Below are 144179 nucleotides of genomic sequence, written 5' to 3' on the forward strand. Positions count from 1 at the left end.
CCCGTTTTTTCCTTCTATAAAACCAATACTAGCGCCCTCACCACCCTTAGATGGACCTTCAGATTGAGACCATCTTTTTTCCTTAGAGAGGATTAACTCCATGCCTCACTTCTGGTAAAGACCTTTCATTGCCATGGACTTCTGCGTCTCATCTGCTTCAGTGCCTTGAAGAGATAGCATACTCTCATGGTTACGGCCACTTACCGGCCGACCTGCACCCATTCCAAGATGGCATTACTTGACATGATGTCATGCGCCCAACGATCAGCCAAGGTGGCTGCTATCTACTTAATTGGAGCTGCACCGCACATCTCGGCACATCGTAATGCTACAGACTGCTGTCCTCCATGATGCTGCTGTCCTTATCCAACTTACTGTTCCTTCTCACTCCTCTGTGGCAAGGCTCTCTCTCCTCTGTCTTGTCCTTCCGGTGCCTGTGCTGTGTCCTGCTGTCCTCCTGCCTTCTGCCTACCCAAGTCTCTACCTCCAGTATCCTCTAGATGCTGTGCTCGCTCCTGCTAGACGCTGCCACCAGTGTTCATCTGCTGCTGTATCACAACCTGCAAGACACAGCCGTTGCACTCTGTGGTGTCCAGGGTTTTTTGCCTGTTGGCTTTTCCCTGTGCACCAACTGTCCCTTAAGTTACCTGAGCCTCTGTATCTTCAGAGGTTAGCGTGGCATCTGGGAAAGGCCACCCTTAGCTGCACGACACTCTCACCAGAAGCAAGGTAAGGTGTTGAAGCTGGCCCATTTCTAAAGTGAGTTCAGAACAATGCAGTAGTAAAATGACATCTTTTCTCAATGCAAAATCACAGAAAGGAGTTTGTGAAGAAACATTAACTCTGGACGTGAAGGTGTGAAGAAGTCTTTATTGATTTCAGAACAACAGGTCTGCAGCCCTTCCTCCTCACCAGCAGCTTCCAACTCTCACAAAACATTCTTTGAGCTCTTGGCCCTTCACAGGCTCTCTGTGACATCAACAAGTGATGTAGGATTCTACACATGGGTAAGCAGTTATGTACAAGAATGACCCTTTAACTATATACACTATATAACATGCTTCCCCCTTTTAAAACAGCAGAGATGAATGAAGGAAACTTAGAGCTGTGTGCATAACATAGCAAATAAATGTATTTTTATTTATTTATTAATTTATATAGCGCACATAACCCACAGGTATCTAGGTACTTTAAACTTAAGAGGTTGATTACAATAGGAACTTGTAGTAGCATGAAGTTACAGTCAGAGGTAGCAGATTACAGGTTACATCATTATCGTACATTATTTACAAGTCCTCTAATGCAATCATTTGTTACATACAAGGTGCACAGACAGTAATTCAGAGGTGTCATTCTTATCTACCTGTGAAAGCCCTAAGCGTAAGTTAGGTGCGGTCTTGGGTGAACAGCCAGGTTTTGAGGCCGTTGCGGAATGATCATAATGATGGGTCTGTTCTCAGTGCTAGTGGCATGGAGTTCCAAACTTTGGCAGCAATCACTGGGAAGCTAGCACTGCCAGCTTTCTGCCGACTAAATCTCGGTATAGCAACTAAGCTGGCGTAGGGGGATTGGGTAGGTCTATTGGACAGGGGTTTTGAAATGTGATTGATTGGATATACTAGGGCATTTGTGTGTCAGTGAGAGGATTTTGTATTTAATCCGATCTATCTCGATCCGGGAGCCAGTGGATGTTACGTCTGGTTGACGAGATATGTTCATGTTTGGGAATGTTGAGAGCTGCTCTGATCACACTGTTTTGCACAACTTGTAATTTACTGACGTTTTGGGCATTGGACCCTGCAAAAAGGGAGTTGCAGTAATCGATCCTAGATAGGATAAATGCTCTTGCCAGCGTGATGCAGTTGTCAGAAGATAAGAAGGCTCTGCTGGCTCCGATTAGTTTGGAGGTGTGCGCTGCAGAGGAGACTATAGCATTAACTCGCCTTGTTAGGGTAAGTGCAGAGTCAATGTAGACAGCTAAAGTTTTTATCTCCTTGGCTACATTTAAATGTTGCCATCAATATTCAAAGATTTGTAGAGTGGGGGTACTTTGTTCAGTTTAGGTTGACTACCAATGATGAGTAATTCAGTTTTCTCATTGTTGAGACATAACTCTTTTTGTGCCATTCATGCTTGGATGCTGAGGTACATTTTGTTCAGTATATTAGAGTCAGTGTCATAAGCCTGTGATAGGTAAGAGTATTTGGTTATCGTCCACGTAGTTTATATATGTGACACCCAGTTTGTCTAGACTGTCAAAAAGAGGCTTGGTGAACACATTGTATAAAGTAGGCGAAACACATGAGCCTTGGGGCACTCCGCAGGACACTGGGGCTTGGTTGGCTGCTGAGGAAGAAGACAAGACTCATCGTGCAGTTAGAGAGGAAAGATTGAATCCACTCTATGGCTTTGAGTGAGGCATAGGATTTTATGGTTAACCAGGTCGAACGCTGCAGATAGGTCGAGTAGAAGGAGTATCGCTAGGTCTCCTTTGTCCTTGATTAGGTCCATTCGGATTTTGAGGTCCAAGAGTGTTGTTTCTGTTCCATGGCGGACGGAACCTGACTGCATAAGGCCTAAGAGGCTATTAGATTTCAAAAGAATTTGTCTCTGTAGGTAGGCTACTCTGTCTAGTACTGGATGGGGTGACAAACCCTTGTTTGGTGTGGGCGCTGGCAGTTGTTGGTGGTCCAATTACTGTAAGATTCTTTGTACTTGCATGAGAATTATTGACACCTCAGTCTTGAGTTATTATTGTACAAGGTAGTTTAATGTACTTGTGAAGCATTACAAGCCTGGCTTCTAGTGCTGTGTGTGGTGAAACAAATAAGCTGACGCGCGTTTAGACCGTAGTCTTTATCAAGGCAGATATTTTATGAGCAGGCTCGTGGTGGAGCAGGTTGGCAGGTCACCCTGAAGAGGGTGCTGGATGAGAGCTGGTTAGCTCGTCTGGGTAAGTGCCTCTATTCCGAGTGGATCTCACCCCACATGGCACTAGATGCCAGACTTGTAATGCTTCACAAGTACATTTGTCATGATTCACCGTTTCCACTCCTTCTGGACTACATGATCCATCAAACACTGCAACATCCTTTCGAGCATACTCTCGAACATGGCCGATGCCATTACGAAGTTACCTGTCTAGTGTTTCAACTGACCTGTCACTTCCTAGAAAACAGATGCACCCCCGCGGCTCTGTGCATCTCAATGCTGCCTTTCCAAAGTTCCGGCAAGTGTGTGTCTAACTTTCCTCTACTCCCGTGCTATCCCCCTTGTTTAGCCGTTCCAATTCCTTCCTGGTTATATTCGGTACTGCCCGCGCTTACCGCTTGTGGAATTGTTCCTTCAACCTTCTCCTTAGGGGTTTAGCCCGGACCCGTACTGCACTTGTGCTCAGCCTTTTGCATGGTATGAGTTTCCCAGTTCCTTCCTGGTTACCATACCCTTCCCGGGCTCAGTCTATACTTACCTGTTCCTCCCTGGAGTACTGAACGGCAGCATCTCTACAAGACTGGTACCCTACCTGCACACTGGCGACAGAGGACAGTCGCCCGTGTCTGTACAAATCCCAAGCCATCAGAAAGAAGGAAAGACCTCAGAAGAACAAGACTTCAAAGGATAAACAGGTGAAAATCGAGGCAAAGTGTGACAACAATAAACTACCATGTACAATAATAACTCAAGACTGAGGTGTCAATAATTCTCATGCAAGTACAAAGAATGTTACAGAAATTGGACCACCAACAACTGCCAGCACCCACACCAAACAAGCTGAGCGGCAGCTTCCAGTGCTGCCTGCTTGCAGAGGGAGTCATCAGAGAAAAACATAACAACAAATTACAACAAAGCACAACAGTTATTAAACAACATCCACAGTTGGAGATGTGCAACCTATTCGGCTTGTGTCCCCTCATTAATTAAAACGGCAAGACACAACTCACCGGATGAGGTGTGCACCTGTACTGGAATACCTTCCAAAGTAATTCCTTCTGCCAGTCACCACCAGATCATACCAACAACCGGATACCATCCATCCCGATTCTGTTAAAGCGTTCCAAACACCCATTGCTCTGCAGGTGATACAAGGATGTCTGGTTATGCTTGACACCATTATCTTCAAGCCACTTCTGAAACTCTCTTGATACAAATTGAGGTGCATTGTCACTGTCCAGGCAGGTAGGCCAACACTCTGTCCAAAATATACCCTCCAAAAACATTATTACATTCTTAGATGTGATATCCTTAATCCTTCCTACTTTTGGCCACCTACTGAGCAAATCCATAACTACAATGATATAAGAGTCTCAACTCGCTCGAAAATTTTAGAGCCCAATGGCAATGGTGTCCCACTGAACTTTAGGAGCATCGGGTACCACCATGGGCGGGGTCTTTGTCACTAACACTTTTTCGCTGTCCTTACACTCCACACACTACTTGATTCTCATTTCAACAAATGTATCCATGCCAGACCACCAAAAGTCCATCCTTTTGAGAGCTTTCATCCTCCACAGTCCCATATGGGGATTGTGACCAATGTCCACTACCTTCTCTCGCATTCCCACTGGGACTAGCACGCCCTGACCCCTACACACCTGACCATCAGAAACACTCAATTCTTCCTTCACCCTCCTGAACTCCATGGACTGTTCACTCAAATCTTTATCACTGTACAGACTCCATCTGGCTTCTATCAACCCCTTGACCTTTTGATATAGCTCATCCTCTCTACATGACTCACGCCAGTCTTTCTCATTCAATGACTCTTCCACCACAAATATATCTTTAATTCCTTCATCGGAAAGGAAATCAAATTGATCATTTTCATAAATGGGATTCCTGGACAATGTATCTGCCACCACATTATCCTTCCAATTGTATTGTATTGTTTATTTATAAAGTGCTTATACACAAAACAAGTGCTTCAAAGCCGACATGCTCAACCACAAATTCCAAACCCTGCAATCTTGTTATACACTTGGAAATTCGTCTCGAAACTCCATTGAGTCCTTTCCTATTAAAAATGGCAACCAAAGGTTTGTGATCTGTTCTCACAGTGAACCCTCTTCCATATAGAAAAACTCTGAACTTGGTTATCGCCCACAACACAGCAAGAGCCTCCTGCTCTAGCTCCTCCTTGAGCACCCTAAAAGGCATATGCTATCGTATGCAAGGCATTTTCATCATCCTACATGAGTACACCCCCTACTCCTAGTTCAGATGCATCAGGGAGCACAATTGTGCGTGCATTGTCCTCAAAACCCTGCAAGATGGGAGCCTTTATAATGTCCTCTTTGACCCTCTCGAACTGTCCCATTTAAACATCACACCTTTTCTGGTCAGCATGCTCATGCTCACCATTTTGCTGACAAGATTTATAACAAATTAGGCATAATATTCAATCATCCCCAAGAAAGATGACAATTCTGCTTTTCCAGTATGTGAGTGCATTTCCAGTATGGCTCTCACATGCTCGGTTTGGGTTGAACACCATCCCCAGACAAGCTGTACCTCAAATAGTCTACCTGTGGCGTATTTACATTTCTCGGGGGTCAGAATCATAGCAGCTTCTTCTAATTTCTTCAGCACTCCTTGTAACCTATGTTCACACCTATCCTTTCCGCAGACCAAAATATCATCTTATAAAATGTCACACCATCCGTACCTCCTAAGATATTGTGCATTACTCGTCGGAAGACACTAGCTGCTGAAATCAAACCAAACGGCATTCTGACACATTTAAATAGTCCAACATGTGTAATGAAGGTAAGGATGTTATGAGAGGCAGGATGCATCCTAATCTGATGTGCATATTTTAGATCTAATAAAGAGAAAGCTTTGGCCCCAATCAAATCTGTGATCATCTCATTGATCTTGGGCAAATGGAATCTCTCGGTCACAACGCTCTTATTGATTTGCCTGAGATCAGTGCATAAACTTATGGATCCATTGGGCTTCTGTACAAGCACTGTCCGACTAACTGATCCTGATGCCTCCACCCTCTCAATGACTCCTCCCTTTCCTGGGCAAACTATTGGAAAAGCTGGCCATCTCCAAGCTTAATCTTCACATTTACTCTGTTGGTTGTCTCCATGACCATCAGTCTGGCTTCAGAGCTGCCAGAAGCATGGAAACTGCTCTCATGAACATCCATGAAAACCTGCTCTCCAACCTTGAATCTAACATCCCTTCTATGCTCATCCTACTCAATCTCTCTTCTGCCCTTGACACGGTCAACCATGCCATCCTGCTCAACTGTCTCCGTGATAACCTGGGTATCATCGATCAGGCCCTGGCCTGGCTGACCTCTTTCTTTTCTCATCGACCCTCTCAGGTCCAACTTGGGTCCTTCCTTTCCTCCATCTCACTCTCTACTTGTGGTGTTCCCCAGGGGTCTAACCTCTCTCCCTGGCTGTTCAACCAATACCTGGCACCCCTTGCCCACCACATTGGGCTCTCTGCTCCAACTTTCAGTGCTATGCGGATGACACTTAGCTTTTTTTCAGGATCCCCTTCCACCACCTCTTACTCTCTCCCTCATCTCTGACTGTTTGTCTGCCATCCAGGAGTAGTGTGCTGCCAATGATATCTGCCTTAATGCTAGTAAGACAGAGATTCTCCTCATCGGCACACCGGCACCCTCCTTTCCTGTCACTCTCTGGCCGGCATACCTTGGCCATCTTCCTGCTCCCACCAGTAAGGATAAGAATCTCGGGTAATTTTTGACTCCACACTCTCCTTCTCTCGTCACATCTCTAATGTCTCTATGAAGTCAAACTACCAACTGCACCTCCTCAGAGGTATTCTTCCTTTCCTCACCTTCTCCCAGAAGTTTACTGTCTCTCGAGCTCTGGTTCTCTCTAGGCTTGTCTACTGCGACAGCCTCTTTCTAAATCTGCCTTCTTCTACTCTCTGCCCTCTGCAACTCATCCAGAACAGGACTGCAAGACTTATCTTTTGCCTCAAGCCCTGGATTGTGCATCTCTCCAGCACTGAAATCTCTTCATTGGCTCCGAGTGGCTGCAAGGGTTGAATTCAAGACCCTCTGCATTGTCCACAAGGCTTTCTGGAGCCTGTGTCCAAAACACCTTCAACTCTCCCACCCTAAATACCTTCCCACTCAAGCTCTTTGCTCCTCCACCTCCAACGCCCTCAGGGTCGTCACTTCTCCAGGCAATGAGTTGGGCGTAGATATCTTTCCTCTGGAACAGCCTCCCTGCCATTCTGAAAATTGAGGAGAACCAACCCCAATTCCTGAAGCACCTCAAAGCCTTCCTCTTTGCTTCTGCCTTTGCAGCTCCTGGCTACCCTCTGATTTCGGGCCCAGGTCCCTGCCCACCCAGACACACACTCGCACTGCCTCCTGGCAACCCTTGCACTTGAATCTGTATGTGTAACCCTGCAGTCCCCTTACTTGCACTTATCAGACACCCCTTGTGTGCGCCTTAAACCTTGCACTTGCCACCTTGCTGGCTGCACTACCAGTTTCTGTTGTTTTCATCCCTTGCTCAGCTCTTTCCACCTCTCCCCTCTCCGTTGCACTTTCCCCCTTTCCTCTCCCCTGCACTTGCACATTCTCAATATCACTGGGTCTAGTAAGATTGTTGATTTGTCCTCCCTTGTTCTTTTCCCTTGCCTCGTTGCACTCTGAAACACATTTGTATGAGCGCAATACAAATAAAATATCATATCATATCATAACATTCTCAATCTCCACATTGACCTCACTCTTTCATGCTATGGGAACAGGCCTAATCTTGGCAACAAATGGAACAGCATACGTTCTGAGCTAGATATTGTGAATAAACCCTTTTAGATACCCAACATCTGGTCTGAAAACATTAGGAGACCACTTAGCAACCTCATACTCCCAGAACTCGCCATACTCTTTTTTAACACACTCCAATGAGGTCAAAGTGACTGTTACACCCGTTATGGACCTGCTCCTGGCTATAGGGATCTAGCTTCATTTTGAGTATGGTCTCGCAGCTACATGACAGCAAATTACCACCACACTGGTCACATATGCTGGTGGTGATCTCATTCTTAAAAGGTAAACTAACATCCAACTCACCAATTATTATGATAGGATTATCTCCATATGCATTGGCTTTCGCCCTGGCCTCCTTCAATGTACATTTATTTAAGCTCTCTTCCCAGGATTTCCTGATAATCCAGGTGCAGTCAGCACCACTGTCGACATTATCTCAGTGGGTGTGCAATTTACTCCAATTAACGTCTTGGGTGTTTGGATATTCACCTCAAATACTGCTTTGACTCCTTGTATAATACTCACCCCGTCATGCACATCATCGTAATCATCACCATCATTTTCAATCATTCCTACATTCCCACTCCAAACTGCACAGTACACTCTCAGACTCTCGCAAGATGATCAGAATTCCCACATCTATAGCATCCCCTAAATTATAGTCTTCCACGACCACCAAATACTTCTCTTCTGTTTATTGGTAAACCTCTTCTTCTGTTTCTGTCTCTACTCCTGTATCCTCAATCATTGGGTTTGTAATATGTCATCTCTCCTTTCGCTGCAATTCTACTTCCTGCTTTGTCTCTCTCCACTACACTAGATTCAGCTTGCTCGAGTCCATTTTTGGGATTGTCTAATCCCAACTTGTTTTCCTTTGCCAGTTCTTTGATGCATGAAGCTGTATATTCCATGTTTTTCGCTATTTCTATGACTCTGTCAAGCATGGGATCCTTTTCCTTCCAGAGATCCTCTCTCAGCTTATCATCTGCACACTTGATAACCAATTGGTCCCTTAGTCGTTCCTCATGGCAGCACAGTCTGAACGGACACTTAACAGCCAATCCTCTTAGGACCGTGATGACTTTTTCAATATTTTCCCTTTTGTGTTGATATCTTGCGGCAAACATATCTTGTAAGTATTATGTTTTCTTTTACCTCATAAGTTTATCTAGTTTTCAAATGCGTTGGTCAAATGAATTTATATGTAATCCTTCTTCACTCATTGGATCAGGAAGTCTTTTCAGTACTTCCTGGCATCCATGTCCCAAACAGTGGTATGATAAGGCATCTTCTCTTTATAAAAAAAGTAATTAGGACCATATACTGCTCGAACAAACTTCAGGAAGCTATCCTTCCAATCATTCCATCTGATAATAGGCTCAGCACATGCTTGAGGGAGAAGAAATGCTGGGGCAGGGATTTTTTCGATTGTCCAATACACAGACTCTTGTTATTGTCACTTAAGATGTCCCACTCCGACAAATGTTTTGGGAACGGCGTGTTTGACACACTTTTGTGTCCTTTATTTCTCCCCCTTTTTCTTTTTTTATTATAACTTTAAGCTTGCGAGAGAGCGCTCCTTTTGGTTTCAGTGAGATAACATTTCCATTGTTTGGGATGTAGCTAAGCAGTAATTTTTTTTCTTTTTTATTGCATATGGTAAAGAAAACCTTTTACAATCTGCAAACACAAACCTATAAAACCTATAAAAACAGTTGAAACATGACCTACAAAACGTAGACAAAGCAAGATGTTATGATATTTAATGACTCACAATTACACTTAAAAATACGTAATGATACACAATAATACACAATCGGGCAGTCAAAGAGAGACAATTCAACATGGGCGTTCAGGCTACTTTCTCCCCCTGACCAACATTGTAGCCACATGGTGATGAAAACTACTTGTCTCTCTACTTAAACTGCCCCACTGATGCAAAATAAAACAGAAAAGTTAAAACGAAATCAAACAAATAATTAAAAGAGGCATAATAAAAAAACAAGTAGGTGTTATATATGCTCCACACAATGCAAATCCACAATCCTTTTTAGAAAACATTCCAATCATACTCGGATAGCTAAGTGCTTCTTAACCTCGAGAATAGAAGATAGAGACCTAGAGTACGATGTTTAATTTCTCCAGGACTTGAACCACTGCAATCGTCAATGCCACATCATGACCAGCCACAAGTCTGTCCAAAAATGCACTCTCCAGATGTTTCTCATCCCCCACCCCAAATCTGTTAAACAATAAGTCTTGCAGAGCAGGTACCTTCACAGTCCAGCAACAAATGCTTGAGAGCTTGATTCTCTGGTTTTGCGCACACTCTACACAGACCAGTTGCAAACTCCCCCATACCCATTTTGGCCAAGATCTCCCCGGTTTGAACCATATTTAAACAAATTCTCATAAAGCTCTTTCGAATTTTCCAATCAGGAACTTTACTAAATATCTAGCTAGAAACCCGAGTTTTGTATCCACTTTTTGGAACAGATTGACTGGAACCAACTATCACGTGTTGTCTATCGTTTCTATTCAGTCAGTTTCTTCCAAAGCCTTCTTGACCTTTCCAGGGTTGACAATCAATGTTTCCCGGTTCATATTTGCCCCAACCATCCCTTCTTCCACCCTAGCTTCTAGTCCTAAGAGGATAGAAGAACTCCGATTGTACAGATGATTAATGTCAGAGTACAGAGTACCTTCCTGAGCCGTAATAATCGAGCGAAAAAGAGAACTTAGTTTCCAGCCCGCCTGTCCCTTCAGTGAACGTAGACCCAGTTCAAATCTCAGACTGCCCATAGGCAGACTTAAGGGGAGACCAAGAACCCTTTTCCAAATTAGGACTTCCAGCCTCTGCCAATCTACCTTCCATAGGCATGGCTTAGCTTCTAGACTATACAACAATATGGGAACCACTTTGGCAGAGTAAAATGTAATCAAGGGAAGAAGCGAGAACTTACAGAACTTTGGAAGTACCTTTTTCATGTGGGGAACTAACTGTATGAGTTTGTTCCTAATTTCAGTTTCTGCTTTTAAATACGATGGCGAGGCATGGACTTTATAACCCAGATATATCAGCTCTTCAACTCTTGGTATTGGCTGACCCCCCAGCAGCCAGTTGGCATATATCACCCTTTTATGCGGGTGTCTAAAAGCCACTATTTTTGATTTTGTGGGGTTAATTGCGAGGCCATTTTCCTTTGCATAACAGTCTAGTCCAGCTAGCAACCGCTGCAACCCAACAGCAGTATGGTCTAACAAGACCACATCATCGCCGTAGGCCAGCCAGTGAATCTTAGAACCATTGATCACCGGACTGGCTAATGGCAAGGACGCCAAAAACTCCCCCAGGTCTGCCAAATACGAAATAAAGAACAGCAGGGCCCTCAGACAGCCCTGACAGACACCTCTGTCCACCCTAATAGGATCTGAAAGGTGTCCCTCGAGATCTAACCTGACCCTGATTGTGGTGTCTTTATGAAGCTCGACCAACATAGCCAAAAGTCCCTCTGGGATTCCCCACCGTCTAAGTTTTGACCACAGCCTGTTTCGGTCTACTTAGTCAAATGCCCTTGAGAAGTCAACCCATGCCCATTACAGTTGTTTGCCTGTCTTTTCACTCAGGACACTCAACACCAACCTGTTTGCTGCCGTAGAAAGGCACTTTTCCGAATCCCATTTGATGTTTGGGAAGAATGCCTACCCCCTGTGCCCAATCCTCTAGTTCACCCAAAAGAATCTTCATAAACATCTTACTCTCGATATCCAGGAGTGCGATCGGGCGATAGTTTGTAGGTAAAGTCCGATCGCACCCCTTGAATAGCGGAATAATGGTTGCTGACTTCTATAAAGCAAGGAATTTCTTCCTCACCAAGAGGTCCCCAAAAAGCCAGAAGAGCACCTTCGCCCATAAGTTTGGGTTGCTCTTCAAAACCAGATATGTTAGGCCATTTGGCCCGGCAGCCCTTGAGGACGAGGACTTAAAGATTAAATCCCCTAAACTCTGTTCCTCCAATGGGAGAGACCAAATAGCATCCCTCTCTGGTTGAAAGGAGGATTTTTTTGGGTCCTCGAAAACACCTGACAAATTGTCCACCCACCCCCTTTCCGTCTCACAGTTACACTGGCTTACTTGGGCATTTCCCTCCAATTGATTAATCACTGACCAGAAATTCAGAGAATCCTGGTCTTTCATTAGTTTTAACATCAATTCCCCATCCTGTTGCAGACGGAACATTTTCCTATCCACTGACCATTGTTTGTATTGAGAGGACAGATGTCTGAGTTCCCTCCTATAGTCACCCTCACTCAAGGATAATTTTAAACTGTCTTATTTGTTGTCCCATGATTTTTTGCCTGCCTTGCTTCTTCGTCAAAGGCATGACGATGCACCTGGAATTTTCCTCCTCCATTCAAACTTGGTGGGAATGAGGACCAGATGAATTTGAACAGCAGTTCTCCTGCTGAATAGTGTCTGGGATTGCCATTAAGCTGTTATTTAGGGCTACCCCGTCTCCTTTGTATTTATGGAGTTGGATTTTCCCTTTCCAGTTTACAAGGGACTGTTTTTGACTATCCGGCAACCCAACCTCAGTATCGGTAAAGGTCAGCAACAGCTGTGAATGATCACTTTGCCCCTCAGGCCTAATGTTCAGGGAAACCCTTCGTGTGAACAGTTCTATTGACATAAAAATATAGTCCAGAGTCGAAATAGACTTACCTCCATGCCAAGTAAGGCGAGGGGGAATATCCCCTGGGATTGACCCATTCACAACCTTCAATACCCATCCTGCACGGAACTCCACCCAGATTCTCCCCTTATCTGAAATTCTCCGCTTACACATTTTTGCAGAGTTCTGCAACAATGGAACACATTGGGAGTTCAAGTCCCCAGCCAATATTATCTGTGCTCCCTCATGATTTAGTTTGACATCCTCCAAGAGTTTAGACAGATCCTCTAAAAAATCCTGCAGGCTGGAACAGGCGGGATTCCAATATACATTGATGAATATAATCACCAGATGTGAATTTTGTTGTTTCACACTAACTCTGCATGCTTGTATACCCAATTTATTATTAAATATTATTATTAAATATTTCATTTGAGACCCCAACCGAAGCATTTTTAAATGCCATCAATAGGCCACCCGATAGTTTTCCCCTGGCCTTTTGGAGTGCTGATTGGGTGAAAATTGAGTATCCTTCGATTATTAATGGATTCACCAACCATGTTTCTTGCAAAAGTATGACATCTATTTCCTGAAAGATCCTTTCTCTTGCTTTTTTTAATGTAAATGTATTTGGGCCCGTGTGTTCCAGCACAGCATAGACAGTTTCCAGCTGCCTAAAGAGACTGCTTGCCCACCCCCAATTTCTGCAAGACTTGCGTTAGAAGTTCTGGGAGAAGCGACAGAGCATTATCCTGTAGATTCTCTCCACTGTGACTTTGGGTCTTCTGGGAATCAACTGGACTTGCGTTATTGCCAGAAGCCTCCCTGGCCCTAGATTTCCATCTTTGTGCTGTGGGCAGCGGTGTTTCCTGCGGCAATGTAATGGAGACCAGAATCCCCTGTTTTTCCAAATCCTTTGATGCACCTAATATCGCCTACTGGCATTCTCGAGAGGTAAGACCTATCGCCACCAAGTTCAAGTTCTGACGATAGGGAAACCTTACCAATTCAATGTCATGGGTATCCAGAAGATACAAATTTGTAACTTTTTTAAAGTATGAAAGAATCACCCCTCTATTCAGAGACTTGTAATTGTTATTCTTGAACTTGGAGCTGAGCCACAATTTCGGCATTGCAAAGCTAGAAGCAAATTCCGCCTCTGCTCTATCTTGTTCGGGCCGTTTGGCCACAACATTTTTTTGCAGGATTGGTTGAATGATGGGACCCCCCACTTCCGAGGGCTTTCTACTTCCATTCACTCTCATCTCCAATTGCACAGATTTTCTTTCCCCAATTTTAACTTCCTCTTGCAGGAGAGTATTAAATGTTGCTTTGCTCAGTTTTTTCAAGAAAATTGGAACTATTTTTAGGCTCCCTTCCTCTGCTGCTGCTGTTGGTTCCGGGATAGCTGCATTTTGCACTCCCTTAAAAATATTTTTTTGCAGGAAGATTGGTGCAATTTTTTGTATTAATTTTTTACCCTCTGGGTTTGGATACCCCGGTGGGTTCGTTTGAAACCTTCCGCCCCAAACCTTCTTCAGTTGCATCTGCTTTGGCCACTGGATTGGGTTTGCTTCCAGTCTCCTCTTCCCATTTCGTTTGAAGGCTAATTTCAATCTTTTCCTGCTGAAGTCTCTCTTTATCAACATCTTTCTTTGTCGTTCTCTTCTGTCCTTCTCTTGCCTGTTGGCTCAGTTTGGAACCACTGCTGCTGACTTCTTTCCCAACGGCGATTATGGGGCATAATTTACGGAATTCTGCTGGACTTACAGTTGACGGTGCTTTGAGAAGCATTTTAAGGAGGGCTTCTTGTCCCCCTTTTTCATTTTGGTATTCTTTTGCTTCTTCGTTTTTTTCTGTTCTTCAATAATCAGTGAAGATTCTTTATTCCTTCTCCTCCGTCTTGCTTCTCTCTTCCTGACCTTCCTTTTGCAGTTAGGTCGGCCATTATCTGACGCCTGCATTTCTTGCAGGGAGGGGGACAACTCCAGTGTTTGTTCTTCGTTAAAAAGTTGTGAAGGACCAGATTTTTCTTTGACTTTCAGCCACTGTAGCTAACCTTTTAAATTCCTCCAATACTGACTCTGACAATGGAGTGTCATCAAAAAGAGGGTTTAAATCCTCAATTTCTGATTCCTTTCTCGCTGCCTCAGCTCCAGGCATCTTAGATTTTATTTGCTTCAAAATCTCCTGGAGAAGGGTGCTATTCATCTCTTCCTCCTTCCCTCTTACGATAAGGTTCTGTTGGATTGCTGACAAATCCAACCCTTGCTTTCCACTACTTCCAATCGGATCTCTTTCATCCCGGGGACCAGAGTGGTATTGATAGCATTATGACATCCCACCAGGGAAGAGTCCATATTTAATGTTTCCTTTGTGAGTTCCAGCAAAAATTCCTGCTTGCAAATGGACTTCCGCCTTTAATAACTCAAAAACTGAGACTAACGAGTGCAGGACAAAATTAAGTGCTGGAAGTGCTGCTTCATTAGTCTGCGGTACCCACTGTCCTCGGGGAGATGTTATAGTCTGAGATGGCTCCTCCCTATCTGTTAGGCCTAGCCCTGGTTCTTTCAAAGCCCCTGGGTACAATTTAGGACTTTGGGAGCCTGGGCTTGGCCTTCTGGGGCCACTCTATCACGGTATAATTCCCTCTCCAAAGCTGTTATACTGGGTACTGGGCAGATGCTGTCTCCTGAGTCCGGAAGCCTTGTGGGGTCCTGTGCCAGACGGACAAATTACTGCTCATTTAGTCTTGTCTTTTTTGCCCCCAAAATGATCCTCGATTTATTTTTGGATGTTTTTGGTGGTCACTGTGTATTCCAGTCTACGCTGCCATGCCTGCATAATTGGTGTTTGCATCTCTGTAATTTCTGGGGTTCCCATAGGGGTATACAAGGTGGGCTCTGAATGGACTTGTACTTTAGTCTGTAAAGTCTTATTTTCCGGGCTAGAGCTTCCCTCTGCCTCAGCCTCCATAACCTGGGGGGCCTCCTTCGCCATGGCATCAAGAAAAGAGCCATCGCACTCTGGTGCTCTCCTGTCATCCTGCATGGCTGTGCTGCGCAATTTCATCGCTAAAGGCCCTCCAAAAAGAAATAAAAGGGGTAAACAAAAATGTAACAGGGGGCAACTTTCAGAGAAAGTTGTAATTAGGTTGTATTTAAGGAGTGTAACACACAGCGTAGTTTCACTTGTTTCCTTGATACTCAAAGTGAACAATGTAACAGGGTTACTTTTGACACCATGTGCACTGCAAATCAAGGTTACCCCGATAGCTTGTGTATGGGGAATTTGCGGGTGTCAAATCGCGGCAACAATGATGGGCAGCCAAAGGCCATCTGGTAGTAGTCACTACTGGGCGCCCTGGATAACATGACCGCCCAGCTAAATCAATAGCGGTGATATGAACAAGGTCATCAGTAGGTCTTTAGTAGGACCTGTGGCTCCGAACACATTCGATAATGAGCTTAGCCAGCCCCACAGTTAGCGGGAGCTACACAATCTTTTCCCCCTTTCAAGATGAACAAACAGAAAAAAGATGACTCACAATTTAACCGTGGAAAGCACAGACCGTCAGTTAGACTCCCACTTCAGGCGCTATAACCTTCTGCGCCCAGAGCCAAACAGCAGCAAACAGTGCACGGAAAAAAACCACCACCCTTAACTCCGCGGCCGAGCTTCACGACGCGAGGGCAATGCACACTGGCAACCTGGAAAGCGTGTCTCTCCACTCCAACGCCGTTAAAGGTGCAGGTACTGGACCCAGTCACCAGTCCCAGTAAAGTATTATTAACAAAGTTAGCACCGAATTCACACATGAGGTAAATGATAAATGAGAATTGTCTCTCCAAATGTCTCTCCAGTATTTCAGCTACAGCAGCAAACAGCGCATGGAAAAAAAAGCACCACCCTTAACTACGCAGCCGGGCTTCACTAGCTAAGCAGTAATGAATGCACCCGCTAGCAATGAGTCAATCAGGTTTTTCTCTTATAGTTCGTAGGGGAGAGGCAAAGCAACCAGGGTATGTTCGGGAATTATACTTTTACACTCTCAGTCACTTGATGACCCTGTGCAGCGCAGGTCCACCGCTGTCCTTCCCTGCTCCAGCCCTGAAACAGCAGTCCTCGGTGCCAAAATGAAGTAAACACCAACTCTGGACACGAAGGTGTGAGGAAATCTTTACTGATTTCATAGCTACAGCCAGGTCTGCTGCCATTCCTCCTCACCAGCAGCTTCCAACTCTCTCATTTAAAACATAACTTTCTCTGAGCTCTTGGCCATTCTGAAGCTCTCTGTTACATCAACAGGTGATGTAGGATTCTACACATGGGTAAGCAACTATGTACCAGAATGGCCCTTTAAGTATATACACTACATAACAGATTGCAAGATATCCTGCCTGAAAATCAATGCTCAGAAGGGTCCATAACATAGCTACAAAAGCAATCATGTCCTTGGCACACAGGGCTGTTTTGGCAAACAGTGACCAGTCTCATTACATATGCCTTTCCCCTTGGCATATGGATCCCTGGTCTACCTTAAATGGACGAGAGGCCAGGCTGGACTGGTAAAGGGCTGACCCACAAGCAGAAAGTCCAGGTCAGTTACAAGCAGGCCTGTCAAAATACAGGCTCGTTGGTGGCTGATCCTGATCTGAGAATGTGCAAGTGGGGAGGTCATTGTCCTTGGGATGGTGCTAGTGGAGACCAGCCAGCCTTCATTTGAGGATGTGCAGGTGGAGTGGCTCTTCTCCTTGGGTTGGTGCCCATGCAGACCAGCCCTCTTCTGCAGATGTGCAAGTGGAGAGGTCCTTATCCTTTGGATGGTGTAAGTGGAGATCAGCCCTGGTCGTCCAATAATCTAGTGTGGAAATCACTCTTCATGCATCTGACTCACAGGAGACCACCTAATATGAGGACGATTTGATTGACAGGCCATTCTTAAAGGACAGCTTGGTGAAGAACTTCTAATATGATGACTTCCTGTCCTTAGAGGCCATGCTCTACAGGATATGCTCACTGGATAGCCTTGCCACAATGTTCTACTGGTTGCTTTGTGTGATCTAGAACAGTGTCTAGTCAAAGTTCCGAAAAAATAGTTTCGACATGTAAAAGTTTCGAAAACAAAAGTGCCGAAAACAAAAGTTTCAAAAAATGTTTTTTAAATAGTAAGGGTTTATTTTAATTTGCTATATTTAAATAGGTTTTTTTTTTAAAGAATGGAGGTTTGGGGCCCCCGCCCATAAAAAAAAAAAAATTCAGAACTTTTTTTTCAACACTTTTGTGTCGGAACTTTCACCAGTCGAAACTTTGTCGAAACAGTCACTATGAACCATCTAGAGCACATTCAGAATACATTCAGGGACCATGCAGTTGAGATTACAATCACTGCTTCAGCAAAAATAGAAAGCATGCCCCATATGATTTTAAAGTGCTATGTTGCTCCTTGAAGCTAGCACCACGCCCAATAAATAACTAAATTATAATCCTAATAATAATGCTCCAATTAGCCAAGCTCCAGGACTAAAAGCATCTGTGGACCGCCATAGACAGGGAATTTCGAATCCTGGAAGACCTGATAATGTGAAAATGGCAGATATATGTGCAACCAGTTAGGAACACCAGAGGGCATGGAACTTACGTTTTCCTGTATTTTTACCTTTGGCAGCCATGGTGGTTGAAACATTATGAAGGGGGAACATCAGGACAGTATGATTATCGGTTATCATGGGAGGGACCCCAGTACCCAGCCCCTCTCCCAATCTGCACGAGACACCACCAGGCAGGAACTCATGCTTCTTCTCAATGACACAGTAAAGCAGTGCCCATTTCAGGGCAGTCATTGGTCACACCACAGACCCTGTGGTGCAAGAACCCAGCACCAGTCGTAAGATGGTCACCGCCAGAATGTCCTTGCATTCTTCAATGTGTAAGGTGAGTGATGCAGAGAAATCTCTGCAATGTTGGCCCTTTAGACCAGGAATAAAAGACAGTAAGTGTCATCGTCTCAGCACCTTGTCATTGTCAAATGTTCTGTTACATGTATAACTAAAATAGGTCCTCATCCCTTTTACAGACAAAGTGTGCCATTTAGGCACAGGGTGGAGCCTCGACCATGAGATATTTCATTGATACCATTCTTACTTTGTCATGGCATCCTTTGTTAAACTCATGCTGGGATGCACGTCTTCTTTTTGCCAGAGATGTAATTGCTTTTTGATTACGCGAAATTGCCACACAAGGGTGGCTCTTATTAATTTTGATTATTCCATCACAATATTTGATGGATTGGAAGTAAACTACGGTATGTTGGAAGTTTAAAATATGTGTTACTATACATGGTTTTGTAAATTGTTACTTATGTGAGGGTTGCTTGGGCTTGGTGTTTTATGACTGATGGTGTTTTACTGTGCATGTAAGGCATTTGCTTTGAAATTGGTGATTACACGTGAACTAAAGAGAAAAGGTGTGAGAGTATAAAGACATTTTTCGACCAGAGGATTACAGGCAATGGTTTTACAAGGTGGCTGAATGTCGATTACTAGCATAGAACTATCACCTTGCTTGGCCACCACTGGACATCCTTTTTGGCACTCCGGAGGAAGGTCCAACATTTATTGTATTTGGGACAGACACATGTAGGGTTAGGACAATACAATTGGGGTATTGATTGAAGATGTCAATTGTGCATTCCTAAAACAGTTTTGATTCGGATGTGAACACCCATATATGTAGTGTGAGAAGGTTGTGCTATTCAAGCTTTACCTAATCCTTGGTTTGTATTTTTTTGACTTACCCTTGGTTCTCATTTATGTTACATACTTTTTAAAATTCCTGATCTGTGATGTTCAAGTGAGTTCACATGCTGATTGTGTTATGTTTAATAACTGTTTTTAAACTGTTTGGTAATATCACTGCAGCATAGTCCATTTTCTCCCCAGTGTTTCTCCCTTTTCAGGTTCAGTGTTTCCTTGTCCCCAGGTAGTAGGGTTCCTGAGGTTCCCTGGTGCTGATAGTTCTACGGAGGAGGGGATCCCGGATCTTCGAATGCTAGGAACCGTTATGAAGATATCGAAGATTCCAACAGGAAAAGTAGAGAGTCTAGAGGTAGATTCCAGAGCAGACAACAGTGATGTGGTACTTTTTCACACGGAGGGCAGGGGGAGCCGAGATTGGGAACACAATCAGTTTCAGACAAGTAGCCAAAAACAATGTTAGTCAACCTGTCATCTTACACTTTGTCCACTGAAGAGGAACGGGTGTTGAACATGGGGCTTGGTTTTGTGCCTAAGAAACATCATGACACATTTTTTACTGCACCGAGTTCTTTAACGTTATGCGCAAAGTACACCAAAACAATATTTCCAAAATATTGAAGGGTTCCATCACAATAATTAATCAGGTCTAAGAACCCCTCGACTTTCTGACCCCCTGTACAATCTTACAGTTCAGAGTCTCTCTTATTTGAAAAGAGAGTACTGCATGATCTGTCCATTTTGGAGAAAGCAACTAATCCCAGACATTCTATTTTATCCAAATGAGAAGTAGGGATTTTGAATGGTTTGAGTCACAATAATGATATGGCCATCTGCCAGGCTGGCAAAGGTGGAGGCACAGTGATCATGAGCAAGACTGATTGCGTTAAAGAATGCCACCGCCTTTTGTCAGAGTCTGTGAGTTGATGCAGAATCAAAAGTGATCCTTCTTCTGAACTATCAACCCTGATTGAATCTAAGGTTGAAAGCGCTCTGGAAGAGGAGTGGATCAGCTGAGGACTTGATAAGGAAAGATGGTTGCACTCCGATGATCTATATTGCATACAAGACTCATAAAGCCTCCATGTAGACTATTGTGTCGGGCACAGCATCGCATCTTGAACTTCTATGTAAGTTTGCTGATTTTTACGTGTACCGTTTTGTCATGAAAAAGGATTCATATATCCAGGACACTAGGAGTATCATCAATAAGGTAGAAGGGGTTCCCTTTGACCAGTCGGACAAATTGCTAATTTGCCTAGATATTGATTCTCTATATACTTGTATCCCGCAACAGGCTACGTTAGAGGTTATACAGGAAACTCTACTGGGTCGTCAGACAACCATCCAGTACCTAATGCTTTCATCTTATGGTGCATTGAACTTGTAAACTGAGGGTACTGCCATGGATTCAGCTATGGCCCCCAATCTTGCTAATTTATATGTTGAGACTTTTGAGAGAAGTTTGCTTTATGCTGACTCCAATCCCTTCAAATCTAAGATAAATTCTTGCTTTTGCTTCCTTGACGATATCCTTGCTATCTGGACCGGGATGGCAACAGGAGCTAAGGCGTTTGCACAGTGGATTAACCCACAGAATCCTTTTTTTAAATGCACACATGTTTTGAGTAATTAGGAAGTTAATTTCTTGGACATTACTATATACCAACAGGATGGAACTTTGCGAGTTAAACCCTTTTACAAGGAGACGGACAGGAACACACTTTTGCTGTATGAGAGCCATCACCCCAAACACATTGAATCTAACTTACTCTTTGGTCAGTTTTTGCACTTGAGAAGGAATAGCAGCACACGGCAGTCATATAGTAGAAATGCAGCCATTCCATCAGACAAATTAAAAGACAGGGATTACCCCTTGTCCTTAGTAAGACAATCCTGCATGCAGGCCTGGAATAACAAACGTGAAGCCCTATTAGAACATCAACGTGATAAGAGGGTATCCGACAGTCTGGCATTTGTTAATTCTTTTACTAATTTGTCATAAAGTATTAAGTCCATTGTGAAATGGAATTGGAAACATTGTTTCGATAAGAGCTTTGAGCAGCCATTTTTTGCTTTTAAGAACAGCAAAGAAATTGGAGACATTATTGTTTGTAACGAAATCTGAAATTCCCCATCTGAAAGTCACACATTAACTGCATTGTGGGGCCTGAACCAGTAATTGGCCATTGTAAGTGTGGATCATGTGTGAACACACTTACAAGAAGCTGGTGGATGTTGGCCTCTTGGCCCATGGGCGATATAAGATTTGACAAATTCTAACACCATGAATGTCCTCTATATGATCGTTTTCCCTTTTGGCTTGTAGTACATTGACGAGACTACACATAAATTCAAAACAAGGATGATTAAACATGGCAGTTGCCTGAAGAACTCAATTCAAAATTTGTTTGCAAAATGTGTTTGCATCAATGTCCCTGTGCACTATTAGGGTGCCCAATGAGGAAAATGGGTTTGATGGCTTGTTCACATCAGTTGTATCATATGTACCGTCTCACCCATCTGTGCTATGTTGTTGTAATTTGTATATATTTGATTAGACACAATTTTTCCAATTATGTGGTCCAGTTTGAATTAACAAATGATGGTAGCATTGACCTAATGTGGAGGGGACATATGTTTTGTAATAGTGTTGGAGTTCTGGAAATTCAGTTTCATCATTATTTGTTTAATTGCGTGCATTTCAGTAGTGCGATGTGGTTTTTCGCACACCATACATGTTTCTAAGAATGATGGTCCATGTTTTTGACCATGCCTCAGGAGTACCATTAAATGAAAGTAACGTTCTAGCCTTTCTGGTTGGTTACGTGGTGCCAGTGTGTGACAAATCAACTTCTGGGGAACCACTGGTCCAGGGATAAATATCGTTTTCTGAACCATCAATCAGTCCCACACCTCGAGTACACCTTGAGTATCTTGCTCTGACTTCCTTAAAGACTGGACAGAACAACACAAAATGCAAAGTATCCTCCACGGCATCACAACCAAAGGGGTACACATTGCTCCCACTGCCCCCTGACCATTGGAATAATGTAGATCTTATTGAGAGACAATTGAATCTTGTTATGAGGTTTCTTTCACCTGCATTCTTAGCTCAAAGTAAGTCGTCTTGGATTGCACCTGATGAGATTATTACCAGGTTACTGTTGATGCCCTTTTTCAGTTCCAAACATTCTCTCTCAGCCCTAGATATGGAGAATACCTGAAGCAGATATGGAGAATGCCTGAAGTTTAAGCTTTGTCACAACGGCTCTGGTGATTAACTTGGGGTTCGACAGATGATGTGCAGTGTTCACTTTTGCCAACCACTTCCTCACCTTTTACAGCCATGGGACTTGCTCGTGACCACCTCTGCCTATCAGATTTTTTATCAGTGTGTTTTACCCCGCATTCGGGTTGCCCATAGCCTACGCCAATGCAGGATTGTTTCCAGCTCTATTTCATCCCCCATAAATGGAATCCCTAGCACAGTGTGGACACCGTAATTTGGAGCTGATTGGGGGAGATAAGGATACATTTTAGGAAATGGTTCTCTGAGACTTGAATCTTTCTTGTGTTCCCAAATCCTCAAAGCAATGCTCCATATTTCATAACTGCTTTCACTTTGCTTATGTATACTGTCTTTATCAGATCTAATGGCTTGGGGTTCGACATTGACATAAATCTCCTGACTCCCCCAAGGGATTGAATAAACCTAGCCCTTTGCTTCTCAATGTGGGCCACCGTTTTCAGGTTTGAGGTTAAACAAATCCCATGGTAATCAAAGTACATGACTCTCAGGATTATTACACCATTTGTGCAGATCGGTGCCATATTTGGGCTGTTCCTCGTTAGATGGCAGGACATTACTGCCGACATGGCAGCTTTGACCTTCTGGTCCAATGGCGTCATAAAGTCTGTGTACGCAGTGACAAGATGTTTCAGGGTTCTTGGTGTTTATTTATTTTATTTATTTATTACATTTGTTATACGCCCAGACCCTAGGGTATCACGGCGTAGTTAACAATTCATAAAACTTACAAACTTAACAATTGTGGGCATGATGCAACATCCCCGCATGGTTATAAGACAGTTCAAAATTACATAAGTTACATTCTTGACAATTATGACAGGAAAAGGCAGGAGAAGGGTTTGAGGTCCAGCAGGTAGAAGAGTGTAGGGCTGTAAGTAACTATGGACTTTTGGTGTTATTAAAATTGGCTGAAATAACCAAGTTTTCAGGGATTTTTTGAATAGTTGGTGGGATTCCTCTTGTTTGACGTTAGTTGGGAGAGTGTTCCAGTGTTTTGGGGCTAGAACTTTGAAGCTGCTGCCCCCTGCTCTTGTGCTTTTGAATCTGGGGATAGCAAGGAGGAGGCTATTGCTGGATCTGAGCTGTCTGGAGGAGGCTTTGTAAGTAACAGTGTTGTTGCGATATTTGGGTGATTTGTTGGCAATGCATTTGTATGTAATGCATAAGGTTTTGAAGATAATTCTTGCCTTAATGGGAAGCCAGTGATTGTTTTTCCTGATGGTTGAGATATGCTCATTCATTTTAATTCCCAGTGTGGCTCGGAGTGCTTTATTCTGCATGAGTTGGATTTTGGACAGATTGGCATTAGACGTACCTAGTAGGAGTACATTACAGTAGTCCAATTTAGAGAGTATAAGGGTTCTTGCTAATGTGATGCATTTTTTTGGTGTGAGGAATTTGTGACTTAATGAGATGAGCTTGGTGGTGTATGAGGTGGCTGAAGAGAGGGAATTGACTTGTTTGGTCATGGATAAGTGGGTACCAAGGTACACACCTAGAGGTTTGACAACTGGGATTGTGGTGTCATCTATGGTGAAGGAAGAATAAGAAGGAGCTCAGTTTTATCGTCGTTTATACAGACTGTTCTAGGCCATCCAGTTTTGGATAAGAGCATATATTTGGTTGATTAGTAGGGTGTCTTGCTCATAGTTGCCTTATAGGGGGATAACGATCTGGGTGTCGTCAGCGAAGTTGGTGTAAATGACACCCATGGCATCCAAGGCTGTGAAGAGTAGCTTTGTGTATGCATTGTAGAGGGTGGGGGAGAGGCAGGATCCTTAGGGAACACCTATGGGGGCTGCTATGGGGTCAGCAGAGGCTTTGCCGATGGATACTCTTGAGGTCCTGTCAGCTAGGAAGAATTGTGTGCGTGGCATCAGAACCCTGTCATCGACATATGCCAAGACTGGGTATGACTTCCCATTGATTTTCGGCACTTCAGTTGTAACTTGCATCAAAACCTGCCACAAGCCATTGATGTACAAAGAGAACAAGACAGGAGACGTCACGCATCCCTGTCGTACTCCCGCCTGGACATGGAAATAAGCAGTATAACGGCCAGAGGAGCCACTTCGCACGCAGGCTTGGGTATTTTTATACAAACCAATCAATAGCTCTGTTATCCCCACTGGGCAAACCTGTGACCCAAGCACAGTCCACAGCTTTTTCATGTTCACTTTGTCAAAGTATGTACCTAGGTCCTTGAAAGCAAGATATATGGGTTTGCCCGTCAAACAGAAAGAATTTGCCAAGATCAGGTAAAGATTGTGGATCTGCTCACTCGTCGCTAGTCCTGGGTGGAAGCCTAATTGTATCTCATCAAGAGCGGCACTGGTATCGATCAAAGATTTGATTTTTCCCAGCAGCGCTCTTCCAAAGATTTTAGACAGACAAGCAAGGAGCAAGATTGGTCGTATCAGGACGGCATATTTCTTGGGCCCTTTTTGTAGATTGGTTGGAATATTGCCTTCCCCCATGATCCCAGGAATTGTGCCTTTGCACGCATGGCGTTAAAACACACCATTAGTACTGGGCCCCACAGATCGGCCTCTTCTCTAAACAAGTCAGCCGGGATACTGTCTGATTGGCTAGGTTTTTGATTAACCAATGCACCTGCTATTTCCTTGGTTGAAAATGACACCAAGTACCCTTGGGGTTCACCCAAAAAGACTGATAAAAATTGTTTGAATGTGTGATTTGGCCAGATTTCGGCCACTTGAAAATTCTGAACGGCCGAAAAGTTTCATAAAATCATGCATTCGTTGCTGAGGGCTGTGGGGGTGTCCCTCGCACCCGTGCTCACTATATTGTGAGCGGGGGTTGCCCCCGCATTCATCCCAAAAAAAGATTTTAAAAAAAGGGCTGCAGGCGCTGCTGGGGTGTCCCCCACAGCTGCACCGAATAAAAAAAAAAACGAAAGGACACTGCAGCGCCTGTTCCTGATCATGAAAGTGAAAGGGAACGGGTGTCACAGGGACCAGCGAGTCGGAGGCAAGGTAAGTATGGGGGCGGGGGTGTGGGCAGGGGTTTGGCCAAGTCAGAAATGTTCAGGGGAGAAAAGACACAAGGTTATTTCGAAAAAATAATCTTCGGCCTTTTCACCCTCAAACATTTGTAACTCGGTCTTTCAACCCCAAACCGTACCCTTCCTCTCTGCATGGTCTATTTTCTAGGATGTCCTGCACCTCATTAGGCACAGTGTCTATCTCACTGCTGCTACTTCTGGCGGGTTGCAAAGAGTGGCAAAATGCTCAATCCAAACTGTGTCCGCTACGTTGGTTTCCGACTGTCACCCAATCTTTTATATTTGGGCCCGGACAAGACTAGATCCGAGAACATCCTACCATCATTTGACCTAGCTGATTGCACCAAATTAACCCATGCCTCCCTATCCAGGTCTCGCTTGCGGTTCACTACCCCCTGCTTGTAATTTGCTCTGGCTAGTCCGATCAGGTTTCTATCCATTTTTTCCCTTTTTAGTTCAGCTTGCAATAATAATTTTGCCTGCTTGCAATGCTTGTCAAACCAGGAGGCTTGTTTTTTACGAGCATTGTTAATCACCTCTTTCTGGCACCCTGCCGTCAGCTTCCTACATAGCTGGTCAAATTCTGCCAGCACGTTATGTCCCGCATGGAGTTTGACCATCTCCTCTATTATGTAATTAAGGAAACATGTAGCATTACTATAAATGTACTGCAGCAGTTTCTCTTTGTTATCAGGGTGCCACCTTATTGTGTGCTTATTACCCTCCAGTGCATTTACTCTGAGGTACCGGATGATGATATTATCCTGCAACTTATCGATCACGAGTTCCAGCACCAGAGGATGATGATCACTGAACTCATCCTCCATTACGTGAAACTCCTTGATCGTGTTCCAGAAACGTATTGGGAGTCAGCAGTAGTCAATGGTAGTTCTTCCGTTGGTGCCTCTAAAGGTTGCTTTTCCCGGTCTGTCAACCTTGGCTCGGCCATCGATTGTTCTCAACTCCCATCCGTGCAAACACAGTGTTAGCTTGAGCTCCTACCCACACATTCTGGGATCCATCATTTCAGAATCTTGACTCCCCATCGGCGGACCTCTGTATCATCTAATAGATGTGGTGGGGGGCCGCTGCCACATTTTACATTAAAATCCCCCGCCAACAGGATCATTTGTGTCCCCTGATCCAAGTCAGCAGTGTGATCATTGAAAAGTTGCTTGAGTTGGATTAGGTACTGACCCTTATTGGATTTATGCAGGCTGTTGTAAAAGTTCACCAGGACTATACTCATATTAATGTCCAGACTAGCCTTTACCGCCTGCAAGCAATGATAATCTGGATTAAGTTCAACGTGATCACATTTGTACTGGGACTTGACAAAAATTGCCATTCCCCCATATGAGCGACCCTTTGTGTTTGTTGATGCTGGAATCTGGAATGATTGAAAGCCACCCAGGTACTGTGTGTCTTGTGCCCATGTGGCCTTTAGGAGAACACATCCAAAATGCTCCATCAGAACACTTATAACTTCCGTTTCAAAATTGAACTTGGCCCCTGCTATATTCTATGAAAATGAGACTGTGGTAAGACCTTCCGTTCGGTCCCACCAATGTATGACTGGCTGGTTCAATATACATGTGTGGGCTCTTACATCCTGATCTGGACGCTCATCCTCATGCAGACCCAGTTTCCCAGCCTTCTTCAAACTCTTCTCTTTGGGCCCCTGCTCCCCTAAAACTGCTTTTGTGGTGGAATCTGTGTCACAAATCCATAGACCTTCTCTCCTGCCTGTTTGGAATCTTGATAATTCGCAGGTAAACCCTGCCTGAGTCTCTGCTCTAGCTCAGGTCTTGTCAGGTCTATGATTAGACAGCTGGGATCAACGTGGTATGCTTTCTGTCCCCCCTCCCCCTACACATTTGGTCAGTCATTGTTAATCTTCTCGATTGCCCAATGATAAACGGGACTGTCCAGGCAAGAAGGTATACACATATTTACTTCATTATTACTGGGACCGTTCTAACACACTGCAAAATGCAACCCACCCTGCAAAGGATTACAGAGGACAGACAGTTTCAAAGAAGGAAAAGGGATGCACTCTGGATACTGACAGGAGGGTAGTCGATATAGTAATTAATCGCAATAGTTCAAGGATACTTGGTTTCAACATAAAGGGAGCAATGGGTCGTAAAATGCCACTAGGGGTCTTCGGAGAAGGACCAGGGAGACAGAACCACAATCTACCTTGTGCTGTAGGAGTTCTTTGTGCTCAACATGGTCCAGTTGGTTTCAGGGCGCATTGCAGTTTCTGAAAACCCTAGGGTGAGAGGGACTGGGGTGTCCGACTGGCACTCTAACAATAGGGGCAGCTGGACGGAGTCCTCAACTGTGCAGTGGCTGGGATCGGCGCTCTATACAGGGAAGGGGAGTGTATTACCGTAGACTGGCAAAGGGCCACTCAGATGATAAATGGCAATGGTGAAAAGCCACCCGGAGTTGCCGGGAAAGGCCAAAGGCCACCCGGAAGTGTTTGTTTGTTTGTTTATTTATTTGTATTGCGCACCGGACCCGTAGGCATCAGCATAAGATAATGAACAGCTTAGTTACACATCAAGAGCAATCAGTACATCTGAGACACGCAGTACAGAGGAAAGAGATCATGTAGGCAAAGGCAGGAAGCAGGAATCAAATACAATACAGTCAGAAGTAACTCTAATATCTAATGTATTTACATAGGCTGGGCAATAGGCAGGAATCAAATACAATACAGTCAAGAGCAACTCTAATATCTAAAGTATTTACATGGGCGCAGGGTTGGTACCTTCTAGGTAGCAGGTGCATATCTAAATATCAGATTCTTTCAGCCATTTTATAGTATTCAGGCGGATGATTTGTTAGGGTTGATCTGCTCGGAGTGTGGCAGGTAGGGAGTTCCACAGTTGGGCTGCCCTAACTGGGTAACTGCAACCCCCGATTCTGGAAAGCTTAAATCTGGGGACAGCAAGGTAGTTGGTATTGGATAGTCTCGTAGTCCTTATTGATGATTTCTTGGTAATTCTTTCTGTCAGATAGCAAGGTGCCGTATTATTCAAACATTTATATGTAAGTGAGGCGACTTTCAGTTTTATTTTGTCATGTGTTGACAGCCAATTGTCAGATCTTCTGATATCTGAAATATGTTCTCTCCTAGCAATTCCAAGTGCTGCTCTAAGGGAGTTGTTCTGCAGGATTTGGATTTTCTTGAGGATTTGTTTATTTGCACCTATGTAGAGCGCATTGCAGTAGTGCAACTTGGACAGAATGAGCGCCCGGGCCAGGTTGGTGCAACTATTGTTCGACAGGAAAGGTCTACCTGCTCTGATCAATTTGCATGTATACGCCGTGGACGAGGCCATGGCGTTGACCTGGCCGTTGAAAGATAAGGTAGAGTCCAGGTAGAACCCCAAAGTCTTCACCCCCATAGCAACGGTGATAATATTGTTGTCAATGTTAAAGGAAGAATATTTAGGACTCAGTTTGTTGAGGGTTGGGGTAGTGCCCAGGATAATGAGTACAGTGAGTACAGGATAATGGACAGGCAGTAAATAATAGGGGGTAGTTGTATTCCTCAGTGACTAAGTGGTCCGGGGGAAGGTTCCATAAAATGTATGAGAGTTACTTCCCAGGATTGTGAAAGGGCCACTGGGAAGTAGGTAAAATGGGTAGAGACAGGTGTCCCAAGAGGGTGATGAACAGGAATGGCAAAGGGCCTCACGGAAGGAAGGGCTTACAGCTGCTTCCTGGGTAACAGGTGATGCTCAAATAGCCGTTAGTCGAGTACTATATGTAGTGACTGTTTTTATGGCAGGTGGGTGACCATTGTCACGGCAGGTATGTGTTGTGACACAGGTAGTGAGGAAAGGATGGCTGTACCAAAGCGTAAGGACCGTACACCCCGGGAGGGATCATGATCTTGTAGCAGACATCCCCAAAAAACTGAAATTGTGTGGCAGCACTGAAAAGGGCAGGATGTGCCTAGTGACCTGTGGTGAGAAGACTGGATGGAAATTGGTGGGGGCATTGTTATAGGAGTGACTGCCTTGGCAGTCCGATACCGGGGGAGGGACGTTCCCGCAAGAACGCAAACAGCAGTGATCCATACAAAGGTTATGGGTGTGACTGACCTGGCAGTCGGATACCGTGGGAGGGGAGTTCTTGCAAGAACGCAAACAGTAGTGATCCATACAAAGGTTATGGGAGTGACTGTCCTGGCAGTCAGATATCAGAGGTTCTCTGGGCAGGAATTTCTGGTAAAATACGGCACAAGGTTTTCCTCTTGGATATGTTTACAGCTCTAAGAAGGGCAGGATGTCCGTAAGAAGCCATGGTGAGTTTAGATGCATGAGGATAAGGTCTGAAGTAGGTGGAGGGTTTGGGGAAGTAGGGGGGGCACCCCAAAGTGTGGCAGAGTTACCGGGCGGTCCGAATGAGTTTTCACTACAGGTCCGGCCACGAGCGGTACCAGCTGGGTGCACATGAACTAGGTGCGGAATCGACGGGCACTGACCCCCTTACGGACAGTTGAGACTCCTCGTCAACTAAATGCAGCGGTCCCGGGTTTATTCGCTCCAGGCAAGGGCGGGGGAGTTACTGCTTGGCAAATGGCAACCGGAGATGGATGTCCGTTATTTCACAACCGAAAGCATCATGGGTCACCCGAGGATAATAATATGCTGGTGAAAGCCCTGCAACTGGAAAGAGCCACCTAAAAGGTGCTGTAGGCCATTATGCTGAAGGAGGCTGGGACCGCCCCCCATTTTGTTTGCTGACTCCAACAAAATGTGATCTGTTTATTCAAAAAATATAAGTGTCACTGTGGTAATTTTGTAAGTATATATGCCTATGGGTGAGTATGGGGCCAAAGTAGGGGGAGGCCCTGCTAAGACTACTACGTTTTTTTCATATAGGTGGGTCTGATATAGAAGCTCAACAATACAGCACAGCTCTATAATTGACTGTAATGCCCCGGAGCCTGATTGTCTGAAATGTTGCATTCAATGGGATGGCGGGAGAAATGTTAAGAGGGGGATCCCGCCAATTTCTGCTTATGCGGGAGAATTTCCCTGGTAACAGGCCTTTGACAATTCGCAAGTAGCCTTCTCCAGACCCAACGCCCCCTTCCCCTTGACCACCGGCCTGCTGCAAGCCCGTGGTTCTTCCGACACCAACACAGGCTTTTACCAGGCATCAAAAACGTGTGCATTTGTGCAGTGAAAGGGCCGTGTGTTACAGATGAACTGTGGGTCTCATAAAAGATGCAGAACGAGTCGGAAGAGCAGGCCTCGAAGGAAGGCAGCGGGAGGCCTGTGCTCCTCACAGGGCGCACCTTCAAGTCCTCTCCGAACGGGCTGCATGCAACCTGTAAAACGGCATTCCAGCCGGGCCAGGCCCTTCCTCGGCTCCACCGCATTCCACACCCCTGCTCTCGCAAAGCACTGCAGTGGTGCGCTAAAGACGAGGCAGGGCTGCGGTGCAAGGGCCAAGGAGAGCCAGCCAATCCAAGCATGACGCAAGGCACCCACGGAACTCTTTAAATGGTAAGCAATGGGACAGCAGGAGACTATGCTACGGTCCGAGGTGCATTGGGACACACACCATCCTTCTAATCCACAGGCAGTCTGGAGCTGGAGGGAATGCAATGACTGGGGAGCTAGAGGCACTGGGGAAAGGGTGGGGAGGCGCTGGAGGGGTTCCTTAGCCCACCACATTCCAGGAAGCTACTTCGCTTTTACATCCGCAAGCAAGGGGAGAGCGGAGACCGCGCAATATCTACTGTTCTAAGAGCAGTCAAGGGTTTTCACTTCAGCTTGACATCTACACACATGCCAACATGCCCCATTACGGTGGGGGGATGCTGGTAAAGTCCTGGTTTTCACTTTATACTCTGGGACTTGTGCACCTGGATTTCCCCATTATAAACCCAGGACCGCTAGCCACCGAATGCCAAGTTAAAACCAGGTCTGGACTGCTACCCCCTGACTGGAATGGGGCATGTATACACCGCATTTCTGTTTATGTGCCGCTGCTTTTTATAGCGCCTTATTGTAAACCATGCTGCTTCAAAGCACCAGGGAAGCATACAAAATATAGGGAAGTGCAGTATACAATCTTAGCACCAAGGTTTTTGATTGATTGATATTTAATTTCTATCGCGCTCGTACACTAGTGTTTCAGAGCGCGACAAGGTAAGGGAGGGGAACAGGGGAGAACAAAACAGCGATTTTACTAGTCCCAGTGACATTGAGAACGTGCAAGTGCATGGGAGAGGGGGGAGGGGAAAAGTGCATGGAAGGGGGAGAGGTGGAAAGTGCGAAGCAGAGGAGAAACAGATAAATAACAATAAATAAATAATAAAGGAAACAAACAGTGGTAATGCAGCCAGCAATTTGCAAGTGCTAGGTTTAAGGCAGCAGACAGGGTAGGTCCGATAAGTGCAGGAAGAAAAAGGGGGGGCTGTATTGGTACAGATACAGACCCCAGTGCAAGGGGTGGCCCGGAGGCAGTGCGGGAGGGTGACAGGATGAGCAGGTACCTGGGCCCAAAAGACAGAGGGTGGCCAGGTGCACGGTGCCAAGAGAGAACAGATCAGCAGGGGACAGGGGGTGCGAAGGCAGAAGAAAAGAGGAAGGTCTTGAAGTGCTTCCGGAACCGGGGATGGTTCTCCTCAAGTTTTAGAGTGGCAGGGAGGCTGTTCCAGAGGGAGGCCCCAGCCGAAGACAGAGATCTACACCCAGCTCGTTTCTTAGAAAAACGATTAACCCTGAGTGAGTTGGAGGTAGAGGAGCAAAGAGCTCGAGAGGGGAGGTATTTGCGGAGGGATAGCTGAAGGTATTTTGGACCCAGGCCCTAGAAAGCCTTGTGGACAATGGAGAGGGTTTTGAATTTATCCTTGCATCCACTGGGAGCCAATGAAGAGATTTCAGAGCTGGAGAGATACGATCCCAGGGCTTGAGGCCAAGGACAAGACTCGCAGTCCTGTTCTGCATTAGTTGCAGAGGGCGGAGAGTAGAGGCAGGTAGGTTTAGAAAGAGGCTGTTACAATAGTCCAAGCTAGAGAGAACCAGAGCTTGAGATACCATGAGCTTCTGGGGGAAGGAGAGGAAAGGCAGAGTACCTCTGAGGATATGCAGTCGGAAATTTGACTTTTTAGAGACCTCAGAGATGTGGGCGGAGAAGAAAAGGGTGGAGTCAAAGATGACCGCGAGGTTCTTAGCCTCGCAGGTGGGGGTAGGAAGAGGGCCAAGGGAGGCCGGCCAGAGAGTGAGGGGAAAGGATGGTGAAGGTGTGCCGATGAGGAGGATCTCCGTCTTGCTGGCATTCAGACAAAGATCATTGGCGGCACACCAATCTTGAATGGCAGTTAGGCAATCAGAGATGAGAGAGGGAGAGGAGGTGGCAGAGGGCAGCCTGAAAATTAGTTGAGTGTCGTCAGCGTAGCACTGGAAATTTGAGCAGAAAATGGCAATGCAGTGGGCAAGAGTTGCCAGGTATTGGTTGAAAAGCCAGGGCGAGAGGTTAGACCCCTGGGGAACAACACAGGTAGAGAGGAAGATAGATGAAAAGAAGGACCCAAGTTGGACCTGGGAGGGTCGATCTGAGAGGAAAGAGGTCAGCCAGGCCAGAGCCTGATCAGTGATACCCAAGTTTTCACGGAAACGGTTGAGCAGGATGGTATGGTTAACCGTGTTGAAGGCAGAAGAGAGATCGAGGAGGATGAGGACAGAGGGAATGTTAGAGTCAAGGTTGGTGAGCAGATCTTCACAGATGTTTAGGAGAGCAGTTTCCGTGCTTCTGGCAGCTCTGAAGCCAGATTGGTGGTCATGGAGACAGCCAACAGAATTGGAATGAAGATTAAGCTGAGAGATGAACAACTTTTCCAGGAGTTTGCCAAGAAAGGGAGTAATGGAAATTGGGCCATAGTTAGCTGGACAAGAAGGATCAGCTGTGGGTTTCTTGACAAGAGGATGCACAAAGGAGTGCTTCAGAGGGGAGGGGAAGGATCCAGAGGCAAAGAAGTGGTTGCAAAAATCAGCAAGGGCCGGAGCAAGGGTGTCAATGTGGTCCTTGATGGTTTTAGAGGAACAGGGATAAACCTATTTTGAAGAGGCTTTCATAGATCGGACTTGTCTAGCAACCTCATCAGGGGTGAAAAGAGGAAAGGACGAGAAGGATGGTGGGAGGGTGGCTAAAGGAGGGTCAGCAAGCACAGATGGAGAGGGAAGAGGAGGAGTGTGGGTGGAGAGGGTGGACAGGATGTCCTGGGTTTTTTAAATGAAGTGAGAGGCAAGGGCATTGCAAAGAGCCTGGGAGTCAACAGGAGGGGTAGAGACTGCAGCAGGGTTGGACATCTCCTTGCAGATTTTAAAGAGTTCGGCCGAGTTGTTAGATGCCGCAGAGACACGAGCTTGAATGTGGACTCTCTTCTTGGTGAGGACAGAGAGTCGGTATTGCCTTTGTAGCAGGCGACAGGCCAGTTTGTCAGAGGGTGAACAGGAAGTCCTCTATTTCCTCTCAGCTGCCCTACACTTACGTTTAAGTGTAGCTAGGTCAGAGTCATACCAGGAATTGCACTTGGCTTTGGTCTTCAAACGGATCCTCATGATAGGGGCAAGAACATCAAGCGTATCAGAAATTGAAGAGTAGAGCAGAGACAGGGATGTATCAGGATGAGAGACAGCCAAAGGTGGAGGGGGGAGAGAAAGTGGTGGCAAAAGCCTCAACGGACACACGCTTCATGGGCCGGATGTCCGAGAAGGTAGGTGGCAGTGTTAGGGTAGGCTTGGCTTGGGGGGAAGAGAGGGAGAGATGAGATGAGAGGAGGGAGTGATCACTCCAGGAGAGAGAAGTGGTCAGAGGGATGGAGAGGGGGAGGTCAGAGGAGATCAAGACATCGAGTGTGTGCCCTGCAGAGTGAGTCGGGCCAGAGGGGAGGATGGACAGGGAGAGGGAGTCGCAGAGGTCACGGAAGAGTACAGAGGAGGAGCAAGGAGAGTCTAAATGTATATTTAGGTCACCAAGGAGGAGGAGTTGAGTGGTAGAGGCCAGGAGGGAGGAGGAGAGGTCTGCCCACTCAGAGAGAAATGAGGTGATTTGACCAGGAGGCCGGTAGATGGTAACCACAGTAAGAGAATGGGTAGGCGAGAGAGAAAGACTACAGACAAGGCATTCAAGAGAGAAGTAGGTCTGAGTGGGAATGATAGAGGCAGGAATCCACTCAAGAAAGATCAGGGCTACCCCCCCACCGGACTGGGAGGATCTGGGTGCTGAGAGGATCTTGTAGCCATCAGGGAGGAGAGTGTCAAAGCTCGTAACAGAGCTGGCCGTGAACCATGTCTCAGTAAGACCAAGGACATCAAGGTCTAGTTCTTCAAGGAGGTGGCTGATGTCAGAGGAGTGTTTGACGGCAGAGCGAGAGTTGAGAGTGGCAATATGAAGAAGGTTGCCAGCCTTAAAGACCTTCCGGGGAGGGGTACAGATCAGAGGTACGCCCTGCGGAGGAGAAAGAGCCCTAGGAGGGACAGAGGAGGAGGCAGAGAGAGAGGGCAAGGTAGCTAAGGGGGGAGTTGATGGGACAGCAGGAGATGAGAGGAAATTGATGAGGCGAGGGAAGCGCCTATCAAAGAGGAGGAGATTGGCCTGAGGGCCTTGGACCATGACAGTGCCATTTAGGTAGACATTAATGATGACTTTAGAGGAGTCAAAGGAAGCCATGAGACCTTCCCAGCGAGTGCCACCATTAATGGGAGAGGAGGAGATAGGGCAGAGCACAGAGACCATATGAGGAGTCCATAGATCTGGCGAAGGAACGACAAAGAGGATGTCGTTAAGGGTCTGTCTGGCGGAAGCATTGGAGTCGGTGTCGGCGATAGGAAGTCCAGGATTAGAGGTCAAGATATCCTTTTTGAACTTCTTCCTACCAGACTTAGTGAGAAGGGAAGGATAGTCAATGGAGAAGCAGTTGGAGAAGATAGGAGAAACAGAAAGCGCCATTGGGGTGTAAGTAAGGAGAGGATGGAGATACTGGGGGGGCAAAGGCAGGTAGGTGTGAGACAAAAGAGAGTGGTGAGGTCACTGGGCTGGCACGTTACAGAGAAGAAACAGTATACAAGCAAAATACAGAGAATTTCGCACTGGGCAGCAAGATATGACTTTTTAGCACAAAGCAAAAACAGCAAGATTTGACTTTTAAGAGCAAAGCAAAAACAGCAAGATTTGACTTTTTAGCACAAAGCAGAAATAGCAAGATTTGACTTTTAAGAGCAAAGCAAAAACAGCAAGATTTGACTTTTTCAATCTTGGAATTGGATGTTGGCAAATGGTTTAGGAAGCACTGCGCAGCAAGATGACAACATGGGAGCAACAAGCAGAAAGAACAGTGATAGTCAAAGGCAGTAGAAGTGAGTCCATATCATGATGCCCGCTCCCGGGGAGCTGGGTTGAAGCCCTGCGTCCCCGAAAGCGGACATCCAGTCCCCAAGGAAGGACCCAGCAACCCCATATAGGGGCCCTTTGGACAGTGTCCTGGCGCCTATGGCGCCAGGCTCATAAAATACATCAGTCCTGGCGCCATAGGTGCCAGGCTCATTATGGGAGTGCTTGGGTGCACTTACCTGATGCAGACCATGCTGCAGGATCCCAGCCTCCTTGAGGCCTGAAAGGAACTACTTTACCTGTGGGACTAATTTACCATCCGGGCGTCGTCGGGGAAGGATACATACCTGGAACTTCTTCCTAGGCTATTTAAACCCCACCCGGACAGCCACACGTGCCTCGCGTTGTTCTGCATCTAGCAGCTGGACGCTCACCGTGTCTGCTCATGCATCCTGACTTCTGCCACGCCTGCCAGCATCCTGGATCATCTGCAAAGGAAGAGAAGAAGAGAACAGAAGAAGGAAAAGTCCTTACCTGCAAAAACCGCATCCCGGAGACATCTCGCCGACAATCCTGAAAAGGAAGACTTTTATTTAAAAGCTCATCGTGTCGATCGCTGCAGCGCCGCATTCCACTCACCTTTACAGGGCGCCTCCATGTTCAGCAGCGATCATCCGGATTCGCAGTCACGCCCCAGCGCCTAGGGAGAAAAAGACCAGAACAAAAGGTGAGAGAGCGAAGGGAATAAGGAAAGCTAAATCTCCATGTTAAGACTTACCTGTTGATTCATTCCCTCTTCATATTGGGTCCGCGCCGCATCCTGGCATTTCCGGACCCCGGCCCCTAAGGGGAAAAAGAGACATCAGCGTTAATGAGCGAATGAAAAGACATTACCAAAAAACACTCATTAAAGACTTACCTGATTTCTACAAGGATTTCACCTCTCATCTCGGGTCGGTGCCTGTTCCCCGGCATTCCGTACCACGGCCCCTATGGGGAAAAAGACACTAGCATTAGTACATTAATGCATGGACACAAGTGGAACCGCTTATCAAAAAACTTACCTGGAAGCCAAGCAAGTTTGGTTCTCACCGATCCGAAAATCCAGTGAAGTAACTGGATACCAACGCGCCCCTGCATCAGAAGCAGGATGGAGAGCTCGTCCTTCCAGACCCTAAGGTGAGACGCTACGAGGAATCACAGAAGGGTTTCAAGGAGGGTGAGAGGGGAAAGTGGGAGGCCGATTGCATTACCCCGCAGACAGTTAATCCCCAATTTTCGCCTACAGAAGGATACTTCTGCGAGCCAGACAAGCCAGATTTGGGGGCCCGGCGAAGTCCGTCTTCCGAACCCTGCGCATCACCTTAGAAGAGGTCACAGCAGCGCGAACCAGGCCAGCGCCTCCGTGGGAGTCAGGTGAGCATTACAGAACGCGAAGCCTTCCTACAAATTCCCACCCAGGCGCTATGGAAAGTTCTGAGACTGATCAGTTGGCCCAATTACTGGGGGAATTACGGGCCGAAGTACATGCCGCTCGTCAAGAGACTAATGCCCTCAGGAGGGAATTAATAATATCAAAGGAAAGAACTGATGACCTGGCAGACAGCTTTTGCAAGGTCAAGCTGGGCAAACTCGTCTACCCGGTTCCGGAGGGAACCCCGCTCCTGTGGTTTCCAGTAACCCTGTGCAGATTAATCTACCTGGAAACATGCCGCTGGCCCCACCCGAACGCTTTGCTGGGGACCCCAAACGATTCGCCGTATTCATGAATCAGTGTCGTTTGCACTTCCTATGCAGACCTGGGGCCTTCCCTAATGATCAGACCAAGGTAGCCTTTATATTGTCATATCTCAGCGGCTGCGCTGCCGATTGGTCAGTTCCACTGGTTACACAAGATGACCCGATTCTCCGTGATTTTCAAAGGTTTCAAGCAAGCATGGAAAGGTTATTTGCTCGACACTCTCAGGGGCAAGCTCTGGATGATGAACTTCTATCCCTGCGACAGGGCAATCAGGACCTCCTATCCTATATTGCAACCTTTAATAGACTAATTGTGGAAACGGGATGGCCAGAGGATAAAAGAGTCATGTTGTTTTATCGAGGCCTACGCGGAGAACTTAAAGGTGTTTTGGCCCAAGTTGTAAATCCGCCCCAAGAATGCACAGAGTATATAGACTTAGTGGTCCAATTGGATCACAGACTTCAAAACAGAAAAGCAGATCGGTCCAGGTTTGAGACCCGGGTGTTGGTCAAGACCCATGCTAATCCCAAGGGAGTTGATGTTTCTGAGCCTATGCAAATTGGAGGGGTTAAAGGACCCTTAACTCAAAAGGAACGTGAAAGGAGGCGGCAGTTAAAATTATGTCTTTATTGTGGGAATTCTGGACACTTTCTACGAGATTGCCCGGCAAAACCGCCCCGAAAGGTGGTAGGAGCCGCTGATAAAAACCATGAAGACTCTGTTTCGGGAAACGACTCCGCCCGACAAGTGTAGGGGTCCGCTTGCCGAGCTTGAAAACTAACTCTCAGACCTCGCATTTCATTGTGCCAATGGTTCTCGTAGATCCAGAATAGCCTAAGCGGTTGCATGCAAAAAAGGCATACATCGATAGCGGGGCTATTGGAAACTATGTGGATCGTGAATTGGTCTCTAGGATTAACCTCCCTCTCCGTCCTAAAACCAGCAAAGATGTCATCACCACAGTCGATGGAACTGAAATTGCCTCTGGACCGGTAACACATTCCACTACTGAGGTGACTCTTACTGGTCCCGACGGCCATCGGGAGGGTGTTGTGTTTGATGTAATCAAGGCTCCACAGTTTCAGGTTATTCTTGGAATCCCTCGGTTGGAGACACATAATCCTCGAATTGATTGGCGAGCTAAGAGAATAACCTTCCTGGATTGTACACAAACCTGCTACCAAGAAAACCTGAAGAATAATCTAGCATCGGTAACCTCTGCCTCCATGCAACTACCTCCGGAATACCAAGACTTTCAGGACGTCTTCCAAAAGGAACAGGCCAACACGTTACCTCCTCACAGATCGTACGATTGCCAAATCGATCTGGTGCCCGGTGCACAACCCCCTTGTAGCAGGATTTATGCCCTTACCGAACCTGAGAACCTGCATTTCAGACAATATTTGGATCAATACCTAGCTAATGGTTTTATTCGCCCGTCAAAGTCCCCAGCATCCTCGGCTGTGTTCTTCGTGCCCAAAAAAGAAGGCGACCTTAGAACTTGTATCGATTACCGCGCATTGAACCAGATAACGGTTAAAAACCGTTATCCTCTGCCTCTGATCCCTGAACTCCTTGACCAGGTGAAGGACGCTTGCATATACACCAAGTTAGATCTCTGGGGGGCCTATCATCTGGTACGAGTTAAAGAAGGCGACGAATGGAAAATTGCCTTCCGTACTAAATACGGATTATTAGAGTACCAGGTGATGCCTTTCGGATTGTGTAACGCGCCGGCTGCCTTCCAATACTTCATGAATGATGTCCTTCGGGAACTCATCGATGTTTGTGTTGTCGTATATATGGATGACATTCTGGTGTACTCCTCTTCAGAATCTGATCACAGAAAACACGTCAGCGCAGTACTTGAAAAACTGCGCCAACACAAACTATTTGCTAAATTGGAGAAATGTGTTTTCCATACCACAGAAGTCGAGTTTCTAGGTTTCATCCTGACACCCAAAGGAGTCCGAATGGACTCAAGAAAAGTGGATGCCATCCTCAAATGGCCATCACCTAGCTCTGTAAAAGGGGTTCAAAGCATGCTCGGCTTTGCCAATTTCTATCGCAGGTTTATCCCGGAATTTTCACGCGTGTTACAACCCATTACTGCACTCTTGAGGAAAAATAAACGTTTTGAATGGTCTGAAGAAGCCGAGCAGGCCTTTCAGGATTTAAAAGCTAAGTTTACCTCTGCACCTATATTGAAACACCCGCGTCCAGATCTCCCTTATGTCGTCGAGACTGACGCATCCAGCCTAGCCATGGGAGCTGTCCTGTCCCAAAGAGATCCCGAAACCAACTGCATCCCGTAGCATTTTGGTCCAGAAAATTCTCGGCACCCGAGGTTAATTATGCAATCACGGACAAAGAACTGTTAGCCATTAAGTCCGCTTTTAAAGCCTGGCGGAATTATCTGCTTGGCCCTCGACATACCATCACAGTGATCACTGATCACTGGAATTTACAGTATTTGAAAACCGCCAAGGCTCAGTCATCACGGCAGCTCCGATGGGCTTTGTTTTTCGCTGTCATGATCTCTGCTTCCAAAAGGTTAGGGTTTCCCAACTCCCTTGGAAGCAGATCCATAACCCAGGTTCCGAGTGCCAACCAGTCCCAATTGGGACCTTTTGGACCCAGTCCTGGTGCCAGAGGCTCATAAATATGCCTAGTCCCAGCGCTGGAAGCGCCGGGCTCATAATGCTTGGGTGGACTTACCTGCAGCAGACCATGCTGCTTACTTGCCTGCCAGTTGAGCCTCTGGTCCTCTTCTGTTTGGAACTACTTTTCCTGTTGGGTGGGGCAGGAGCCACTCCATAGATTCTGAACACTGGAACTCTTCTGGAAAGCAGGAACTCTTTTCTTACCTAGGCGTGGCTGTGGAAGGAGACACCTAAGCACTACCGTAGGCTATTTAAACCACACCCGATGGATGAATCTTGCTTTGCGTTATTCTGCATCCTCTGCAGCAGAACGCTCATCGTGTCTTCTGCATCTGATCCTGGGCCTAAGGAAAAAGGCTTACCATGCTGAATCCAGTCTTCAGCAACACCTATAAAGACAAGAAAGAACAAGTTAGCATTATGGTCTTCAGTGACAGCTCTTCACTTACCTGGTCCATCGGCTGTCACCAACGCCTCGCGCTGCATTCCGGCATCTGAAAGACAAAGGCTTACCTACTCTTCGTGTGCTCCGGAGGTCTTCACACTGCATTCCGGCATCTGAAAGACAAAAGCTTACCAACTCTTCGCACGCTCCGGAGGCCTTCGGCGCTGCATCCCGCATCTGAAAGAGAAAACAAGTTGCGTTTAAAGACATTGGGGAGCTTTAATACTCACGTGCCATTACTCCTTTCCACATCTAACCCAGTGGGTATTCCGGCACCCTGCAGCCGCTCCGAACTTGTACCTGCAAAATAAAAAGACAGTTAGAGCGCATCGTGAAGCAGGCAACAAGCGCTTACTTACGTGCTTCCAGGCGCTTCTATTCATCACACGGGCTCCATCTTCAACTCACTTCAGCCCGTCATCCGCCATCGCCGGAACCCTGCAAAACAAGAAACATCATTACTAAAGACTTTAAAGACATTAGAATTACTCGAAACTTACCGTTCGTGCAGTAAACGACGGACAGCAGTCCTCTGAAGTCAAGAGGCCTGCTCCCCTTATCCAGTGAAGAAACTGGTTACAGCACTCTGCCCCGAGGCAGATGGAGAGCACGGCGTTCTCTTACCTAAGGTGAGAGCGTTAACCTTTGGGGTTCTACAGGAGAAGAGAAAGGGAAGAAGAGAGAGACATTCAATAACCCAGTTCCTTAATCCCATATTTTCTATCTGCAGACATCTTACCCTTCAAGTCAGACATACAGTGCACAGAGGTCCAGCCCAAAGAGCCAGCCGTGTGTTACACATCACCTTTGATGATACGGTATACGCCCAGTCAAGACCGGCGCCTCTACGGGAATCAGGTGAGCGTTACAGAACGCAAAGCCTACCACAAAACTCCCGTCCAGGCGCTATGGAAACCTCGGATACCGACCAGCTAGCCCAGTTACTTGGGGAACTAAGGGCAGAAGTGCATGCAGCCCGTCAGGAAACGAACGCTCTAAGAAGGGAACTGATTATTTCCAAGGAGCGAACAGATGATCTCGCTAGACAATTGCTACAGTCACAAGCCGGACAGACCCCGTTACCCGCATCTGGGGGAAATCTTCCTTCTACATCCTCTATGAATCCAGTGCAGATCAACCTACCTGGGAATGTAACTCTGGCTCCGCCCGAACGATTTTCTGGTGACCCAAAGAGGTTTGCAGTATTTATCAATCAGTGCCGGTTGCATTTCTTATGCCGGCCAGCAGCCTTTCCAACTGATCAAGCTAAAGTAGCTTTCGTGCTTTCGTACCTTAGTGGCAATGCGGCAGACTGGTCGATCCCTCTAGTAAATCAAGATGATCCGGTCCTCCATGATTTTCAAGCTTTTCAGCTCAGTATGGAAAAACTGTTCGCAAGACATTCACAGGGGCAGGCCTTGGACAATGAGCTTCTTTCGTTGCGACAAGGTAATCAAGACCTTTTGGCTTATATTGCGTCTTTCAACAGACTGATAGTGGAAACTCAATGGCCTGAGGACAAAAGGATTACGCTGTTTTATAGAGGTCTACGTGGAGAGCTCAAAGATGTGTTAGCCCAAGTAGTGAATCCCCCACAAGATTGTTCGGACTATATAGACTTAGTCGTTCAAATAGATCACAGACTGCAGAACAGGAAGGCCGATCGTTCCAAGTTTGATGCTCGAGTATTTTCTAAACCGCCAACTCCTTCCAAAGGAGTAGACTCCGGGGAACCCATGCAAATAGGGGGTCTGAAAGGTCCTCTAACACAAAAGGAGCGGGAAAGGAGAAAACAGTTGCAATTATGCCTCTATTGCGGAAACTCAGGGCACTTTCTTCGAGACTGTCCGGTGAAACCTGCCAAGAAGGCAGTAGGAGCTGCAGTTACCAAAGTTACAAACTCTGTGCAGGGAAACGACCTTGCCCGACAAGAATAGAGGTCCTCTTGCCGAGCGTGAAAACCAGTTCCGTGACCTTGCATTTCGTGATACCTATGGTCCTCATTAGCCCTGATAATCCGGATCGATTACATGCAATTGAAGCTTACGTCGACAGCGGTGCCATCGGCAATTATGTGGATCATGAAATGGTTTTGAGGATGAATCTAACTCTTTGTCCCAAGGCTGTAAAGGACATCATTACTACGGTGGATGGTACGGAGATAGCCTCCGGGCCAGTAACGCATACCACTCAAGAGGTGACGCTAGTAAGTCAAGATGGACACCATGAGAAGATCGTGTTCGATGTGATCAAGGCCCCTCAGTTTCAGATTATTCTAGGAATACCTTGGTTAGAGAAACACAATCCTCTGATCGATTGGCGAGCAAGGACGGTCCAGTTTCCAGAATGTGTCTCTACTTGTCACCCTCCACCTGGTGTTGCACTGGCAGCAATTTCTTCAGAGACTCCCCAGTTACCTCCCGAATACCTAGAATACCAAGATGTTTTCCGGAAGGATCAGGCTAACTCTCTACCTCCTCATAGGTCTTATGACTGCCAGATAGACCTGATACCTGGATCTACTCCTCCTTGTAGTAGAATTTATGCCCTCACCGAGCCTGAGAACCTTCACCTTCGACAATACCTGGATCAATACCTGGCAAATGGGTTTATTCGTCCTTCCAAGTCCCCTGCTTCTTCAGCTTTGTTCTTCGTTCCAAAAAAGGAAGGAGACCTTAGAACTTGTATAGATTATCGCTCCCTGAACCAGATCACCGTTAAGAATAGATATCCGTTACCTTTGATCCCTGAACTCCTGGACCAAGTCAGAAAAGCATGCATATATACAAAGCTGGATCTTAGAGGAGCTTACCACTTGGTACGAGTAAAAGAGGGCGATGAATGGAAGACGGCCTTCCGCACCAAGTATGGCCTATTTGAATATCAGGTCATGCCCTTCGGACTTTGCAATGCCCCGGCCGCCTTTCAATATTTTATGAACGATGTCCTCAGAGAGCTCATTGATGTGTGTGTTGTTGTTTACATTGACAACATCCTCGTTTATTCTTCGTCGGAATCTGAACATCGGAAACCCGTGAAAATGGTCCTCGAAAGATTGCGTCAACACAAACTTTTCGCTAAGTTGGAAAAATGTGTTTTCAACGTGACTGAAGTTGAATTCTTGGGATTCATATTATCACCTGGCGGAGTGCGTATGGATTCAAAGAAGGTCGATGCAGTTCTCAAATGGCCATCACCATCCTCCGTAAAAGGTGTGCAAAGCATGTTAGGCTTCGCTAACTTTTACCGCAGGTTTATCCCCGAATTCTCTCGAATAGTCCAGCCCATCACTGACTTGTTAAAGAAAAACAAACGTTTTGAATGGTCTACCGAGGCGGAACAAGCTTTCCAGGATTTGAAGACTAAATTTATCTCTGCACCAATCTTAAAACACCCTTGCCCCAAACTCCCCTACATCGTGGAAACTGATGCTTCAAGCCTTGCCATGGGGGCAGTTCTATCACAAAAGGACCCGGTAACCAATCAGTTGCATCCCGTGGCATTTTGGTCCCGCAAATTCTCGCCTCCTGAAATCAATTACACGATTACTGACAAGGAACTTCTGGCTATCAAGTCTGCCTTTAAGGATTGGCGGCATTATCTGCTGGGGGCCCGACACACCGTTACTGTGATTACGGATCACCGAAACCTGCAATATTTGAAAACCGCAAAAGCCCAATCCTCTAGACAACTCCGTTGGGCATTACTCTTTGCCGAGTTTGACTTCATAATTACCTATCGACCTGGTACAAAGAACGGTAAAGCTGATGCCCTTTCTCGGATGGGAGTGGAAGAACACTTGATCAACCCTAAACCTGTACCAATCATTCCCGAACAAAGAATTCTGGGTGTAATCGCCACAGAATCCATAGAGGAAGTTAAGGATAAAGCCAGGCAACTTGTAACTCCAGCAGACATACAGAATTGGCATCTGCAGGGAAAGGACTTTGCAGTAAAGGACAACTTATTGTATTTCCAAGAACGATTATACCTACCCAGCACAGATTTACAGAAAAAAGTAATCTCTTGTTATCACGATTCTTTAATGGAAGGACATCCCGGTATGGCCAAGACCTCAGAAAAGATCAAGCGCTACTTCTGGTGGCCGTCTTGGAAAAAAGATATCAGAGACTTTATAATGTCCTGTGGAGTATGCGCCCAAAACAAGAGTCAAAAGGAAAGACCAGCAGGCCTCTTACGCCCTATTGACATCCCACCTCGCCCTTGGCATACGCTTTCTATGGACTTTATCACCGATCTACCTCCATGCTCCGGATACAATACGATTCTAGTAATTGTGGACTTATTCTCCAAGATGGCGCATTTCATTCCGCTCAAAGGCTTGCCAACAGCAGCAACTCTGGCCCGAGAATTTCTCGAAAACATCGTCCGACTGCACGGTTTTCCTTCGGTTCTAATTTCGGATCGAGGTAGTCAATTTATTTCTCATTTTTGGCGAAGTTGCTGTCGGTCGGCTCAAATTGATGTGAGACTATCGACCAGTCACCACCCTCAGACCGACGGACAAACCGAGAGGACCAATCAAACTCTGGAACAGTATTTACGCTCCATGCTGCAACAAACTGAAAAAACTTGGAAAGACATCCTTTGGATAGCCGAATATGCCTACAATAACTCTGTCCATTCGGGAACTGGGAAAACCCCGTTTTTTCTTTTGTACGGCAGTCACCCTCGAACCTTGGAGTTGGATCCCCTCCAAGATCTTGAAACACCAGCAGTACACTACCTGCATTCTAAAATCACCCAAGCCTTTAAGGAAGCTGTTTCTCACCTTCAAAGGGCTAAAGAACAATACAAGAAAGGAGCAGATCAACATCGGAAGGAAGCCCCTCAATATCAAGTAGGGGATCAAGTCTGGTTATCCACCAAATATCTACCTCTAAAAGGGCCACGCACATTCAACCCAAGATACCTTGGTCCCTATTCCATCACTACCATAGTAAACCCAGTAGCGGTCAAGTTGGACTTGCCCCCGCACATGAAGATACATCCTGTCTTCCACGTCTCTCTATTAAAACCCGTGCAACCTCAAACCCGACTAACTAAATCTCCAAAACCTATCCTAGTTGATGGAGAACTCGAGTTTGAAGTCAAAAGCATTCTGGACTCCAAGATCTCCAAATCTAAACTATTTTACCTAATTGACTGGAAAGGCTACGGCCCCCAAGAGAGATCCTGGGAACCTGCTGAATATGTCCACGCTCCTCGCCTAATCAAAAGATTTCACCGAACATTTCCTGACAAGCCAAAACCCCCGGAGGAGCCCAGTTTGGGAGGGGCCTTGAGGGGGGGGGTGCTGTCATGATCTCTGCTTCCAAAAGGTCAGGGTTTTCCCAACTCCCTTGGAAGCAGATCCATAACCCAGGTTCCGAGTGCCAACCAGTCCCAATTGGGACCTTTTGGACCCAGTCCTGGCGCCAGTGGCACCAGGCTCATAAATATGCCCAGTCCCAGCGCTGGAAGCGCCGGGCTCATAATGCTTGGGTGGACTTACCTGCAGCAGACCATGCTGCTTACTTGCCTGCCAGTTGAGCCTCTGGTCCTCTTCTGTTTGGAACTACTTTTCCTGTTGGGTGGGGCAGGAGCCACTCCCTAGATTCTGAACACTGGAACTCTTCTGGAAAGCAGGAACTCTTTTCTTACCTAGGCGTGGCTGTGGAAGGAGACACCTAAGCACTACAGGAGGCTATTTAAACCACACCCGATGGATGAATCTTGCTTTGCGTTATTCTGCATCCTCTGCAGCAGAACGCTCATCGTGTCTTCTGCATCTGATCCTGGGCCTAAGGAAAAAGGCTTACCATCCTGAATCCAGTCTTCAGCAACACCTATAAAGACAAGAAAGAACAGGTTAGCATTACGGTCTTCAGTGACAGCTCTTCACTTACCTGGTCCATCGGCTGTCACCAACGCCTCGCGCTGCATTCCGGCATCTGAAAGACAAAGGCTTACCTACTCTTTGTGTGCTCCGGAGGTCTTCACACTGCATTCCGGCATCTGAAAGACAAAAGCTTACCAACTCTTCGCACGCTCCGGAGGCCTTCAGCGCTGCATCCCGCATCTGAAAGAGAAAACAAGGTGCGTTTAAAGACATTGGGGAACTTTAATACTCAAGTGCCATTACTCCTTTCCACATCTAACCCAGTGGGTATTCCGAACTTGTTCCTGCAAAATAAAAAGACAGTTAGAGCGCATCGTGAAGCAGGCAACAAGCGCTTACTTACGTGCTTCCAGGCGCTTCTATTCATCACACGGGCTCCATCTTCAACTCACTTCAGCCCGTCATCCGCCATCGCCGGAACCCTGCAAAACAAGAAACATCATTACTAAAGACTTTAAAGACATTAGAATTACTCGAAACTTACCGTTCGTGCAGTAAACGATGGACAGCAGTCCTCTGAAGTCAAGAGGCCTGCTCCCCTTATCCAGTGAAGAAACTGCACCCTGCCCCGAGGCAGATGGAGAGCACGGCGTTCACTTACCTAAGGTGAGAGCGTTAACCTTTGGGGTTCTACAGGAGAAGAGAAAGGGAAGAAGAGAGAGACATTCAATAACCCAGTTCCTTAATCCCATATTTTCTGTCTGCAGACATCTTACCCTTCAAGTCAGACATACAGTGCACAGAGGTCCAGCCCAAAGAGCCAGCCGTGTGTTACACATCACCTTTGAAGATACGGTATACGCCCAGTCAAGACCGGCGCCTCTACGGGAATCAGGTGAGCGTTACATTCGCTGAATTTGATTTTGTGATTACCTATCGACCTTGCTGCAAGAATGGCAAAGCAGACGCCTTATCCCGAATTGGAATGGGAGAATCTGATACAAACTCAGAACCAGTACCAATAATTCCCGAACAGAGGATTCTAGGCATGACTTTGTTACAGACGCTTAAAGACATTCAAGCCAGAGTGAAACAACTCCTGGACCCTACAACCTTACAGGATTGGATACAAAAGGGATCAGACTTTACCATAGATAATGGTTTACCTTATTTCCAAGGATGCTTATTCCAGCCACATAAGGAATTACACGAACTAGTTATTTCCGGTTATCATGATACATTAATACAGGGACACCCTGGTATTGCCAAGACAGAGGAAAAGGTGAAACGACAATTTTGGTGGCCCTCTTGGCGAAAAGATGTTAAATCTTTTGTGATGTCCTGTGGTGTTTGCGCCCAAAATAAAAGTCAAAAGAAAAGACTAGCCGGTCTCCTTCAACCTCTAGACATACCACCAGCACCCTGGCACACCCTATCAATGGATTTTATTACGGACCTGCCTCCTTGTTCGGGGTACAATACTATTCTGGTAATTGTGGATTTGTTTTCCAAAATGGCCCACTTTATTCCTTTGAAAGGTTTGCCTTCAGGTTCTGTCCTAGCCAAAGAATTCCTCGAAAATATTGTTCGGCTACATGGATTCCCATCTATACTAATCTCTGACCGGGGAAGCCAATTCATTTCCCACTTCTGGTGCAAATGTTGTCAAATGGCGCAGATCGACGTAAGATTATCGACCAGTCACCACCCTCAGACCTATGGTCAGACCGAGAGGACAAATCAGACCCTTGAGCAGTACTTACAGTGTATGTTACAGCAATCTGAAAGCAACTGGAAAGACATTCTTTGGATAGCCGAATACGCATATAATAAATCGGTACACTCTGGAACTGGCCACAGTCCTTTTTATACTTTGTTTGGGCATCACCCTCGAACCTCAAACCTTGACTCACCTCAGAACCTCGGAATGCCTGCAGTAGAAAATCTGCATTCTACAATTACCCAGGCAACTACGCATTTACAACAAGCCAAGAGAAAATACAAGGAGAATGCTGATCTACATCGGAGTGAAGCACCTCCGTATCAGATTGGGGATCAAGTGTGGTTAGCTACCAGACATTTACCACTCAAAGGGCCTCGAACTGTTAACCCAAAATATCTGGAACCTTATTCTATTACGGCAATAATTAACCCAGTGGCTGTTAAACTTGATTTACCAGCTAGTATGCGAATTCACCCTGTTTTTCACGTGTCACTTCTGAAACCAGTGGTACCCGGAACCCGACTACTCAAACCTCCAGAACCTATTCTAATAGATGGGGAGCCCGAATTCGAAGTGAAGAACATTTTAGACTCAAAAATGTTTAGGTCAAAACTGTTCTACCTAATTGATTGGAAGGGGTACGGACCTCAGGAGAGGTCGTGGGAACCCAGCGACCATGTGCATGCACCTCGATTAGTCAGGAAATTCCACCGACTCTTCCCAGACAAACCAAAACCCCCGGAGGGAACAACCTTGGGAGGGGCCTTGGGGGGGGGAGTGCTGTCATGATGCCCGCTCCCAGGGAGCCGGTTGAAGCCCTGCGTCCCCGAAAGCGGACATCCAGTCCCCAAGGAACGACCCATCAACCCCATATAGGGGCCCTTTGGACAGTGTCCTGGCGCCTATGGCGCCAGGCTCATAAAAGACATCAGTCCAGGCTCATTATGGGAGTGCTTGGGTGCACTTACCTGATGCAGACCATGCTGCAGGATCCCGGCCTCCTTGAGGCCTGAAAGGAACTACTTTACCTGTGGGACTAATTTACCATCCAGCGTGGTCGGGGAAGGATACATACCTGATTGGAGGAAGGATACATACCTGGAACTTCTTCCAAGGCTATTTAAACCCCACCCGAACAGCCACATGTGCTTCGCGTTGTTCTGCATCTAGCAGCTGGACGCTCACCGTGTCTGCTCCTGCATCCTGACTTCTGCCACGCCTGCCAGCATCCTGGATCACCTGCAAAGGAAGAGAAGAAGAGAACAGAAGAAGGAAAAGTCCTTACCTGCAAAAACCGCATCCCGGAGACAACTCGCCGACAATCCTGAAAAGGAAGACTTTTATTTAAAAGCTCATCGCGTCGATCGCTGCAGCACCGCATTCCACTCACCTTTACAGGGCGCCTCCATGTTCAGCAGCGATCATCCGGATTCGCAGTCACGCCCCAGCGCCTAGGGAGAAAAAGACCAAAACAAAAGGTGAGAGAGAGAAGGGAATAAGGAAAGCTAAATCTCCATGTTAAGACTTACCTGTTGATTCATTCCCTCTTCATTTCGGTCCACGCCGCATCCTGGCATTTCCGGACCCCGGACCCTAAGGGGAAAAAGAGACATCAGCGTTAATGAGCGAATGAAAAGACATTACCAAAAAACGCTCATTAAAGACTTAGCTGATTTCTACAAGGATTTCACCTCTCATCTCGGGTCGGTGCCTGTTCCCTGGCATTCCGTACCCCGGCCCCTATGGGGAAAAAGACACTAGCATTAGTACATTAATGCATGGACACAAGGGGAACCTCTTATCAAAAAACTTACCTGGAAGCCAAGCAAGTTTGGTTCTCACCAATCCGAAAATCCAGTAAAGTAACTGGATACCAACGCGCCCCTGCATCAGAAGCAGGATGGAGAGCTTGTCCTTCCAGACCCTAAGGTGAGACGCTACGAGGAATCACAGAAGGGTTTCGAGGAGGGTGAGAGGCCGATTGCATTACCCCGCAGACAGTTAATCCCCTATTTTCGCCTACAGAAGGATACATCTGTGAGCCAGCAAGCCAGATTTGGGGGCCCGGCCCAGTCCGTCTTCCGAACCCTGCGCATCACCTTAGAAGAGGTCACAGCAGCGCGAACCAGACCAGCGCCTCCGTGGGAGTCAGGTGAGCGTTACAGTCCATAAGGAGGGAACTAACCCATAGTTCTGGAGGTGGCAAAGTCAAGGCAGTCCGGATTTCTTAGAGGAGAGAGGTGGCCGCATCATTGTGGTTAAGGTGCAGGGAGGACCCCAATTAGCGTTCTGGAAGCGGACGGGGAGCAGACAGGGGCCTTGGAAGTGGGCCTTTGCTGAGAGGGCCGGCTGAAGCCTGCCGGCCCCTGATTGGATGGAAGAAAACACTCAGCAACCAATGGGAGTGCAGCACAGGGAGAGGTGATTCAGCACAGCCTGTCTACCCAACAAAGAAAACCATGGCAGCCATCTTGGAAGGGCCAAAAACAGTCAAATAAGCAGCAATAGGAGGAAAATACGAGTGCTTTCAAAATAGCAACGCAGCTCCAGGTATTAAAAAGCTCAAACAATGGCTGCACGATGAAAATGCCAAATAAAACAGTCCTTTCCAACAATATTATGCAAATTAGTAGTAGAATTATGTTATACCATTAGCTCCCATCCATCGTCCTCATCCCAGTAGTTCTCAGACACCAGCCAACAGGAACCCTTTTCCAAGGTTTTCCGTCCTACCCCGGCCCCTCTTAACACCCTTTGAAAATTGTCCTGCCTTCATGGAGGAACCTGGGTGCACTACTGGGCTACACGCTGCTACACTTATCCTCTCACTGCAGGGATCCAGAGGGGTATTGTTTGGGGAATCCCTCGTGGAGTATTCTTACCCGCCAGGCAGTAATATTGACTTCCATGTGGCAAAAATCCGGGATCTCCTAAGAGGCAGCTGAGTAGCAAAGATACTAGGTGTGCTCTCCTGTGGGGTGATAAAATACTTGAGCTTAAAAGGTAAGTATAATTAATGTGGTAAGGCACACCGCGCAGGCCATGCTGGAACGTGAGACCACCAGCGTTCCAAAAGGTTCTGGGACCCGGGAAATGATGGGTCCGCAGGAGCCGAGATGCAAAGGAAAAAAAGGACAATCAGCGCCAGTGTCTGTTTGGTGGGCATATTGGTTTGAGGAAGGCACACACGACCTGGAACTTGTGCACCAGGGGGTATATTTAGAAGCCTGCAAACAATCATTTGTGGCGTTAGTGGTACAAAGTAGCTACAGCAGGATGAACCTTAGAAAAGTCACCCAAAAGAAAACCCTTGGGAGGCCCAAGCTCTTCCACCTCCCTCATCCTCAGCACCCAAGGCAAAACAAGGAGAATAGCCAGAACATCAGGCAAGGAGCTAGTGCAATAAAATAATATATAATAATAATTTAGTGAACATCCAGAAGAAGATAAAAGAGAATAAAAAGGGACCCACCATCTACACCATCAACTCCCCCCCCCTAAACCCCGCATTCTTCCTGATTCTCTACTCAATCTGATGGTGAAAAGACAAAGATGAAAGCGGAAAATACCTGGACACAGTCTCCATGGGAAAAGTGGGATCTTGGGTGGCTCACTATATGGTGTTCAGCAGGAGACAGATTTTACCTTAGGGAAACAAGGAAAACACCCTCTCCCAAGCAGTACTCGCGCTCAGTAATTAGGGGACTTCCACCACTTACTATGATCAAAGAAATGATGCTGGTGACGCTGAGATAAGGGACAGATCCAGATAAGATAAATATGCCAAGGCGTATGCCACGGGTATATCCTCTGCAAGGAGAGACTCTGCCACAAGCAGTGCGCATTGATGAAATCCCGATGAGTGCAATGGGCAGATCCGACATTCATAGGACAAATGTTCTTCAGAGGGCTCCCTTGAGGACCAGGTCTACAACGTTTCAAGGTGAACAAACACACTGACAAGTTGTGAAGAAGACCCGCTGTGAAATTATCTTATAAATTCTATACAAGCCAGTACACCAGGACTAATCAATCAGAAATAAAGCAGAATGCCTCACAGCCAGAGGGCGAGAAAAAGAGCATAGCAGATGCGGGGGAAAAACGTCCCCTCAGGTTCCAACCAAAAATCCCACGCCACTGGGTACAAGGCTCCACTGATCCTCAGATGTTTGGAAAGTCCTCTCCTTGGGGAGATGGGTAAACATTATCCGCCATGGATACAGAACAGAAGCTTTCTCAACCCACCCAGAACCATCAGGGAAGGTCATAACACTTCTCCCAAGAGGGTAGAGACAGGAAATAATCAGAGGGATCAAAGAACTATGTGAAAATAATGTGATACCCTGGGTCCCAAAGAAAGAAAGGAATCCATTTCTATTCCATAATATTGTCAATTCCAAAACCAAATGGGACATCTCCCTTAGTTCTGGTTCTCGGGATGCAGAATCTGTTTGTCGCCTCAAAAACGTTCAAGATGGAGATCAAAGACGAAGACTTATTAGAATCAATAGATCTACGGGACACATGCTTCCTTGTGCCTATATTAAAGGCCCATGAGATGCTCCTGAGGTTTTTCATAGCAAGTTGTCTGCAGTTTACGGTGCAGTCCCTTTGGTCTAAAGTGTGCTCCATCAGTAGTCCCCAAGGTTGTCAGCCCAGTGGTGTACTGGCTTCAGGAGGGGCAGGAGTACATAATGTTCCTTATCTCGAAGTTTGGATGATTTGAGCAACATCCAACAGTCAGCTAGGGAACACACTGAGAAGATGTGCAGGAAACTCACACCGTTGGGACCCCTAGTAAACCACCAGACATCACACTCGCTGCCCCTGCAGGACCTAAAGTTCATTAGGGCCAGGTGTGAAGTACTCTTGCCAGAGGCTTCAGAAAACCCTGGCAGTTCTACTAAAAGGAGACCAGCTCACAGCCAGGAAGATACTTCAGGTCCAGTGCCATGTGGCAGCCAGGCTTTTTGTATTATATGAGACTTCTAATATACGACTTACTCAATCACTGAAAAAGAGAGTCCCAATAATGTGAATTCCTGATTCCCCTATTGCAGGAGTTGAGGGACAGTTTCAGTTGGTGGTTGGACAACAAAGATCTGCTAATGTGGGGTGTGGGGGGGCTCACAAGGTACTAGAGACCTTACAACAGATGCAAGTGGCCTAGGATGGGGGCTACCCCACTGATGGGTGAATCTTGCAAGAGTTAGGACAGGCAATACCTCTGCGGTAATGTAATCTGCCATTATTGGTGGCCTCACTGTGCTTGGAAAGAAAGAAAGAAAGAAAGGGGTGGGGTTCATTAAAGGGACAGTAGGAAAGACAGAAGCGAAGCCTGTGGTGTTGATGGGTGCAGGTCGGAATTACCTGGTTCCTGTGTGCCAACCTGCTTTCTATGGGTTTGGCAGAGAAACTTGGGAGTATTTTATCCATAGGGAGCAGCAACAGGTTTAAAGAGTCATTTCACTAGCTCACTCTGCCCCTAACACTCTCTCTCTCTCTATCTCTCACTTCTACCTCTCTCTCTTCAATACATTGTGTCCGATGTGCAGCAAAGCACGCATCTGTGAGCTAGATGAGGGGCAAGGGGAAGTCTGTTAATTTGACTCCTTTTGCATCAGCTACAGCAAAGGGTTATGAGACGCAAGAACCTTTGGTTCATAGAAAGGGCTACTTTAAATTTGGGTCCACAGCCACCCATTTTGCCTTGCTTACCATGCTGGCTGGCAGGCTGAGGGATGCCTCAAAGCTCACTCTACCATGCTCAGATGCTGTGCTCAGTGGCCTGCTGGGAATTCTGCCCGTCTCAGACAGGTAAGAAGGAATTGGTCTGGGCAGGAGCCAGAATCCCTGCTCATTCCCCCCACTTCCCATTGGTCTACACTCAAGCCCCAAACTCTTCTCATACAGTCCACAAAGTGGTTTTAAAATTTTATTTGTCATTTGGTTATTATCAGGGAGCAAACAATCAGTCCCTGAATGAGATGACAACAGAAGTAGGAGACCTCATTGCCCTCAAAGTGGTGCATTTTAGGGGATTGGACAATGTGGAAACAAATTTGCTGAGCAGAACATTTCCTTCTTTAGCACGGGAGGGGAGTGCACAGATGTTCCAGGAAATGTGCATGTTTGAAGCACGGATTCTGGATCGGTATTAGCCAAGCTGACCAAAAATAATTGTTCAAATGAGAGATTTGATCGAATACGATCATTGAGATCAAATCTCCTGTTCGAACAGCATTTTAGTGAACAAGGGGAACGGGGGCTGTGCGGGTGTCCCCTGCACTCTTGTTCACTATAATGTCAGCACGGTTTGCGGGGGTGTCCCCACACCCGACTGCTTACAAATTTATTTATTTTTAAAAAGGGACCCTGCGGCGTCTGATCCGACCCACGTTAGAGGGACGGATCTGATGCCTCAGGGTTGCAGGAGGAGCGCGGCGGGGAGAAAAAAGGTAAGATGGGGAAGGGGTTGGGGGGTTGTGAGCATGACATGATTTGGGTTTTGCCAAACTGAAAGCAGATTTGGTGCAAAATTGGCTACAGTCAATTCCGCCGCAAATGTTTACACTTTGGGCAAACAACCCTAATTTTCTGGATCGTATTGCCTCTGTGTAAAAGGCAAAGATCCGGTCATTTATTCCAGGTTCCTACAGTGGGTGTCGCAGGGAGTGGGAGCCATGACAATACAGTCGCCCAGGGGTCTAGAATATGTGTTACCTACCCTTCTTCTTCCCAGATTGCAAGTCCGGATGAAAGACTGAGATTCAGAAGTGATTGTGGCAGCCTTTCTATGGCCCAGGAAGTTGGCACCGATTGGTGCTCTTCTATACAAACCTGTCCATTACTCCAGATCTGTTCAATTCTTCCAGATCCGCCTGCGACCAAGGGTTCTTAACATGGTGCTTTCAAAATGTCACCAGTCATAAAATGAGGTGGTTCCAACTTTTTTAAGAACACACATGCCCATCATAAGAGGAACAATGGAACATGGTAGATGTAAAGAGAGCAGTAATGGCATATGTACAGAACAGTAATTCCGGAAATCTTATGGTAGCATTATACATTTTGGGGGAATCGACCCTGACAAAAAGGAGTTAGTCACGCTCAAAGCAGATTGATTAGATGGACTATCACGGCATATACAATAGAAGCCCCAACCCCTTCCATCAGTGATCCAGGGACGATCGACCAGGGGCACGTCGGTATCCTGGACGGAGACACAAGAGTCTCCATTGAGGACATATGTAAGGCAGCAACATGTACTTCAGTACCTATGTACGCATGATCATCTGAACGCTCCTGGTCATATCTCCATTATTGTCAGCACTGGAGTGTTAGGTGTCAGTTGTGTCATGTAAAACCTATGAATACATTGGGTCTGGGGTGTGCTGCTGGCAGCATACTTGTGGTCTGTGTGTTTTTCTATTTGGCCTGTCCATCTCCAAATGCTTTTGTATACCTCATAAATGGGTACTGGCACAAGGAAGAGAGACATGGAGGCAATGTGCGGAGTATGTAATGGTAATCTGCATCACTCCTAGCGTTACTCTTGCTCATTACAGTACTTACAACCTACCACTGCCTCCCTGTGGGTCTGTATGATCCATATTGTACTTGAAAAGTGGTGACTGGTGTATTATGGGTGACTATACACTCCCATGGGAAGTGAAAAGGAGTGGGTTTATCAAATAAAAGATAGAAAAGGGATTCCGGTCATGGAGCTTCAGGAGTACAGTGAAGAGGAAGAACGGGACTAGGAGTAATGAAGATTATTGGTAAGTAATCCATGCTGTAAGAATGCATACAATATAGTAATTCTTCAGCCAGGTGTGTGCAAAGGGAAAGGGGGGTGTGATGGTAAGAGCAACCACCTTAGTGTAGAGACCACATATGTGTAGCCACCTTGCAAGTAGGTTGGTTGACGTGGCTATTGGTCTCATTTTGCCAAAGCTTAACTCAAAAGCCAAGACTTAAGCTTTATTTTGAAGCTGTAATCACTCTTGATGGTGTCTATGAGGATTTTAGTCTAGAGGTCCGGTGCAGTAGTTGCAAAGCAATGGCCTCATCAAAGATCACCCATGACACCCTCACTTCCACAAAGGGAGAGCTGAAAACCTGGAGTGGGCTTCAGTGGTACGAACAGTATGGCTGTTCGTGTCCTGCCTTGACCTCCACACCACATCTAAGTCCACTGTCACTCCCTCACCCATGGCACTTCCAGAAGCAAACAAGCAACAGGAGCACTAGAGTCAAGATGTTATGTGGTGTTGTGGGTTTCACATCTGCATTTCACGTGCTCTGCCCCGCATAAGCCATCGTCCCCTCCCAAGTGACATACTGTAGTAACCAGCATTAAGAGCACAGATGGGTTCCATGGTCCACTCTGCATAGCCCTTCCTCAGCCTCAAGAGAGGTTGGGCCCAGCCGTGGCCTGCAGTTGTACAAGTAGCTCATGTACCACACCTCTTAATGTCCCACGCAGCCACAAATTGCTCACCCGCTCAGCAGTTCCATGGTACCCGTCAGCCTTGCCCCCTAGCCTCCATCGCAATGCAAAGTGCTGGAACGCCCTTACCTACAGCCATCAGGGTTGAACCTTCTTTCTGGGCCTTCAGATCCAAAGTGAAAGTTTGGTTCCTTTCCCAGCAACACTAATCTTACCTTTCACTGCACCCACGTCTTATACTCGCCACCTACTCTTCTTATGTGCTGTTCCCACCATTTTTACATGGCCTGTGTCAGGATGGTGCTTTTAGGTGCCAAGCATCAGTTCCTATTACTATGGTCTCGCCCCATTTGTAGTTTTGTTGACTGTCTTTGTAACTATGGTTCACCAGTACATATCATTGTGTCTACGGCCAACTGTGTATTGTGCCTTAGATGTTGCAACTTCTCTGTATTTACTCACATGTTGGCACATGGACTAATCTGTAACCGCTGTACTTGTAACATTGTCTTATGCTTAAGCGCCCAGATCCCTCAGGGTTAGGTGTGCTCTATAAATAATAAACTAAACTAATGAGTTCAAGTGGGGAATTACACAGGAAAAGCATGAGTTTAACCTGTTAATAAGTAGTAGCTATGTGAGGGGGCAGACTAAAAATAGTTGCACTTTTACAGTCTTATCAAAGCCTAAATGGGCAGCGTAAGAACTGCCCCCAACCAGTGTTTCAGATAAGATTTTGAAGTGGGAGTATTGTACTTCCTATTTTTTAAAGATTGGAGTAAAATTATTTTAGGGAAGTAAAAATATAAGTCCATTTCCCAATCTATAAGCAAGTAAAAATGTTTAACTGAAAATGTTTTTGCAATAATTTTATTTGCACCTAGTTATTTATGCACATTAAAAGATACCTGTGTACTTCAGATCAGGCAATAATAACATTCGTTTCTTTCTCTGGTACTATTTGCACGACTGGTCCAAGCATCTCCATGAAGCTATTTGGTGGAAAGCTGGAGCACAAGGTCATATGTGTCTGTTTCCTATTTCTACTAGGGAGTATTTGTGCTCCCTATTTGTATTTTGGGGAGTATTTGTCTATTTTTAAGGAGTAAAAGTAGCCAATAGACTCGTTATCTGTAGGGCTGCCCCCAATGAATCATTGCTCAGACCCAGGACAGAATGGGGGACATTTGGGGAGGGGTGGAGCGGTCACTGCTGTGGCTGCACTGTGCACCTATGCTTTCAGAAACATACGTCATGTCTGCTCACCAACACAAACTACTCCTGCACACTAGAATTCTGCAAAATGGCATTCATTGGGGGAAATATTGGTACTATTTTAGTTCTGCAGATAGAAAAGGACCCCAGTATACGTGGGTTGGTAACATTGCATCAAAACATAGCTTTCAGAACTCATCAGGAAGGGGGAAGAACAGCTTTTGACTTCCCATCTGAGGTCTGCAGCAATCCAGAGTCAAGACACCTGCCGACTGCCATGATCGAGATCTCAGCCAAGGTTTACATGTCAACTCTGCTCCTTAACATCTTAGAAACAGACTGGCCATCTATCCCAGAAATCCTCCTTGCCACTAACCACAGTGCACCTGAGAGAACCAGTGGGTGTGGTTTACCCCGATTGTTCGGCACTATGTAGCAGAATCCAAGGGGGTTCTTTTGGAATTTCCGTTGATAGAGGGTGAACAGCACCTCTGAAGGCACCTGCGTCTGGGTGTCAAAGAGAACGTTAGATATCACCAGTCATGCGTTCATGTTCCCTAAGTCTTCCTCCAGGCTGTCGCCCATATCATCTCTTTGTTTATTAGGGGCCACCATGCCCACTGTCATAGCCTTCCACGCATCTTCGAGAGACTTGCAGTTACTATGCAGTGCTTTGGAGCACCAGCTCCAAAGCACTGCAGTGTTACATTCTGCGGATGCAGGCCTCAGGGGGATGAACTATACTGGGCCGCACTGCCAGAGGGCAGCGGCTCCAGGATCTGCAGCGCGGGCTCCAAAGATAGAGATAGAGTGGAGGCTGGTGCTCCTGGACGCTTATGGAGAGTTTCAGAGATTCCCCTTGGATGTTGGTGATGGTATGGCATTCCCAGTGGCTGTCCTGCAAGTGGTGGAGCCACGTCCCCGTGGTCCTGATTCCATCTTTGGACTCTTGGATTTTGTTTTCTTGGCTGTACCAGTGTCCACCTGTGGCTATTATTTAGGTCCTTTTAGTGCCATTGTTACCGATGGATGCTATGCTGAAACTGGCACAGAACTATTTTCATATTTTTTGAGATTTGACCTATCCCCTTGAATGGTTTCTGGGGGCGGCGGTCAGGTTTTTTGTCTTGTAACTTCTCATCTTGTTGCTCCACTTTCACCTTTCTGATGTTTGGTGTGCCTAATTAGTTTGTCTTTCTGGTGATTCCTATCCTCTATTAATCTACTGTTGTATTATGTTGCATATTGATTATCCTACTATTTATTGTACCAACTAATTCATTTTATAAAGCGCCTTGGCTATGGCGCTCTAGAAATCAAATAAAACAACAAACGTGCCCTCCTTGTGCCTGCCCTGTGTTCCCATGCACAAGAAAGTCGGCTTCCTCCATATTGTCTCCTTGCTGGTCAGAGGCCATGCCCTCTCTCACAGCGAAGACAGCCTTCCTCCTGGCAGTCCTCCAGATCGTCTCCTTGCTGGTCAGAAGCCGTCAAGCTCCAAGACATGCCCTCCCTGAGCCTGCGTGCAAGCAGATGTTGATCTTACTCGCCTTCGAAATCAACGAGAGCCCGAGAAACCTCTTAAGGAAGGCCCAGAGCGCGGCCAAAGGTCCTTTTCTCTAACCCGGAAAAGCAAGAACGTCGGCGCCACTGCGTGCGTCTTCCGGTGCAAGGTGTCCACCACCAAACGCCTGCCGCGGACTCGTGCAAATACTAAAATAAAGCTCCCCTTGAGGAAAATAGAAAAAAGGTAAGGCCCTGCAAGAAATTCTCCTGTAGAAAGGAGGAGCAGGAGAACACGAGAGGCTAGTGTTTTTTCTTATTGCTTGTGATAAAGGTGCAAATAAATGTTGTTTCCATGCCGGCCTTCTGTCGCTAATACTCCGATCAAGCAACATTAAGAACTGGCCAACATGCTGATTCCCACGTGTGAAGTCGCGGCCACAGTGTACATGTGAACTCTGCTCCGTTTCCTGTTAGAAACAGACAGGGCCTCTCCCAGCCTGGCCCGGAACATGGTGCTTTTGCGTTGGGTGGCAGAGGGGTCGTTCGATCTGAAGCCATCAATGCTGCCTCCTAGGGCCACCCCGCTATAGAGCAATGAAGCTTGAAACGATCTCATGTGATGGCGCCAATGAATGACACAGGGCCATGCCAACCGAGTATTCGTGCTTGCGCTGAAATGTGCCTTTTATATGCAGTGTCTAAGATAATAAATCTATATCATTACGTTTTACAACGGAGTTTATCGAAACTCGTATTATAATTAGGTGTTGAGACAATATTTGGAGACCACTGCAGTCTAAACAAATATTGTACTTAATACAAACACCACTTTTTTGATGTTGCATGTATTTGCGAGTTTCACTTCAGGGGTTCCATGCTACTGACAAGTGAGGGTGTAACCTTAACTAGGAGTTGTGCGGGTGCAAAGGCGTGTGTATGCCCGTGTGTGTGTCTGGGACTCTAATAGACATAGTAGAGGGGTGGCATGCAGGTGAGTGTTGTAACACCTGTGAGTTAGGTTCGACAATACATGGCAATGACGCTGCTATGAATTACAGATCTCAATAATTGGACTGTGTGAAAAACGATTACTGGAGCACTCCAATGGATTCTTCAAATAATCCAAAATAAAAATATCCATATGATTTGGTCTAGGACTCCCATGATAAGATACCTCTTGTTGGTGGCTAGGACCCATGGGACTTGTAGGCCAGAACATCGTGAGAGCCATTCCTAGACTGTAATCGCAATTAGTTGGCCGTTTGGGGTCTCTCAATGGAGGGGAGCAACAGAAATGGTGGCACCCCAACCAAATATCATTATGAAAGTTTTCATCACGCTCAGCTGAGGTAGCATACCTTGGGGGCTCCCAGTTGAGGCCCTCCCTCTCCCCAAACCCAGCCAACTCTACAATCTACGCTGGTATGTCTCTTAAAACCCCACTTTAGATGCAGACAGTGTCTGCCCCTGGGCCTGGTCAACCCATTAATAGCTGGAGTCTGTAGGAAATGGGTACAGTTCGCCTCTAAACACTGGGCTTGGTCTCCCAGCGAAAGAGTCCGAGCCTCGACATAGGGGTGCACGCCATTAGCAAAGCAGCCAAGACAATGAAGTGTAGCCGGGTGAAAGTGGCCACCTGAAAATGAGATGCAGTGCCTGGCCTTTGCCCAATGAAGAGTCATCCTAGGTTAGGACATAGTACTACATCCACCTGACACCACCATCTGTGGTAACTCTAAAGTTGGTACCATGAAATGTTTAATTGTGGCGAGAGAAACATATATCCCACCTCCATGCACTGGGTTCCCACCTTTCCCTCCAATGTCTGCAGACTATTAGGATAACGGGGGCGGGGGTATCCTGATCCTGTGGCAGTAAATTAAAGGGTCCCCCCGAGGCTCTCCATTGTGCCTGCTGTCTTTATATGCATGATCCCACTTACTTCTAGCTGGCTTTCTTTCCGATCTGTATACCTTCCCATGCAGATTGTTACACAAGAGTATGTGAAACTGGTACCACCATCTGAAATGGGCAAAATTAGAGGAAGGGATATCATTCACTAACATGGGGATATCTCACCCACAAAAATGGCCTCCCCTTCGGTGGTACCGAGGGGAGTAAAACAGGGGTGCGTACTGGCCCCACTCCTCTTTTGTTTTATAAATTAAACAAGTTAGAGGAACCGATTATGCATTGTCTAGGTCCACCCAAAATGGGCAAGGATACATTTCGGGCACTCTTTTTAACCCATGACACAGTGTTACTAGCTACATCGCCAATGGGTCTTAATCATTCTGTGGCTAGCTTCTTTTGGAAAATGTCAAGAGCTGTGCCCGGAGCTAAACAAAGAAAGAACTAAAACTATGGTCTTCAGGCATAGATTAGCCGGGCATGTGAAATCATATATTGAAGTTGACGTATCAAACTCGCACAGCTATCCACTTACGACTATTTAGCATTACATTCTCTGAAAACAGACTTTGGACTCACCAAGTTACCAAAGCTACAGCAGCAACAGAAAAGTATGGTGTAGGATTTCTGAAATCCTATCTAAGCCATGGTGGGGCGCAATTACCCCAGTACTCCAGATGTATAGACTTCCAAGCTCTTTGTCTTCTTACAAAGAGATCTGTGAGCACCACGCGCGAGCCAAGGGGCTGCGTACTGTTGAATACAAGTACATGAACTATGCAATCAATGGGTACACCAATCGCTAGCCTTTGCATGGTACGCGACCTCCAACCGGAAGAAGGCCTTACTGGGCTAACCTTACTCTATTTGGTAAGAGTCTGGACCTCCCCGAGCTTAGTTGGGTATAGAGATGTATTATTTGGAAGGATTGAGGTTGCTCTCCTGGCTCAGATACGTGAAGTCCTGGCTATTGAAACTGAAGCAGGGAAACTTGTGGGCGTCTGCAGATGCCATGGCTGGGGAATCCAAAGAGTTGGCCGAAAAAGCCTGTGCAGAGCGGTCTAGACCTTCCATGGAGGAAGCGTATGGTAAACTCACGACTGGTCAGCTCTATCCAGGGACCACTTTGGCTTTGAAGACTTATTTGACACAAACTCACGCTTTCCTCATGCCCTATGCATCCAAATTAACACTTTGAAAGTGGCGAGCTTGACAAGAAGCTGGCGTGGGTCAAGTGGTACAGTATGCCCGCTATGTGGAGACCAAGTCCCTTGTCCATTTTTCGATATTTTGTGGAGGATAGAAGGACTTAAGAGCCAGATACCTACATATTTCCAATTTTCAGACTGGCCGGAATCTGACACGTAGGCAAAGCACATACTGTAAAAAAATAAAAATAAAAATCCAGTGACCTCATACGGTGCACTATGCCACTAAATTTCTCCACAGGGTGTGGCTGACGAGGTATAGATCAAATACAAACCCTGGGTAGAGCACAATGAAGACCTCTAGGGGGCAGCACAGCGGCAGGCTGTTGGATGGACCGGGGGGGCAGGGGGGACCCTGGGGTGAATCACAGTGGGGGTTCTTGGGCGGAGTAGTGGCGTGGCATCTATGGCAGGGACAACCTCTGGGGTGAATCAGCCTCAGTGGTGGGGTTCCTCTGTGGACCAGTGGAGTGGCCCTTATGGGAGATCACAGCAGCAGCCTCTGGGAGGAACCAGTGGGGGCCCTGGGGTGAATTGGCCAGTGGTGTGACCTCTATGGTGGTGCACAGCAGCTTCTGTGATGAACCGGTGGGGGTATTTTGGGTGGATCACAGTGGTAACCACTATGGTGGATCACAGCGGCAGGCTCTGCGATGGACCGGTGGGGGTCTTTTGGGTGGATCACAGTGGTGACCTCTATGGTGGAGCACAGCAGCAGCCTCTCTGATAGTGCAGAGGGGTGAGTGGAACACAGTGGGGTTCTTGGGTGGACCAGTGGAGTGGCCTCTATGGCTGCTATGGTGGATTGCAGCGGCAGGCTCTGGGATGGACGGAGGCTGCTCTGAGGTGGATAAGTGTGAGGTGGATCACAGTGGTGACCTCTATGGTGGAGGAATGAATCAACATTCGAATGTCAGGCTAAGCATCTGTGACAAAAAGCAATACCAGGCGGGCCCCACAGACTGCTTCGCCCTGGTGACCTTACTCGGTCCCTCAAGTTTCAAATCAGAGCCATTTTGTCCCCATGGGGCATTGATTTTAAAGCCCGATATTCAGCAGTTTGAGCCTGGTATTCAGTAGGGCAAGCTCCTTCTGACCCAAACTATATATTGACTTTTTATTAACGTGCTAGTGTCCTCGGCACCAGAGAGCTTGTTAATGTCTGCCAGAAATGTGGCTTTTAATCATCACCATAGAATGCCCCAGTGACATTAGCACCAGGGGTGGGGGGGCAAGCAGGGAAATGATCTGGGGCTAGCTAGCCTTTTGGTTGTAGCCCCTGAGCTTCTATCCAGGACCACCGCCAAAAGACATGGGGCTATAGACCACTCCCCTCCCCCCTCAGCAACGCCTCTGATTAGCACATATACTGTTACCCATTGAAAGCACCATAGTCTGTCAGATCTTGGACTCTTCTCTATGGAGAACACAACCCCAAATGTCTCGCCAAACCCAGGGAAAGGCGCACCCACGGGTTCCTTAAACACATCTCCCACCGCCCCACTAACAGCCACCAAACAGGGGAGAAGGGCGCTATGCAAGACAATTTACACACTACAAGTGGCTGGCGCCACGGGCATGAATATTCAAAGGCTCCCACACGGCGTGTGTATGATATTCTCGCGCATACGTGCAGCATGTGGAAGGATGCAGGGGCACGGCCTCCATCATGGGTACTTGTCACGGGGGGCGGTAGGGGGAGGAGAGGTCGTGTGGTGCTGGCACTATCCCGATTACAGCTCGCCAGGTGTATGTGTCTCTTGCTGCCGAGATCTGTGTTCAGCCTGGGCCACGGGTCATAACGGCCCGGCTCTTCACCCTCCAGAAGTGGATGCACTGGGCTTCACTACAGCATGTCACAGCTGCTGCTCCCGTTGTGCAAGAGGCGTCTGCACCACCTGTGCCCGAGCTTACTATGCCACTATTCCGCTTGCCTTTGCCTCCTACACGCCTGTAGAAACGTGCACGGCCGACGCCCGCGACATGGGCGTTAGGAAACTTGCACCGACCCAGGTCATGCCGCCCGTGGCTCCTCGTCTTTAAAGAGGTGCTAATCTCGCCGATTGCAGCGGGGTGTTCCCGTGAACAGGGTGCTGTATATACAGGGGTTCGGGCTTCCTTGGGGTTAAGGGACACCAGTAGCGGTACCAAAAGTGCTCGCAAGATAGCTCAGCAAGCCATGTGCGTGCTTCACAACCCTTTGAGCAGTCAGTTTTGAATCCGAACTGGGAAAATCTTCCCATGGTTGATGGCATGCGCGCGTGAAATTGGATACTAATATGTGTTGCTAGGTGAGACGTGGGCACTAACACGCACTTCTGATGGGATGCACAACAATGCTGCTCAAAACGGACCGGTGGAATTTGGCATCACACGGGGTGCCCGTGTACAATGGCTTGTTCGAAAGATATCCTTCCCAGCGCGCTATCCTGTATCCACAACCCCATTTAACAGCAGGTCTGGATATAAGGCAAACGAGGAGTGGCTGTTGTGAGCTGCGCCCAGGATCAGTTTAATGTCAAGTGAAATGTCCGCAATTGAAACAATGTGTTTAGGCCCCGGTTCCCCAACTCTTGTGCTCCTGTAAAGCACAGCACTGCGCGGCAGTTGCACCTGGATCCCCGGCCTTGGCGCGCGCACACACACATTTTTTTTTTTTACAAATCAAGAAAGCAGACCACCATTTTTTTTTTATAAAAAGATCAATGAAAAATTTATTTTTTTTAAATTCTTCACTTTCAGGTCTACAGGTCTATATATCATACACTCCAAAAAAATACGCTGTATTGTACAGACTTTTTTTTATCCAGTTAGAAACAATCATATACTGACTTACATACAGCTTCAATATAAGCCTAAACATTCTTAAACATTAATTAACATAATTAAAGATATCCGCATCTAGAGGGAGTTGCAGGGACGCCCCCGCCCCCTCTGTGTCTGGACAGAGCGTGCTTCAGCGGAACCCACCAATCTGCTCAAAAAACCTCTCAAACCATGAAAGACAGACCCGTGGGCGACACATGCACGCCGCTTCTTTCGCCCCTCTTGCATCCACGTTTATTCTTCGCCCCAAAGCGCTGGTGAATTTAGTGTCCAATGGCGAATTTAAAAAGTGTCTTCCCTGGGCGGGTGCATGCGTGCAAATAAACGGCACTTCTGGTATGATGCCCCAACAGACACAGAGGACACAAACAAATTCAAAACCCAAGCACCCTACTGTCCACCACATACATGGGCCAGTTGAAAAAAAGTGCTTTCCTGAAATGGCATTAAACGTATAAGATGCCCATTTCAGGCTAATGCAGAGGGGTCGCAAACAGTCAGGCAGGCATTGCCGGAGGGGGTGGCGCTTACATTTTTAGTAATAGTGAACCCAACACATATAAACACATTTCATAGAATGCCATAAATATTATGACATTAGTTCAGAATTGTGTAAACCCTTCCGCTTTACTTAAAAATAAAAAAAGCTAGAACACCCCCCCCCCCCCTCAGAGCAGGCATGGCTTCCCCGTGATTCGCTTTAACTGTAAGCAGGGCTGGTCCTTGGGTGTGGAAGGCCGCCCTGGTGCCACACAGTCTAGACCAACACCTGCAGAGGGGGGGGGGGCGGTAACACACACACACACGAGATCCACTCGTGGGACACATCTGCACCCACGTGCCTAGTCGCAGAGGACTGTGCAAAGCTGCTGTGCTAGTTACGATCCCACACCACGCGCAAACGGGGTGCCATCGAAGTGTCATTCCAAACTCTAGCCCACACTCCCACCGAGCAATGCACGCGCCCCTGGAACTGACACAACCACACAACATAGTCATCAACTGTTCTTTTCACCCCCTCGTTTCCTGTAAAGAAGGCATCATCGTTCCCAAACCCTCCTCGAAAGTCACCCAGGGCAGACTTCTCAAGAATAATGGCTCTCGCCACAATTATATACATTTATGATAAATAAGCTGTACAATTTTTGTAAAAAAAAAAAAAAAGATGACCAGTAGGTATCTTCTTTTTACATTGTAATTGTTTGAAGGAGCACAGAAAGGCCAGGTTGGCAGTGGTTTTAGCGCAGTGAAGACACAGTTAGGCGGAAGAGACTGGGGAGTGTAATAAAATGTGGGTAACCTTGGATATTATGAGCCAAACCAAATCAAGAAAAAAGGGGAACCCGCCCCCCCGTACAATGAAACAGTTGGTAATCCCCCACCATGAAAAACTGTGGAAGTCTAGGAGACCCAAGAACGAGGCATGCGCTCAGTGCTATTTTTTTGTGCTATTTTTTTTTTTTTAATCAGGAGGCTGTTGAAACCTGACAGCAGAGGGCGCCGTAGCCCTACCGTACTAAGCAACGATTTTTTTAAAGTCACGAACAAGCAGCATTTCGGTTTTTAAAAAATCCGTTTTTAAAAGGGGTGGGTCCGTCTCTACCACAGGAAATCCTTCCAGTGTTTTTTTGGGGATAGTAAAGAATAATGAGGTCAAAATAATGGGGGAAATAAGAGGGGGGCATTTAAAACATAACTCCCACCCCAAAATAAAAAACGAAACAGCAGAGGAAACCAGATGGACCTGTACTTTGGGTCTGACGATATTGAAATGTTACGTTGAAATAGTGGGAAGGTGCAGAAAGTCAACCGACCCGTAGAAAAAAAAATATATACTTCATTCTGATTAAATGGGAATATTATTTTTCTCCCAGAGAAAATGCGTAGTGGAAATTTAAAGATGATGAAAATGTCTTAGGGAAACATGTCAACTAGGGTGCCATTGCTGAACACTGGTGAACAGACGAGGTAGACGACAAAAAAAAGGGGGATGGGAAGTGCGGAGGGACGACAGAAAAAAAAAAAACTCCCAGGTAGGTGAAAACCTCAAAAAGAAGGTTACATAGGTTTCTGGGTAATCTTTGTGGCCCCCACGTTTTCTTTATCTTAAGAGAAATATGGAGTCCTAAGCAGCTTTTACATTTCAAATATATTTATATATATACTTTCTATATATTAAAAAAAAAAATCTATCCGATGTAGGGGGTGCACTTTTTTTAAGCCTACACAAAGCTTTGCAAATCTACAACCAAGTCACGCGCATTCCTGACAATGCTATATTGCTGAATGGGTTGTGTGTTTGTGGCAGACACAGGCCACGGCCGACGCTACGTGTAGAGCGCCAGACAACAACAAAAAATTAAACTGACAAAAAATAAAATACCAAAACGAGTTTCCCACGCACTAAGCTTTCCGCTCATAACCACATTTTTAAGCGACTAGGACACATTAGCTCCGCAAAGACAGGTTTGCAGCGTATTATTTGTTCTGCAGCGTCTGCAATCAGTCACATCCTAACAGTCTCACTGGCACGAGTAATGGGCAGAAATCAATGGAACGACACTTCCAGCTCTTCGCTCTCTGTGTAGGCTTCAAAAAGGCACGGGTCCCACACACGTGTGCAATCACCCACCTCCCTGGTTCTGGTGACATTTCGGAAGTCAGTTCGGGCAGAGGAAGCAGTGACGTGGACCAATGTTGCTTGGAAGTTCGCGGACCGGTTACACCTAAAGAAACTGCGCGCCGGCTCTGCTGGAAAATGCCAGCTCTCCCTTTAGGCCAGTCCCTTCTGTGCTTGGAGACTGAAAGCAAATGGCGCCACGGTCCCTGCTCCACGGGCACCTCCACCCCAGACAATGTGCGAGAGGGGCTGCGCCCTGTGCACGAGGCAGCCTCCAGTCCAGTCGGCATTGGATGGCGTGGCATACGGTGGACATGACAGATGCCAATGCAAGAGTTCGCTAGGTCACCCCCGAATTCTTCTGGATGTGGGGGAGGGGATGTGGTCGGGCCCCATCACCGGCTACTGGACGAGTACTTGGCCTTTGTGATGAGGTAGAGCACGATGTCCTGGTGGCCCCCAAAGGCGGCGATGTGCAGGGCGCTCCAGCCGTCGCGGTTCGCGAGCCGGATGTCTGCGCCGAATTTCACAAGCAGTTTGACGAGCTCCAGGTTGCCGTCAATGACGGATTGGTGCAGCGCCGTCTGGCCCTCGGGCCCGAACGAGTTCACGTTGAACTCACAGTTGGTCATGTTTTGCAGCAGGCTCTGCAGCTCCTGGGTGTTGCCGTTGCGCACCGCCTCCTGGAAGATCCGCTGAGGCTGGGGGGCCGAGCAGGTTGACATCTCGGCCTGGCTCATAGCTGGGGGGCCGGGGAGAAAGAGCATGCAAGGGATCAGGGGTCGATGCGAAGAGGAGGGCACCCAGGCAAGGGATCCAGGAGTGTCCAGCCTGATGCACTTCGCAAATCCTGGATGATTCAGGCGTCCTCGCTTGTACACGGGCGGGCGGACGGGGGGGGGATTTACCAGCAGACGTGCTCCGACCCGATGCTGTACCAAGTCGATCCCGTCGGTTACATGGATCAGGGGCCCCTGCTTATGCCACCAGTTGGGATCCCCTGGCGGATATGCAGATCTTACGTCCAAACAGCAGCCGTCCTTCCCCGTGGGGCGCTGCTGTGCGCCGCGGTTTCTTGCACGTTTCTGCAACCGGCTTAATTAACGTCCGGCTCAAAGTTCCTGCAGCCGTGGAAGAACTCTTCTGCACCTAGTAACGCCTCGACCCTTACAGGATGTGGGATCCACTGGCGTGATCTCCTCGGAATGCTTGCAATCCACTACCTGGTCTGTCTGCGTGCAGCTCGTCTCTGCTCGGTCCTGGAAAGTGATCAACTCGCATGCATGCGGTGCTTAACAAAAGTGGGAAGGGGGATCCCGAGGTCGTGCGACAGGATTCAGAACAGCGGTGTTATCCGACAGTCGCCAGCTGGTGCACTTCTGGAGACGATCCCACACACTTGCAGTTGGTTCTTTTGCTCGAGGGGTGAACCCTGGACATGCGAGGCTGCAGGGATGCGATTGCTTTAAGCACGCCTGCAGGGATCCTCACTGATTGCAATAGGATTCGATTGCCCAAAGGTGGGATGCGCGGATCTCTAAGCGTGCCAGGCTATGATTGGTGGAGGACGGTTACGGGGATCCCCACAGCTCTGCTGGAGCGCCTGATCCCAGTGCTTCCCGCGTTGCTCTGGCCCTGACTTTCCCTCCTCAGCCTCTTGCGCTCTCTCAGCCAAGGCTCGTTGCAGCGCCTTTTCAGCCGCTCCTTTTATTTGCATAACAATGGCCGGCTGGTGACGTTTCTTCCCGGGCCTCCGGCAGCCGCACCGCTGATTGGGCAGCGGCCCAAGTAGGCGGAGACAGCGGTGGAAAGCTCCCACGGGGGAGGGGGGATGGTGGAACGGTCGGCCACAGGGAATGGAACGCCGAGACATTCCGGGAGGGGGCGGGGCCATTGCAGCTTAAGGGGCCGTGTCAGAATTCCTGAACTCGTCTTTTGCGACATAAGGAGGGGAGGTCTGAGCCACAGACAAGCGGCTATTGCGACTCAAAAAACACCCACAAGAAATATATATATTAGTCACAAACAGCTTTCCAGCAACGGGAAGTTGGTTGTAACCTCTCTTTACAGTGCTTGGAGAAGTAAAGGTCATAAAGAAACGGGGCAGAAACATTTTAGCAGTATTTCATTGTCTTTGCATACTTTGCCTTCTAAGTTAGGCGGGAGACCTACGTCGCCCAGACAGTATTATAGAAGTGCTAATTTTGGACTCCACTCTTGTTAGTTTATAAAGCACTCCAATCTTGCCACCTGGAGGCCTGTGGCACAATAGAAATAAAACAATAGAATTATTAAATCCCGCAAGAGACAGTTCGCCTTTTCATGTCAAGGCACTGGAAATATAGCGCACCAGTGAGGGTGGGAGTGGAGTCTCCACTGTGTGAGCGATGCCCGTAAAACGTTCCCTTTCAATGCAGCTGCCCTCCCTTTCCACAACGCTGACCCTTATAAGAGATCTGCCATGAAACATGAGTGCAACTGTGCTTTTTCGAATGAGAGAAAAATGGAGGCAAATGATGCCTGGAAGCACGCCGATTCATAATCGATGAACCCCCCCCCCCCATACAATTAACTGTGCCATCCAATGGAGGCCTAAAGCGTGCGTATGGAAGGGGCCATCTGGAAGCCACTTCTTTTACTTAGGCGCTTTACCAACAACTTCCGCATAGATGCCAAAACATACATTCTTGGGGGTGGCCTTGAAGTGGAGAAGTAGCGGTTCCAGGAAGCATGATCACGACCACCCATGCCTTCCTACCAAACTTAGCCAACTAGGACTGAGGGTCGGACTGGGCCATAACATTGTCTCAGATACCAATGAAAAAGTGGCCCACAGTTGCAAATGACAATTCATTCCTTTTGTGCGCAGGGAGAGGGGGGGTATTTAATAACATGTGATGCAAAGTGTGCATGTTAAAGAATATGTATCCAGCAACACTGGTCAAAACTACTAGCCACATAGTGAACTAACTGGCTCATACTGGCCCAAAAAGTGGCCTACCACAGCATTTTGTGTTTTTGGTTTGGCCATGGGCCTATTGGCCTATAGGCAAGTCCGACCCCTGTATTGTCAGAAGGTCCCCAGGCATTGTCCAAAGGCCGCAGGTCGCCTTCAGCACAGAAGCAGTCGATGGATGTTCTCTCGCCATATAGAATAAAGACAGTCGTGCCTTGTATTAAAGCGCCAAGTGACAACACAACACTGCAGTGCATCACGGCACATAACTTGGAACATGCTCGCTCTGAACCTGAGGAGGATTTTTTTTCAGCACAGGCTGCACTTATGTGTGTCTTCTGGGTAGGGCTGTTGACAACTTCCGGTGCCAGGCCAGGCCAGGCCAGCGCTGTATAGTGTTGAGGGGAACGCACGCAGCTGACTGGTACAGGACGTGCACAGCTCGGTACCTCCTTTTGGGCAGGTGACGGTGTACTGCGCCGTTGAACGTGGTGCTCCACCCTCAGACTGAGTCCGTGTACATGACGAGCGGTGTGGGTGCTGTTGCAGTCAGGCTCGTACAGTATACCAAGAACTATACTGGACCCACGTCGTTTGGCATATCAGCATCTTGAGTTTGGGGTGCCGAATCCTCTCGTGGAATGTCGCGCCTATGGTGAGTTTGTGGTGGATGCTATGCGACAGCCTCAATCGGGTCATGTACATCATGACTTTGGGTAGCCGTACGCTCAGATTGGGCCCCGTGTGCACCCACGGGGTTCACGAACAGCGCGAGGGCTCAAGAGTTGTCGCTAAAAGGCTTTAAAGCTCAGTCTTCAGAGAGACAGTCGAATCTATGAGTCCGCCCACCCTAGGCCAGTGGTCTATCGCATCACGGCTTCAAACTAATAATGTCCAACACTTAAACCAGGCGCGTCTATTCATAAGCACAGTGTATCCCCTTATTAACACAATAATACATCAACGAGAGAATCACCATGTATACAATATTACGGTGTTGGCTCCATCTCCTAGCAATCAGCTGCACACAATTACCCACGGATCTAGACAAACAAGGCCTCATGTATCAAACTGAAAGGCCTGGACACAGATCTCTTAAAATGCACACGGAGTCTAACTGGGATACCTGTCCTGAACACGCTAAATGTGCGTTCTCTCTCCTCGATAAGGTTCTGGTTGGCAGCTTTAAGCAATGCACCCCTAGAGGGCGCTGCTGGGCAACGATAGCTCCGAAGCCGTCTGCTCCCCTCGGTGTCCCTGCAGTTCCCATGGCTGGGAACGAACCCTGATCTCATTAAAAGCGCGGTCCTCTGCCTGCCACGAACAATCCCGCCGGGAGGTCTTAAAGGGGGATGTCTCCGTTTCTAACGCCGCACCTAGGCTTTGAGTGCTGAGGAGGGAATCCAGGTGTGCTGAAGTACTCTGTTGGAAAGCTAACTAATGGGAACACAGAGAGGTTCATTTTGTAAAAACATGGTAATTGCGCGCAGCGAACCCCTAACGATTGCACGTAGGTGCTCGTGGGTCCCTTGCGTGCCATTTCCCACATTTACAAAGTAGAAAGGAGAACGGAAGAATAAAACTAGCCTTTACTCTTCCATTTTACGCTCCGTTCTTAGGGGGGGGCAGGGGCGTTGCTAAGGGGGGGCTAAGGGGGCTATAGCCCCTGATCTTTTGGTTGTAGCCCCGGATAGAATCTCAGGAGCTACAGCCAAAAGACTAGCTAGCCCCCAGTCCCAACAGTACCGACATCAGCTTAGCCCTGGGTCTTTTCCAGACCTAGCAACTCCCCTGGGGGGGGGGGATCCCACAGCTGCACCTCCCCAAACACACTGGCATGCTTACCTCATTCATACTCCCCTCCAGGGCCATCTTGAGCACTTTTGGGGCCCAGGGCACATACACCTTTGGGGCCCCCCTCCACCGAACCAAAGGAATTAAGCAATCCAGAATATCTAGGGGCAACCCCCTCATCGCGATCACAGCCCATAGCTTGATATGCTGCCTCACAGTGAACGAAATAAGCATCGGTACTCCTTTTCAGTCCCTTACCATTCTCGTTTTAATTAGAATGATAAACCAGTTACATTTCAAGGTCAACATTCGCAGTCCATGACACAGGTTCCTATGTTCTAGCACAGCTGCAGGACAATGTTCACCAATAGCAGCAACAAGGAAGGTATAGTGGCCACATTATAAATGTGAGACACAGATCGTTTAAAAAGGTTTGCATAATCCAGAATAGACAAAGGATTCAGATTAGCAGCCTCACGGAATACAAAAGTGCTCAAGCATGGATACAGGAGACCCAATAGGAAGCAAGGAGACTTGCATACCATAGCATAGATAGTGGATGAAAATTAGAAGCTGCCAAGTAGGTATCCGTATCCAGAAAAACGGAGATTAGAAGAGGGACATGGTTTAAGTAGTGTTGCCATTAGAGAGCAAAGGAACACGTGGTGGTGATGCACAATGTATCAATGCTCACTATTATTATAGAGGAAGCAACACTATAGCCAGTGAAGCCATGAGTGAGGCTTTTCTGACGATCATACTCTAAGAACAAAATCACTCTGATGCCCAGGATCACACATTGGTAAAGAGGTGAAGTTGAGATATGTGCCCACTGTGCAATTCACCACTTTCATTTCATGTTCTTAGCATGAACTAAAATAATCCCATTTTATAGAACTGACTTGGAAAGTATACAAATCAAATAAACTAACATGACAATTTAAAAAAATATAAAATGTTATATACAGCTTATTATGCTAAATGGGAATGATTCTATCTTCATCATCTCCATCATCAAGGGAAATATATAAGAAGCAGCATGCTGATTGATGCCATCTTAAAATATTCCATCTTGGTTTCTCTTTTGTATTTTAAAGCTTTAAAAAACATAAAATAGAGGCTTGTGAAATTGTCATTCACAAATGTGCATACAAATCTTTCAATTGTACAAAAAAGCAAACCATTTATTTTGTCAATTAAGCAGACCTTAAATATGCTTGCCAGAGGCCGGCAATACCTGGACCGTTCTTCTGTCTAGAACCCCTTCCACTCAAATGGCCTACATAAACAAAAAGACCAGGTAATGGGCTAAACAATGCCATCAGCATGTGAAATGGCAAACCTTTTCACAGAAAACAGCACAGTAATCTTAGTGCTATAAGATGAATGATTAGTCCAGGATCACTGTGTTGTCTGCTGGCAAAGCCATTCTACAAGCATGAACGCTTTGGCTCCACAGTCTTGAATTGGGATAACTAATCGCCGCTCAGACTAATACTTTATGCTCATCATTGGAGGTGGCTTCCTAGGTTTTACAAATCAATTTTTAGACCTTCTCTGTGCTGATGTTATGTTACTTTATATAGCAAATGCTATCAGGTGCAAGTATGTTGCTGATAATAGCAGCTGGTGTGCTACAAAAGAAGTACAAAACAATGTATATATACATGCAGCTGGAATTTGTAATCTTGCATATGAACACAGATCTCTGCAAACAAAGAGTGCTTAACACACTGAGCAATCTTATGAACCATTGCTTCACTCAGATTTATTAATATGCATTTCCACTTTAGCTGTTGTACATAATCAACAGAATTCCCCTGGAAATTTGAGAATGCTGTACAACTTGTGCCGTAGTGAATGAACATACCATGCATTCCAAAGTGAGCACAGCAGAAAGCATTACAAGATGAATTGATCAGAGAATAAGACAGGCAAAATGGTTAGAGTCTCAGAAGCACACTATTAAATATCCTGGTGTGTTCTATTTAAGTTTGTTGAACAATGAGAACTGAATTCTTTAGATCAAGCATCTTTGTGGGGGCCCCTTCCAAGGTGGGGGCCCTGGGCAAGTGCTCCTTTTGCCCTCCCATAAAGACGTCTCTGCTCTCCTCCCCCCCTAACCAGACCTCCAGGAGATTCCCTGAATAAAGAGGGAAGACCCGTTTTCAAGTTGGAAATCACAATGTCAAAGCATGCTTTATTTGCATCAAGTCAAGGAGTTATCTTACTGGTGATCCGTTTCTCCACCGCACCACGGAATATTCTACACTCTAGTGGCGAGGGGGCACGGACCGAGAGAGAGTGAACTCCTCTGACTGGGCTTTATATAGCCCACCCCTCTCTTGGTCCTGTACCTCCTCCCCACTTTGTCGCCACTTTGTGACGTGCTATCCCCCCTCTCCCAACCCTTGACCCAAATTGTCCCTTGTTGTTTCTTTGGGGGTTGGCTGGGTGGGAGTCCCCACTAAGGGGCGGCACCCCTGCCATTTGCCTCAGTGGTCGACGCGTTCGCCCGCCAAAATGTTAGCACTTCGGTGCTGGTGGGACCCTTGCATGCCATTTTCCACAATGGAAGGAGAATGGAAGAGTAAAACTAGGCGAAATCGCCTTTACTCTTCCATTTTACGCTCTGTTCTAAACGTTAGCACTTGAGTGCTGGTGGGTCCCTTGAATGCAATTTTCCACATTTACAAAATGGAAAAGAGAACGGAAGAGTACAACTAGGCTAATTCGCCTTTACTCTTCCATTTTACGCACTTTTCTGTAAAAAAAAAGCGAATGCCGTCTTCAAATTCTACTTTCAAGACTCTATTTACATAGGAAATCCCTGGAATCTTCCTGATTTAGCAGGTATGATATGATATGATATGATATGATATGGCATTTGTAACGCGCCTATACACAAGTGTTTCAAGGCGCGACGAGGCAGGGGGGGGGACAAGGGGAAGACAGACAACGATCCTACTAGGCCAGGTGTCATTCAGATCGCGCAAGTGCAGGGGTGGGGGGAAGGGAAAAGTGCAAGGGGAAGGGGAGGGGGGGAAGTGCAGTACAAGGTAAGTAGCATAAAAAATAATAAATAAGGCCAGCTGGTGGCAAGTGCAAGGTAGATGAAGAACAAGTGCTGGGAAGGGGGGGCTGTAAGGATACAGTGACACTCCCTCAGTGCAGGGGGGTGCCAGGGAGGCAGTGCAAGTGGAGAGTGGCTGGGCCCTGGACCGAGGTCACTGAGAGTGGCCCAGATGCAGATTCAGTGAAGAATTAAAACTGTTCAGCAGGGGAGAGGGAGAGAGAAAGCAGAAGCAAAGAGGAAGGTTTTGAGGTGCTTCAGGAACCGGAGGTGGTTTTCCTCAAGTTTCAGGGAGGCAGGAAGGCTGTTCCAGAGGGAGGCCCCTGCTGCAGAGAGAGATCTACCCCGAGCTCGTTGCTTCGAGAAGCGGCTGACCCTGAGGGAGTTGGAGACGGATGAGCGAAGGTCTCGGGAAGGAAGATATTTAGGAAGAGAGAGTTGAAGGTATTTGGGCCCCAGGCCCCAGAAGGCCTTGTGGACAATGCAGAGGTTTTTGAACTTAATCCTCGCAGCCACTGGGAGCCAGTGTAGAGATTTCAGTCCTGGAGAGATACGGTCCCTGGGCTTGAGGCCAAGGACAAGTCTCGCAGTTCTGTTCTGGATGAGTTGCAGAGGGCGGAGAGTGGAGGCAGGCAGATTAAGATAGAGGCTGTTACAGTAGTCCAGCTTTGAGAGAACCAGGGCTCGGGAGACAGTGAGCTTCTGGGGGAAGGACAGGAAGGGAAGAATACCTCTGAGGAGGTGCAGCTGGTAGTGTGACTTCTTAGAGACGTCTGATATATGAGGAGAGAAGGAGAGTGTGGAGTCGAAGATAACCCAGAGGTTTTTTGCCTTGCAGGTAGGAGCAGGAAGGGGGCCAAGGGAGGCCGGCCAGAGAGCTGCAAGGAAGGAGGGAGTGGGTGTGCCGATAAGTAGAATCTCAGTCTTACTGGCATTAAGGCAAAGGTCATTGGCGGCACACCATTCCTGGATAGCAGACAGACAGTCAGAGATGAGGGAAGGAGAGGAGGAGGCCGAGGGTAGCCTGAAAATGAGCTGGGTATCCTCTGCATAGCACTGGAAGTTGGGGCAGAGAGCGGCGATGCGCAGGGCAAGGAGTGCCAGATACTTGTTGAAAAGCCAGGGAGAGAGGTTAGATCCCTGGGGAACACCACAGGAGGAGAAAAAGATGTCAGAGAGGAAGGACCCCAGTTGGACCTGGGAGGGTCGATTGGAAAGGAAAGAGGTCAGCCACGCCAGAGCCTGACCAGTGATACCCAGGTTATCACGGAGATGGTTGAGCAGGATGGCATGGTTGACAGTGTCAAAGGCAGAGGAGAGATCGAGTAGAATGAGAACACACAGAGTGTTGGAATCGAGGTTCGAGAGCAGGTCATCACGGATGTTCAGGAGAGCAGTTTCCGTGCTTCTGGCAGCTCTGAAGCCAGATTGATGGTCATGAAGACTACCAACAGATTCAGCGTGGAGGTTAAGCTGGGAGATGGCCAGTTTCTCCAGGAGCTTGCCCAGGAAGGGAGTAATGGAGAATGGGCGATAGTTAGCCGGGCAGCAAGGGTCGGAAGAGGGTTTCTTGAGGAGGGGGTGCACAAGGGAGTGCTTGAGGGGGGAAGGGAAGACTCCAGAGGCGAAGGAGTGGTTGCAAAAATCAGCCAGGGCAGGAGCCAGGGAGTCGATGTGGTCCTTGATGGTTTTGGAAGAACAGGGGTGAACTTGTTTAGACGAGACTTTCATAGTTCGGACTTGTCTGGAAACCTCATCAGCAGAAAAAAGTGGAAAGGCAGAGAAGGAGGGGGGAGGGGTGGCTGCGGAAGGGCCAGAGGAAGAGCCGGGAAGAGAGGGAGGGAGGGAGGTGAAAGGAGGAGAGCGAGGACAGGATGTCCTGAGTTTTTGAGATGAAGTGAGAGGCCAGCGCAGTGCAGAGGGCCTGGGAGGGGACAGGAGAGGTAGAGACTGCAGCAGGGTAGGCCAGCTCCTTGCAGATTTTAAAGAGTTCGGCCGAGTTGTTTGATGCCTCAGAGATGCGGGCTTGGATAAGGGCTCTCTTCTTGGTGAGAACGGAGAGCCGGTATTGCCTTTGGAGCAGGCGGCAGGCCAGTTTGTCAGAGGATGAACATGAAGCACGCCATTTCCTCTCTGCCACCCTGCACTTGCGTTTTAGGGTGACGAGATCCGAGTCATACCAGGAGTTACATTTGGCTTTGGGCTTCAGTCGGATTCTCATGACGGGGGCAAGGATATCAAGAGTATTAGATATAGCAGAGTGGAGCATGGAGAGGGCTGTGTCAGGGTGGGAGTCAGCCGAAGGGGGAGGCGGGGGCGAGAAGGTAGCAGCAAAAGCCTCAACTGACACGCGCTTCATGGGTCGGATGACCGAGAAGGTGGGTGGTAGTGAAGAGGGTGGCTTTGCCAGTGGGGTAGGGAGGGTGAAGTGGGAGGATAGGAGAAAGTGATCACTCCAGGAGAGAGGAGTGGAGAGAGGGACGGAGAGGGGAAGGTCGGAGGAGATCAGAGCATCAAGAGTGTGCCCTGCAGAGTGAGTAGGCCCAGACGGGAGAATAGAGAGTGCGAGAGAGTCGCAGAGGTCACGAAAGAGACCAGTGGGGGGACAGGAGGCATCGAGGTGGATGTTGAAGTCACCAAGAAAGAGGAGTTGAGTGGTTGAGGACAGGAGTGAGGAAGAGAGGTCAGCCCACTCAGAGAGGAAGGAGGAAATTTGACCAGGTGGCCGATAGATAGTAGCCACGGTAAGGGAATGGCTAGGAGAGAGAGAGGGAGAGTCGGCAGACGAGACATTCAAAAGAGGAATAGGTCTGCGTAGAAGTGACAGTGGCAGGAATCCACTCAGGGAAGATAAGGGCAACACCACCCCCTGCACGGTTGGGCCTGGGCACGGAGAGGATCTTGTAACCGTCAGGTAGGAGTGTGTCAAAGCTGGTGGCAGAGCTGGCAGTGAACCATGTCTCAGTGAGACCGAGGACATCGAGGTCCAGTTCCTCAAGAAGGCGACAGATATCAGAGGAATGGTTGATGGCAGAGCGAGAATTAAGAGTGGCAATGTGGAGAAGGTTGCCATCCTTGAAGAACTTCCGGGGAGGGGTACAGATCAGAGGTACGCCCTGCGGAGGTGTTGGAGAAGGAGGTGAATAATGAGCACGAGAGGGGGCAGGGAGGGAGGGTAGAGGCAAGGTAGCCGAGGACAGATGAGGGGGGACAGCAGGAGAGGAGAGGAAGTTGATGAGGCGTGGGAAGCGTCTATCAAAGAGGTGAAGGTTGGCCTGGGGGCCTTGAACCAAGACAGTCCCATTAGCGTAGACATTAATGATGGCCTTAGAGGAGCGGAAAGGGGCTAAGAGGACATCCCAACGGGTGCCACCATTAATGGGAGAGGAGGAGAAAGGAGAGAGCACAGAGACCATATGAAGGGTCCATAGGTCAGGCGAAGGCACGAAAAAGAGAATGTCAGTGAGAGTTTCCTTGGAGCTGGCACTAGTGTAGGTGTCAGCGATAGGGAGGCCTGGGTTGGAGACCAGGATGTCCTTTTTAAACTTTTTCCTACCAGACTTAGTGAGGAGAGCGGGATAGTCAATGGAGAAGCAGTTAGAGAAGATAGGCGAGATAGAGAGCACCATGGAGTAGGAGGGAGTGGGGGGATGGGGGGAGGACAGACGAAACGAGAGCACGCAGACAGGAAGTGAGCGGCAGGCAAGTTTACCACATTTCAGAGAAACAGTAAATGCATATTAGGTACAGGGCCACCTAAGTTTGAGAGTCCTGCGAGGGGCGAGAAACAACCTAGTTTACCACATTTCAGAGAAACAGTAAATGCGTATTAGGTACAGGGCCACATAAGTTTGAGAGTCCTGCGAGGGGAGAGAAACAACCTAGTTTATCACATTTCAGAGAAAACAGTAAATGCGTATTAGGTACAGGGCCACCTAAGTTTGAGAGTCCTGCGAGGGGAGAGAAACAACCTAGTTTACCACATTTCAGAGAAACAGTAAATGCGTATTAGGTACAGGGCCACCTACATTTGAGAGTCCTGCGAAGGGAGAGAAACAACCTAGTTTACCACATTTCAGAGAAACAGTAAATGCGTATTAGGTGCAGGGCCACCTAAGTTTGAGAGTCCTGTGAGGGGAGGGAAACAACCTAGTTTACCACATTTCAGAGAAACAGTAAATGCGTATTAGGTACAGGGCCACCTAAGTTTGAGAGTCCTGTGAGGGGAGAGAAACAACCTAGTTTACCACAATTGTGGAATACAGTGAGGCAAGGCACCATGCGGATGAGGTGAACCAGGTGAAGGAGGGGTGGGCCGGGGGAGTGGAGAAGCAGGTGAAGCTGGCGCCTTGCGTCCCATGCGGACACCTGCAGACACACAGGGAGCTGCAGCTGAGGAGTCGCCCTTGGCCTGGGGCCCTTAGCCGCAGGGGGCTGCCGGGCAGAGGGCTGCCCAGGGAGGGGGAGGTTATAGGCAGAGGGAGAGGAAGGGGGGGGTGGGCGGGCAGGGAGGCGGGAGGGAGTGGAGGACCAGGAAGTGGGAGGGGGCATCAGGAGAAAGGCACACAATGCGCACGGAGCGCGAAGCAAGTTAACAAACAATTTCAAGATTCAATACTCACGGGGCCCAGGCAGGGCTTCCAAGCCTGCAGTTCCCTCTGGGCTACCGGCGACCGCTCTCCCACGCACCGCTGAGCAAAGAAGCGGGCAGGGGAACGGCCATCGAGTAGGGCAGAAAGGAACAGCAAGGTAGCCAATCAAAGGGGGGGGGGTGGGCGGGCAGGGAGGCGGGAGGGAGAGGAGGACCAGGAAGTGAAAGGGGGCAGCAGGAGAAAGGCACACAACGTGCACGGAGCGCGAAGCAAGTTAACAAACAATTTCAAGATTCAATACTCACGGGGCCCAGGCAGGGCTTCCAAGCCTGCAGTTCCCTCTGGGCTACCGGCAACCGCTCTCCCATGCACCACTGAGCAAAGAAGACAGATTTCATAGCATGGAATCCTCATGCTGCAGGAAAACAGAATGGTTTTGCAGGTGGAGTGGTAAGTACGTGGTGGAAATGCATTTCTCCCACTCGGTCTGGAAAATGTTTGTTAAATCTCAGAGAGCGGGATAGCAGGGTGTTAAATCTCAGTGAGCGGTATAGCAGGGTGTAATCAGATTGACACCTTTTTCTTATGCCTTGCTATGTCACTCCACCAGAATTAGACCCTGACAAAATCTTCAGGTGGGTGTTATGTACGCGCTACGCCACTGCGCAATGCAGGATGTGACGTTAATAAAGAGTTGGGCGCCGGAACTTCCCGACAGTCTGAGCGCTAACCGCACATACGCCTACTGTGTCCTTTTGTTTGCGCCAGCCCGCTAGGCCTATATCAGCGCTGCAGGTCCTGTCCCCCTCACAGGGAGGTCCTAAAACAGAACACTGGGCGTGAAACGGCCCATACTCAGCTCCTGATCTTGTAATAATACCGGTTTACTACAGGAATCAATGATGCACACAATACTCTGCAGCAAAAACTCTGCCACCCCCAGGCCTGAGAACATTGGGGGCAGCAGGCACTCGCATCGGCACCCCCAGGAGGCACCAGACATGGAAAGTGTGAATGTCTACCCAGCATCCAAAGCAGAGGAGCAGCTGTTTTTCCAGGTGAGAGGGACAACCCCCAACAAGCACTGCAGGAGGATGCACGAGGATTGATATTGCAGAAGGTACTCCCATGCCCAGGCCAGGTACCCCACCTTGTGGGGTGCATTTAAAAGCCCCAAACAGAAGTCCCTTTCACAAGAATAGCAAGATTTTAAATACTGAAACAAAAACGGCCCGGCATTTGTTTTTGTTTTTCAAGTAAAGTTAAAGAGCCATGTGGAAAGAGGCCTACCTGTCATTACCAATGGACAAGCAGCATTTTAATTTACAAAAGGAGGAATCAAAGCTCCCTGTCACAAGAAAAACAGGATTTTTAAACATTGAAAACAAAAACCGCCTGCACATTTGTGTGCAAATAAAAACGGTTTGTAAAAGTGAAAAAAAATCACTGCTCACAAAAAAATGTCAGGAAAACAAAACATTATGTGTGGGTTGACAAACAGCAATGTACATTATGTTTCACCCACAAAACTCCAGTGACATTTAAAGAGCCACTTTGTGTTCATGAAAACAATGTCAGCCCAAGGCAGTCCCTTTTGCTGGCTGTGGGCAAAACTTCAAAAGGACATCTCCGACTTCCAGTCTGGATGTCACATCTCCTATTTAATGACCAACCGCAATAAAAATGTCCTGCTAAATGAATCAAAATTAAGTGTTCTCCAGACCTGCTGGCTCTGAAAGCATGGACTTCAAGGAAAGTCACCCTTGGTTGGAGCACGACTAATATGTGTGAAAATGGGGGCACCCACTTCAAAGGGCAAGCTTCCAGCACAAAGGAGACTGATTAAAAAACTGTAGGCACAGGCTTACACAGTGAAAACAAATGGCCGGAAGGCAGGAGTCAGGGCCATTTGTCCCACATGAAGATTCACAATTAATCTAAAAGGACTATTATCATTTAGGCCTTTTTCTCAGACATCATAAGGCAGATGGATTTCATCAATGAACTATTTTTTATTTAATTTACAGGCAATTTTGGGGATATAAAATTCATCTTCCTGTGATTCTGTGAACTGTAAGGGCCAGTTAAACTAGGTTTCTGGCTGATATGCACATGTTCCAAATGTGCGTGTTGGTGAGTGGGTGGAAATTGAAATTAGGGATATGCTTAATAACTTACATATTCATAACTGTTGTGCTTTTTATGGAAATGGCAGAAAGGCGCCACATGGCTGTACTACATGATACAGATTTGGTGGTCGGCTTATCTAATTCCCCTTGATGAGCGGAAACAGAAAATATGTTTAGTCTGGCAGTTGCTAGTAAAATGATGAAGTTGATACATAACTCGTTTTTGCCAAAAAGTTGGAAGGAGAAGAAAGAATGATGACAAATGGAAATTGCCATATGTTGCTCCAGACCCCTAAACCAATCCTGACTTGGAGGCTGGGTTTGGGAGAAGAGAGAAGAGTAACTGTCCAATCCTAGTGGCAGGGATTATTGCAGGGTTCTTTCCCAAGATTGCAAAATTGGTGGTGTCATCACAGCTATATAAGGGGGACTGCACTAGGACATGGGACACACAGAAAAGGGAGAAGGAGAGGAACAGACAAACAAGAGACAGGCCATCATGAAGGCTACTGAAATTTACAATCTAACATCTGTAAGGATACACCAGAGGAGATTGCTCACAGTGCATCTTGGTGGAGCTGTCTATTTCTAGGAAGGCCTCAAAGCTGACTGGGTCATATAGTGGAGAGCGCAGGGCCATCTTTGAGAGTGGAGTGACCAGACCCCTGCTCTATATTTCCCGAGGGTCCTGAGATGCAGCTGGCTTTTCTGAAACTTAAACAGAGGTTTGCTTTGTAAGTTGAACTGAGCCCTGGGAAACCAAAGGTGGGAGGAGTCTGCTTGCCTTGAATACTTTCCCCTTAAAGTGGGTGGGCAGGGGGGGGTAAAACTGTAGATTCTTAGCATATGTGATCAAAAATGTTAATTTAATTAATTCCCCATTCGGCAGAACACTACAGGGTGAATTTTGTTAAAATGTGAAATTAACAAAGCCCACTTCCCAGTGTGCACTGAAAACTAGAGCCTATAATTTAATTGGGTAATCCTTGTTGTTCAGCTGACCCCGACTTCTTAATGAAGAGGGGTGTCTTTGTTCTTAAATCCATCCAACCTTTTTATCCAGCTTCCCTAACACAGGCCTTTCAGTAAGGGGGTGTCTGAAATCCCAAATCCTCCAAAGCATTCCAATGTTTCTGTCTGACTTCCCATCCTAGACCAAAGCAGGGGGGTGGGTCTGAAAAACAAAACAATAAAATGACCCTGTGTTTATATTAACCCAAAAGTGTGGGAGAAATTATAATTGCCATATGTATTTTTACCAATCTTGAAATCCTACTGCTACCCTTTTAAGCCTGCAGGAAAATCAAAATTGCACAACATTACATAATTGCCTTTGGTATTGATCAGTGTAATTATTTCGTGAAGTGAAATTTTCAGAAAGTAAGAATTGTGTGTGTTCTTTTTAAACTCACTTTTGTGATTTATTTATGCTGAGAGAAGTTGATTGTGTTGTCTCACGGATAAACTGGTGTTTTTGATATTTTCATGCTAATTTATATTACTGTTAATTTAAATAAATACCAATATATTTCCTGTACACCGGCCTGATTCTTGGCTCAATGTTAGCTCATTGCAGAGGGATCCAAGGGGCATGATATTTGTCTGAGATGGGGCTAAAAAAAAGAATCTGTTAAATAGTTTGTTGCATGACCACTTGAGTGGAGAGGAAAGGAGTTCCCTGTGTTGAGGGTGGCTTCTCAATAAACATTTACGAATTGGGGGTTCGGGCCGGGATTTGGCTTCCTATTCCTGACCCATGACAAATACATTGTGACAGTCTATTCATTTTGATGCAATTGCATTAAGGTGGAGGGAAAGTCATCTTTGTTTTATTAAAGTGCCGGTAGGACTTAACTCCTGAGTTTCAGGGAGGTGTATATGTAAAAATAATTAAGAATGTGTAAAAATGTATCTGAGTGAGGAAATCAAGCAGGAACAGGATGATTTTGCTGCAGCATAAAGAAAGTTTTATTAAAGTACAAAAAGCCAACTGTGAAAATGACTACTGTACAAATTGGGGAAGCCAGGGAGCATCTCCTAACTAAATAATTTCTCAAAGGAGAATGGGTGGAGAACGATGAAGGAAACTGTCAAACCAGAATGTGCGGGAGGTGACCTCAGCAAGCAATGATATTTGGCTTGAAGCCGGGATATTGCACAAAGCAATTAAAGCATTTTATATGACCACAACCGCTCATGATGAACAGATACAAATGGCTCAGCTAACAGCTCAGTTATATTTTCATTTTCTGTTAGTATAAGAGCATTGGAAAAATAGTGAGGTTAGTAGGATGAAACAGACTGGAGACCTGTCACAGGCTCAGGACCTTGTTCAACGACTCAAAGCTGAGTTAAAAACACTGCAGCAAGAGTGCAGCGTGTGAAACCTAGTTTTTGCACTGATAAATTCAGAAAACGAGTGTGTATAAAATCTGAGCGCATTTCAACACAAGCTACATGACCAGTCTATGCTTAATAGTATTTTTGGAGGACACGCTTAATAGAGTCTTTTTGGAGGACAGTATCGCATTCCAATCAGAAATAAAACAATTGAAAACTGAAAATAGTCAATTCATTCTCAAAGTCAATTGATTCCCAAAATGACTTTGATCAGATACATCAGCAGGTAAGTACTCGCAGCTGGATCAGGAAAACGCCCTCTTGAATCAGGATAACCGCTTCCTATTACAGAGGATAAATCAGTTGGAAATGGAGGTAAAAAAGGAAGTCGGGTTCTCAGGAACTGACCAGAATTGGAGAAGAAAGGAATGAGCTTGTAGAGCGAGTGAGGCAACTAGAAGCTGAACTATTAGATGCAGCAAAATGTAGGGATGAACAAGAGAAAGACATTAGTCTCCTGAAGGAAAAGCGTCTTGAATATGCACACAGCATTTACGGCTCACAGAGAGAAAATGAATCGCTTCAGCAGGGGGTGCAGCAAACAAAGAATCAGTTGGTAGCTCAAAGCAGGGTGCATGAGATTAATCAGGCCTAAGTGTCAGAATTAAAATGCCAGCTCTCTGACTACCATCAGCACATAAATAGAGTCAGGGAGTTAGATTGGCTGAAGATTTGATTACAAAGAAACCACCTTGCCCACTTCGCTGAAGGAGAAAAGCCAGACCATCCGCCTAGAAAGGGCATTCTGAAAACCTCTGTATATTCAGAGGAAGTGGGAATTCCACAGACTCCCTGGTAGGAAGGATGAGGAAACTGGGTTTTATCCTGGACCTGAAAGGAACTCCAGGGAGAGTTACTCTGAGAGTTCACTTGGGTCCAGGCGATAGGAGTCCAGACCCTGTTGTTCTGGGAGATATTCTGTTTCACAGAGATAGGGGAGTGCTTAAAAGACACGGAAGGGAGTGCCGGTAGCAGTTCTGAGTCAGAAAGTGAATGGACTCAGGTGCATAGGAAGAACAAGACAGCGAAGCAGAGCAAGGGTTTGGTGATAATAACACAAATCCAAGCCATAAAGAGGTTCCTGACGCCATACCGCAAGAATGCCAAGTATTCGGTATGGGAGAACCTGGACCTTTATGAGCTGATGATGGCATCATTCCAGATAAGGAATGTTGTGAATTGTATAGCATTTGCTAAATGGACGTTCTCATCTGAGTACTCCAGTTTTTTTGCAGGACTGGAGGACCAGGAACATGATAAATTGTCCACTTATAAGGCGGCCATACTGAAACATTTTTCCACACATAGGAACCCACAAGAGGCCCATAAGGCTGCATATAACTTGCAGTGTGGGAAGATCAGGCGCCTAGGGAATTTGTGCAGGAGTTAAAGCGGGCATTTGCTCAGACATCCCGGAGGGTGAACACCAGTAGCAGGGAGTTCATAACTACGTCTTTCCATGCTCTCCCCAAATACATAATGACTCAGTTGGTGCATGACTTTCATGAGCATAGGACCCTGGATTGGGTGATTCGGCAGGCCACTGGGATTTATGAGATACAAAAACTGCTGAGAGTAAAAATACTGTCAAAACCCCCAAACCATCTAACACCCCTGCTGATGCAAAGGTAGCAGAGGTAAAAACGACCCCCGTAAAAGCGGCCCAACTCTGGAACTCCTTACCCCCTTCACTTAGAGAAGACCAATCCTACCTGACCTTCAGATCAAATACTATCAAATGGCTCAAATCTTTGACCTGTAAACCCGGCAATGCAATTTCCACCCTGTGACCCTATGCCTCTGCAACTGAGATATAACTCAGCACTACCCACTCCTGATATGGTGTAAAAGACATACGTTTATGTATTGTGTGCCAAATTTGTAACATGTCTTAGTTCCTCCAGTTCTCATTGTTCCATGTATGTACTGTATTTCACTCTGTGTAACTGTATTTCATGCTCTGTAACACTGTAACTAAGCTTTGCATATTCCTGTAACTGTTGTGCCCTGATACCCCCGGGTCTGGTGCACATTATAAATAATAAAACAAACAAACCATTGCATCTGGAGATGGAGGGGGATCTAAAAGTAACCCTCCTGCCAACAAGTAAAATGAAAAGCAGAAGGCACCCCCCCCGCAACCCGTCCCAATCAAACGGAAGTCAGGCAGAGGCCCAGAACAATGATCCCTCTGACCCTGCCACCTATAAAGTCCTAGTTACAAGGTACTAAACCAATTCTGGGGTATGTATACACTCCCACCGGCCCAAGGGGGGGGACTAATCAAGTAAGCATACTTGCCAACCCTACCGATTTAGGCAGTAGGATACCGCTTTTTAAGCAGTCCTACCGCCTACCGATTTATTGGCACCAAATATCGATGTTTGTTTTTATTTTTGTTAAAAAAAAAAGATATTATTTTTTTTACATTTTTCTTTTTTTGCCCACGCCAGCTCAGGGGAGTCTTTCAAGGGCTCCCCCGAGCTGGTGTAGTGGGAGAAGGTGCGGCATGCAGGCTTTTGATGTGAAAGGCACCCACAGCGGTGGGCTAAATGCGCCCCTCCGCCGCAGGTGCCTTTGACAAAAGGCGCCATTAGCCCCCCACCACACCAGCTCGGGGGAATCTTTCAAGGACTTCCCCGAGCTGGCGTAGTGGGAGAAGGCGCAGCATGCAGGCTTTTGATGTAAAAGACGCCCACTGCCGTGGGCTAAGGGCACCCCGCTGCCGCGGGTGCCTTTCACAAAAGGCGCCATTAGCCCCCCACCACGCGAACTCGGGGGAGTCTTTCAAGGGCCCCGCCGTGTTGGCGTGGTGGCAGAAGGCGTGGCAGGCACCTCATTGTCATTGAATGCATCCTTGGCGGCGGGCTCATTCAATGACAATGGGCTGCTGACGTGCCCTATTCCTATCACTACCTCCTCGCCTGACTATTTTTGAAACTTTAAGATTCCTACAGATTTTTGGTCACAGAATGTTGGAATGTATGAGTAAGTACTGCCCCGGGAAACATCCCCCCTCCAAACTTCCCTCAGGAGAGAAGTGTCACTCCACCTCCCAATCTGAACTTTTTCCACAGATATCCCCCAAACCAAAACTTCCAAAACAATCCTCCTCTCACTTCCCGGTTCCAGGACAATAGATCCCTGAACCCGGGAGAAGGGAGATTCGAGATGGAAAATGATGGGGGAATTTCCAGTACCCAAGCTACTCCGGGAGAAGGGGCAATTACCCCTTTCTGGAGCAGCAGAGATATGACTTGAGACCTCCCTACCACCCAGACAAGGTCTTGCAACTGGAGCGACAGGTCCAGCAACTGACCAATGATCTGGGTCGCATGCTGAGGCTCAGTCCAACTCTCAACCTAACCCTGCTTCCCAGAATTCCCCAACACCCACGTCTGATGCCCCAGGGGGGAAATGATGGGAGGAAACCTCCGACAAACCACAGGTTCCAGAGTAGAGGGCCCGGGTGGAGGGGCGTTGCCAAGCCCTTAAAGAAGCTTCCTTTCTCACCCAAACAGGATCCCATAAAAACCTCTCAGCCTGAAAGAGTCGTTTCTACCTCTAAAATGTTAGAACCCAAAGAGCAAGGGGTAAGTAAGAGAGGCCAAAGAAGAACTCACTTTGTGGAGGAACTTCGGATCATGCCCTTTGAAAGAGAAGAATCCCTGGAAGATTCGGGTAGGCAAACCTTCTCTTTCAAAAATGGGGGAGACCTCCCAAAGAACAATGGGCCCAAAAAGACCCTGAGTGGCACAGGATAAGTATGGAGACTGGCCCAGGCCCGGAAACTATTCAACCCCAAACATGTGAGCCACACAGAAGTGAAACAGAGGGGGTGACCTTTCTCCAAACAGGTTCTGAGAACTGTTGCTAGGTAATGTGGGAAATCCAAGGAGCCAGCAAAAAGGGGAATTCCCCAACAACACCTATTGCGAGTTGCAAAGTTTTTTTTCTACAGTTTCCCGAACTCGACACAGAAAACTGCCCAAGATCACACTGAGTCAGAATTCAATATATTTTTTTTATTGTATTTGTTTATCTTATAAACCTTTATAATTTTAAAATAGACATTTCACTAAGGCATGAACACGTATTACATTAATTACATTACAAACATAAATCATTCAAATTCATGACTCCAAAATAAAGTAAATCACAATTTAACACAAGAGGGATATATTAAAAAAAAACATTTATCAGATAAACACATATAACAACGTTTCAAAAAGGTGTTTAAAACCTAGCAACATTAACAATTCATTTCCTTCAATTGAATATCAAGAATAGTCAATAACATAGTCATCTTAATGACCAGCTTAATACTGTTGCCCCACATACACCTGTGCCATAGAGACTTTCTAGATAAGATGGAACCCGAGTAAAGGTAGTTCCCAAAAAGATAGGATCTCACATGCTCAAAATATTCACAAAACATGACCAAGTATTTAAGGGACTCAATCGCTTTATCTTTTTTACAAAATCTGCAGCATCCAAATTGATACGGCGAGTTGCATTTCCTCCATTGAAATAACCTTTTGTTTGTATGAAATTGGTTCAGCTTGCATCGCAAGTATAAGTTACGTCCCAATGAACAGGGAAACTGTAAAATATATCTTGGTCGATCTCCCCATTTCCTTCTAACTAAGGCACACTCATAATATGTTTTATAAGAGCCAATCCGATCTGATTGGCAACTCCAATAGTAAAGTTGCATTCTCTGAGAATGGATTGACCATTAATATAGACAAGAGTAAAATAATGGTCTTTTCAAAGAAACCTAGAATAAAGAAATACTCGTGGAACCTGGCCCCAAAAAAGTTGAACAGGTGAAATCATATAAATATTTGGGAGTCATCATGGATGAAAGGTTGAATTGGGATGGACAATGGTCTGCAATCAAAAGCCGTTGTACCGTGGCCGCAAATGCTCTGAGTGTATTCATTGGCAGAAACTGTTATTTCTCAGCCATAGCAGTTCTTAATATTTACTTGGCAAAAATTAGATAAATGGTGCTTTATGGCGTTGAAAAATGGGGTCACAAGTTTGCCAAACGTGGTGCGGCTCTTGAATCCAAGATTTTAAGAAAACTATTACGTTTACCCCCGAATGTTAGTGTGGAATATCTATACTTGGAATTCAATATTAGATGCTATTTGTATGCATATATTTGCCAATGCGTTCTGTCTTATGAAAAAGCAGTGACACTCTCCTCTGATACTATCTTTGTGCCATATGTAAAAGCGTATCTCAGTCTTGAAGGCAATGTGTTGATTGGCATATTGGTACCATTCAAAGGGCCTCATTATAACTCAGGCGGTCCGGAAATAATGGTGGCGGTCAACCCGCCGCCACCGTTGTTTCCAGACCGCCTGATCCCGACTCCTGCAGGCGGGAGGTGATGTTCCCGCCAGGTCTGACCTGGCGGGTTTAACACCGCCCGCCTGCAGGCGGCCGAGGAAACAACGGCAGCATTACGAGATGCTGCCGGTGTTTCCATGATCCCCATTCCCATTGAGTCCCATAGGACTCGATGGGAATGGGGATTAACACCATTCCGCCTCTGTGATTCCCGGAAAACCGGGGTTGTAATGCCCCGGTATTTCCGGGAATCACGGAGGCGGAATGGTAATACGAGTCCGGCGGTAAGCAGGCGGTTTTACCGCCGCGGTTACCACCGGACTCGTAATGAGGCCCAAAGACTCCATCGCACATGGTCTAATGGGTGTGTCCCAGGAACTCTGTCCCTATTAGTCTTCAAAATGAGACTTAAGAAAAAAGTGCACGACTATTGCCATGAACAAAACATGGTAAATCTAGCATCTAAAAGGTCCAGGGGCTGGTTCTTGGATGAGTATCTGAGTAGAGTCTTGCCTCCTCAATACATTGTAGCCTATCCTAATACTGGCACCTTCCGCACCTATTTAATACTTCTGTTGCACTTGAGACTAATGGTGTTAGAATGGGAATTCCATATATGTCAAAGTACTGTCACCTGTGTGGAGTTGAGTCTCTCCACCATCTAATTATGTGTTTTGAAAGCTTAAAAGAATTGCGAACCATATGTTTTAAATCCTATAATAATGGCACCGTGATGACAGACATATCCGATCAATGGATGATTTTTATGAGAGGAAACGATATTAACTTGATATATTTTATTGCTGTTTTTTATCTGAAGATTGTGACAATTTTAAAATGTATTGAATGAGATGTATTGGAAATGCAAATGTTTTTAGATTTTGTGTATTCCTGTTTGTCTTTGTGTTATACAAAGCCTATTGGCTAGATGTATATCTAACAATAAATAAATAAATTTTCCGTTTGCAGCTGGTACAATTAAATGTTCGATGGATACAGCCATCAAAACCAATAGACAATTCATTTTTTCAGCAAAGGCAGATAGTGAGCTCAAGCACCCCAAGGTTAACTGGGTGTTCAAATCCACATAAAGGGAATTTGGTGGTGGACTTAGAATCTTCACATAATTATTTAGAAGGCGCCAATGCCATTTTGCTGACAATGGTAAGAGTCCCAATACATGTTGAATAACATCATTCGGAATAGAGGAATAGAGGAGGCCAAGCCCAACACTGTTTTCCAGATACCACCCTGCAGGGTATCAAGATGTTCATCAATTTCATAAATACACATGTCCAGGATGTAAAGAATGCATGGTTCAACTTTCAATAAATAGAATTGAAGGGCAGGTAACAAAGAAAAACTGCAATATTTCCGCACAATTAGTCTAATCTGTGAGGATAGGGATCTTGTTTTTTCTTGCAGTCTTTCCTTCCACCAAGTCAGGGAATATAAATCAGGCAAAGTATAACCCAGCTATTTAATCGATTGTACTGTCTCAATATTCCCCCCATCCATGGACCATTTAAATCTACAAACCCTTTTTCTCCCTCCTGCAAATACAACTATATTAGATTTGGACTGATTCACCTTTAAGTTATGGGCAACCACATAAGAGGAAAACAAGTTAATCTTAGTCTGGAGCCTGAACGGGGTCTTATCAAAAAGTAATAGATCCTCAGCAAATCCAATAAAATTAAATTTCAACTGGCCAAGTCTAACCAGAAAAATAATTGCATTGGCCCAACACCCCTCTATGTCTGAGATGTATGAATTAAACAATACCGCTGCAAGAGTGCAGCCTTGTTTAAGCCCAATTGCAGTCGGTATTGCATCTGTGAGCGCACCTTCCTTGTTCAATCTCACTCTATAGTTGGTAGAAGAGTGCAAAAGGGCTATGAGCAACACCAGGTGTACCAGAAACCCCATTTGTAGCATTTCTTCCCCATAGGACCTCTCTAACAACGGTATCAAATGCTGCACTTAAATCAAGGGCAGCCATGATTACTGGCCCTATATGTTGGTGCTTAGTATGCTATTGAATGAGAGATAATAAAGTGGCATTAAGAGGACACCCCTTAAATCGTTAGAATCCAATTTGGTATTTAGAAAGGATGGCATTTGTCTTCATAAACTCCAATAACTCCTCCAAAATAAGTTGACAGAAAACTTTGGAGGAGGCATCAGTAAGAGCGATCGGTCTGAAATTGTTAGGTTCATTGATCGGGCCTATCTTGTAAATGGGAATTATGATAGCCGAGCACCAACATCTAGGTATTACTCGGGTGTGAAACACAGCATCATATTTGTATTTCAAAATCACAGCGCATAATTGTGAATCAAATTTAAGTAAACCCGCCAGAATACCATCCAGACCGACCGCTCTTGACACATTTAACTTCACATTTGCCCTAACTATGTCATCATGAGTCCATGGAGAATTGGCCAACATTGAGTTTTTGTAATCATTTATATTTTTTCTTTAAAAAATAAGATGCATTTCATATTTCAACGTAATATAATTTACCCACGCAGAGGCCGAAATAGCATTTTCTTTTTGTCCCTCAGTTACACCATTTATGGTCCTTAAAATAGCCCAGATGTTACGGGTGTCACTTTAACAAGTAGTGCATCATATTTTGGTTATCTTGTAGGAGGAGCTTAGCCTTTAATTTCTTAACGGCATTTTTGTAATTTTGAAGAATGCCCTTTTTTACACAAAGGCACTCCTCCATATCAAGAGTCGAATTTATTAGTTGTCTAATCTTACATTTTGATGTTTCTTTAGGTTGAAAATCTCTATGTTAAAAATATATCTATGCAAGTTAGGCTTATAGGCAGGCACCACCTTCTTTGCTATTTCCAATAAGTGAAAATTAATCCTATTTGATAAGTGGACATCCATATAGGCAGAAACATAATTTGTCTGGGACATCAGGTTTACCATTACAGCGGCGCCTTTAATCCGCCAGATAAGCGGATGGCAAATTGATGAATTCCATCTGACAGACCATCCTAGTCGGTCAATTTCCAGTAGCTCCAGAACTGGGTTAGTTTTATATGCCCAATTGCCTAGATTAAATTTTACTTGGATTGCATGATGATCCCCGTAACCAAGATCCTTAATTAACATTAGATAGGAAGTATTTTGAAGAGGAGTGGACAAAAAAAAGTGATCAATGTGGGAAGTCAACCCACCTCGAGACCATGTATAAGGAAACAATTTATCTTGTGTAGCAACCACCTGAATATCCCAATTCAGGAAAAAATCTACCCATCTTTGGCCATTCCTAACAGTAGAAGCAGAAGACAACTGTTTCCGACCAGTACCTTGCCCAGGGAATATACAGGTTGAATTGAAGCCCCCCCCCAACAGAAACTCCACATGCATATGGCGAACTAGAGCCCCTTCTAGAATTGAATCAAGGGTCTCTACAAGCTCATTAAATTAAGTGGTTATCTTATTCCAATAAATACACAAAATAAGTATTTATTTCTCATATGCCTGACAAGGGGTCAACTCTACAGCTATCACTGCAGCATCTTTGTAAATAAGCTTCAAAGCTAACTTGCAGGAATTATTGATAAGTATGGCTAACCCACCAGAGGGCCTGCCTTTCTCCCCTCTGCATGCAGGATGTGAGTAACATTCAAACCCCTCAACATTAAAGTGAGAGACATGCATGGTCTCTTGTAATAAGATAACAGCTGGATAACTAATGGAATTTACTGTACCCCACCAGCGATAGAAATTTGCAAACCCACAGCTGTTCCATGATAAACACACAAAAGGAACCTCATTATGATAAGGATTAGGGAAGGGCTGTGGGAGCTGAACAAACCGCTTTTGTAGCCACATTGATTCCACTGAATGTAGCGACCAAAGCTAGGAGTTGCTGATCATATATTCGTTGATTTGTGGGGGCGGACCCAACTCAATATTTGACTTTTCACTTATCTCAGAAACAGCAGGTTTTTCCGAAAAGGTTTTGGCCTCTAAGTCAGGTTGAAAAATAAAAGGCTTTAGGCCTACATATTCGAAATTCTCCCTCTGCTCCCAGACCAATGTCATGATCAACATTGAGTGAAAGCCACAAAACATCCTGTTATTATGGTTTGTGGCTAGTCGCACCCAATTAATGTCATCTGAGCAAAGCGTTCTTAGAAAGGGAATCGTCTGGAAGGTTTTTAGCAAGAAGAATCGATTTAGGTTGGATTTACCATTACTTTCCCCAACCCATGATCAGGGTATCTCTTGGTTTAATACGCCGTCCATGTTGCCCTCATTTTCCATAACATTCACGCCTGAGCTCTGATTATGGGGCGTTAATTCGTTTCCACCAGGATTCTCAGTAGGTACTTGGGTTATCTCCTCCCCTATGTCTTGGCTTGGGATAACACTGTTTTTGTTTGCCAAGACATTCCGGATCACATTATTCTGGTCCATCAAGGCACCTGTGAGCAAGATAGATTCTGGTACTTGAGCATCTTTGCCCAGTATTCCCAACATCCATGGCTCACCAATGCCTTCCTTCACAATTGACTCCAACTTATTTACCCCAGGTGCCACCACTCTTTCTTTTAGAATTTTCAGAGTAGTAATCTTATGTACCATGGGATAAAATTGCAAAAGAGGATTGGAGACGCCCATTGCCCACACTTAGGGATTCAGACACATTTTTTGTTGGATTTTTACCATCTCCCTCTTGCTTAACATTACTGGCATCAGCATTCCCAGGCACTTTCTTTTTAAGGGTCTGCTTTTTCGGATCCTTTGGAGATGCCGTTATTTTCTGATCCTTTGGAGGTGCCTTTATACCAGACAAATTGTGATCTAATAGAACCCTAGATTCTTCATTGAGTTGAGATAAATCAATAACAACCTCGTCCTCATGAATGACGATCACCTCTTTGGGGAGTGGCTCACGTATATCCTTCATTACCTCCTTAGCCTGCTTCTTCTTAAGGGAATTAGCTTTAGCCCTTCTCTTTTGTGCTCTCCCATCTAACCTTTGTTCTCTACGTGTAAGCACTAGTATGGGCTTTTCTGTCTCTTCACCCCCCCTTTCATCAGGTAATTGGGGGCGCTCTACTGTGGCACACTCTTCATAAAGGTCTATCAAATCAGTCAGGGGAGTGGGACTACCAGGTCCCTCATGGCCTATATTCGGTTCCTACACAGGTGGGGCATCAGGCCCCCACTGTCTTGTGAACCCTAGACACTCCCTCAATTCTTCAATATCCCGCTCTATTTTCTGAATTGAAATAACCACATTAGCTAGTGTTGGGGGGGTTATCCCGGGGTCGGCTGAGCCGTCCGCAGACCTCTGGGCTTGGAGGCCCCAACCCCTCCCGTGCTTCCCAAAAATGAGTATGAGACACACACAAGGAGCAAGGCGGTTCTGCTGTTTATTATGACAACGGCAGGGATGGGTCTAGGATCGTATGCGTCTGTCCAGACTCTCAGAATTTGTGGGGCTCGCAGGCCCTTTTTACTGCAGTATGACGCGCTACATGCGTCACCTGGGAAAGTTAGCGAAAAAAACCTATTGCCACTTCGGATTGGTTCCTCGAGTGGTAGGGTTAGTATAGTATACATATTGAGAACAATATTAGTGGTTAAGGATGAGTCAGGTGGTATACTTGGGCTGTCCCTTCTATTAGATACTTGGAAATTGTTACACAAAGACCCCTAATGATTGGCTAATGTTAGTGGCGTCAGTGATGAGTCCCCTCATGTTCTGATTGGTCCTCCCTCCCGCGAGCCCCCAAGTCTGGGACCATCGTCGTTCCCAGCTCGTGGTTTACCTGTCACTAGCAACAATGTGTAACTATGTGTTTGTGCAGACAATGTGCGGGTTTGCTCATAGGCCAGAGAGCAGCCCATTCCCATCGCCGTAGGTGTCCATCTTGTCATTTCACTGTTGCAGCCTGTGTCCCAGACGTGGGACCAAGGCGACTTCTTTCTCGTGGGTCTGGCACCTTGTCAGGTTGGCTTGGTCACGTGTGGAGAGACCGTAGCTGGGGCGGAATTCTGCACATTTAAAGTTGTATTTTGCTTCTGTGTGCTTGGCTTTGCTTACAGGTGTGACCTCGGCATCGGCTGGTAGCATACGAGTTGCAACATCGCGCCCTTGGCTATGTTCTCTCGCTGGGCTTGTTCTGCGTGATCAGCACTTGTACTCTTGCTCATGCAGTGTTCATGGCGGTTCTTGCTTGCAGCCTACTTGGGCCTAGTTCATGGGTGGGGATGCATAATGCACGGCACCTATGTTGCGGTTTGACATGGCCTCATAAGCAATATTATGTCTTCATTATGTTCTCATCACGATGCAAGAGGTGGGAGAAGCGTCAGCAAGCGTATACGCGAGTGCTTCAGGCGTCTTGCGTTTCTGCATTACTATAAAGGGGCCTATGTGAAAAATAATAAAGATGCACGCCAGTGGGTGTATCCGTCACCTATGTCATAGCACTGTATATATTCTTCGTGTAGGCTGGTGCGTGCGTGACCAGTGTGCATGGTGGCACGTGTGTTCTTAGCAGTTGGCTAGGTCGTTGTGGCATCTCTAACGATGTGGGTTCTCATTGTTAATGTCTTAGTTGAGTTCATCCATGCCGCAGGTGTCGGCTTGAGTGGACAGGCTGGTGGGCATATCGTTATGTTCTTGAACCAGGGTATTTTGTCATCTGGTAGATAGGCGAACACATCTCGTGGTGGATGCCGGGCCCCAATCCTCTAGGCCATGGTCGCGAGGAGATTGGGGGAGCTTGTTCTCCCATTCTCCCACTTCAGTCCCCCCTCTGGTCAACTTGTCGACCACAAACATATCCTTTTCTTTATCTCCTCTTACTCTCCATATTTTAGTTATTCCGCCCAAGTGTCCATAGTGGTTGACATGGTCTTCAAATGACCAGTACTTATAAACACAGCTCCCTCCCGGTTTGCAGTATACCCATCTTCCAACATAGCTCCTCAGGTTTCTTGGGTTCTCCAACTTTACAGATGGTGGGTCTAAGTGATTGGTGATGATCCGTTTGCGCAGTTTCTCTCTTTCCTTTATTATGACGTCGGTGTGCTGGTCATCATCGGTTGGCATCAAGGGGTGCATGCCAACCATTTCGATCATTTTGTCTGTAGTGCGTGCCTTCCTGGCCTTCCAGAACCTTATTACAATCAACACTGCTGCAGCCAATATTATGCATCCAACTATTACCTTCAGCCTGTCTGACAGCCATGATGGCATCCATGACCATAACAATGAAAACCAGCTATTATCCTTCTTTACTCCTTTACTTTCTTCCATCATTTTGGAGTGCATCTGGGCAGTTGTGATACTGCTTCAGTAAGTGTTCCATTATCTGCATCGTTAACAGGAATAAATGTGCAGCATGATTGTCCTATTTTTGCACAAACTCCTCCTTCCATTGCTGTGAGAAGATCCAGTACATATCTGTTCTGCAGTGCTACCATTCCTACCGCTCGCAGCTCCTCTTTTATGGCATTGAATCCGTTTACTGTTGAATTAATCATCATCATTAGTTCCCATCGGGTGATCTGGAGCCATTTCGCATTCGCATATGCTTTTAGTCCTGGGTGTATTATTGATGAGAAGAACATTGCAGCCCTGCTGAATAATCTATGTTCTGGTGGAATGTAGGTGAGTGTTGTTTTCGACCTTCCCCACAGGTAGTTTCCTGTCAGGGGTTCTCCTTGTCTTTTTATTCTTGTTAGGATGTTGTTGTTGTTGTTCTCTCCCACTTATGATTGTACAGACCTCCTCTTCCTCTTGTTTCCTTCATCCATTTTGGGGAAATTGGCCATGTTCACATGTTTTTGGGGCACCACTAATGATGGTACATTGATGTGTACCATTGTGCAAATACCATTCCACAACGGAGGCAAGGTGTGGTATGCCTCATCTCCGCAGGCCCAAAAGTGATCCATTATTACTGCCGTTCCAGCACCCCCCTCTGGTAGTTCTAACACGCTTCCGCAGTTGGTGTTATATCCCACCTCCACATCTCCTTTGTGTTGGTAGCATAACTTGGGTGCGGTCAGCGGTAGTATGCTTATTGGGTCTTCATCCTTCTCCATCCATGTCAGCATGGGTACATATTTGCCCCATGTCGTCCAGCATCTGTCGTTGTGTTCCTATATGGTAGTAATATTTTCTCTGGTTATCATGTTGCTACCAACCACTCCTATTTCCCATTCATTGTTCATATATATTTTCCCTGTTATTGTTATCAGTGGCCTTTCCCAACATCCCTGTATACCAGGAACTTCAGTGGCTTCCCAATCACATGGCAGGTATTCCAGCATTACCTTCTTCGTTTCTCCTTTATCAGGGCCACTCGTCATGTATCTGAATGCCTCAGCGTGTAAGCTGCTCTTATGGTAGCTCAAATATGACTTGAGGAAATTGTTTTCGTATGGGTATGTGTCCCTTGTCTGCCACTGCATTCTCACCACCGTTCCTTGGAATTGTCCTTTCGTTTGGAATAGTCCCAGATATACTATACATGGCGCTGTCTTTTCCTGTATTTCTGTGGCGACGAATGTCCTTGAAGCGCTCATGGCGTATGGGATCAATGAGCACACATAACAGCTATCTTCTGTTGTCTGCTTACCAATTTGGTTCATGTGCTGGTACCACATGTTGTTTGAGACGTGTGCTGAATCTGTTATGTAATTATTGATACCTTTGTTATCAGTATATGTGCTGCGTTTAATTCTACTTCCCATATCCTTAGGATTGCTAGTACCACCTGACGTCATACCTGTTGCAGCCATTGGAGGGGGCATGTTAGTTTTGGGTGCAGCCATAATTTTTATAGCTTAACTTTTCTGCCATACAGAGGCAGCCAACAGACCAGTGATAACCAATACTCCTATCATTTTTATTACAAGAGCTAGTCTCACCGGCATTTTGCTCTTACCTTGCTGCAGTCCGGCAGCTTATTCTCGCGACGTTAAAGGTGCCCGCCTGAAAATCCTCAATATGCTTGCTTGTTATTGTTAGTTGTTGTTATTGAGCTCTCCCTATCAAGTAATCGTTCAGTGCCCAGGCGAAGAGCTGTTCCCATGCTAATCTTAGAGATCTATCTCTTAGAGCCGGTAAGTGCTCGTGAAGATGGGGAAATGATTGTTCTATGGCCAAAACAAATGCGGTGTAATATACGCGTACCCTTCTTCTTTTTATGTACTTTGGCCTTCTTATATGATATACAAATTGGTGTGATAGGGCTTCAGGGGTGTTATCATCCGTGGGCAGCATCTACTCCTGGGCAGAGCACACTGTTAGTTACTTTATTTTCTAAACAGTACAATTATATACGGTACCTGCATGTGCGAGAGAAAAAATAGAGAAAACATACCAGTGTTTTATATGTGTGCAATATCCAAGTTTGTTATACAACGTCCTTCAATCGGTGGTGGCCTTGGAGGGGAGGGGGCTGGGGCTCGATTGGGCAGAAGTTTGTTTACTTTGTGATCTCGTGACCACGGGATGGGCTGCGGGCAAGCGTCCAATGTCTATGGCAGTGGTTGCATCTGGGGAATCTGGGGGGTGATCAAGTGTAGTGACACTATTGTCCTCAGCTGTGGTCGATGTATCCTTCTCTGTAGCCGATGCTGTTGATGTCGTTGTTCTTCCAATGGCCCTATCATTAACGCTAGGGCGGGTCTGGAGTTTGTAGATCTTTACGTCGTGTAGGTGATTCCAGATGCGCTTATCCTCCAATTTCCCTGGTCTGGGCGCCACCTCCTCTACCAAGTGAGGGCCGTTAAAGCGTGGGACGTTCCACTTTCTATTAAAGTTGCAGAGTAGCACATGGTCACCTTTAGAATAGTGCATAGTCCTTTCTTTCCCAGTTCCTTGCTGGTGTCTTCTTGTTGAGAACTCTTCGAACCGCCCCGCGTGCGCTCGAGCTGTTGAGATACAAAGGCGACACTAGTAATCAAAGAAGACACATATTGATACATTTCGTCACCAAGAACAGTTGCAGTGTTTTCATAGTTTGTGAATGCTCTTGATGTTGGCGTTAGAGGAAGGTGCATTTGACGTCCTGTCACCACCTCGTGGGGAGTGAGGTGGTGATCAGACCCTGGCCTATTCCTTAGCTCAAACAGAGCCAGTGGAAGGCAGTACAACCAGCTCTTCTTAGTTGTCTGCTGAATTTTTGTGATCTCTTCTTTCAATAGGCCGTTCAGGTGTTCACATACAGCATTGGCCTGCAGGTGGTATGCACATGCAAATTTATGTTTAATACCCAGCAAGGATGTGATGTGTTGAAACATTTCATTAGCAAAGTGTGGGCCGTTATCTGACCGCATCACTTCGCAAACACCCCACCTGGGGAAGACCTCTCTCACTAAAGATTTAGCTGCTCTGAACGCATCCGCGTGTGAGCAGGGTCCGGCCTCGATCCACCTGGAGAATGGACATACCACTACAATCATATACCTATGTCCTTGACATACATTGATCATATCAACGTAGTCAATATGAAGGTGTAGGAATGGTACCTCGGGCGGGGGTATAGTACCTTTTATCACTTGCAGCGTGTGACCGGCCGTAAACTGTTGGCATGTGAGGCAGTTGCTGATGACATTGGTGACATGAGAATTTAACTCGGGGCAGAACCAATCTTCCCTAATTCGTGCTGCAATCGCTTCCTTTCCTGTATGTGCTGGATGATGGAGCTGGGCCAGGGCGGTGTTCAACAGTGCCAATGGCATGACCACTTTTCCGGTGTTATTTTGATGCCACAGTGCGTCTGTTAGGGACATCGTACATCCTCTTTTTACCCATATTTACTTTTCTGTCATTGGTGCGGCTGCCTGTAATTCCATTATCTGTGTTGCGGGGAGATGAGTGTACCCTTCTTTCATCATCATCTGTTTTGCCATTCCCCTCCCTCTGCCTCTCTCTGATTCTGGGGGGTTCCATATTTCACCAAAGTATGCGCATGCTTGGCATGTGCGTCTGCTGTTTCATTCCCTTTCGAGATATGGTCGTCTCCATTAGTGTGTGCCGGGCATTTAACCAAAGCTATCTCTTGGGGATCATTAATGACTTCAATTAATTCTGCTAGTAAGAGAGCATGTTGCACTGGGGTGCCATCAGCTCTTCTAAACCCTCTTCTCTACCATTTTATCAGCCCCGAGTGGATGGTTGATGTGAGATATGCGCTATCAGAATATATGGTAACTCTTTTGTCAACACTTTCCTTCAACTCCAAAATCAGCGCAACCAATTCCGCTGCTTGAGCCGAATAATGCTGTGGTAACTGCACGCATTTCACCGGGACATACATCAAATCTTCTGTCATTTTTACAACTGCTGCCCCAGTTCTCCTTATCCCATCACTTTGGTCTATTGTTGACGAACAATCAATGTACAAAATCTCCCCACCTTTAAGTGCATCCTCCTCAACTTTTCTAGTGCATGAGTACCTTTCAATAGTCTGTGTACAATCGTGAGCATAATCACCTTCCTCAATAACTTCCGCTATAAATCTGGCTGGGTTAACTGTACTGCATCTGACAATTGACAATTCGGGTCTAGATAAGATGATCTCATAACCTGACACCCTCTGTGTGGTTAGTGTGGATTTAGGCTTATTCAATATTGCAAATAGCGCATGCTCCACAAATAGTGTGGTGGGGCACCCCATTGTAATCGATGATGATTTCTCCACCGCAAATGCAACTCGGTGAGACCCTGTTCGCAAGGGAAATGTCCTAGCATAACAGGGTCCAAGTGACCGCTGTAGAACGCTATTGGCTTGTGTCGCAATGTGAAAAGATGAAGAATTGCCGTTCATAATCTGGGGTGGCTAGTACAGGAGCTGTGGATATGGCGTGTTTCAACTCATCAAACGCCTCCTTCATTTCCCTTGTCCATCCCAATGTCTTGTCCCCTTTGTGTGCTTCTCTCAATGCCTCAAGTAGGGGTCCTATGTATGAGCTGTAGTCAAAAACCCATGCTCTACAGTAGTTGCATAAGCCCAGGAACTGCTGCAGTTCCCTCACCGTTTGTGGTTGTGGCATGTTGGATATGGCTTGTGCTCTTTGTGGTGCAATCTTTCTTCCGTGCTGGGATATTAGTTGACCAATGTATAGTACCTGTTCCTGACAGTACTGTAACTTTCCTTGTCTTACTTGTACCCCTTTTCAGCCAACACTGTCAGCATTTTCATTGAGTCCTCCCTGCACCTTTTCTCAGTTGTGCTGCAAATTATATCGTCAACATATTGCAGCACCATACTTTCCAATTCAATGTTCCCCAAATCCATCTGTATTACTCTGTTGAAAATTGAGGGTGACTCGCAGTACCCTTGTGGTAACCTGGTGTGTTTCCATTTTGTGTTCCTTTATGTGAAGCTTGTCAAGTCTTGTGAATCTGGGTGCAGAGGTATCGAGAGAAAAAAGCATTTTTGAGGTCAATCACGGTGAACCGTGATGCCTCTGTAGGAATTCCACATAGTATTGTGGCTGGGTTTGCTGCTATGGGGTATTCTGCCTCTACAATGTTATTCAAGGGCCTGAGGTCCTGGATGAAACGCCAAGACCCTCCTTTAGCCTTGCGCACTGGGTACACGGCCGTGTTACATGGTGATTCTGATGGTACCAATATGCCATTATTTATCGGGGCTGTTATGGTTTCGTATATACCCTCATCTGCCTCTTTTGATAGAGGGTATTGCTTCACTCTAGGTAGTATTGCACCCTTTTTCAGCTTTAATTTTACTCCTCCGATACTCTTTATGCGGCCCACGTCATAGGGACTGGTGGTCCACAATGAAGCTGGAACCTTAGCCATATCTTCCTCGTAGAATGGTACTGGGGTAGATGCAGGTGCCTCGAGTGCCATGGCCATTTTCTGTGCCACTTGCTTGTATGTCACTCTTAGCCAGATATCTACACTCATCATAAATACCATCTCTCCTTCTTCCCTGTCTTCTGAAAAGAGCTCTTCATCGGACACCTGGGTGAGCCTGCATCCCTCAGCCAGGGCTATCACTGCCCTCCATGCTCTCCCTTCCCTGTCTTGGGCATGTACTGCGATGTAATCAGCAGTTGCTATGATACTCTCGATGCTCACCGAAATCACCTTACCTTCTGGTTCACTGGCTGGTGTCTCAGGCCTGAACAAATATGCTGCTGGCCTCCTCCAAATCTTTCCTTCTATTCCTGGCATCCATGCAAATGCCATGTCTGTTCCGTACTGGAACAGTTCGCCATCCACAGGCCCAGTTCAAGCTACTGTCTGGCCACAGTACGCTTGTAGTATTTGTCGTGCAGTAAGCATGTTTATCCCTGGTGTGGAGCAAATTATGCCATTCTCCGTGAAGGAGATTGTCATATTTAACCTGCTCATTATGTCCCTTCCAAGGATGTTCACTGGCGACTCCCTTGAGTACAGGAGTGGGACAGATATGTCATAATCTCCTATAGATAAGGAGATGTTATCAGTAAAGGGAACCAACCCTCTAGCCCCAGAAAATCCTTGCGTGTTCATGGCCTCACCTGACATTTTAAATCTACCCTCCCTTATGCAAGACCTGGTTGCCCCAGTGTCAACAAGGTAGGATAATTTTTTGTCACCTATCGTTACCTCAATGCATGGTTCCTCCGCACTATTAGGTGTTATCGACAGGATGGGACACACCAAGAACGTCTGTGGGCTGTCCTATTGTGGGTACAATGACTGACCGCTTCCTGTGTAAGGGTTGTGTCCCAAGATAGTCACCCTCCCCAACTGTGTCTGTTGCAGCTGTGTATCGATGGGGGTTAACTTATGGACCTGTATTTGAGTGAGCTGTTGCACTGGTTGTACTTGGTGTTGTTGTGTTATTGCCACCTGTTGCGGTGGCGAGTATGTCTGCAACTGTTGTTGTGTTGCTAATTGCTGCTGTGTGCTGCTCTGTTGTGTTCCCTGTGGTTGTTGGTAACCCTGCTGCTCCCTCATAGGACCTTGTGGTCCTTGTTCCCCCCATGCTGGTGGGGAGGGTCTCATTCTACACGTACGCGACATGTGTCCTAACATTGCAACAAACCCAACATACAGGTGGTTCCCTGGTCTGCCATGGGAAACTTCCTGCATTATCTTGGTACCCTGGTTGCCCATTGGGATAGAAACTCCAAAATCCTCCCACTTGCTGTTGTGCAGGTTGGCCATATCCCCTCCCTCTCATCATTCCTCCCCTTCCCCTGATGTTGTTATAATATCCATTTCCCGGTAGCATATACCCTCCACCTATGGGAGCCGTGTATGGTGGGGGTGGTGGCATCTGTTGTGTTATAAGTCGTGGTGGTTGTGGTAGTGGTGCTATTTGTAGTTGTGAGGGATCCTGTGCAGCCACTACTTGCGTGGGGTTTGGTGTCATTGTTGTTGGTGTAGGTATTAGTGCTCCTTCCATGGTATACTTAGTCAGTTTTTTCTGCACTCATTTTGCCTCTTCCGCTTTTCTATCTTCTTCCTTTTGTTTCATCTTTTCTTGCCACATCCTACAATGGTGTACTATTGTTAATTGTATTTCCGGCCAGGCCTTAGCTTCCATCCCCACTATCTTCTTCAATTATTTTTGTACTGCCTCCGGAAGCCCTTGTATTAGTATCTGGTAAAAGATTGCCGGTGTCTCGTCCCATTGCTCTCTAGTTTCCATGCGCCACTTCTCCTGAATCTCCTGGATATAATCAACAGGATCTTCGTTCTCACGCATCTTGCTTGAGGTAATTGCTCCTATATGTGAGGTGCCTGGATACTGTATCCTCAGAGCTTGCCATAATGCATGCCTGCAGTTCGCAAATGGCGCCCCGTCATGTGATGTGTTCGTTATTGTAACCCCGGGGAATCCCGCCCTCTTCCAGATGTCGTCTGCCGCATCCCCTAATATTGATATTAATAGGCCCTTCACGTCTCCTACTGCTAGTTTCTGTCCTGCGGTGTGTTTTTCCATCTCGTATATCCATTTTCCCGCTCCTCCACTTAGTGATGGGAGCCTGCACTTTATATTTTCCTTATCGGCATGCTTCCAAGGGATGTATTGTGGTCTAACCCCACCCCTCTCCAATAGCGGCATTAGATTGTGCCCCATCTGTCCCCCCAGTTGTCGCGGGGTGGAGTCCGTATACCCCTCCTCTTCCTCTTTGTCAACTAGATCATCTGCCATGTCCATATTACCGCTGCTTGTTGTAGCTTCTCCTTCATTTCTCCCCCTTCTCTTATTGCTTTCTTTATTTAATGCAGGTGTGTGTGTCCGTTCTTCCTGCCTGTGTCCCGGGAGGTCTCTAAGCGTATGGGGTGTGTTCAGGAGCGGGTGTGGGTGGGCATGTTGGGCGGAATGATGCGGGTGTGACTGCACATGTTTGCCCTCCCGCCACTTCTCGTTCTTGCTCCTCACTTCCCTCCACTTCTTCCTTCTTTCTGCATGCCCATGGTGATTCCCGGTTGGTGCGTATGATGTACAATTTGTCTAAGCTTTCCCTACCACCGCTTCTTCCTTCTCCCCCCATTCCCTCTTCTTCTTCGCTGCAGAATTAATCCAGGAGCGACAACCCCCAATCTGTCCTTTTCCCCCTAATCGTCACTGTTTTTAAGACTATTAAATCTGTTTCTTCCTGTTCTCCTTTACCAATTGGTCCCCTTTGCGCTGATGTTGTGGCTACTTCTGCACCCCGACGTACATATTATCTTACCCCACTCCCCTCTTTCCTCTCTTCTTTCCTCTTCCCTCTTCTCCACTATTTCACCACCTATCTCCTCTCTTTTCTTTTTCAATTCCTCCATCACCTCATTTCTCACCTTCTCTAATATCCTTTCTTCCTCTCTCCTCCTTTCCCATTTCTCTCTCTCCCTTTCTAATATGCTTTCTATTACTCTACCTTCTTCGTATTTCCTGGTCCTCTCGGAGAGTATTTTCTTCTTCCATAGTTCCATTTCCTTTTCTTTTTCTTCTTCCTCTCTTTTCCTGTCACGCTGTGCTGCTCTCGATACCCTTTCTGCTATTGCCTTCATTCTCTCAGCTTCCCTCTTCCTTTCCTCAGTTCGCTCCTTCATTCTTTCTAACTCATCCCTACTTTCCTTCCTTTCCCTCCTTCTTCCTCGTTCCTCTTTCTCGAGCTGTTTGATCAGCACATTTCGCTCATTCCTTAATTCGGCCAATCGTTCCTCCAACATCTCCTCCTCTTCTTCTTGTAACAGTTCCCCTTCTCTCGTGTTACCTTCCTCCCCTCCTATTCCAGTGCTACCCTCGTCGTCCTTGTTCATTCTCCGTACTACCTCCTTTTCTTCTCCTGTTAATGTCCCTCGCAGTTTTAACAACACCTGCGCTGCTACCCACTCGTCGTGTCCTATATTTGGGATGTGTTCTTCGCTGTTCTTCTCTTCCCTTGCACGCACCTTCGTACAAGTTGGGCCTACCATGCTTGTCACCCCCCCCCCGGGTAGCTACCTGTGGCTGTATACGGTGGTGGGCTGTACGTGGGGTTCGAATATCCCTCAGCTGCCGTTAGTTGTTGCCTTGCTGCTTCTCGTAGTTCCGTCACCGGATATAACCCCCCTTTCTCCTTCTTCACTATTTTCGCTAGGGGCATGTCGTTGGTCCCTTCCTTCTTTACTTCTACTTCACTTACGGTGCCAGGCTTTTCGTCCCCCTTTCTGTCTCTTCCCGCGCACTGTGCGCTACCAATCTCCTTCCTATAATCGGACTGCGCACACTGCGTCGCTTCGCGTGTGACACGCCCCTCACCGGGAGGGCTTAACCAGCCAATTATCTTCCGTACTTGGCAACAATCTAGCTATCTCCTACAGGAAAACGTCATCTATCTATCGAGTTTCACTGCTCGATCAATAGGGATCCTCATATACTCATTGATCAAAAACACCAATTCGTAGGAAAGCCACACACACACACACACACACTTTATAGGTGGCCACGACCTAGGCCAATCAGTGTCTACGATCAACTTCTGGCTCCACCCACCCTTCTTCCGTGACGTGGTAGCGGACGGCTCTCGTCCCTGTCCCGTTACCACTCACTTCTCCGTCAACACTGATTGATCAAATCTTCGCCGCACACCTTAAACACCTCCCGCCGCCCTTATTGCAACTCCTCCCTCACAATCTCACATTGCTTGTTGGGTGTGACATACTCACCAAGTTCTCTTGATGCGGGCCGCTCGACTGCGTGCACCCCTCCAAGCGGCTCGCCACCTCCCCTCGTCTGGACCACGTCTGGACACTCGCCAACCGCGGGCGGGATACTTCTCAACCGGCTCTCGAGGGCCAATATCCGGATTGCGCTTTCCGGTCTTCTCGCAGTTCCGCGATGGTCCTGTAGTCCTCAAAAAGGGGGCAGCGGCAGAGGGGGCGGCGCCGCCGGGCCGCCTCGCAACGAGAGGCCTTGGAAAAATAAAACTGAAAAGGTAGATCTTAAACAGATCTCAGCAGTGCCTCCAACTTGTCGGGGTGGTTATCCCGGGGTCGGCTGAGCCGTCCGCGGACCTCCGGGCTGGGAGGCCCCAACTCCTCCCGTGTTTCCCAAAAATGAGTATGAGACACACACAAGGAGCAAGGCGGTTCTGCTGTTTATTATAACAACGGTAGGGATGGGTCTAGGATCGTACCCGTCCGTCCAGACTCTCAAAATTCGTGGGGCTCGCAGGCCCTTTTTACCGCAGTATGACGCGCTAGTTACGTCACCTGGGAAAGTTAGCGAAAAAAAACTATTGCCACTTCGGATTGGTTCCTCGAGTGGTAGAGTTAGTATAGTATACATATAGAGAACAATATTAGTGGTTAAGGATGAGTCAGGTGGTATACTTGGGCTGTCCCTTCTATTAGATACTTGAAAAATGTTACATGAAGACCCCTAATGATTGGCTAATATTAGTGGCGTTAGTGATGAGTCCGTTCATGTTCTGATTGGTCCTGCCGCGAGCCCCCAAGTCTGGGACCATCGTCGTTCCCAGCTCGCGGTGTACCGGTCACTAGCAACAATATGCTGGTTTGCCCATAGGCCTGAGAGCAGGCCATTCCCATCGCCGTAGGTGTCCATCTTGTCATTTCACTGTTGCAGCCTGTGTCCCAGACGTGGGACCCAGGCGACTTCTTTCTCGTGGGTCTGGCACCTTGTCAGGTCGGCTTGGTCATGTGTGGAGAGACCGTAGCTGGGGCGGAATTCTGCACATTTAAAGTTGTATTTTGCTTCTGTGTGCTTGGCTTTGCTTACAGGTGTGACCTTGGCGCCGGCTGGTAGCATACGAGTTGCAACATCGCGCCCTTGGCTATGAGCTCTCGCTGGGCTCGTTCTGCGTGATCAGCACTTGTACTCTTGCTCATGCAGTGTTCATGGCGGTTCTTGCTTGCGGCCTACTTGGGCCTAGTTCATGGGTGGGGATGCATAATGCACGGCACCTATGTTGCGGTTTGACATGGCCTCATAAGCAATATTATGTCTTCATTATGTTCTCATCACGATGCGAGAGGTGGGAAAAACGTCAGCAAGCGTATACGCAAGTGCTTCAGGCGTCTTGCGTTTCTGCATTATTATAAAGGGGCCTATGTGAAAAATAATAAAGATGCGCGTCAGTGGGTGTATCCGTCACCTACGTCATAGCACTGAATATATTCTTTGTGTAGGCTGGTGCATGAGTGACCAGTGTGCATGGTGGCACGTGTGTTCTTGGCAGTTGGCTAGGTCATTGTGGCATCTCTAACGATGTGGGTGCTCGTTGTTAATGTCTTAGTCGAGTTCATCCATGCCGCAAGTGTTGGCTTGAGTGGGACAGGCTGGTGGGCATATCCTTATGTTCTTGAACCAGGGTATTTTGTCATCTGGTAGATAGGCAAACTCATCTTGTGGTGGATGCCTGGGCCGCTATCCTCTAGGCCATGGTCGCGAGGAGATTGGGGGGAGCTTGTTCTCCCATTCTCCCACTTCACTAGCTCCTCATCCTTGAGAGGCAGGTATTCAGTCTGACTGTAAATGGCCTTCATCACTATAGGAGCGGTTACTTCTGCGAAAGTTCTCTTTTCCCTATCTGTCAAAGCAAAATCACCATAGATTTGGGTAAAATTGTCAACCATAACTTTCTCTTTTTTGGGCCTCTCAGACAATGCAGCCACAGCATCACATGTAAATAATAGTCCTTCAATACGATTAGTTTTACTTAAGAGGTCCCCAATTGCAGCCCTCAAGATTCCAATCTCGCAGTGTGTCCATTCGTGACCTTTCTCTAATAGATCTAGAATTCTCGCCAACACCAGGAAGTCCGTTGCTAGTGATGACCCATCCAAAGTGTGTATTTCAGGATGAGCATCAATTGAAGTAACCTCCTTGTCTTTCTCAATTAGACTGGATTGAAACTTTTGAATATCAATATTCATTCGGTCATTTATGGCCATTTGAGGGCTTTTCAATCTGGGTGAACTCACCTTGGGTGTTAATTGCGTATCATCATTTGTTAGATCAATCTGCCAAACCACATTTACCTTATCAACTTCTTGTGACTCCATGTATGGAGGGAATGGTTTAAATATTCTTTGAGGTGGATTACTATACATAAATACATCTTCGCAGCCCATAGATCTATGATTCACCGGGATAGAGGGGCCAAGAGACAGCCAAACTCGCTTCCCTAATTCAGCTTCAATTGTAGGACCCAACATTGAGCAGTCCATCGTGTCTTCTTTATCTGACTTATTATCAACACTAAACATGCCATTAGAAATCTGAAGCTGAGGTCCCTCATCATGGACCCCTATAGCCAAATCAGTATGTACAATATCATGAATTTCCTTAAAATTAAATTTAGTTGTAGATATGCTCGTATCGTGACCCACATAAACATTGTGGACCAATGCTGTTACAAGTTTTATAGGAATGATACCCATTTCATCCAAACCCCTCTCCTTCGATTCAGACAAAGAAATGAGTTAATTACTACTTGCCTCTCCCCCAACATCTCCCAACAGGGCTGTCGGCAGAACAGCTGGATCTTCAGGTAAAGGCAATATGGTCTCATCACCAGAAAACGGGGCGTTAGTACCTTGTGGATCATTTAATTTCCTCCGGCTTCTCAATCCATTTACCATGATGTTAGAGGATAACCCAACTAGGTCAATTACCACCAGGAGTATATGAATTAGAAACAAAAAACCTGGATAAGGGGTACGAAATAAAGACCAGGGTACGTACCAGGTTACACACCCATAGTATATATACTCACAGCCTGTCACCCATAGCCAACAAACTAAACTGAACACTCTAGGCCTATGTATGTTATATCAAATAAATGCAGTGCTAGTTCGCTGCAATTCTGCATATGGCGAGCGCTCGGCATACAAAAGGAACAAAGAAAAAGATACCCTGCGCACCCGCCGCGCAGCCGACCAGCCAAATAGTCACTTGCTGTCACTTCCGGGTGCAGGCGCGGGTGCGTGTACACCTAGTATCTTATCCTCTTGCAAACGGAGCACCAACGAGTCCGGGGGCGGGGCCAACAATTCAAATCTGCAACAAGAATAAACAGAGCCTCAGAAAAGCTGACGCGACCCCAGCAGTAAAGCACACGAATGCACGCAGGTACAGGCACACTAATGCGAGTACTCAGTGCGAGTCTTATCTATGTGAAGAAAATAAAGTAATTACAGAGAGTCCTCGTTAACACTCGCAGCACCACGCGAGTTACGGAATCCAAAAAGGAACGTTGGACTTCCTCTTGCCGACGCCATCACCAATTTTCCTTTTACTGCCAAACAAACTCCAACAAAGCGAGTGGGAGCCGCACAGCAGGACCAGCCAAACAGTCACTTGCTGTTACTTGCAGGTGCGGAATTCAATATTAAGAGAATGATGACTGGGCTGTCAAATAACTCACACTTTCTTTGCACCTTGGAGGAGAAAGAAGGACAATTGTTATGCACCGATCAAGGTGCAGGGTCACTGTGAATTATCGGCTCTGGTGGATACTGGATCCGAAGCCACCCTCCTGTCAAAAAGGGAGGGCCTTTGACTAACTAAATTCAGGACAGGGGGAGGGTCACCAAATTCCACTCACACCACTTCCTGGACAACTCCAGAATTTCAACAGGAAGGTTATTTCGGTCGAAGAGAATGCAGATCTGAACATAAAAATTGGATGGCACCGGCTGAAACATCCTGTGATCGTTGTGACTCCAGAGGGAACACCTTATTTGCTGGGGAACGATCTCCTGAGGAGGTTATCATCTCTGATCGAGTGTGTAACGAACGTCCTCTGGACTCAGACTACTAACTGCCCTATCAAATTAAAAATAAGTACCAATTATGTATGCCTGAATGGTACCTCAAAACCATGCTTTTTACATAATCTTTCTGCCCTCCACCCGCTGACATGAACTGTACCTTAATGTTTTGATGTCTGTACTGCCATCTTATGTAACTAAAAATGGTACTGTAAAGCAAAATTCCTTGTAATCATTATCAACCCTCCTTTTGTAACCAGCCAATGTTTTATATGTAACAGCGCCACGATGCCCACGGGCTGTTCGCCTTAAAAATACCAATAAATAAATAAATACATAAAAGTACCTGTCAAATAATTGATCAATGTTCTGAGAGTGTAGAATGCCATTAAAAAAAGAACCAAGTCCCAGACATCACTGTCATCTCTGTAGGAGAACAAAGTGGTGATGGGAACACTTCTCCATTCTTGAAAATCAACCTTCCTCCCAGTTTTAAGTGGCAATTCACACTGGAAGGGAACACGATAACCATTTACATCAGTCCAAATTCAGAAGAAACCTTGAGTCCTGTGAAACCAGACAAGAAAGAATGCGCTCAAAGTCTGACGGACATTCAGAAAAAGGATGAGCAGTTTTTCCCCATTCAGTTAAATGGAGGGGGGGAGGAACCGGTGCTCACCAGAGTATGCCTGAATAATGGAAGGAGCTTCATCAGCCAAGGATTATGCAGGAAACTCCCAAAAGATCAGACGATTCCCACATTTAAATTGATTGACAAGTGGGAAGTAGGTCTGGAAACATCCTAGCAGGGGTATATTAAAAATGTCCATTGGCAACAAAAGTATAGACCATAATTGTTGGGTCGGGAGAGATATCTCTTTGGCCTTTTATCTGGGAAGTGACATTCTCAACCGATTCGCAATAAATTTGGACCCAATTAATAATAAATCCTGGTCCCAACTGGGAGTAACCTGATGGTCTTTGATAACATTGAAAAAGCATTCTGCTCAGCTCATTTGCTGCCTTATGCGGTTGAAGTTCAAGTGCGAGAGGAGGTTATCATACCAGGACAGCTGCAACAATTTACCCTTCAAAATTAAGCGAGGACAGAACCTCAAACATCAGGATGCATATATACATCTAAATTCCCATCTCCAACAACAAGTTTATATTTAAATCCGACACCTCTAGTAGACCTAGAACACATCATTTGAATATTGGTGGATAACAGCGACCCTCAAAGTATCACTTTGGGCACAGACACCTTTATTGGAATGGCAGTTGATGCCCAACATTATTCTATTGATTTAGGTAATGAATTGATGGGACCAATCCCAAATGACTATTTTGACATCAGCAATGGTATTCCTCCAGAAAAGATTTTTACTAGGCATGGGGGAAATGTCCTGGTGTACTCTTCCTGCCCCTACGTTGTCGAAGAGGTGACCTGTGACATTTGGAGGGAGGAGGTAGTGTTCAGAGTCAAGGACTACTACCTCGAATCCCCTGTCCAGGTCAACGCCATCAAAAGCGAGCTCTCTACCCAACTGGAGGATACTGCTGAAATTCACATGCCTGAGGTCTTTCCAGGTTTCAAGCAGATGAGTCGAGGAAAGGATCTATCTTGCTGATTCCTGTGAGACCGAGGAACAAAGACAAAAGCTAAAACAGGTCTTCCTGGAATTCCAAAATATCTTTTCAGTGGACGCATATGACTGTTGATGCACATACATTCATTAAACCACCATTCCCACAGACCCCAAGCTGGCTCCTGTATTTGTGAAACAATACTGGTTACCTCTCGCATCCATGGAGTCACTCAAAGAGATTATTAAGAATTTAGAATCCCATGGGATAATTCGTCCGATTTACAGTACCTTCAACAACCCTCAAACCAAATGGCCAATGGAGACTATGTGCAGACCTGAGGGAGTTGAACTAACGGGTCCACATGTCAAGATGGCCTCTTCCCTACATCGATCAGGGACTGGCCAAGATCCAAGGGTGCAAAGGTGTACACTGCCATTGACCTGACCAACAGTTAATGGACAGTACTCATGAGTAGGGAAGACCAGTACAAGCTTGCCTTTACCTTCGGGGGCAGTGTACACATGGACCCGAACCCCGTTTGGATGCATAAACTCCGGCAATGAGTTCAACATCTTCCAACATAAGGCCATGCCCGTTTTGGGTGAAAGGGGAAACCTGGCCTAGGTGGATGATGTTTTGATCAATCGCTCAAATGTGGAGAAACACATAGCAGGAATGTGCTATGTTATTATCCAGTTGCGGAAGGCCGGAGCAAAACTGTCCTTTCTGAAGGCACAGTGGTGTAAGACCTGAGTGAACATCTTGGGGCACAAGATCACACCTGAGGGTCTTAATCCCCAGGGGAAGAAGGAGGAAGCCTTATTAAAATACCCTACCACTATGCAAGAATTAAGAAGCCTTCTTGGACTTACTAATTATAGTCAAAAGTTCATTGAAGACTATGCAGAGGTCACTCGATCCTTGGTCCATTTATGAAAGGCCAGAGTCAAGTGGGAGTGGGGTCCAGAACAATCGTAGGCAGTTAAACAACTGAAAAAAGCCTTTCCCAAGGTCCCTTGTTTGGCTTACCCATAAAGAACAAGCAGTTCTTCTTGGAGACGGGGTTCTCAGATACTTGCCTAACAGCGGTATTGTACCAAAAGCATAAAAAAGTCAACAAAGTCATATCATACGCGAGCAAGACTTTGTCCTCTGTGGAGGAAAAATTCTATGACTGTGAGAAGGCACTCCTGGCAACGATGTGGGTGCTGAAAAATGACCGCCCATTCATACAGGGGGAGCACATCATTGTCGAGACGCCTCACCAACCCTCCCAGTATCTACAAAGTGACAGAATCCGGGTGGGGAACATTATTAATTCCAGAATTACTTCCTGCATTCTGTCCGTGCAAGGCTTTCCCTTGGAAGTGATATATGGCCAAAACAAGACGAGTCCCCTAGAGCAAGGGTTGGCGGACTTGCATGATTGAGCTCAAGAAAACTGTCCCGAGGATGAAAGTCTAATGACCAACAACAACATGGAGGCGTTCTTAACACACAAGATCTATGAAGAAGACACGTGTCGGAAAATACCCATAGTTTATGTGGATGGGTGATCCTACCATGTTGATAACAACAGGGAAAAAAGAACTGGTGGCCGGCATTGGGAATGTCTGGGTGAATGATACCCCGGAACCCTCTGCTGGTTACAAAATAGGACCCCGAAGTAGTCGGGTTGCAGAGTTGATGAGTGTTTATCAAGTCATCCTCACTGCAGTGCACCACCAACTCAATGAACTGGTCATAATCACTGACCCCGATTATGTCAGGAATGGGTTTGTGGAGCATCTTATTAACTGGATAATCGAGGCATGCTTTGTGCTAACAACTGATCAAGTCAATCGACCATCTGGTGACTTCCAATTAGGTGACCCGTCTATTGGAATAAGATAAGAGTTCATTCCAAGATAAAGGGTCCAGATAAGACTGGGAATGACCTTGCTGATCAACTGGCTAAAACTAGCTAAAACTGGCTAAAACCAGAGCTCTGCAAGGGGATTTCATAGAAATTGAATATAAATTGAATCCCTGCTGGGTGAGATCCAAATGGCAGCTGTCACCAGGTCACAAACTCGGGCTAACAGTGAACTCTCAACAGCCCAGTGGAGAAAAGATTCCCCAGATGCAGATTTGATCACTGCACAGAAAGAGGACCCGATCATTGGGAAATGTTATCGACACATTGAAGACCCTGGAAGCTTTCCTCTAACAGTCGGATCATGCCGATAAAGAGGATCTCTGAGTGTTGAAGTTTTCCAAGATGTTCCGGATCCAAGACAGTTTGTTGGTAAGGAGAGCCCAATCTGGCTGTGACCAGTGGGTGATACCTACCTCCTTCTGAAGCCACTACTGGTCATAGGGGGTTTCATACAACATTGGAAATCTTGCGCAAGGTTGCCTATTGGCCACACATGGGCCAGGACCTTGGCACTTACCTAAAGGGTTTTCTTGTGTGTGCTCAATTCTAACTTAGTTCACTCATACACAAAAAAGGGGAATGACACTGCCTTGGTCAGATTTGCAAGTCGATTTCATCAGGCCAGTGATTCGCTCCTCTGGAGGAAACAAGTACATTTTGAGTGTGACGTGCTTGTTCACGAAGTGGGTAGAATGTCTTCCAGCTCTGAATTATAAGACAGAGACAGCTGCTGCACTAATGATCAACCACATCCTCTATCGTTTCGGCCTGCCGCAATGGATTGAGTCGGACCAAGGAAGCCATTTTACCAGTGAGGTGATGGTGAAGATGTGGGAGATTCTAGGGGTAAAAAGAAAACTCCACTTTACCTACTGCCTGGCCTCAAGTGGGGGTTAGATAGATCTTAAAGAAGTTTGTGGCAGACTCTGAACCCAGTTGGGACATCTGATTTCTGCTCGTCCTGATGGCCATTAAGGTCTACACCATCTTCTGCAACAAAGATGTCTCCCCATTTGAGCTCATGACTGCATGAGAAATTGCGTTATCACAGCATCTGCTCTATAGGACTCAGGAGCAGACCCTGATAAATGCGTCCACTCCTCTTGAGTATATTGAACATTTAAGGAAGCACCTCCAGTATGCTTTTGCTTATGATCAGCACAGTTTAGAAAAGTCGGCTGAAGGAATGAAGGCCTACTATGATCTGAAGACCACCAAGAAAGAGTATGACATAGGTGACATGGTTTACCTGTACAGTTTTCAAAGGAATCAGGCCAAGGAGCCGAAATTCCTCCCATCTTGGTGGGAAATAAATATATATATATATATATATATATATATATACTTTTTTTTTCTTTTTTCAAACCAGGAGTAATTTACTCTGCGTTATTGTACACATGAAGAAAATAAATAAAATGTGTTTTGTGAAATGGAAATATCATGTTCACTGTATGTTGTTGTAAATTCAATGTAAATCTTCCCGGGGTAAAATGTGTGTAAAAACTATGAGACTCTTTTTTCTTTCTTTTATTAGAGAACTGACCTCCTTAATTTCCAGCCTGGAGGTGAGTGGGGAGTCCAGTAAGAACCCCAGGGACCTGGAAAGGATGGAAGGAAGGGCGTGCCATGCCATGCCCTCAACCCAGAGATGGAAGCGGAGAATGGAGTGCCTACTCCTTGACCACTCCTTGATGAAGGAAATTACGCCTAATGAAACCCCACTTGCCTTGCTCTTGCCCAACAAAGAGTCATGCAAGAACGGGGGGAGAGGCATGTGGGTGCATTTAAAGGCCACAAACAGAAGTCCCTTTCACATGAATAGCAAGATTTTAAATACTGAAACAAAAACGGCCTGGCATTTGTTTTCGTTTTCTAAGTAAAGTTAAAAAGCCACGTGGAAAGGGGCCTACCTGTCATTACAAATGGACAAGCAGTATTTTAATTTACAAAAGAAGGAGGCATCAAATATCCCTGTGGGATGGAAAACAGGATTTTTAAACATTGAAAACAAAAATGGCCTGCACATGTGTGCAAATAAAAACGTTTGAAAAAGTAAAAGTGAAAAAAATATCACTGCTCACAGAAAAATTTCAGGAAAACCAAACATGATGTGTGGGTTGACAAAGAGCAATGTATATTATGTTTCACCCACAAAACTCCAGTGGCATTTGAAGAGGCGCTTTGTCTTCATGAAAAGAATTGCAGCCCAAGGAAGTCCCTTTTGCTGGCTGTGGGCAAAACCTCACAAGGACATATCCCACTTCCAGCCTGGATGCCACATCTCCCATCTAATGACCAACCGCAACATAAATGTCCTGCCAAAGACGTCGAAATTCAGTGTTCTCCAAAGCTGCTGGCTCTGAAAGCATGGACTTCAAAAAAATTCACCCTTGGCTGGATCACGACTAATATGTGTGAATATGGGGGCACCCACTTCAAAGGGCAAGCTTCCAGCACAAAGGAGACTGATAAAAATAACTGTGGTCACAGGCTTACCTAGTGAAAACAAATGGCTGGACGGCAGGAGTCAGGACCATTTGTCCCACATGAAGATTCACAATGAATCGAAAAGGACTATATCATGTGGGCCTTTTTCTCAGCCATCATACGGCGGATGGATTTTATCTATGTACCATGTTTTATGTAACATTGAGGCAATTTGGAGGGGGTATAAAATTCTTCTTTCCATGACTCTGGGAACTGTAAGGGCCAGTTAAACTATGTTTCTGGCTGATCTGAACATGTGCCAAATGTGAGAGTTGGTGAGTGGGTGGAAATTGAAATTAGGGATATTCTTAATAATTTACATATTCATAACTGTTGTGCTTTTTATGGAAATGGCAGAAAGGTGCCACATGGCCATGGTACATGATACCGATTTGGTGGTTAGCTTATCTAATTCCCCATGATTAGCGGTAATAGAACATATGTTTAGTCTGGCAGTTGCTAGTAAAATTATGAAGTTGTGATACATAACTAGTTTTTGCCAAAAAGTTGAAAGGAAACCAAAGGTTGATGCAAATGGTTATTGCCATATGTTGCTCCATACCCCTAAACCAATCCTAACTTGGAGGCTGGGTTTGGGAACAGAGAGAAGGGTAACTGTCCAATCCTAGTGACAGGGATTATTGCTGTGTACTTTCCCCAAGATTGTAAAATTGGTGGCATCATCGCTGCTATATAAGGGGACTGCACTAAGACAGGGGACACACAGAAGGAGGAGAGGAACAGACAGATAAGAGACAGACCATCAGGAAAGCTGCTGAAACGTACCATCTGACAGCTGTAAGGAGACACCAGAGGAGATTGTTGCGAGAGCATCTGGGTCAAGCTGTCTATTTCTAGGAAACACTGGGTCCTATAGTGGAGAGTGGGAGGCCATCTGTGAGAGTGGAGTGACCAGACGCCTGCCCTATCTTTCCAGAGTGTCTTGAGATGCAGCTGGCTTTCCTGAACCTTAAACAGAGGCTTGCTATGTAAGTAGAACTGAGCCCTGGTAAACCAAAGGTGGGGGAGTCTGCTTTCCTTGAATCCTTTGCCTTTATAGTGGGTCGGTGGGAGGGTGAGGGGGCAAAACTGTGTAGAGCTTTAGCCTATGTAACCAAAAATCTTAATTTATTTAATTCCCCATTCGGCAGAGCACTATGGGGTGAATTTTAACCTCACTTCCCAGTGTGCATTGAAATCTAGAGCCTATAATTGGGTAACCCTTGTTTTCTAGCTGACACTGACTTCTTAATGAAGATGGGTGTCTTTGTTCTTAAATCTGTCTAACCTTTTTATCCAGCTTCCCCAACACAGGCCTTTCAGTAAGGCGGGTCTGAAATCCAAAATCCCCCAAAGCATTCCAATTTTTCTGTGTGGCTTCCAAACAAAATTGTGGGCTAAATTATAATTGCCATATGTATTTTTACTAATCTTGAAATCATGCTGCTACCCTTTTAAGCCTGCAGGAAAATCAAAATCACACAACATTACATAATTGCCTTTGTTATTGATCAGTGTAATTATTTTGTGAAGTGAAATTTTACAGAAAGGAAGAATTGTGTCTGCGTTCTTTTTAACTCACTTTTGTGATGTATTTATGCTGAGAGAAGTTGATTATGTTGTGTCACGGATAAAGTGGAATTTGTGATACTGTCTCGCTAATTTCTATTACTGTTAATTTAAATAAATAGCAATATATTTCCCATACACCAGCCTGATTCTTGGCTCATTGGTAGCTTAGGGGAGAGGGATACAAGGGGCATGATATGTGTCTGAGATAGGGCTAAAAAAAGAATATATTAAATAGTTTGTTGCATAACCAATTGAGTGCGCAGGGAATTAACTTCCCGTGTTGAGGGTGGCTTCTCAATAAACCGTTACAATTTAGAATGGTGGCGTTACACACCACACCCTTGATGCACAGGGACAGATTAGCAGTCATTTGTTGGTTCCCGGCAAGTTAGATGCAAGACTTTTATGTAAAATGGCTGTGGAGATCCTTCCAAGAGAGAACTCTCCATCTTTGTTGGTTTCTGAATGGTCCACTTCTCTGCAAGGCAGAGCACTCAGCTAGTGCAAAGGATCTTGGGGGTGCCATTGGCCATGTAAGAGACACAATGCAAGCAAGACAGCTACAAGGAAAAGCACCCGCCTTGGGAACAGTCTTGTACAGGATGGCTTTTTAAACCTCTTTCAATGACATAGGTAAGATCCAGGTGGATATCTCAACACAGGCACTGCGCATAGGAGCAGCATGAGCTTCGCAGAGTCAAAGCCTGCAAAGGCAGACTCTGTACTTGGTCCTTCCAAAGTCAAAAGATTGTGTACCATTAAATTGGTTAACAATAGCAGCTGTTATCACAGTGGTTAGAAGTAGGTATCCGTAATGAAGTGCTATATAAAAAGGTATTATTATTATAACATGAATTATTATTTTCTGAACTTGAGTTGCTGTGTAAGTGAGAGTTTCTCACTCCATTTTCCTAGACACCGATATCAGTTTGGATACAATGCTGACATTCATTTACTGTTGAAGCTTGATGTTTGTCCAAGGGTGATATGACCCATCATTTCTAATGTGTATCTGACCATGCCACAGTCTCTGCCGGTACAGTTTTCTAGTGATCTAGTGAATAGCCTTAAGATGATAGCAAGAGTTTAATAGTGAGGTGTGGTATTTAAACTGCAGGTGTTGCATGGCTGACAGACAACGCCCTACATCACTTCCCCCGGAGATGCAAATGGAAGATGTGCGCTTTATAAATGAAATATAACCTGACATTCTCCCTGATTACAGAAACCATGAGCTGCTGCACCCCTGCACCCCTCTTTGTTCCTACAAATGTACAGGCTTGTATAGGCATGCTGGGCCTGCATGTACAACTTAATCCACATGTCTAAGTAGCTTCTTATACGGAGAGGCCGCCTCTACATATTTCTCTTTTCTGTTGTATGATTTTTTAAATGTATTTAAATGTATTTATTTATAGCATTTGTGTAACGCCCAAACCCAAGGGTATCACAGCGTTTGTACAGAAGAAATAGTAAGACAATGGGCAGCAGCCAAATAAAGAGGTAATCCGGTCCCAGGTGTACAACAGTGCAAAGATCACTCAGATGCAATAGGAACAGCACAGGTGGCAAGACAGCAAGCAGAACTCACACACAACGGATGCATCACATGCAGCTGCCATGCAAGCCTCAATTGCATACTGCATGTACAGCATGACAGGCAGCAGCAGTGAAACCACCCCACACACAACACCTACAACTCTGACGGCAGTAGTGCAAGTATCACTCATGCACAATAGGTACATCACAGGTAGCAACAGTATCACTCAAGAGCGCATGCATTACTCACACACAACAGAGAATGAATACAGTAGCCATGCCAGCATCACTCGCAGAAAATACGCACACACCAGGTGAATAATAAATCTTCACTTGCGTAAGCAGTGCAAGCAACACTCACACACTACAGATATAGCACAGGCAACAGGGTTGCAAGTATCACTCATGCATTAAAAGGCAACAAGTACATGGCATGACTGGCAAGCCGAGTGATTGGCTTGTGTGAGTCTAGTGCTCGTCGAGACTGGTAGATGCAGGTAAGCAGTTTAAACTGCTGAGAGTGCCTAAAGCAGAACCACATGTTCTGTGGCAGCTTGAAGTGTGTCGAGCCTGGTTGAGTCAACCGAAAGCATCTTGAGATATTTACAGAGCTTCTGGGCTGATTCTGGCTTCAGAGGAGATGGCAGGCCCATTGCAGGGTCTCCAGTGCTAAGGTGAGTTCTCTGTTCTGCACTTACACTCCAGCAAGATTGTTTGGGACCTGCAGGCGTTTGTTACTTCCCGTGAGCAGGATCCCAGTTCCAGTGCACAGGCAGCTGATAGGTCTTGGTCCATAGCGGCTTTAATCCAAATGTTTTGCTGGGATGGTTGAGGGCAGGAGCTTGACTCATGCTTGGAAGTCTTTGATTTTCACCTCTCTGGTAAACTACTTTGGAATAGACTGTATTGCCAACCAGGTTACAGGATTCTTCCTTCAGGAGTCCAAAGATGAATTTACGAAGGGAAGGGTCTACCCCCTTTATACAGGCAAAATACCACAGCTGATTGGTTCACTTCTAGCCTTCTACAAGGGCCCAGGTCAGGGATACTGCGGCAAATACCCTTTGTCCTGTGATGTCATACCCAGAGTGGTTTGTCTGCAGGATGTGGGTAGGAGGTAGTAGGTTTAGGGAGTCCCAGCCAAGATAGCGTAACCCTTCTGTGCACCTTGACTCTCTCCTGGGATATGCTAACTCCACCCATTCCTCTGTCTGCTTACTTCAAAGTGTCTCTGGTAATAAGCACTCTGGTGAGGGGTGACCACTGTATCCTGGCAGTCTGCTTTTGAAACACCAGTTATCAGCTAACCCTCCAGGGAGATTCCCTGCTCTGGAGAGGAGGTGCTCACCATTCTCAGGTGCAGAAAAGGGAGAGCTTCCTGGACTAAAACCAGATGTTACCTGGGTGAAACACATCCCAGAAAAACTGAATACACACCAACCCTGTAAAATAAGGGTAGCTTTTCACCAGGCTGACATTTAAATTACATAAAACACTTGTGGCTGTTCAACATTGTAACCTCAGAAGTCACCCAGTCAAAGCAGACATGGCTTATCTTGAGATATCTATCTGCCCACATACCGCACAGTTAAGACTTGTGATTACAAAGACAATTGCTACTCCCTTGCTTGAACTTTGGGCTCCAGCTGACTGAATTTAGGAATTCAGATTTGACCTTTGACCTGCACTTTTGCCACATCAAGGAAGTTTATGAAGTTATAAGGAGACTCGCTCTAGCAGGGTCACGTGTACACCATGGTTTATGACATGGAGCATTTATGAAGAAGAGCCTGTTTAGCAGAACACACTTTAGAGTCAGAACTACCCACATCAATTGATTGAATAATAATCCAAAAGCTGGTGGCATTCTGTCACTCTCTGATTCGGAGAGAGCCACATGTTGTGTGCACTATGTGTTTTTTTTAAATCAATATATATTACTCTAACCTTCATGCTGCATTCCGGCATATTCGCCCCATAATGTACCGGGAGCAAAGACTGCACATGCGCAGAAGTTAGGGATCACAAACTGCACTATGTTGGAAGATTAGTCGAGATATCAGCAACATAGAACCTTTTCGCTAAGGCTCCTGCTCTGCAAGGTATCCCCAACAATGAAATAAATAAATCAGTTGAAATTCCTCCCTACCGGTCCCTTGCTGCCGACCATCTTCTCCAGCCTTCCTTCCCGCTTTCTCCCATCTTCTCCCCGGGGCCATGCCCCTCCATCTTCAATACCTGTTCCCCCTCTTTGCACCCCCGAGGTAGCCCTTTCGTGCGCTATCCCCCCCCCATTGTGCTTCCCTCCCCACTCATCCAAAGGGGCCATGCCCCCAGCATCAAACAACTTCATACCCATTCAACTCCCCTCTACACCAAACTCCTCCTTCCTATGACCTGCAGCCAGGCTGACCTGTCACATCAGCAACAAAACCTTAAATCGAAACTCCCCCAACTAATGCCCCGACCTGTCACACGAAAACTAAAGCCCCCACCCCAGGCCTTTTTACCTCCTGCCAAAAAAAATGCATATCAACTAAGATTAAGAGCTCAATAGCTTCCTGTCATCCTCAGACTTGCCACATCACTTCACAGAAGTGCTCAAGACCTCCCCCTTTAAGGAATGGCTGCTTTCTGAACACCTCAGCCTGCAGACCCTGCACTCCCCACCCTACCTGAGACGCTCTAATCTGCTCCCCACTATCTTCCCACCATGCTGCCAATTGCACAGCCTTCCCTGTTAGCTCCCTGTTGTGATTTGTCTTTCCATTCATCACGAGCATGCGTGCTTGTGTGTGTGTGTGTGTGTGATGTCACCAGTGGGTGTGAGTGGAATGTTGAGGAATGTTCCTGTTGAATATTCTTGGAGTGGCAGTTGAATGAGGCTGGCTGGGAGAGAAGGTGCCGTTGTGTGTTCTTCCCATTTGTACCTGTCTTGTGACTGCAATCTGTAACCTGTAACTAAGCAAACAAGTATTCCTTTTGTAACCTGTGGCTTCTGAGTCATTTGGACTAACAAGGTACATCACATCACTCCCTGCTCCTTTTTTCTCTGCTTCCCTCACTGGGTTCTTCCTCCTGTGAGTGTAAAGCGCTCTGTTGCGTCCATAAAGCTAGGTCAGCGCTCAATAAATACCCTAATACTAATAATAATATATGGAAGAAGCACAGAACACGAAAAAACCTTTTTGAGTTAATAGTGCCAAAAACACCTCAAGCCCTACTTCACACTGTGCAGCTCTCCAGCGTGCGGAATAGAACCCTAACTTTCACACGCAAATCAATAATCCCCAGGCTGCCCAAAACGCTTCCGCCCACATAATTACCTTAAAACAGATTGAACCATATAGGGGGCTGCCAAAAATAGAAAACCCACTTGTAGTTGTAGTCCAACTATAGCTCAAACGAATCACGCCCAATCAGCTTCAATTCTGCCCGTCAAAAAATGACAATGGTCACAGAGATTGTATTTACATTGCTTTAAATCTTGAAACTGCATTTTCAAAACGAAGAGGGCAATTTTTAAATACAAAGTTTTTGCATTGCGGTATCTGTAGTTTTCTCTTCAAGATGGTGAAAATAAAGCTTACATCTATCTCCTTTTGTTTAACTTGTTTCTATAAGGATTTCAATATTTGCCAGGTTGGTTTTTTTATGGTGTGTACTTTTCAAAGTCAAATAACACACATTCTGACCAACTATCAAATTATATCTCGTCAAGTGCTTTGCAGACTGGTCTCAAATCCCAACTTCACAAATTATCTAAAATGTGTGATCCTGCACAAACCATTGTATGACTGTGCCTCATTTACCAAAACCAAAAAACCCCAGAAGTGATTCAGTTCAGACGATTCTCAGCCTTACTGGGGTGAAGGTCAGTGTGTGTATCACCAGGTCTCGTATTTTATGTGATATTCTCACAGATTTTTGGTGTGAATACAAATAATTTTTTTTTAAACACAGGACCAGTGGACTCCAAAGAAAAACACAAAAAGGAGATATTATATAAAGTATAACAACACAATCTTTAGGAAAAGAAGCATTGGATATGTAGTAAAAAAGCAACATTTTCATTTATATTGAATTCTCATTAGTTAGAATTAAGTTTCAGCATAAACATACATTTTAAAACATGTTTTACTTCAATTCATTCAACGATATACACGCAGGCAACATCCATTCCAATCAAACCACAGAAACAGTCATTCCTATCAACCTATACAACTATATCTTCAGAAGAGCAATACGTGAAAACCAACAAATTGTACCATTTTAGAATCTAGACTGCCACTGTACAACTGAAAACCACCCTAGTCGAGTGCCACTATTTCCTACTGCATAGCTGCAAATTACTTGCAGCCCAATGGGCAACTGAAGAAGCATATAAAAACAAGACAGTGGGGGTCATTACGAGTTAGGCGTGAACGGGTTAACGGCGCCGATAAAGGTGCCAGCGCCGTCAACCCCTTTAACGCCTCATTACGAGTCTGCTCACAGGAACCCGCTAAGGGCACCTGGTTTTACCAGGCACCCTTAGCGGGTCCCGCGGAAAGACCAGGGTGCTAACAACAGGCCCGTTGTTAACACCCTCCCCATTCCCATTGAGCCCTATGGGGGCTCGAATGGGAATGGGGAGGTCCGGGTTCCTTAAATGAGGAATCACCGGGTCCTCCAAAGTTGGAATGGCCTGATAATTCCTCATTTAAGGAACCCGGACCCGATATCCGGTAAGGGGTAGCCATGCCGCCAATAGCGGCATGGTTACCCCCTAACTCGTAATGACCCCCCATTAAGTATCCTCTGTTAGATTTCCACATTGCCTACTCAAGTTTCAGCTAGACGAGTTAAGAATTTATTACAGCAACCCAGCCTTCTTCAGGGCAGCTTTTATCTTTTTTTAATAGAATGGAACACAGTCCAATCATATCTGCAAGGTAAATCAAAAGGAGGTAACTACTATGCACAATGCATTGCACCGATACATGCTGACATTATGTGTATTTACTTGTAGAGACTGACCTAATACTTCAACTGCAACACGGTTTTAGGAAAGACAACAGTCATGTGTCAGATTCCATCGCCACTGGGCCTCGGGTGCACCACTGTCAAAAAGCAGCGACACAGGAAAAAACAGACTATTAATCTATACACCTCTACACATGTACAGGTGCTTTTCTTTTAACCAAAAAAATCAATCAAAACAATGCACTTTGATCCAAATACAGATCACGTTCTTACCAGCTTAGAAACCAGCCCTTCAACGTACTCCGCCCACAAGCCCACTTTAATTTGAACAACAACCTTCTCCAAACACTGTGTCATGGCGATTATTTCAAATCCGGCTGAAGACAAGTGGCACCATAACGCATCTGTCTTGTTACAAAAACACCAACAGCTGACTTGTGATGTGGTTCTAATGCGATGTTGGATATGATGTAGTGTGTGGTTTGGATGTGAATGCAATGAGATTGTGGTGACGTTGTGATGTGGTTGCAGTTTCTATGTGAATGCAATGTTGGTGGTGTGATGTGACTGATGAGGTTATGATGTGGGTGTGATTTTGATGTGATTGTGATATGGTTGTTATGTGGATGCTGGTATGATGTAGATGTAATGTTATTCGGTGTTTTCGTGTGGATGTTAGATGGTTGTGGGTGTGATGTGTTTCTGATTTGGTTGTGGGCAAGAATTGGATGTGGGGTTGGTTGCAAAGTGGTTTTGATGTGGTTGTGATTTTGAAGTGGATGCAATTGTAATGTTGATTTTGTTGGGATTGTGATGTGCTTTTGATGTGCATACGATATAACTGTGGATGTGATGTGGTTATGATTAGGATGTAGGTTTGGTTTCAATGTAGTTGCGATGCGAGCGCGTCTTTTGATGTGGTTGTGATACGATTGCATTCTTGGTCTGGATGTGATGCAGATGCAAATGTAATGTGGTTGTGATGTGACTGAGTTTTTGATGTGGTAGTGATATGGATGCAATGTGGTTGTGATGGAGCGTTGATGAATGTGGTTTTGGATGTAGTTATGTGAATATTGTTGGGATAACGTTTTAATGTGGACATCCTTGTGATTTGCCATGGATGCTTTTGTAAAGTGTACACTGCCATTGTTATTTCCTGTAAGGGCTCAGGATATGGAGATCTCTGATTCCAGATAATCAACCCCCACCTCTCTGCAGGTACCCCCACCAACGCAGACTAGAGAACATGTGCCCTCCAGCAAATCATCAAGCAGAATTCTGAAGCATTTACAGGTGACTTTAATAGCGTGATCGTGTCTAATGATGTAAGAATGACCTCTAATGTAGTTAGAAGATCATCAAATGACTGCAGGATGTTCTCTAAAGTAATCCTTTTTAGATTGGGTTCACCCCTTCTCTGGTGATTACATGAGCAGCTGCTACATTTTCGATCCAAATAATGGCATACGAGGAAGCTTCACGCACATGCTCAAATACAGCTAACGTCTAGTTGTTGCTGCGATCAGTGGAAGGCCTCAAGATCGGGGTCATAGTTCCGTTGAACACTTCTGTGAAACATGACCCCATGCACACTGTTTTTGCCACTGTCTGTTCCTCTACCTTCTGCATGGCATCCGCTTGTCCCTGGGAGCTTCACTGACCCTCCCCATCCCTGCCATTGCTGCTCCTCATTTCTTTTTCCTGACTCCTATTCAAGGGAACGTCCAGGGATAGGATGGGTGTCCTTTCATAGGGAAAGATCATTGGTGCAACATCAGTGGACTCCCTTACGCAGGGACTTCCCTGCTGTGCCTGCAGGGCCTGGAGACCTGCGCCGGTGAGTGGAGCGCCCTTGATGAACCCGGTGCCTGCAGACACGCGACCAAGCAGAGGTGGGGCTTCGGTCTCCCATGGCGGACCAGCCACATTAGTTGACACCTGTGGACAGCAGACAACTACGGCTTATCTGATCCTCAGCGGGACCCCTTGTGGGGAAATTAGACCACGGTAGACTCTCTGGGTCCAGCTCCCAGGAGGAGGTGAAGCAGGTGAGTTGATTGGTGAGCGCGGTCTCCCGGTTGTGAGAGGAATGCAGTGCGGCAGGAATAACAAGCTGGGTGAGTCACTTTGGTGAAGGCGGCTGGGGACCCCTGACAAGCAGGGATTTTTGATTTTTGATTTAAGTAAGTTCCATTCCCATGCTGGATGAGATGGGGCCCCTGTGAAGGGCTGAAGTTGACTGTGGCATCTGGAGTGCAAGCTGGGAAGAACCAGGATCTGTGGCCTGCAGTCTAGATGATTTGACTGGTCTGTGGTCTCTTGGTTGTTATTGGGTGCTGGGTCTAGGGGACGAGCGACCTGGGAAGATACCTACAATTTGCTCCTACTCGCCTCTATTGCGAGCCCCCTTCATTAATGAGCAGGGAAGCGGGAGAGCAATCCTCAGACCAACTGCAGATCTCGATTCATCCACACTAAGCGAACTGGTGCCCTGGCCTGTCTTGGGGGTCGGCATCCTCTGAGGAGAGGAGAGCAAATGGAGATAACAGATCAATCCAAGCTCACATTGGAGGTGAACACTCTGGGAAGAAAAGGGAAGTCGTAGGAACCAGCTCCCTGGGAGTCCCAAGCAGATTGCCTGAGTGGAAAAGCAGGGGCGTCCAAGGTGAAGGAACCCCTGTGGCATTCAACAAAGAGGAACTTAAGGCTTATCTAAGAGATCAACAAGTAAATCTGGCTAGGCAGATACCAAAGGGATCTCTCTCTCAGGTGGCCAGGGCACGTCCATCGCCTTTGGATCCAGACCCTGGGGGTGGACCAGTGCGGGAGGATCACCTGGGTGAGGGGTCTTTGGGGAGTGGGGGTGAGGTGACCAATGGCAAGACGCAGTATTCCCCCCTTTCCCGAATCCATGACGTCGCACAGACAGCTATCCAGTTACGAGAGCACATGAGACTTGTCCGGAGTCTAGTCCACACTAATATGGAGGAAGCTCAAGCCCAACAAAAATGTACCTACGACAAGAAGGTAGATTTAAGATAATTTTCAGTAGGACAGAAAGTCCTCTTACCAACCTCTAAAAATAAACGTGTTTCAAAGTGCCACGGGCTTTATGAGGTACTAGAGCAAACAGGAACCTGAACCTGTACCTATAAAATAGCCCAACCCGATAGAAGGCAAAAGACCCATCTCTACCACGTAAATATCCTGAAAGATTGGAAAGAAAATCCTTCTGCTACTACTTCTTCTATATTGTCTTGTTTAGTACCCAAGGAAATAGACAACACTGAATGTATTCCACAAGAGCTATCTAAACATATCTGTGCCCCATAATTGCTGGAATTGTGTGTACTGTGTAAGTACCTGCCTTCACCCAGCTTTAAACTACAAATACGGTATAAGTTTGCTGAAATCCGTTTATTTCACTGCCTTTTGTTATCATATGACGTTGCGACCCTGACATGACCAAAATGGCCGCCACGTTCGCACCTCACTGTTAAGTGAACCCTTTGCCTCTTGAATCTGTCGTTGCATTGGCTGAAGAATCTGTCATCTCCCAATTGGATTCACCGACAGGCGGAAGCAGGACCTCCAACCTAAGGGCCTCAACACAAGGGCCTGTTTGTGCCTGTCCGGAGCCGCAGGGCCGGTCATGCTGCTGCTGACTTTGCCCTATGAAAAATCCTGTTAGTAACATTGGAGGTAAGCCATGGCTGCCTTACATCCTAAGAATCTGTTTTATCACCTTGCTTCGGGAAGCTGCCCACCAACCAACCTTGGATAGCAACTCTCGAAACTGAATCTTACTGTGCATGCTATAACGGAGCTCTTGATACTTACCAGACGACCTAACCCCACCTCTCTGCATTGTGACTTTTGCCATCTGCTGACCTAAGGTACAATCTATGCCTTCTGTCTTGCTTCTTGCCGGGCTAGTCTCGCCGCTCTCACAGCAACCTTATCAGCCTCATACAGAAGCAGAATAATGCACTATCCTTCACTAACCACGCTGTCAATCACTGTGTATTTACCGCTGTACCTACAATTGTATACATGTTACCTTGCCTGCTATTTGCCACCTACTGTTTAACACGTTTGGCATTGCTCGCTCTCTGAACGTCGTATCTTAACCAGATAACCGTGACCACGGTACAACACTAATCATTGCCTTTTACTTGACTGCTGTATTACAGACCTCTGAAATATGCTCCTAGACAATGCCAGTCATGTCATTATATGATTCTCGCTAAATATCTTATTACAATAATGTTAGAATGCACTTATGTTAAATGTCCCATATCAGCTGTTGCTACACTTACTGTATAATTCCAGGTAACGTGCACGCCTAAAACCGCCATTTAGTGTCTGATATTTGCACTTGTGCCGGGATACCAACTGCTTCCCTCATCCTTCCGCCGTACTCCAGAACCTGAAGTAGGCTCTCATAACATGCTAGTTCTACTAAGGAATACTCCTCTATCAAGATGTCCGCATGATTGCCTTACAATCGACACTCGCTGATCACCCCCCCTTATTTGCACACAAAGTATTTACCCAGAGCCCAAGCTAACCACCTAGTATTGCAAGTCATGTCTATGCATAACTCCAGACCCTCGCTGAACTGGCCTTTCTAACCAAGTGCCACCCTGACCCTATTGACCCCTTTGCTCCTGCAAATCCTAGCCACCACTCCTTGCAATATGAAGCATGCTACCTTCAAAACAACCGTGGATCTTGCCTCCTCACTCAACAAGAGCAGTGTCTCCATGTCCACTGCATTACCCTACCATGACTCCATAGCACCTACCTATTCCCTGCCTCCCTGCCCATCACAACCCCTTAAATACCTCCACACTACCCTAACACCAGCAAATGATACTAATGCTCTCTCACCTACCCAATGGATCCAACGCTATGCCTCTCGACCAACTCTGAATCAACCTTGCAATACAGTAACTAGGAACCTTAGACTAGGATCAAGGCTCAATCTATCCTACCTTCATCCCCCCATTACCAAATCCTTAATCAAGGTCTGAACCACCACCATTAAGGAAAAAACCGGGAAGCCCCACAAGAACGTTACCAACAATGATACTTCCCTCTCTACAAAGGCCACTGCTGTCCCCAGGAAGCTTAGAAACAATATTATGCTGCTCAAAGGAGCAGTAATCAATGCTAGATCATTGACAGTACATGCCCTAGACGTGGCTGACCTTATTACTGCCAATCAGTTAGACTTCTTAGCCATAACAGAGACCTTGCTGCAGCAGGCCCGTCACTTGCCCTAGCTATTCCAGATAACCACACTATCATAAGACATGATAGAGAATCCTCCAAAGGTGGCGGTGTTGCGATCATCTGCAAAACCGACCTTGGCCTTGGAGCCCTCCCCCACCACCCGCTCCCATCAGCTGAACACCTATCTAGGAAAACTCACACACTCAGCCTCACGCACCCTAAAGATTCAACTTGTTTACAGACCACCTGGACCCATATCCACATTAGAGGAAGATATGCAACAACTCCTCGCCACCAACACCAAACCATGCTAAAGAATCTTGCTACTTGGTGATTTCAACCTAGGCTTTCTTGACTCTAATGATAATTTAGCCACCACCTTAGCCAACGCAATCACAGAATTAGGATTCTCCAACAGCATTACCAAACCCACGCATAATAAAGGTAGAATCCTCGACTGGATTGCCGACCTCAATTGCGAAACTAACATCCTCTCCAATGTACCATGCGCATGGACAGACCACCACTCCATCACGTTCACCATACTGTCCGGCACACAATTAAACTCAGCCAGGGCCTTGGCTCCTCCAGCGCGAACGAGAAATAACAAGAATATCACCACAGAAAACCTACTACCTTTACTACAACCAATCCTTAACCACTCTAATATTTATACAGACCCATCTACCTTTGTGGATCTCTACAACCAAACACTCCACCAAGCCATCGATACAATAGCCCCTCTGAAATTACAGAAAGCCAAGCCCCAAGCTCACCTTAATAACTAGTTCACCCATAGCCTTAAAATCATATATGATAACAAAAGAAAGGCTGAAACACCTTGGAAAAACACACTATCACCCTCCAATAGAGATACCTTCTTAAAAGCTGCAAAGGGATATAAGTTAGCCATCCTGCAAACAAAAAGTGAAACCTACAACAACAGAATCACTAATGGTAAATCTGTGTCGAAAGAATTATTCAAGATCCTTAGAGAGCTTGAATCGCCCATTCCACCTATTCAAATCTGCTCTAAAGACAAGACTTGGTGTACCAAGATACAAGCAAGCCTATGTGATAAAATATTGCTGCTACAAACTAAAATTGAAAAGAAAAATTTTAGCATCAGCTCCAACATAGGCCATTCGTAAGCCTCAGCTCCCAGCAGGGAAACCATGCAACCTTTTCAAATCAAATTCAACCCCCCTAGCCATTACAGAAGTGGAAAACAAAATCTCCATCCTGAAACCATATTGATGCCAGGGCGACATATGCCCTGCGACCATCATTAAAGAGGCTGCTAAAGAACTTTCACCTGCCATCACGTAAACTCCTCTTTTGAGTCCAATACGGTGTCTACTAACCTGAAAGATGCCTAGGTCCTACCACTCTTAAAAAAAAACCTAACCTCGACCCAGACACTCCCCCGAACTACAGGCCTATCACCACAGTACCATTCCTTTTGAAAATCCTTGACAGGGCAGCCTATCTTCAAATACAGCCTCACCTTGAAACATACAATATTCTGGGCCTGAAACAGTCAGGGTTTAGACTCAGGCACGGCACTGAAACTGCAGTAATAGACCTGAAAACGCAAATAGGTGACCAAAAAGATAAAGGTAACATAACGCTCATCCTACTGCTAGATTTATCGGCCACGTTTGACCTCGTCAGTCACGAAGTCTTATGCAATCACCTCACTTCCTTGGCTCACTTCTCTGAGAAAGCTACAACCTGGATACAATCATTTCTGGACAAAAGAACAATGAGAGTTTTCTCTCTTACCGCATCGGCCGAATCAGCACCGGTGGCATGTGGAGTACGCTCTATAATATATTTACCAAGCCATTGTTTGATGATCTGCACCTCTTGGGTGTCACCTACACTAACTACGCAGATGACACCCAAATCCTTATCCCTATTTCCGGCAACCACGACAGTGACACTAAACTATTGAATAAAATCATAAAATCTACCTCATCCTTAAGGCATGGAAGGCCACTCATGCCCTCTGCCTCAAAGATGAGAAGACTGAATTACTACTCACTGGTTCCCAAGCCAAACTAAATACACTAGACATCACCTTTAACTCATTTACCATGGACTACATTAACATCCCGGTCTCCAAAGACGTCCAGACACTCGCGTCTATCTCAACTCCTCCTTAACCCTGATGAAACAAGTGAATGCCATAGCCTCAGCTACAGCTTACACATGTAAATTAATAAACGCCTGCAGACCTTTCCTCTCTCCAACAAGCTCATGTTATCCAAATTGGATTACTGCAATGCGCTCTACCTAGGAACTATCAAGCGATACTTAAACAAGTTACAGGTCCTGCAAAACAATGCTCTCAGAGCAGCCTTCAACATACTGAGATCCCACCACATATCTGAAAACAGACGTAACTCCCGTTGGCTGTCAATCAGAAACAGAATCTCGCTCAAAACCCTGACCCTCACTCATAAGTGTTTGTCTAACTCAGCACCTAAATACTTGATCTGCAAATTCACCAAAAGCCAATCCGACTGACCTACTAAATCAGCCCAACTACACTGTCTTAGAGTCCCTAGGTACAATGTTCAGAAATCTGGAGGCAGCAGCTTCCCTGTACTAGCCTACAAACTTTGGAACTCTGCACCCATAGCTCGAAAAGCAGAACCATCAGTCACCCAATTCAAGGCAAATGCCAAAAATTGTCTCTCCTCTCAGGAGGCCAGTTAACCTACAATGTATGTATGTATCTACTCCTTTGCCTGTATATAATGTTCATGTTCATATCTGTGTTTGCTGTAACCTGCCAGTGTAAACTTATATAAATGTAACTGAAACAATGCGGCCAGATACCTGAAGGCCAGGTGTGCTATACAAATAAACAATATAATATAATACAATAAGCAAGAGAATTTGATCAACCTTATTACGGCATTCCCCAATGTATTCTGTGAAAAACCAGGGAGAGTACAGGGTACGTACCACTATATGAGAACCCCAAAAGGGAAAGTGGTCCATTTGCAGCCATACAGACTCCCAGAAGCATGAAAGCAGGTAGTGATGTGGTTAAACATTTTTTAAAGGCAAACATCATCGAACCCTCTTCGAGTCCATGGTCATCCCCTATTGTGTTGGTGACAAAACCTGACCACTCGAAGGTTCTGCATAGACTTTAGGAAGGTCAATGCCATCTCTGCCTTCGATGCCTTTCCTGTGACATGCATCGACGATTTAATAGATAAACTTCAAAACGCCACATTCTTGTCAACCGTAGATTTTTTTACCAAGGAATATTGGCAGGTCCCTGTGCATGGACCAGATAAGGAAAAGACAGCTTTTACAATGCCAATAGGACTATTACAATTCATACTCCTCCCTTTTGGATTACATGGGGCCCCAGCAACTTTTCAATGACTCACGTACAGGACTTTACAGCCTTGTTCCGATTTCTCCTGTGCCTATATTGACGACATAGTCGTTTATAAGAAGAGTTGGGCAGACCATCTTTTCCATCTGTCTACTATTATGAGAACCCTCCAAGAGGCCAGCCTGACTGCCAATCCATCCAAATGTAAGCTAGCTCAGTCAGCAGTGAAATACCAAGGCTAAGGCTTCTTTGTAGGGAATGGCAGTGTCCAGCCCAAACAAGAAAAAGTGAAAGCCGTCCTAGACCCTCCCACACCCAAGACCAAGAGAGACCATAGGGCATTCCTAGGACTGATTGGATATTATCGTAGGTTTATCCCACATTTTTCAGATTGAACAGCCAGACTGACAGACAAGCTAAGAAATGCAGAACCACAGAAAGTTCATTGGACTGATGAGGACGATGCTTGTTACACTAACCTGAAACAAACCCTATGCCAAAATCCAATATAAAAAGTAGTAGACTTCACAACGGAATTTGTATTAGAGACCGATGCTTCCCTCACAGGGTTAGGAGCAGTACTGTTGCAAATACACAATGGATTAGAACACCCCATCCTATTCACTAGTTGTAAACTCTTACCCTGTGAATATAACTACTCTGTATTGGAAGCCCTTTCCATCAAATGGGCAATTGTCCATCTTGGGTACTACCTTATAGGGAGAAAATTCACACTCATCACTGACCACTCACCTTTAGTATGGATAAGTCAATGAAAGGACTTCAACTCTTGTGTCCTGTGATGGTTCTTAGACCTGCAACCCTACTGTTTCACTGTGGAACACTGGAAAAGTAAGGAACAGGGGAATGTCGATTTCCTTTTCCAGTTTCCCTGTGATACAGATGCGGCTACATCACATTGGGGAAGGGTATGTGAGGAACTAAAGGGTGTCTCACCTACTAGTCCCTGGCATGGGCACGACCATCACGTTTGGATCTAGACTCTGTTGTGGACCAGTGTGGGAGGATCACATGGGTGAGGGGTCTTCAGGGAGTGGGGGTGAGGGGACCGATGGCAAGACGTGTTATTCCCCCTTCCCGTATCCATAACCCCTCCTATTTAATAGGATTCTACGATGTCCCAATTCCCCCTCCCCCTTCCACATGCACACTTTGGCCGAGGAAGAGGGTGAATGAGAGTAACAGGGCTAACCCTAACACATTCCATTGGACATGTCTCACTAATCGGGTTAGACAAAGTCAGGTACTTGACTTTAATCGCATACATCTGATACGCATCAGCTCTCCCCACACGGATAAAAGGCGGAACATAGGGACACACTCTGAGCAAGATGGAACACGAGAAGCAGCAGAACCTCCAGAGCGAAGGCAGAGGTTCAGAGCAGAGGTGGAGCAGAGTGACGGATCGAGGGCAGAGAGCCAGGGGTTAAGGAACCCAGGAGTTCCCTGCAGGAAGTCGTTGCCTCCAAAGAATCTTAAGCGACACGTGTAGAAGGCCAAATTCCAGACAAGAAGACTGTATTGTGTTTTAAAGGTACCTGCGACCCTCTCGGTTTATCGACAGAGTTGGCGAAGCGAGGCCAAGCCTGCTGTATTAACCTTGACTCGTGAATTAAAAGGCAAAGACAAGAGAGGAATGCACACAGCCGGTGAGTTGGTGAGCAACGTGAAAGACCAGTGTGTGTTAAGGGAAGATTTAAGTTGCAAAGGTATATTGCACAATTGAAGGCCTCACGCGTGTGGATGAGACGCAAACAAAGGCAGACCTGTGGTGAACTTTAAATTACTGATAACTGTGAAGCCAGTGATACAGAGTAGTGGAGTGGTCCAGCGAAAGGAAGTAGCCCACTCGATCTCAGTGAAAGGTGAAATGGTGAATTAAAAATCAATGAAGTGAAGGAACTTTAAAGAGCATGATGATCATGATTGACCCCGACAAAAGGGGAAGTAGAGCGTGAAGATTGAACTTTTGTGCTTATGAGAATTAACTCCATAGACCAATAAACACTGGGACAAATGACACAGGAGTGCAAGTTGAAGGGAAAGTCAAAGTGGTCCTGTGGAAGTCTATAATAAAAACCTCGCACATTCAAAAGTCTTCGACATCAGGAAAAGGTCTGAGCCCGACTGAGGGACACCAGAAGTAAAGCGTGATAAGTTAGGGAAGGGAACCCCTAATGAAGGTGTATAAAGCTTGGGCAAGGGAATCCCCTCAGGGGCTGTGAATGAGGGGTTAGGAGCCTGACTGAGGGAGGCCTACGTGAACTTTTAGTTTGGAAACGTCTGAGCCCGATTGAGGGAGGCCTAGGTGAACATTTGGTAGAACTATGAACCATTTAGTGAACTGTGAAATAACTTTTGTTAATGCTGGAAAAGCGACTTTAACTTTGTTTTGAGAACCGGAGCCAGAGTGCGTCATCCTGTCTATGGGGGCCGCCTTGCTTCGTGCTGTCCAACATGGGAGGAGAGCTGACTGCGCAACTTTGATTCTTTGTATTTTCCCCACTGACTTTCTTTGCGTACATATTTGCCTTTACACACTTTTTGTAGAAGTGGTAGGGCAGGGATTAGGTTTTGGAATATAGACCATTTTGATTTGACAGACTTAATCGGACTGTGTTTTTTAAAATTATTTTATAGTCGAGGCTACTCCCATTTTAGCTATAGGGCATAATAGGAGTTTTTCCAAACCCAGAGAATTAAAGGTTTTACAAATTGTACCTTTTGTGTCAGTGTCATATTTGCGATACCATGCCTCCCTTACAGATGGCAGGCCTCAAAGAAGGGGTGGCCAAATGCGTGTAAGGACTCCAAAAGGAGATGGATGCTCTAGGGGAAGGAACTAAACGAGAACAGTTGGACGACTTTCTACGAGAGTTCTTTACATAAAAGGATCAAATCTCTTAGCCTCTTTGCCGAGCTCACCCTCACTTGACTTCAAGTGCCTGACCTGATGCATACCCCTGATTTCAATTAGCTCTCCTCACACGGATAAAAGGCAGAACCTATAGACACACTCAGAGCAAGGCGGAACATGAATACGAGCAAAATTCTGGGGCGAAGGCAAAACTACTGGAGCAAGCGATGGTCTAAGGGACGAGAGCAGTGGGTCAAAAACACCAATAGTTCCCTACAGGAGGTTGTTGCCGCCACAAGGCCGCGAAAGACGCATGGAAAATGCCAGATCCCAATATCGAAGACTGCATTGTGTTTCAAGGATGCCAGCGACCCTCCCAAATGAATGGCAGGGTTGGGGAGGCGAGGCCAAGCCTGTGGTACTAACCTTGACTCGTGGATTTGAAATTGAAAAAGCAAGAAAGAACCACACACAGCTGGTGAGTTGGCTAGCGATCTGAGAGACTGGTGTGTGCTAAGAAAGATTGAGGTTTGCAATAATATATCGCAAGTGAAGGCTGCACGCTTGTGGATGAGACGTGAGGAAAGGCAGACATGTGAATGAACTGTAAGATAAAGACAGCTGTGGAATCAGTGATACTGAGCAACGGAGTAGTCTGGCGAAAAGAAGTAGCCCACTCGAAAGTCTTAAGTGAAAGGTACATTGTTTGAGGCGATAAAAGTGAATGAACTGTAAAAGCGAAAGTGAATGAAGTTGACCCCCAGAGAAGGGGAGAGGAACAGCTGAACACTGAATTCTGAGTCGAAGTGGTCCTGTGGTGGTCTGTAAAGGAAGCCCCGCATAATCTAAAGTCTTCGACATCTAAAAAGCGGTCTGAGTGTTGTTGAACTGTGAAAGGTCTGAACGCGTTAGAGTGGGACCAACACTGAAGTGTGCAAGTTCTGAGTGCGGCAGATGGGTGCCAACGTTGAACTTTATTATTTTTTTAAAGCGGTCTGAGCCCGACTGAGGGGGACCGGTGTGAACTTTTTATTTCGTTAATTTGGGGAAGACTGGAACAAGAGCCTTTAACGTAGAAGGCCAGACGGCCCTTGATCCACGTTCCAAACTGTTTCAGTATTAAAGCTCGAGCCAAAGTGTGTTACCCTACCTATAGAGAGTGCTTTATTCCGTGCGGTCTGAACCAGGAGAGCTGGTTCAGCCACATCTTTTCTTACATACATACCTCCTTTACACACATTTTTGTACAAGAGATAGGGCAGGCATCAAGTTTTATTAGCATAGGCCATTTTGATTTGACAGACCCAACTAAGACTGTTTTCTTTATTATTTGATGGTCAAGACGACTCCCATCCTAGTTATAGGGCAACGTAGGAGTTTTTCCGAACCCCACAAAGTTAATAAAGGATTTACAAATTGTATCCTTTGCGTGAATGTCATACTTGTGATACCATGCCCACCCCTACGTATGGACTTCCTTTCTTGTGCACCTGATTTGTATGCACCTGTCTTGCTGCTAGGCCACCTCTTGAGTTCCTTGTGCATTGGGAAGTTTCGCCAACCCTCTCTTTCTCCCCCGCCATCTCTCTGCTTTCTTCCTTCATGGTGCTCTCCATCTTCCCTATCTACTCTAACTGCTACTCTACTCTGTCACCTATCCTATCTTTCAAAGCCTGGAAGGAAAAAGTTCAAGAAAGATCTCCTGGTCTCCAACCCAGTCCTGCCAATTGCGGACACCTACATCAACGCTTCTTCCAGGTAGACTGTCACTGACATCCTCTTTGTCGTTCCCTCTCCTGACCTTTGGATTCCCCATATGGTCTCAGTCCTCTCCCCTTTCTCTGCTTCACCCATTAATGGTAGAGCCCGATGGGAAGTACTCTTGGCATATTTCCCATCCTCTAGGGACATCAGTAATGTCTACCAGAATGGCACTGTCATGGTCCAGGGCTCTCATCCCAACCTCCTCCTTGATAGGCCTCTTCCGTCCCTCATCACCTTCCTCCCTTTTTCTGCCACTCCTCCTTCTGCCACTCCTCTGGCCCCCCACTACCTCCAACAGGCATAACACATTCCTGTAGTCTTCCTTGGAAGACCTTTAAAGGTGGCAACCAGCTCTACTTAGCTACCCTCAACTCTCACTCTGCCGTTAAACACTCCTCTAACATCTGCCATGTCCTTGAAAACCTTGACCTTGACGGCCTTGCTATCGCGGAGATGTGGTTCACTGCCAGCTCTGGCACTGTTTGTTAAACATCTTTTTATTGAATTTGAATGCACAAACAAATAGGGCAACACAATACATCTACAATTTGCTTAGCTTACCAACGGAAAAGGGTCCAATATCTAGAGTACACCCAGTTCCCACCCCTACCACCTTCTGTACCCACCCCCTCTCTAAATACATCATTGCATCGGATCCATACCTCTTTCCCCATTACACTCATTGTGACCCATGTCCATTAGCCTAAAGTAGCTATTACCCTGAACAAGTAACACCCAACGAATAGATTGACCTACAAATCATAGTATCACTTGATGTATGAATCAACCAACTCCTTGATTTGGTCTGCTTGTGTGGTTCTGCCCCGCCTCCTCAACCCTGCGCACTCTAGTGTGCATACCTTCAGAAACATGCCTAGGCTAGCCTGTTTGGTATGGGTTCCTGCCGCTTTCCAATGTATAATCAGCAGGTTACGTGGCGAGAATAGCAACACGTTGGACACAAGTCATTAGGATCTGTATGCCAGTCTGTACCATTGGCACCAAAGAGCATAGGTTCAGGGGCGAAATCAATGGAAATTTCTGGGACTCGAGAGATCACCTCATGTATGTGCTTCCAGTAGACTTGTATGGCTGCGCACTCCCACATGATATGACCAAGCGTGCCCAGTCCGCCACATTGTCGCCAACATGCAGGGGAGCATAACAGGCCCATGCAGTGCAGTCTGCTGGGGGTGTAGCAGAGCCGTTGAATTCGCTTGTATTGAATTTCTCTATTGCGTACCTTGCATGACCAGGCAGAAACCTTCTCAAAGTAGTCGTATATGTCGCCTGCATCTCTTGAAGTATTTAAGTCCTTGGACCATTGTGCTGATCGGGCGATGTTAATTTTGGTGTTGTTAGTGGTGCAGACAGTGTAAAATGAGCATAGCCGTGGGTATTCAGTAGGGTTCCGTCCCATTTCCTGTTTTCCTGTTGAGGGGGCATCTTGTGATGACTGTCAGGTAGTGTTAGCTTGAATCACCCCTCGTATGATGTGATAGTGTATCCACTCGGTATTACAGAGGTGAAGTACTCTACTGGCCTCCGGAAACCCCATTGGTTCTTCTCCCACATACAAATCGGTTACATGGACCTCCGCCCACGGGGAGTTCTGGTGGTTGTGTAGAACATGGTCTAGACCTATAGATAGGATAACTCGCACGCTGATCCAGGCAGGGGAAGCCCGGGTGTCTGCTCCCAATATTCCCCTCATTCTGTACCATTGGGTCAGTGTTGGGCCAATTAACAGATGTGTTCTGATGTGTTCTGGCAGTTTGGACCTTGGAATGGCCAGAATTTCAGCTGGCGTATATGGCACCATCCGCAAAAGTTCAATTTGGTGCCAACTGGCCGGGCCAGTCGTGTCCAGCCATATTTTTGACAAGCACAATTGAGTGGCTTGATGGTAATTGCGCCAGACTAGTACCGCTAGCCCGCCATCGTTTTTGGAGGCTTGTAAAACCTCTAGCCGGACCCTGTCCTTCTTACCCTATCAGAGGAATTTGTATAGTTGTTTGTCCAAATCCTTATACATTTTCTGCGTGGCAGCGCATGGAGCATAAGCGCCAGATGAATTTCGGGAGCGAGTTCATCTTAAAAGCACTAACACGCCCCATCAGTGACAGTGACAGCATGTCCCATCTTGTAAGATCCTCGGTTATCTTTGCCGAGGTGTTTATAGGTGTTTAATTTAGGTTTCGAAGTTCATGGATGGAGGGGGTGATGCGGATTCCTAAATACTTGATGGATCACTGCTGTAACCGAATGGGGCAACCCCTCGAGGGTCCCATGCGATGTCCAGCCTTATAGGGACAACTTCTGATTTTGACCAATTCACCTGATAGACCGTCGTGGGCCCATATTCCTGTAGTAGGTGGCACAGGCCTGGCAATGACATCGAGGGGTTAAGCACATAAACCAGCAGGTCATCAGCGTAAAGGGATATGCAATGCTCCTCCCTTCCCCTGACCACACCGTTCCAGGATGGATCATTGCAGAGTTTCTCCGCCAGCGGGGGGATAAGGGGACATCCCTGTCTGGTGCCTGAGTACAGACTAAATTTATTTGAAGTATTTCTGTTCGTGGTTACCTGGCTTGGGGGATGGTGTAGAGTAGGCGTATATATCCTATTTGCGTCGGCGGAAATCCTTAGGACACAAGTGCATTGAAAATAAAGTCCCATCAGACTTTATCGAATGCTTTTTCGGCGTCGATTGTTAGTAGTAACTCATCTGGACTGCCTTGTCCCGCGAGGACATGTAAGAGGTGATGAACATTATCCACCGAGTGGCGACCAGTAATAAATCCTATCTGGTCCTTGTGTATGAGTTGGGGGGAGTAATTTGTCAATTCTACCAGCTATGCACTTAGCTAAAACTTGGGCATCAGCATTTCTGAGTGAAATTGGTCAATAAGATCCACAGTCTTTGGGGACCCGCCCCGGCTTGTGGAATACGATAATATTGGCCGCCATCCTCGAGTTCGGTAGATGTTCCTTACAAACCGATTTGCGATTTGACCATGCCATGCAGTCATTCATTATTTTATAGAGGTCTATTGGTATGCCATGCGGGCCAGACGCCTTCCCCCGGATAATGAGGCGATGGCATGGGTGATTTCATCTGCTAGTATTGGTCGCTCTAAATCTGCCTTTTGTGTGTCGCTAATTGAATGTAAGTATAGTGAGGCGAGAAACGAGGTAATGTTCTCAGGGACACGAGGGTTTGGCTTGGCATATAATTTGTGATGTAATTCCTCAAAGCGTTTGTTTATATCTTTTTCACTTGTGAGCGATCTCCCCTCCTTGTCCCGAATGCTGAGGATTTGTTGGGAGGCCTGCCTGGTGAGGAGGGTGAGCGCCATTAGATGTAAGGGCTTGTGTGCATCCTGCTAGTAGGACTGCGACCAGCTAGTGAAGGACTTCTGTACTCACTGAGTTGTGATCTGCTTGAGTTCTTCTCTGAGCCTATTCAGTCGTGCATATATGATAGGGTAACAGGTCAGTTTATATTGGGTTTCTGCCAGTGCTATGTCTGCACCCAGCCGGGTTTCACGCTCCATTCACTGTTTTAATTTATGAGCATAGCGCAATATACACTGCACCCTACAGAAAGCTTTAAAAGCGTCCCAGCAGGTAGCTGGGGAGTACCCTGGGGCTAGATTGGTGCACCAGAACAGGTATATGTCCTTGCCCAATTTTCCAGTGAAGTATGAGTATGTGAGTGTCCTTAGGTACAGGCGCCAATGGGGGGGCGAGAGTTAGAGCGTTCATTGTCAAACGACTTTCCTCGCTTGGTGCAGGGTTGACAAGTGTCCTGGCTTGGAAGGTTCTCTCTGAGCAGGGTAGCTTACCAGACGGGACTTGCTGCAACAGTGGTATCAGGGCACCGTGAATTGGAGTGGAGCGGAAGGTAAGCGGTCCCATCAGGTTGGGAGTAGGGGATCAGTGCGACCAGGCCCATTAGGCTGCCTATCTGTCAGCTGCCGTTGGCCCTGTGGGCACCGTTGTTGCTGGTGCTGCCATGATGGGGTGTCCGATTGGCGGGTAGGGCCTTCTTCTTCAGAGTCACGGGTGAAGTCCATAGGTACCAGGTCTCACTGCCTCAGCAGGCGCTATGCGTCTTCCGGATCGTCGAATGAGTGCCATGTTGTACCAAGGAGTATGCACCACACTGCAGGAAATTTCAGATAGAATTTGTATGATGTACCTTTTAGTGTGGCAAACAAAGGGGCGAACCTCCTTCTCCAGCGGATACTTCCACAGAATAGTTATTGAAGATAGATTTTGTCCGCTCAGCCCTAATCGTGCCCACCGCTCTGTAAGCACGGAGAATGGTGACTTAATGTTGAAAGTTAAGAAGCCGCATTGTTATGGGCCTTGGGTGATCCCCGATGCTTGTTTCGGTATCGGTTCTTTCAATAGTGTAGATGCGTGGGTTGAATATGCAAATGATCTTGGAACATCCGATATGCATACGCCTTCAAGATCTGGGCCCTCTGCCTGCTCTGGAAGACCGATGATTTGAAGGTTATTTCGTCCGGAGACATTTTCTTGGTCCTCAACTTTTGCCCTGAGGCGTTGCACTTGCTTAATGAGATCATGCAGATATGTGGCGGCTACCGCACTGTTGTCCTCGAGCGCACTGATTCTCTGCTCATTGTCTGTGGTGCACTCATCTTGGGCGTTGAGGCGGCCCTGCATGTCCTGGATGTCTCTCTTAATCTTCAGGACCATAACGCTGTCTTCTTGCATGCTATGGCCGATCAGTCTCATCTCCATCAGTAGTGTTTGCAGTTGGTTTTGCACATCCATTTTCACGTGTTGTCTCACCGATCGGCGTTGAAGCTGAATGGCGGAGCTTGGTACGTTATCCCTTTTTGTCAGCTGTCAGTGAGGGCTTCAGCCATGCCCCCTGCCCAAGTCTGCAGAGGGGGGACGAGGCAGTCTTGCCCATGTGAAGTCGTGATTTCTGTGGCTTTTAAATGACCACTTGGGGGTTCAGAGCACTCCCTCCGCCCCTGTTCCCCTCCCCCGCTGAGTCTGGAGCAATTACCAGGATCTGTTCCGCTGGTTATGGCGACATTGATCTCTGTTCACCGCCTGGAGTTGTGGTTAGGTCCCTTGCGCCGTGTCCATTCTTGGTTGGACACTCACTTGAACATAATAGGTGTGCTGTGTGAATCCTCTGTGCGAGCTATAGGTCGCTGAAGATGCATGGGTTTGCTTGTATGAGAATTTTGCAGTGACTGCCGTCAGTCTACAGGGGGA

At 46.4% G+C, this 144179-nt stretch overlaps 1 protein-coding gene and 1 long non-coding RNA gene across 2 annotated transcripts; one reads left to right on the top strand and one right to left on the bottom strand.

Annotated features, from left to right (window-relative positions):
- The first annotated feature begins 30982 nt into the window (after positions 1–30982).
- LOC138471911 (uncharacterized) lies at positions 30983–119297 on the top strand. Its single transcript, XR_011268530.1, has 2 exons — positions 30983–31068; positions 116638–119297. It is a non-coding gene; the product is annotated as an uncharacterized lncRNA (long non-coding RNA).
- NRARP (NOTCH regulated ankyrin repeat protein) lies at positions 65292–69747 on the bottom strand. The gene has a single exon (XM_069609778.1). It carries the CDS (start codon positions 68819–68821, stop codon positions 68450–68452), a length of 372 nt encoding a protein of 123 aa, XP_069465879.1. The 5' UTR covers positions 68822–69747; the 3' UTR covers positions 65292–68449.
- Positions 119298–144179: the final 24882 nt, after the last annotated feature.

The sequence above is a fragment of the Ambystoma mexicanum genome, chromosome 8, assembly GCF_040938575.1.
Source record: "Ambystoma mexicanum isolate Mex_15411 chromosome 8, UKY_AmexF1_1, whole genome shotgun sequence".
In the NCBI taxonomy this organism is placed as follows: Eukaryota; Metazoa; Chordata; class Amphibia; order Caudata; family Ambystomatidae; genus Ambystoma; species Ambystoma mexicanum.

What these genes read in the sequence shown, in the direction of transcription:
- NRARP (XM_069609778.1), bottom strand. Translation starts at nt 68,821, where the DNA reads ATGCTCTTTCTCCCCGGCCCCCCAGCTATGAGCCAGGCCGAGATGTCA.